Below are 144,179 nucleotides of genomic sequence, written 5' to 3'. Positions count from 1 at the left end.
AGGCATTTGGGCCTAGCGTGTAGCCAAGCCCAAAAGGATTGGGTCTGGCAAGGTGCTAGATCTATAGGTGCTCGGGCTTGGCATGTAGCCAATCCTAAAGGGGTTGAGTATGGAAAGGTATGTTGATCCATCATTAGCCCCCTCCAAATCTTGGTGTATTTAATGTGCCAAGATTTTTAAGGCCTTTCTTTCTAATCGAGAGATCTTTTTACCTTTCCCATATGTTTTGTCTTTCTGAAGTAGAACTGCTGGGATTTTCTAAGGCTAATTGTCACTTTCTTATTGGATGGTATATTCCTTGATAATCGAAAAGATGACTCACTTTTAATGTAACAGCTAAAAAGTTTTATAAGGATCTGTGGAGATATAATAGGCCGCTCATACATCAGTAGAGGTAACAGTCCTTTTTTTATAACTCTAATCGCTTATTCCCTTCTTTATTTTTCTTTTTTGTAGCCTTTTATTAGTTTATTTTTGGAGTTTTTCTTCAAGTAAGATTTATCTCCTTTATCTTCCATTGTTATGTTCTTTTTTCTTTCTCAGAATGGACTCTTTTAAAAGAAGACTTGATTTTAGAAGTGCAGACATCGTTTTGTTTAGTGCTTTGAGGGGTCCTCAGGAGAGGAAAAAGTCATCCCAAACCCCTATGGACGACACTTTCGGCACCCTGTGTGTTGGGGACGTGGTTTTTTCCAATTGTCGGCAACCTAGAGCCTATGTTGCCTAGTCGCCTTCTAGGAAGGAAAGGATCAATGAGGAGAACCTAACTTTTTCTTGGAGGTGCTTTGAAATCACAACCCCTTTTGCATGTATGAATTAGGACATTGTTTCCTCTCCAGGGATTTATTATTGGTGTCTTTAAGTATTATAAGTTAGGGCCAGGTGGTGGTTGAGTGATCTTATTAGCCTTTGATAAGTTTTTTTAGCTAATCGATGTAGAGCCCACTGTGAGCCTTTTTAGGGTGTGTTACCAATTGGTTGCGGGCATTGATGGTGGTAACGACACTCGATGGTTCTTTACTTTTGCCAACAGACTTGGTGAAGTCATGGGAAAGACTTTCAAAGGCAAGCACACATACCCAAAGAGATGGAGGGGGAGGTGGCTGATTATAAGGTATAATGGGATGGTTTGTCCTCGAGAAGGTATGTACCAAATCTGGGGTTGATCCCATCACTGGAAGGTACATCTTTGTGAAGTGAACAACAGGCCCTGTTTGAGCCCTAGCGAGGAGGCATCACTTGCACTATTGGCTTATACCTTGACGGAGTATGAAGTCAATAGGGTGGCCAAAAACGAATGTCTAGCCTAGTTTCAAAGAATGCAACTTTTTTCTTTTTTCTATATCTATTATACTAAGAATTACTTCTGATATTGTTTTTGTATAGGTTTTCCAGCCAAGAAAGGATGATAAACTTTTGCTAGATCATTGAAAAAAAGTTTATCTTCATCAACAGAGGTATTCTAATTTACCGAAGAAAGAATGGAGCATGATCTAATTTTTGTGGACGAGCTTCCCACTTTTAAAGGCCTAGTTTTTGAGAAAATAATGGTGAGGACCTGTTTTCCCACCGAGACAATGGCTAGAGGGAGCTATACCCCTTATGCTCGGTTTCATGCTGACTAGACTCCCTTAGAAGTGATTGCGAGTGTTGTTACCCCTTTTTAAGAGAAAAAGGGTCTCCACCTTGAGAGGGGTAAGTGTTTAGTCCTTGGTAGTGAAGGTATCTATCCCTCAATCTTCATTTTCTTTTGTGGTCTTCGGGGTCACAAACATGGAATCCTCCCTTTAGGGCTGAGGGGTTGAGGATGCTCTTTCCTCCCTAGCATTTGTTCATGCCCCTTTCACCTTTTCTGCTTTAAATGAGAAGGAGAGGCGAGTTATGAAAGCTATCGTTGGTAGGAAGTTTGATCTTGATGAGACGTGTTTTAAAGTGGTGAAACAACTGGGGAGGGCTCTTACCATCCCCTCGGAGATTCTCCATATATCCAATGAGTTACCACTGCTATTTGGCTTTGACTATAAGGAAATCCCTTTTCTAGCTTTTTTCCTTCTTTTGTGTCCTTTTTTTCTGACTTTTGTTTTACAGAATTTTATGATGTGCACTCATTCTAAAAGGTGTTGGGCTAGCGAGAAGAGGTAAGTAAGGGATGTCATTACAGGGCATAGAGTAGGTCAAAATACTCTTTATAGGCTCTAAGAGGAGAAAAAAGTTGTGGAGGCGAGACTACGGGATGTGAAGGCATCCTATACTTTCTTGATAAGTAAGATGCAGGAGGCCAATCTTTGTTTGGGCTCCTCTGATCAACGGTTGTAGGAGGCCCTCTATGAAATTTCTTCTTTGAGGTAGCCTATTACTGAGCTGGGGGCATCTAAGGATGTTTTGTGTTTGAAGCTCTAAGTTGTTAAAGAGGAGCTCAAGAAGTCTTAGGCAAGGCTGAAAGGATTGAAAAATTATGCTAGGGACGTATAGGATTTCTTCGGAGGGTTAGAGGTTTTGTCTGAGGTTGTTGGGGACAAGATTTTCCTAGCCATGTCTAACCTATACTTCTTCAACAGTTATAGGGGAATGCAAATGGACTTTAGCGCTACCTTCCACCCCATCCCCATGCTTGATTTGGAGAATGTATTTCCTGTCAAGGCTGCTGTTGCCAACCAGGGAGATTATTTGGTAAAGAAGCCTAGGCTGGACCTTTAAGCCTCCTTGTAAATTTTTTATATACCCTGATCTCATAGGGTTGGTGTTTGTCTCCTAGCAGAATGAGACTCTTGTCATTGTGCAGCTTGAACTGAAGAAACTGCCTTCTGGTGAGGTGATTCCTTGATTGGGGTCTGCGGAGGAGATGGAGTTTGATGTTGCTCATAGGATGCTGGGATGACTTGAGTGAGGGCTTGTATCTAGTTGATTAATATTTTAAAAATCCAAGGATTATGGGATAGGTGTGCTAGCTTCCACGGGAAGATCCGTAACGTTTCCCATCTCAAGAGTCTCTTGATTGTCGGTCATTTAGGGCAGTTTGGAAGTAACAAAAACTCATTTTAGAAGAAAACAATAGATGGCCTTTTAAATAGGTTTCCCACTTACAATGTTAATTAATGATGTTCCAAAAATCCAGAATGTTAGGGAGTTACTTTTTATCGTGTTTTGATCTTGGATGATCACAAGTTCATGCCAATCTTCTATTCTTTATAATTAAGGATTCTATGGTTTGGTGATAGAGACTAGATTTCCTGTAAAAATTGTCCATTTTTAGGGATTTTAGGGATCTTTCGATAATTACGTTAGTGACTTTATTATCAAGATTTGTAATAAATAAGTATTAAATTCTAAGAATAAGAATGTTTGTTTTTTTTGTTTATGTATCATAAATGCTAAGGATAAATTTTGAGAGAGTGAAGATTGTGAACCCCCTATTTGGGTTGTTCAGAGTGTATTTATAACATTTTTTCTTTCTTCTTCGAGGGGTTATAAGTCTGTTTCTTCTTTATCTAAGTAGGAGAAAGACCCTTACAATCAAAACTAATATTGATGGTCAATGTCTCTTTACCCGATATTTAATGTTGAGGATATCACGTGCTATGGAAGATGATACTACGCCAATTTATACACAATATTAATGTCGATGAAATCATCATTTATTATCAACATCAATATTAATTTGAAGCGAGAATGGCTCTATAGATGACTTTTTGACCTACTAAGAGGTTGAGAGGTGATGACCTTAGATGCCCACCTTGAGCACTTGTTCCTGAAAAGAGGTCTAGCTTATGAGGGGTTGAGTCTGAAAAGATACTAGAACTCGACTTATAGGTGTTTGGGCTTGGCTGGTAGTCAAGCCCAAGAGGGTTGGGTCTAGTAAGTCAAACCCACAGGTGCTTGAGCTTGGCACGTATCCGAGCCTTAAAGAGTTGGGTGTAGTAAAGTGCCAGACTCATAGGTGTTTGGGTCTGACGCGTAGTCAAGTCTAAAAATATTGAGTTTGGCAAGGTACCAAACCCACAAGTGCTATGGACATGTAACCACAAGAGGAAGGGCAATATGTTTGTTTGACCTTTTTATCCCAAGCCTTTTCCTTTGTCTTCACATTTCTGGTTATGAGTTTTTGTGAAGAAAAAACATTTTAGTATAAAGTAAGTTGATTCATAAATTAACAAGGAGATTATATCAGTGATTTCAAAAAGGGATGGAGTGGGAATATAATAGCAACATCGTTTCTTAATTATGAAATAGAAAATATGATGTTCAAAGGAATCTAGAGATATTATGATACAAATGTTCAAAATCAAGATTCACAAAGGAAAACATTTAACTTTTACTATAATTGTAGTATATTTTATCTTATAATAAAATTTCATATATTGATAGAATGTGTTGTAAATTTAGAATTAAAATCCATATGTATTGAAAAATTGTTAACGTAATATTTTTATTTTTCTTAAAAAAAATTGCTTTAAAAATAATTAAATAGCAAATAATATAGCTATGAGTCATATCAAAGAAATATAATTGATATGACATTTGAAAATTTGTATACATAGTAAATATATATATAGCTTGCACCTCAATTCTTTTTTATTTATTTTACTTTCATCTCATTGAATGTGTGTCTAAAGTTTTAGGCGTTTTTACCTCTTCTTTTATCCCTATTTTTTATATGTGTAAAAATAATTGTCATATTTTTTACCTTTATGTCATTGTCGCGGGTGTCAAAATCGTCAAAGCTTTTACTTTCTTCTCTCATTGCTCCACACGTCAAAGTTTCTAAATACTCTACAATTTTTAATATATGTTATACATGTGCTCATCTTCTTCGATGGAGACCCTTTTTTCTTAATAGCTCAAAGAAATTTATTAAACATCTATGGCTAAAAAAGAGATTCAAGTAGAGAGAGAAGAAAGTTGGATATTGGACATGAATACCCTTTTTTTATTATTCAAGGAAACCCCATCCCTGAAAAACGTACTTTGTGAGACTAGGTGAACGAGTAAAATCCTAGTTGTCCCAGGCTCTTATAAGAGATACATGCCCTGACTCGAACTCGAGACCTGTTATGCAGATCTTAAGCTCTTTATCATCACACTATGTCCCCTGGGAACTGGACATGAATACCTATCAAAGCTAAAAAGAGAAATGAAAGCACACAAAAACTTCCAGCTTTGGAAAATACAAATTCGTAGAGTAGGACAAGATGAGTTTTTTTTTTTTAATGAAATACGAGAGTTATATTAAGGAGCTACTATAGTCATTAAGAACACACCTAGTTTAATAGAGAAATGAATATAAAAGTTATATGAGTGAGAAGACTTATTTAGCTAATAATTAACATCTCTTAAACAAAATCAAACATTAAAAATTCTATAATAAAAAAAACTTTAATGTATGATCTGAACGCTTATATACTTTTAAATGAGTTCTCTAGGACGAATGCCTATGATCTAAAGCATTGGCATGAGAGGAAAATGAAGCCAAACTCTATTAAACAATTTTGTTAGTCTACAAATAGAACGACAAAAGAATGTTTGGATCGAATTGAGAATATAGAGGAAAACAATTCTTACTTAATAATTTATTGTTATATAATTGTATAGAAATGACACCAAACTTTGTTATTCTATAATTTAATTCGAGCTTTATGTGCAATAATGACAAAGAAATATTCGACATAGTTTTCATATTGCAAAGTTGAGTTGATTTCTTGTCATGTGAGTATGTGTTTGTTATTCTGTCGTATATTCTTTCTGTTTCCTGGTCTTGTAGATTAATGTACGGGCCGGTGACCATTAGGGTAAATTAATGTACATCAAATGTTTTGATTTACACCCTTTATATTTATCATTAAATTGGGTGTTCTTGTAAGGCTTACAAATTTCGGATCCAAGACTCAAATCAAAAATTTTATAATTGATTTGAGTTGAGTACATTTATTTTTATAATATAATGTGGTTTGAGTGGTTGAAAGGGTTGTTTGGTGGTCAAAATTATGGATTTCTAGCACCAAATAGTTATAAAAAAATAATCTCTATCTGTATCTTTTATTTTTTTTATAGCTAGGCTCTGTCTGTTAATGCAATTCAATCCGTTTTTTAAAGTGTTTTTTTAAACTACTTTTTACCTGAAATGCATCAATTAAATTAATATTTTTATGTGTTTTTAGATGACTTTAATATACTAATGTCAAAAATAATAAAACAGATATAAAAAATATTATTTTGATATATTTTTAATTGAAAAGCATTTCTATAAAATCACCCTCCATCACATTACGAAACATACACTATGTATTAGAATTAAAAAATAAAAATATAGGGGATTGATTTGTACATTTTGTGCGTAGCTATTAAGACTTTTTGACTTTTCTAGAAAACCCTTTGGATTTGGTATGACTTTCTCACTAAATCTAACATGCTAATTTTTGTCAAACATTTTCACTTAGACTTCCTTTCCAGCTAATTTTTTTCTGTGAAATCCTGCTAGCTCCAATATGTGCTCTCATTGTCTCAATAGTACACTTATCTATGAAGGAATGCTTTTAGGAAACCAAATGATGATATAATGAAAATTAAAATTTGTGTGAGACACTTTACATGGGAACCATGCATGTGCATCTAGTTACACCAAAAATGACCAAAGGAATCAATCTCGTCTGCAATTATTACACCCACTTTGGATAATCTTGTCGACAAATTGCAAAATTGCATCGCAATCACCTTTTTCTTTGTAATGTTTAAGATGTGATTTTATACCTTCCAAGCCAATGCCATTTCCACAGAGTGATAGTTAGGGGCATTCCAAGCCATATTCAACGGTCACATCCCTAATGGTTTTTGATTATGCTGTGGCTTTGGGGCCAAAAACTAGTGCATTTGCATGCAAAAACTCAAGCAACAGACACAAATACACCTTTCTCCCGTAATGCGTGACAAAGAAATCAATTCATGTCCCATCAACTCGATAGTAGCCCTTCCATGAGATATCCCGAACACCCAATCCCATTATAGATCTCATTATCGCACTCCAAAAAGCTTGATCAAATATATTTTGTTGACATTTCAATGCCTTTCCTTTATATATAGCCCACATAAATGTTGCTTGGTTTGCTTAAATGTCTTCCTCTTGATTGATCAAAAGCAAGGATAGAAAAAGAAGTTAAGAAATATCTGAAGAAAAAAACATGGAATTGTGACCCAAGAATCTTAGGGTGCATGTCCTTTATTTCTTTTTAATCAACCAATCTATAATATATGTAAGTCAAAAAAAAAAAAAACAAAGTTCCATGAAGAGATCTTGTGGATCTTAGGAGTAATCCTCTCACTTTTATTTTTATTTTTTATTTTTTTGATTTAGGAGTAATACATTACTCCATTGTGGGAGTCCATGAGTTTGACATCTCTTACTAGATATAGCACTCAATGCCTTTTGTTCCACTTAGTCAACATACCACAGTATATTTTATATCTTAAATATTATGGTATCCCTAGAAACCGGAAATTATAATGGAGAGAATCTACTTCAATCAGATTGTCCACATTATTTGGTCCCTTAGTGCCAAATATAATAGCTAGCTAGGCAGCCAAAAGGGGACAGATTGGGGTGCCAAAACAACCTCTTTTGACCACACCCTGCCTGTAAATATTATACAAAAATATGCATAAGTCATGGATTGAACGTAAATTATGTTGCTCTAGCGAGCATGGTGGCTTCTTTCTTTGAGAGCACTATAAAACACACATCGTTTTGAGAGAAATGCAATGTTACCATAAGTCAACCCAAGCAACATGCACTACTTTTTTTATCAACTAGGAGACAAAACTAGAACCATATTTTTTCACATACGTGAGAGGTGATTAAACTTCTAGCGATGCATGAACACCACGAATAATCTGCAAGGTGAAAAGCATCAGGAAAGCAAAACGGCCAAATTAATCGCCTTAATTTACTCAAGAGAAATTGTTAGATAGATAATGATGTTTGGATTAATTACCTATAGTGGTCGCTATGTAATGATTTGGATTTTCTAGAGTGATTTATACTTTAATTCTCGTGTCCAATTATTATATCTTAACCAAAACCAAAAAATAAAAACCTTAATTTTTTTACTCACAGTACTGTTTTTATATTAAAATATTTAAGTTATAAAATATTTGCATGCGTCTATCACTATCTTTTGATCACTAATTGATTCCATTAATAATCTTGATTTTTTTTCCTTCCCTAAGTTCTCTAGTTCTATGGTATATATATTTTAAATAGTTTATAATTAAGTCGATTAAAAAAAAAGATATTTTATGATAGAATAAGAGGGATTTTAATGCGGATCAATCCACGAACACCATCAAGGATCCATTACATGTTCAAATTGGTCCAATCACAAGGTCAAAGACAAAAGCATTGAAGGAGGCAATGCATGGACTTGTTACAAAGGTTTCGACTATTGTTGATTTTAGAGATCCATTAAAGCATCAAGAGGAGATTTTAGTTCATCTAATCCAAATGCAAGAAGGGTTCAATCCATGTTCAACATGGGCCTGATATGTGTGGTCCTATGACAGTCTTGTTCGGGCAAGATTTCCTAATGTTATAAGAATTACAAATCAGCAAATATTCTCCTAATAATTTAAAGAAGATTTATGTCAAGTTTGATTTCTAAGCTATGGAGGATTATTTAATGATTCTCTTAGTTTAAGAAGAAAACTAATAAGGCAGTAACAAAGGAAGATATTTGTATTTATTATTGTCTAAGTATTACAAGGAAACCTAGCTCTACAAAGAAAAAAAAGAGGTGAAAACTCTTCCTAGAGTTACATGAAGGTTTATTTTGGCTATAACAACTTTTAAAGCTAGGAAAATCAAACTTATTTCTTTTAGTTCTCTTTGGTTATTTACAGCAATATAGAGAAACTTTAATTCAATTTGTATTTTTAAATTTTTTAGGTTTGTTTAACATTGTTTTGGTTTATTTCAATTAAGTTTTGGGTTTGATTGTAAGTGGACTTCATATTAGCACACATCTTGGGTAAATGCGTTCAAATCAACCCATTAGGGTGCTTTTGTTTGGAGTATAAAATCTCCTTATAAAACATTTTTTTATTAAGTTTTATGATCAATATTGTTGTTGAACTATTGTTCTTGAGTGTTAGGAGGATTTCTCGTATTTTTTGCTTCTATAAAGAATTGAAACTGACTTATCAAATAATAATTGGTTTCGAGGCATTTTCCTTATACATCTTGTTCATAAATTTGTATTTGTAGAGAAGGGGTTCTTATTTCAATAGTTTTGGTGTCTTGGAACATGTTTTCATTAAGTCACATTTCTATTAGATTTATTTTGACTTTCCAGAATTCATTGTCAATCTTATTGTTGGTTGCGTGATATGTGATCATGAGGTTCACATCAGTTAGTATCAGAGCTAGGCTTTAAAATCAGGTGATATCTTTCTAAAAATTTCATTGTCTTTGTGTTCCATAAGTTTAGTTGTGTTTTTTAGTTTTCTTTTTCTCTTTGTGTTTTTAACATCTTAGTATCCAAAAAAAAAGTATTTTTTTATTGTCCCTAAACATATTAGTAATATAAAAAATAAAACAACAAGAAGAATAAATGTTATTCAAGCTAGTTTCAATTCTACCATGAAAAGACAAACAATAGAGAAACCAAATCAAACCATCATGAAATCACTTTAAAATTCATGTATTGGTTATCTGGGGTGGAATAGCATTATATATTAAATCTGGTATCTTTATTAAATTGTTTGATTGAGTTTTTTTATTATGAGTTAAATTCTATCGCAAACTAATCATACATGAGTTTTTTTATTCCAAGGCATAACAAAATGATCTATAAACTGAGATCTATTTTTCATTAGGCATAAGGGTACTACATATCAACTTTGAGTTTGTTCCAATGTCATCTGGTATGGATTTCAGTTTTGGTGCTTAAAATTGCGTAATGGGTCAAATTTGCGTCAAGCTATTAAAACATGTTTACTACTGTTTGTTTTGAACTATTCATTTTATTTCTATTACATTTTGTTTATTTAGGAGTCAAATAAGTGTTTTCATTACTTTTTGCTTCTGTTTTATTTCGAGTCTTTGTATCGTCCATATTTTGTACAAATTTGCTTTGCTACTCGTGATATCGTAATCATAGTTTTATTTTGCTTGTTTTTAATATCTTATTGATTCTTGAGTCACTTTATATATATTTATATTGCGTTACGATAGCCATTGACTTTGGTTCATTGATTTTCAATTCTGAAAGAACCGCAAGAAGGTGAGCTAAGAGGTAAAAGACATAATGAGAATAATTGAATGAAAAACCTTAGATTGTGTGGAACATAAGAGTTCTAAAATATATTTTCTTGCTACTAATCAATTTTGTAAGATGTCTAAAAATAACAACTCTGCGATATTGAAAGCGAATAATACCTTTTAGATGCAAGTTTTTGCCCAACAACTTGAGCTTCTAACTAGGGCAAAGAAGGATCTGAAAGATGAGATGGATTCAATAAGATAACAAAATAGTAGGATGAATGGATTGAAAATGGGAGCTGATCGGAGAGAAAACATTATCTGAAGGGCTGAACGGAATGTTAAAACTTACTTTATTGATTTTGTGGATGAAAATACATATGTAGATGATGATGACGACTATGGCTTTGCATCCATGGGAAATAGAGATTGAGTTAAGAAAAATCAAAGCTAAAAGAATGTTAGTTTTGACCAAGGTAGGACATTCAGCCAGAAGGAGAATCTAGAGATTTAGGTAGAGAATTGGGGTCAATTAAGATGAAAATACCATCTTTTAAAGGAAACAATGACCTAGAGACGTATCTAGAGTGGAAAAAAAAGGTTGAATGGATCTTTGATTGTCATTACTACACTAAACAAAAAACAAGGTAAAACTCATTGTTATTGATTATACATTAATATGGTGGGATCAACTTGTTTTGAGTAGAAGAAGGAATGGTGAAAGGACTATTGATTCATGGGATGACATGAAAGCTATAATGAGGAAACAATTTATTCATAACATCTATTATAGAGAAATCTTTAAGAAATTACAGAGCTTACATAAAGGTTAAAAAGTATGGGAAGATTACCATAAAAATATGGAAATTGCAATGATCATGGCTAATATGGTTGAATATAGGGAAGCTACTATAGCTAGGTTTTTTAATGGGCTGAATAGATAGATAAGTAATATTGTTGAGCTACAACACTATAAGAAGATAGAGGACATGGTTTATATGGTTATGAAAAGGCAACTCACAAGGAAGAGAAATGTATGGTCAACTTATAATTTGGGTTCTTCATCATCACGGAAACCCTTCACTAGTATCAAAGTCGAACCACCCAAAGCCAAGGATGATGTCTTTACGGGTTCTAAAGTTAAACCTAATATTCAGCCTTAACATACTCATGATATTAATTGTTTTAGATTTTAGAGGCTTGGGCATTATCCTTTAGAATGTTCAAATAAGAGAATAATGGTTATTAGAGATAATGAAGTCATAGAGTTTGAAAGTGACAAATCTAATTGTGAAGACATGTCATCACTGAAGGATTTTACTAATGATGAGATTGCATACCTAGTTAAGGGTAAGACCTTGGTTATAAAGGGTACACTTTAGGTTCAAGTCAAGGAAAATGATATTGATCATGAAAGGAAGAACGTTTTCCATACTCATTGCTATATACAAAACAAGATGTGTAGTTTGCCTATAGATAATGGAAGTTGTGCTAATATAACTAATACTACCCTTGTTAGTAAACTAAACTTAAGTACTATTAAGCATCATAGACCTTATAGACTACAATAGTTAAATGATTATGGTGAGATGAAAGTGACTAGGCAGGTCTTGGTTCTGTTTTTGTCTGGGAAGTATATTGATGAGATTATATGTGATGTGGTTTCAATGCATGCAAATCACATGTTTTTGGGGAGACCATGGTAGTTCAATAGGAAGGCAATATATGATAAGGTTAGAAATAGGTATATTATTGTAAAAGATGGTAAAACCATCACTCTCGTACCGTTTACACCAAATAAAGGTAGAAATGGAACATGATGATATGGGTAGAGAAAATCAAAGCAAAGAACAAGGTGAGTGAAGACCATTAGATTCGACTAACACTCAAAACACTTATCCTACTACCCTAAACCATTTAACCACTTCTAAAACAAACCCAATTCTAGTGTGAATTATACGAAAAACTAAAGAAACAACCTAATTTTTATAATAGAAAAGGTGAGGTTAAATTTGCCTATTATTCAAACCAATCGATAATTCTACTTATTTACAAGAAAGTTTATTTTAATACTAACAAACTTAACCTTTCTATTCCTAATGTTTGTGTTTCTTTGTTGCAGGAGTTTGATGATGTGTTTTCTTATAAGATTTCTAATGGATTGCCACTGTGTTGGGATGTCATGGTTACACAAATTAATTACCCCAACTTAAACAAATAAGATAGTATAGAGCAAGTAAGGGGTCGATCTCACGAGGAAGATCTAATTCGGGTCTTTATGCTAAATGATTCAAAGATAGGGGGTTTTGAGATTATCTAAGTTATGCTAGGGTAAACAAAATAAAGTAATTAAACTAAATTAAATAAATTGAAATTATTAAGAGAAAAACCTTGGCCTCAAGTAAACATCCACCGATAAAAATCAAAACTGAGCATTGGAAAGATACATCAATTTATATTCCATATATTTATCTTTCCTTAATATTAGTCAGTTAACCGATCCGCAGTATAACTAACACTAACCATTATAAAACCACAACGTCTATGCTAGTAATTTAATTTAATGGTAGCCTTAAGAACTAGATAAGTTAATAAATCTAGACAACATAACTGCTTGTAGTTTATGTTCAATTTAATTGAATATTTTCCCTAAGATTAACAACATAGATTCACCATAATTATTAAACTTAGTCTCTTTAAAAGTTAAATATCACAACTCTGATTTTGATAGCAAACTTAGCAATAGATTAGTTAGAATAATAACGTAGAGTCTGCTATAACAATCATAGAAAATAAGAATAGAAAAATATTCATACTTATCATATAAACTGAAAAGAAAAGATAAAATAAATTTCACAGTTTTTTAAATCCAAAGACTTTTTTATCCTTTCAACCAAGAAAAATAAATTAGCCTTGAATGATTATCGAAAAACTAAGGAAGAGAAAAAATGAAAACATAATTTCGAGTGTAGAAAAAAGTGAGTATTTTTTATTCTTTCTAGCCACCACCTTCTTCACCTCTCTCTCTCTCTTTTCTTTTTATCAGATAAAAAAACCTAATACCTACCTTCCAACTAGTTTTTTTTTATCAGGAAAGAAAAAAAAAGTCTTTTCCAAAGTAGATAATCTATATTTAAGTAGTACAATAACTATTTTCCTATAAAGAAGGAAAAATAGTCTTGTATGAAATCTTCATGCTTTGACTTTAGACTTAGTGAAGTTAATTTGCTAGTATAAAGATCTTTTCTACATGAAAAAATAATTACCATGTCGGTTTGGATGCTTAGAAAGTAATTGGATTTCTTTCTTTATAAAACCTGTCTGCTGAAAGAATTTATGGGTTGTCTTAGAAAACTCATATCTCTCATATATGAGCTTTTATTTTGATGGAATTTGGTAAGCTTCAAGATCTTTGAGTCAGGAATCCAACAAACTTGAGGTTGCAACAAACAGACTTCTTTAGCTCAAGATATTCAAGTTAGAATGGTCGAAGGTCAAAACTTGCAGAATGCTAGACTTGTCCTTGAAGGCTATGACTTCCATGCTTTTTTTTTCTTTTTCCATATATGGATAGAAGGGTATGGATGTTATATTTTTAATACCACTAGAATCATTTGATTTTGACCTCCACAACTCAAGTTTTGCGTAAAACATTGATTGAATGTCAAATCTGCCAATATTCAACATGGGTTGGAACATGGCTTGAATTTTATCTCCAAATTACTCCTTTTTAAATCTTACATCCAAAAGTACCTTCAAAACATAATAATAATAAAAAAGAATATCAAGACATTTCATATATAAAACATGAGAAAAATACTAGGTAAATGTAGGTAAAACTATCGGATAATATTGTTGCATCACACCAATAAGAGGAATAGAACATCAAATTGATCTTATACCTAACACATCGATTCTTAACCAACTAGCCTATCGAAGTAATTCTGATGAGACAAAAGAACTTAAAAAATAGGTAGAAAAGTTTATGACAGAAGGTTATATTCGTGAAAGTATAAGTCTTTGTGTTGTTCCTGTATTATTTGTGCCTAAAAATGATAGAACTTGGAGAATATATGTTGATTGTAGAGCAATTAATAACATAACTATGAAATATAGATATCTTGTACTTGGGCTTGATGATATGTTAGATGAATTGCATGGGTCGCATATATTTTCAAAATTGATTTAAAGAGTGGATATCATTAGATTAGAATGAAATAGGGAGATGGGTAGAAGACTGCATTTAAGACTAAGTAAGGGCTATATGAATAGTTAGTAATGCCTTTTGGTTTGATAGATGCATAAAGTAAATTCATGAGATTAATGAATCATATGTTAAGATCATTCATTGGAAAATTTATGGTTGTGTATTTTGATGATAGTTTTTACATTGATAGAATTGTATTCCTTAGCTATGTTATAAGGTATCAAAATGGATGAATAAGAGGTTAAGGCTATCTGTGAATGGCCCACACCTAAATTTGTGATTGAGATAAAGAGTTTTCATAGGCTAGCTAGCTTTTATAGACGTTTTAAGGATTTTAGTACTATAGCTGCTCTATTGAATAAAGTTGTGAAAAATTCTGTTAGTTTAAAAGGGGATAAAGAACAGGATTTGACTTTTAATGTGTTAAAAGAAGAGTTATGTTTTGCACCTGTTTTAGCTTTACCTGGTTTTACTAAGGCTTTTAAAATTAAGTGTGATGCATCCAAAATAAGAATAAGAATTGTTTTAATGCAAGATCGAAGACCTATTACTTATTTTCATATTTTTATGGTAATCTTCTCACACGTGATAAAAAGCTTTATGCTTTGGAAAGAACACTTGAGACATGACAGCGCTACTTATGGCCAAAAGAGTTTGTAATCCATTAAAAACATGAATTGTTGAAACATCTGAAATCACAGTGTCAGTCGAATAAAGGACATGCCAAATGGGTTTAATTCATATGGACTTTTTCTTATGTGATTAAATACAAGTAAGGTAAGGAAAATATTGTGGCAGATGCACTTTCACGCGAGTATGTTCTTTTAAACACTATGAATGCAAGATTGCTAGGATTTGAGTATATGAAGGTATTGAGTATGAATGATTCTGATTTTGGAAAAATATATAAGGCATGTGAATGTTTGGCCTTTGGTAAATTTTATCGAATGGATGGTTATTTGTTTAAGGAAAATACATTGAGTGTTCCTGTTAGTTTTATGAGTGAATTGATTATTCGTGAAAACACATGGTGGTGGTTTAATAGGGCATTTCATTATTGCTAAAACTTTGGATGTATTGCATAGACACTTTTATTTGCCAAAAATGAAAAGAGATGGGCAAAAAATATGTGAACAATACATTGTATCTAGGAAAGCAAATTCTAAAGTACAACCACATAGACTGTACACACCTTTACTTGTACCTACTGAACCTTGGATAGATATTTCTATGAATTTTGTATTAGGTTTACCTAAGTCATTAAAATGTAGAGATTTTATTTTTATAGTGGTAGATAGATTTTTCTAGAATACACATTTTATTGCATGTCATAAGACTGATGATGCATCTCATATAGCAAGTTTATTCTTTAAGAAGGTTGTATGTATGCATGGCATTCCTAGGATTATAACTTCATATCATGATGTTAAGTTTCTTAGCTACTTTTGAAAGACTTTGTAGGGAAAATTAGGTATTAAGCTTTTATTCTCAACAACTTGTTATCCCTAAATAGATGAATAAATTGAGGTAGTGAATAGGAGGACTTTGTCATATCTTTTACATGTTATTATTTAAAAGAATCTAAAAGGTTGGGAAGAATTTTTTTCCTTTAAATGAATTTGCTTATAATATACTTGTAAATTCAACTACTGATTTTTCTCCTTTTAAAGTTATTTATGGATTCAATCCACTAAATCCTATGGATTTGATTCCTTTTCTTATGAAAGAAATGGTCAGTTTAGATGGTGAAAGAAAAACAAAAATGATGAGACAACTTTATAAGGGTGCTCAACTACAAATTGAGGAAAAAAAAACAGGTTGTTTGCTTCCAAAGCAAACAAAGGTCATAAACAAGTTGTTTTCCAACTAGGTGATTGGGTTTTGGTAAACATGCGTAAAAAATGGTTTCCTAACCATAGAAAATCAAAATTGCAGCCATGTGGTGATATTTCATTCTAAATTCTAGAGAGGATAAATGATAATATCTATAAAGTTGATCTTCTATGTGAGAATGGTGTTAGTGATACTTTTATTGTTGTTGATCTTTCTTTGTTTGACACAGGTCATGGTTCGAAGTCGAATCCTTTCGAGAGAGGATGATGCAGATCAACCCATAAACACCATTAAGGATCTATTACATTTTCCAATTGGTCCAATCACAAGATCCAAGATAAAAGCATTGAAGGAGGCAATGAATGGGCTTGTTACAAAGGTTTTGGCTAGGGCTGATTTTGGAGATCCATTAGAGCATCAAGATTAGGTTCTAGTCTATCTAATCCAAGTGCAAGAAGGGCTCAATCCATGTTCAACATGGGCCAGATATGTCCGACCCTCTAGCAGCCTTGTTTGGGCAAACTTTCCTCATGTTATAAGGATTCTAAGTCAGCAAATATTTTCCTATTAATTCAAGGAAGATTTTGCCCATGTCTAATTTCTAAGCTAAGAAGAATTATTTAATGATTCTCCTAGTTTAGAAAGAAAATTAATAAGGCAGCAATAAAAGAATATATTTTTATTTATTATTGTTTAAGTATTACAAGGAAACCTAGCTCTACAAAGAAAAGCAAGAGGCGACAAAATTAATTCCACATTCATATCAAATTCTCCTAGTTTATTTGGGACATCTAGAGGTGGAAACTCTTCCTATAGTTACAAGGTATGTTTATTTCAGCTATAACACCATTATAAGCTAGATAAAGCAAACTTATCTCTTTTAGTTCTCTTTGTTTTAATTTATATTTTTAAATGTTTTGGGTTTGTTTATTTCAATTAACTTATCTCTTCGATCAAATTGTCATAAAGAGTGAACTCCTTCCTTGACATCTTCAAGGGCATATATAGAACTTGCTGATCATATTTGAAATTTTGAATTTGACCACAAAGCATCTAAACGAGGAAAAAAAAAATGGCCCAAAATAAAACGTGTGTTTTCTTCGTTATTTTTCTGTTATGACTGCAATTAATTTTTTTTTTATTTTATACTTGAATTATGTATGAATTTTTAATTAAATCATGTATTTTAAGATACTTGAACTATGTATGAATTTTTATTTGAACCATGTATTTTAAGGTGTTTGAAGTTTGAACTATATATATAAAAAAAATTCCTTACGATTTTACGATCCGTTTTTACGATCCGAGTTTAGTTTGCATTTTTCGTGCTGTGTCAAAAATGCGTTTTTGACAACCTTGATTGGGAGGATTTCTCGCATTCTTTGGTTCTTTAAACAACTGAATTTGACTTGTTGAATACTAACTGGCTTCGTGGTATTTTTCTTATACTTCTCATTCGCGAATTGGTATTCGTAAGATAGGGTTTTTATTTCAATAGCACTAGTACCTTGAGACAAGTTTTCATTGTATCACACTCCTATCAGATCTGTTTTGGCTTTCTAGGATTCATTGTCAATCTTATTGTGGATTACGTGACCACGTAATTTCGAGATTCATATCAGATTCGGATTGACCGACTATATCCCTACAAAAAGAATACATAATAATTAGTAGTTAAGCTATTGTATATATGTACTAAGATCACGTCTATTTGATTTAAATTTTATAATTTAAATTTTATGAACATGACAAAAAATAATAGAAATGAACAGAAAAGAATCTCAACGTCCTTAAAAGAAGAAGTTCTTAACGTTTTGCCTCTGTAGTAGCTACTTTGTTGTGGAGGTAATTCAAAAGTGTTTAAATGGGCATTCAACACAGCTTGTCGGTACTATTCACACTTGGAAAAATATCACAATGTACGTTTAGTATGATCTTGCAGCTTGATCGTTAGATTTTTTTTAGTATGTCGAGATCACCAGAAAAGGCCAATGGTGAAAGAAAAACAGGAATACAAATTAATAGAACAAGTTCTAAAGGGAAAAGAGGACATGTAGCGCAGGCCAAACAACGAAAATGATGAGACCTTGGAACGAAGGAATGGACGAGCCATTTGAGTGAACAGCATAACGAAATGACATCAGTGCATGACCAGCTGGGATGCTTATGAGAGGCAAAATATAAATTGCGCACGCCCCATGGCAGAAATATCCAAAGCGAAACAAGGAAAATGTAAGAACCTTCCATTTTTGCCTTGAACAGAGAAAACAACGCAGCAAGGAAGGCATCTTCAACAGCTTGATGGTAACGTCAGATGTCATTTCTAGCATATATAGTTCTATAATGTAATCCATTGCATCATTCCATGCAGTACAATTCCTTTTGGATCAAATCATATATATATATATATATCCATCCATTTACAATTGATTCCAATTCCTTTTGGATCCTGATCCTTACAGTGGAAGAGTGACAAAGGACGCGCAGATCACTATCATGTTTGGGTTTTTGTTGGTTTCCTTTATAAAATATTTTTCAAACAGTTTTTCATTGAAAAATACATTAAAATAATATTTAAGATTGTGTCAGTAGTTGTTTTTTAAAATGTTTTTTGTTTCAAAATGCATCTAAATAATATTTTTTATATTTAAAAAAAACTATTCTTAACATCAGCATATCAAAACAATCAAAAATCATAAAAAAAAATAATTTGAAGCAAAAAAAATCAAAACGCTTTTTGAACACAAAAATAAACACACTCTAAATTGATATTTTTTAATGATTTTGATGTATTAATATAAAAAAAAAATTAAAAATAACTTGAAAAACATAATTTTAATGTGTTTTGAATTAAAAAATTAGGGAAGAGTCTTCTTTATCTCTGAGATATTTAACAAGTGGATATTCATGATTATTATTATAACAAAAATAAAGATGAATAGATTACTCTTTAAAATAAAACATTGTATTCATATTATAACATACCAGAGAATAATATAAATTATATTTTAAGATTTTATTTAATAGTTTAAGCTATTAGATTGAGATAATTCTTTGACATGGTATTAGAACCTTAATAACCAAGAGGTCACAAGTTCGAATCTCACAATCCTTATTTATTTAATAAAAATTAAAAGCATAAAGTAGTGTGAACTTATGCAAGTTTAAAGTCTAAAATAGTTTCATTTAAAGGAGTGTGTTAGATAATAATATAAATCATGTGAATTTGTACAAGTTTCAAGTGCAAAAAACATTAAATTAATATAGTGTGTTGGAGAATAATATTATAAATCATATCTTGAAACCTAACTTTACATTTTATTCTGTTTTTTTTTTTGTGTTTTTTATTACAGTTACACGCACATACATCATATATAGCTAAAACTTTATGTGAAGAAATTTATGAACGCTGTGGATAAATGTGATCATGTGCTTGTCATATGGAGGAGTCGTGGCTTAGAGGGCATATGAACATGTGTGCTTGAAAGAAATACCAAAGATTTCCACTTTCGAAACCAAATTGCAACAGCTCACACCGGCGATTCAATAAGAAGGAAAAAACACATGATTTGTATTTATTTATGGGAAAATATGTAAGATTGTTTGAGGAATTAGCTAAATGGAGAAATTAAGCTTCTTTGTAATGGAAAGTCGTAAGTATCACACGAGCATATTTCAGCTAACTTGTATATGCACGTGTTTGTGGGACCTGTAGCAGACAGAAAGTTAGGTCATTGATTAACTGTGAGATAATTGAAATCTAATTAAGAGCTAGGTTAAATTAAATAATAAAAAAATCATGTTCGAAATTATTTTTCTTCTATTATAGGGTCATTGAAATATTCTTTTAATATAACAAATACAATACAGCATGTAAACTAGCTAAAAGAAATTATGAAATCTAAAATCATGCAAATAACTTGGTATAATTATAATTATAATTATAATAATGCCAGTACTTAAGTACTCATTCTCTATTTATTTATTTTTCAAATTATTGAAGAACTTGTTAATTAAGCCTCTTATTATGTAATTGATAAGTGACCTTAATTATATGGGATGGGGTGAATATTTTCTTTATAGAGATTACCAGTTCGAGTCCCACAAATCTCAGGGTCATTAGAGGCTTATATGGTTGTTAATTTCAGGACCCGTGAGATTAGTTGAGGTACGCGCAACCTGGTCCGGACACCAACGTTAATAAAAAAAAATTATAATATTTTCTATAATATAATACATTCCATAATAAAATCATATCAAATATAATTCGATATATACATATTTCATTTACATGCGTTAAATTATACCTATCCAATCTCGAATGAAATTCTGTAACCTTAATTACAGCGAATGCTGATTTCCAGCTTGGATCATGGAATTGTTTGAACACAAAGCTAAAATGGGCTGGCTCCTACCACATCTAAAATCCGAACAAAATCGTGGGCAGATTAGACCTTCATAGTTGTATAGCCCACTTGTTATTGTTTTTGCATTAAAAATTGTTCGAAATTTTGAACTTCGAAGGCTGAGCTCAAGTTATCATTATCAAGAAAGAAACAAATTTATCTCTTTGAAAGTGTCGATGATGGACGAATGGATATGCCTCCACTACCAACTCACCTCCACGTCATGGTCATGGCCTCATGCTTAGCCTGAACGAAGACCAATATAAAATTAGGTTTGGCTAGACGTCGGTAAGAGTTGTTTATGCTCTGTTTGTTTTTTTTTATGTTTTTAAAAGTGTTTTAAAAAAATTAAAAAGAATTATTTTTTAAAAAATTAATATTTTTATTATTATTTTTATATTATTTTGATGAACTGATGTCAAATATAATTTTTAAAAAAATAAAAAAAATATTATTTTGATACATTTTCAAATAAAAACATTTTAAAAAACAACCGCAACCAGATTTCCAAACACACTCGAAAAAAAAAAAACTTGTATTGTTATTTTTAGATTTATGGCTTAAAGTTTTTTTTTTTTTTTTGGATAAACCCTAATAGTATCTTTAGATAAGCTTGCATGTTCAGATGATCTCGGATGTTAAACTAGATTAAATTCATATTTAAACGATTTAAGGATGTAACCCCCACGCAAGTTTAGTTTATTCTATGAAATTTAATAAAACAAATTTCTAAATATTGAATTTAAGATTTGAACCCACAAAGTTATATAAAAAAAAAAAAAGAGTAAATCATTTTTAATTATTAGGACAACTCCTTGAATTTTTTAGTGTATAAAATCATCACATGAGCTATAGATTAGACTAGAAATCGTGTACGGTTGAACCTTAATAGTTGAATAATATCCCACATGTTATTATTTTGTATTAAAAATGGTTTGATGTTTTGAGCCTCCTCGAAGCCTGACCTCAGGTTATCATTATCATTATCTAGGAAAATGCTTACAATATAAGATTCAACGTCACGGCCAACGAAAGGGAAAGCAACCACACATTTCGGATAAGTTATTTTGAAAAAAAAAAGTCTAAATTTGTGAAATAGAGTAGTTATCTAATAGGGTAATTATAAAATTTAACTAATTTTTATGGATCTGAACTGATTACGCTAAAGAAAAAATATTATTATCCCTAAAATATCGATCTTTACTGAGATTCACTGCATTCTTGTACTAAATTATTAAAATTTTATTATATTTAAACTAGTAATGGTTTATGTATTAAATGAATATAAGTTTATTATAATAATATTATCATCTTTAAAATATAGATCCTAACTGAGATGCATTGCATTGTTTGTCTTATTCTAAATTATTAAAATTTTATTATATTTAAACTAGTAATGGTTTATGTATTAAATGAATATAAGTTTATTATAATAATATTATCATCTTTAAAATATAGATCCTAACTGAGATGCATTGCATTGTTTGTCTTATTCTAAATTATTAAAATTTTATTATATTTAAACTAGTAATGGTTTATGTATTAAATGAATATAAGTTTATTATAATAATATTATCATCTTTAAAATATAGATCCTAACTGAGATGCATTGCATTGTTTATCTTATTCTAAATTATTAAAATTTTATTATATTTAAACTACTAGTGGTTTATGTATTAAATGAATATAAATTTATTATAATAAATTAATTCCTGATAAAAAAATTCAACACCTATCCACTTTCAATTATTTTTGAATTGATAATTTTAAACTAGTCAAAATAAATTTATTTATTCCGTGTAAAAGAAGGACATGCCATGTTTGTTTTTTTCTTCAAGGCAAAAATCAATCTAAAAACTATTAATGATAACCTCAATCACTCTCCCTCCAAACCTTTCTTTAAATATTGTACTAGTGATATTTCTTATTCATGCATTTCATTTTTACTTTGGTAAAAAATGTTTTTTTTATGAGAAGTCTAAATTTGTGAAATAAAGTTGATATCTAATAGTATGATTATTATAAAATTTAACTAATTTTCATGGATCTGAATTGATTACGCTAAAAAAACAATATTATCATCTTTAAAATATAGATCCTAACTGAGATGCATTGCATTGTTTGTCTTATTTTAAATTGTTAAAATTTTATTATATTTAAACTACTAGTGTTTATGTATTAAGTGAATACAAGTTTATTATGATGAATTAAATCCTGAAAAAAAATCAACACCTTTCCACTTTTAATTATTTTTAAATTGACAACTTTAAACTAGTCAAAATAAATTTATTCCATGTAAAAGAATGTAAAAGAAGGACATGCCATGTTTTATTTTTCTTTCGAGGCAACAATCATCTAACTAAAAACTATTAATGGATAAGCTCAATGACTCTCCCTCAACACCTTTCTTTAAATATTACTAGTGATATTTCTTATTCATGCATTTCATTTTTATTTTGGTAAAAAATGTTTTTTTATGAGAAGTTTTATTTTTTAAGGGGTTGTTTCGAAGTGTGGTGATAGTTGTTTTTTAAAAAAAATTTTGCTAAAAAATGCATCAAAATAATATTAATTATTTATTTTTAAAAAAATTTATTTTTGACATTAGCACATTAAAACAATTTCAAAACACTAAAAGAATTAATTTGAAGCAAAAAAAATATTTTTCCATGAAAAATAGGTTAAACTACAACCCCAAATGGTCACTAAGTAAAAAATAAATTATGATCGTGAAAGCAAGGTTTGATTAAAAGATTAAAAAACAATACATGAATCAATCATTTCTATGCATCTATATGGAAAAGTGTAATAAATTAGAGAAAATTATATAAAATTCTTACATCAAAAAAGTTTTAAAATAGATATATTATTCTCATGAAATATTAAAGAACAAAGTTTTTTGTTTAAAAATAGTGAATATGAAGCTAATACATTTGTAATCATGAAGTAATCAATAGTATCATTGTAAAAGAGCCATAATTTTCTTAAAAACAATGATATAATTGGATAAATTGATTCAATGGAGTTTTTGTAAAATAAAAAATAAAAAAATAAGGGTAAAAATGTTATCCATCTATTTTTTAAAAAAATATCATATGATAAGCCTCATCCTAGAAAAATAGGGAAAACATCCATAGGCCTAGATGGCCAAACCCACACACTTAGTTGTGTTTTTTTTTTTAAAAAAAACAAAGAACAACATGTCTTATGATTTATTATTTAAAAAAATATATATCAGATGATGTGTCGTCTTTCTAGCCACCTTTAGTGGTTGTAAAGTTAGAATATGAGTTCTTCGGTTCTAAAAATCTAATTTTTAACTTATTTCATCTAAAAACACTCCAAGTTCATCCTAGAAACCTCAATAAACCCAATTCAAAACCTAGAAAAGCTTAAAATGACCTTTAAAACTGTTATCCAATTGAAAAAAAAATTACAGGTCTTAATATACTTTTCACGACATGTTTAAAGAAAAACACTACTTCCATTAAACCCCTTTCTTTAAGACAAATCTATTGATACCAAAATCAATCTTTTTAGTCAAAATATGGTCGATCAAACACTTTCTAGGTTATTATTCTTATATTAAACATAAATAATAATATATTATTATTCTTAGTAATATTTTGGAGATTAATTCCTATACAAGTTTTTTTATCCTTATATTAAAAATGAATAATAATAGATTATTATTTCTAATAATATTTTGGAGATTAACCCTTTGTAGGTGTTTTATCCTTATATTAAAAGTTAATAATATATTTTCTTACCAAAAATAAGTTTTAAATATTTTTTAAATATAGGTCAAAATCCTTTAAAATTTCACAAACTGATTGTAAAATCCATGCAATACTTTTTGTATTTTTAAACATGCAACATATTTTTTGAATTTTTTTTCTCAAATGCAAGGAAACCTTTTATTTTTTAAAGAAAAAATAAATATTTTTTATTATTATTTCTTAAGGCTTTGTTTGGCAAAAACTTATTTTTTTCTTTAAATAAAACTGTCAAAATAAGTTTAAAGGTATGTTTGCCAAACATACGAAGTTAGAAAATCCTTGATCAAAAAAGTTGAAAACCAAATAAGGTCTTACCTAAATGACTCAAATTTGACATGATCGGGATAACTCGAAATCTTTGGTTCGACCATCAAATGAAGCAAAAACACTGGTTTGACAAAAAAAAAAACCAAAACCAAAATCACAACCCAAAACATATCAAACTTGCAAAAACACAGGATCATGAAAATTCTTGTAAAAAACATATCAAAACCCATAAAAACTTAAGAACATGAAAAAACGCTCGGTTAGCAGGAATCAAAATCCATAAAAGATATGAACAAAATAAAGACATAGACATGTTGGAAATCAATCACCGAACCATAATCAAGCATCAAACATTAATGATTATCAACTAAAAATCATGATTTGATCAAAATAGATTTTGGTGAAAAAACAAAACCATAGGATTAAAACAAAAAAAAAATAGTTATTGATGTAAATTAACACTTAATTATTGATTAATCAAATCTCACAAAGTTGTTGGTGTAAAGTATCGGACCAAAACCAGTTCAAATCACGAGGCAAAGATAATGTTCTTTCTAAGAACATGAAGAATAGAAACCCAAGAAAAACTAGCTACAGCCCATCCCTATAAAATGTAAATTTTTATAACAAACCACATTAACAATACCAAACATAACAAACAACAAGCATATTCAAACATATTTGAATCCAAAGAACTAACAAACAACATCAAATCATTATGCATGAAGTTTCACTTTTTAAAACTGTCAAATTAAAACAGCAAGCATATTCAACAATTCAAAGCTCAAAACTAACATTTTAACATCTAATAGGCCTTAACCAAAACCAAAAGGCAAGAACATGTATTAGCCAACACAGAAAAACATCACAAACCTTACTACCATAATTGGAAGATTTCAAAACCACTTTATTTCATCAAAATCAATCCAATAAATATCATCTAGGTATTCAGGAACATCAACAATCAACTTAAAGCAAGATTTAAACAATAAAAATAATATTTTTACATATTAAAGAGTAAGCCTGCAAAAGCTCTTAAACAAAGTAAACCATTCATAACTGACAAATAAACAAACATTAAACTTCACTGTCACATGTGGGCGAGCGACGTGGGGTTTCGAGGAGTCACCACCTAGTTGTTTGATTCAGGGTCACTAGGAAACCCAGGCATATTGGTCTAATCATAAATTCTAGGATAAGAGATTAGTTGTGGATAGGGAAGGTATTAACACCCTTAGCTCACCTTACTTGTGGTAAGCTGTATTGTGTGGTCTTCATATGGTTTAAAGGTTTTGATGGGTTTCTAATCGATGGTCAATCTATGGCTAATTGTTTTTTACTCTTATGAATAAATCTAGCATTTTGAATTTATTATGGGCTATAGGAAGGGTCTATATAGGTGTCTTGACAGTGTTTAACTATCATGAAAGGTGAAAGGGTTTTCCACAATTCATGTTATGTGGTGAAAAACACTTCCAATTAGAATTGGTGAAAATTCAAAAGAATTCTAAGAATTTTATGACTAACTTCTAGTATTTAAATATCAGCATACTTGTAGGTCCGACATTTATACCAGAATGTTAACCATTAATTCTCAGGAATTAAAATTTAAGGGAGTTATTGAAATATTGGTCAAGTTCTCATAGATTTAATAAACTGGTTGTCACACCCGACATCGCGGCGGCCCTAAAAATAAATCTTGAATTATGGAAAAAGAACAGATTTCTAGCATCTGGTTCTTTAAGGGGAAAAGGTCTTGTTTAAGGAGTCGCCACCTAGTATTATGGTCACTAGGAACCCTAACTGGTCAACAGAGATTCTATGGCTCGGGATTGGTTACGTAAAAGGGAAGACATTATCACCCCTTAAACGTTCTGCCTAAGGCAAACTGCATTGTTGGTTTTGTCTTCAATTGCTAAACATTTATTCACTTATACTATGATGATTTGTTTATAATATTCCTGACTCTGGCGCCAGTGAATATTCGACTACGGATACTTCCAACTCTGGCGTTGGTAAGTATTACGTAACCCAAAATAAAAATGAATAATGTTGCTAATAAAAATAAATTTATTTTTCATACATGCACATATATTTTTTTTCTAAATAAAAAAAATATAACGAATAAAAATAATATAAACTTAAACCAGTATTTTATTCCCGACTCTGGCGTTGGTGAATAAACCAGTAAATTTATATTATTTTTAATCATGCATACACATATTTTTCTATTTTTCTATTTCTCCTATTTTTTTATACTTTTTATATTTTTTTCTATTTTTTATTATTTTTGGGGCTGGGTCCAGCTCAGCCCACATGGGCTGGGCTAGACCCAGCCAGCCCGGCTCGGTCACTGGCCCAAACCAGTGACCCGGCTGGGCTACATGAGGCACGCGTGATCCAAATCACGCGTGCCTGGCCTTTGCTAATTAATTCAAAACAGGCGGCGAAAATGAGTTAGCAAAAACGCAAGGGAAAACAGAGCAGACTTACCTGGTTCTTTTGCAGAGAATTTGTGCGAGGTTGCCGAAGATGACACTTCTGTTTTCGAACTGCCTCTTATTCCTTATGCTTGTATCTCACGTTGTATTCCTTTCCTGGGTCTCTGTTTCGTCTGCTCTCGTCTGAAAAATTATTCAAGTGCTCTGTTTTTCAAGTTCTCCCAACTCTCTCTCGGCTCGTTTCCGTTTTCGTAGTTTTAGGCAGGTGTTGATGAGGGAAAGCTCGTTTTCGGTATGGGGTTCCCAAAAATACTAAAAAATGCAGCTGGTGTCTTTTGTGTTTCGGGTTTCTTTCTTCTCTCCCTCCTCTGTTTCTTTCTCTATCACTCTCTCCGGTTTCTGGTTTTTCGTCTGGGTTTAGCTTCAGTTTTTTCCCCCCAGTTTTCCCCAGTTTTTTCTTCCCTGCCGTATGGCTTTTTCGTGTCCCCAGTGTTTCTTTTTTTTCTCCTGTCCCCCCTTGTGATTCCTCCTCCGTTTTTCTTTCCTCTTGTCCCCCTCGCGAGGTTGCCTTTACCCGGGTTTTTATAGGGCTGGGAGATCGATCGGCGCTGTAACAGCCGACAGTAATGGCGTGGGGCGCTCCATTCAATGGAGAAACGTCCCTGCGTTTAATGGCGGAGCCGCTGCAGAGGAAGAAAACGAGCGAACAGTCGCCTGCCCCAAAACGACTCCGTTTTCTAATTTCAAAGGCTGCTTTCAGTTTGGTTCTTGGAATTCTTGTAATTTTGCAATCAAGCCCCTGGTTAAAATGTAATTGGATCCTTGCATTTCCGCGCCATTTTCAAGCTAGTCCTTGGATTTTAATTTTTGCAATTTGGACCCCAATTAAACCCCAAACTTTGGTATTTCTTCAATTAAGTCATTGATTTCATTAATTAAATTAATTCCAAGCTCAATTAAGTTTCAAACTTATCAATTCTCCAATTAAAACCTTGATTGGATTAATTAAATTAATTTCAAGCTTAATTAAGTCTCAAAACTTCCAATCATGTTGCCCTTAACCCAAATTTTTAATTTATTCTTCATTTATTTTATTTTTACTTGTTTTTTATCATTATTTTTTTTATCATCATTTTTTATCCTTTTCAGTAAATAAAATAATAATAATAATAATTAAAATAAAATGGTCAAAAATTAGGTTATGACAGTTGCCCCCTCTTTATAATATTTACTATGCAAAGATATTGGAAAATTTCATTTTCCTTTAGCTTTGTGTAGTAAATTTATAAAGAAAAGTAGATACAGAAAGAACCTTTGCTTTTTTTTTTTTTTTTATCTTGAAAACTTTGAAAACAGCAGATTGACACACGACTTTTACCGAGAGATGTAGAAATCAAGAAACAAGTCATTTGGAAGACGACCCACTTTTTTTTTTTTTGTTTTTTGTTTTTTTTGTTTTTTTTTTGTTTTTAGAAGTGGTCTCATTGTGATGGGTGACCTACCCAAGTAAAAAAAGAAACAAAAATGAGGGCTCGAAGGCGCGCTCGAAAGAATGTAAGGGCTCGAAGGCGCTCGAAGAAGAAAGGGAGGGCTCAAAGGCGCTCGAAGAGGAAGCGAGGGCTCAAAGGCGCGCTCGAAGGGAGAAAGCGAGGGCTCAAAGGCGCGCTCGAAGGGAGAAAGCGAGGGCTCAAAGGCGCGCTCGAAGGGAGAAAGCGAGGGCTCAAAGGCGCGCTCGAAGGGAAGCGAGGGCTCAAAGGCGCGCTCGAAGGGAGAAAGGCGAGGGCTCAAAGGCGCGCTCGAAGAGAAAAGCAAGTGCTCAGAGGCACTCGAAGAGGAAATCAAGTGCTCAAAGACACTCGAAGAGAAGCAAGGGCTCAAAGGCGCTCCAAAAGAAATAAGGGCTTGAAAGCAACCTAAAAATGATGATCAAAAGCTCGAGGGTGCATTTGAAGGGAGGTAAGGCTCGAAGGTGTTCTTGAAAAGGGAGGTAGGGTTAGGAAACACAATACCTTGGATGGTCAAGGGCTCGAATACACACTTGAAAGGAGAATAAGGGCTTGAAAGCGCTCTAAAAATGATGATCAAAGGCTCGAAGGCGCATTTAAAAGAGGTGGAAAAACATAGAGATTTTTCAGATGGCCTATTTCTCATGGGCGGCCTGCCCAGATTAAACAATTCTCAAAAATGAAAAATTTTCAACAACAATTTCGATCTTTGGCCATTTCAAGTTGGCCTTCCACTTGATGGATTCCGTTGGAATTTTCTCATCTGAAATTTACAAAACTCATAGTCCAATGTCTCAAAGTTTAGATGATATGCATGCATCTTTACCTGTTTTGAAATATAGGCCCCCATTTCTTCTTAGTCTCCTTGTTGCTTGATTGATGAGGACTTGCTATCTCTGATTTGGGTCATCTTCATTGTTTGACTTCTAGTCCACTCGAGTTGGCCCATGTAAGTCTATTTCCAGATTTGTTTGCACAACTCAGCTTTTGTGGTGCCCATCATGACCGACTTGCTTGCTAAAGATTTTCTGACTCGTCAAATAATTTGAGGGGACCACTCATTACTCCTCATTTCACTGTTAGAAACATTCGATGTCACTTGCTGAAAGGATCAAGCTGTGTTTTGTAAACCAAAATGCCCCCTTGTCTGGTTGAAGGAAATTAGAATTTTTCCTTCTAAACACAATGTTGCCCCCTTGTATTGCCCCTAAGTGTGCTCTGTCAGCGACATAGGTAAATAATGGTTTTAAGAGGCCATTCTCTCATTTCTCTCCTTTTCAGTTTGGTGAAGGAATATGGGTCTAGAATGAATCTTGAAATCTTGATCTCGCATTTTGAAAACAAAAATTATTTTGATGTGAATCTAAAAAAAATTTCTTTTGAAATCTTGCAACTCCTTGGTTATTTTTCTTTCTTGGAAAAGAGATTATTTACTCGTGTTTGGCAATGAGGTCTTTGGTGAAAATATGTCATGAGATGACCTTTTGTTTTTATAGGTTTTCAAAGTGAAGGGCTCGAGAAAAAGCTCGAGGTTTTGTTTGAGAGAAACAACTTGTCTCTTTTTTAACATTCATTTTTATCAGCATGAATAATAATGAGTAGTTTATTCTTGATGTCATGAATCTTACGAAAAAGTATTCTTTGCATTTTGAGAGCATTGTTTATTGTTCTAGATTGCTTGCTTGCTTGATTAGAAAGGACTTCTACAAGCATGTAACGTAGGCTGTGGTTTTTGGCTATGAAAGAAAAGGATTCATAAGGCTCAAAGAGTGTTTCAAGGTTTCAAAGACTGAGGATCACTATCAACAGTTTGACTCTTGACGTCAATCATATTTTCTTTTGTCGCTCTTTTTTTTATTTACTATTTTTTTTTATTGCTTTGCTAGGGCATACTCACTTTATCTTGAATGTCACTTTTTCTAGTGATTCGAGCATGCCCCCTAGCATTTGAGTTTCTTGAGCTCTTATGCCTTTTTGGCTTTCTCACGACCTTTTCTCTTTTCTCATTTAAAATTTTCTCTTGCCCCCCAGTATGGGGTGTGATCCTAGTCGGGATTTGTTTCATGAAAGAAAAATTATTCAGGTTCAAAAAGGGATCGCAAGGGATGTACTTATTTCAGAACGTGAAAGGAATAACAAAGATGGCCTTTCCTCATTTCAAGCGCAAGCAGTTAAGATCAATAAACTTTGACCTCATCCAGTGTGTTGGTTTGGTCTTTGCAAAGATGCATTTCATGGGTCATTAGCAACGAGTTCACTACATACCATTATTCATACATTTAAAAAACACATGATTCAAGAGTCATGGGGTAAGGGTGTTTATTCATTTCTTTTTTTCTTTTCTTTTCTTTTTCACATTTTTTTTGTTTATAATTTAGTCACCTCAATGATGGAGTTGCTTGATTCACTTGTCATTCTACAAGTAGAATGTCAAAAATATCGTTTTTGAATAAACATCAAATTATTTTTTAAATCAAAACGCCAGATCAAATTTTCAAAACTCCAATAGGAAAACTGATTTTGGTATGAGAGATGAATTGCGTCTATGAGATCGCGCAAGGCTTCAAAGGTGTATTCGTGAGTTCTTATAACAAAACTCTCTTAATAATGATTGGTCGTAAACATGATTGAATGAGAAACTCATTATTTCATTGAAGCTTTGGAAAAGAAACAACAAAGAACTTATGCCAACATGAATACTGGCATGATAACACATAAAAGGGGCTAAACATTTAGTGATCATTGATTGGAATTTCTGGAATCTTTTAACCATTCATTCTCCTCGACAAAGGCATCTTTTCAACACTTAGTTGCAGTCACATGCAAACCATTCTCGACCTACTATCACCATAGCTTTATCTCCAAAATAGTTGATATCTGGGAGTCGGTGCGAAGAAATTAACTATAGGAATGATAAGTGCCTTGGCAACCCCCTTCATTGTCCTTTCCTTTTTCGGTGAAACCGTTCTTTTCAGTCGGATCAACAATTTTACCTAACCTAATGGCTTGTTCAATCCTCTCAGCTATAATAACCAGGTCAGTAAAATGTTGTGCAGAGCTTCTAACCAAGAATTCAAAGTATGGAGTTTTAAAGGTGTTGGAAAATAAACTGATCATCTCTTTTTCCAACATGGGAGGATTAACTTGTGCAGCTACCTCACTCCATCTTCGGGCGTATTCTCTTATGGACTCCTTGTTGTTCTTCTCCATAGCTTGCAAGCTTAACCGATCAGGGCCCACGTCTATATTGAACTTATATTGCCTCATGAAGGCATCAACTAAATCCTTTCATTTTTTAACTTTGATATTATCCAACTGTATATACCAAGTGAGGGCAGCGCCACTTAAGCTGTCTTGAAAGAAATGAATCAGCAATTTCTCATCATCAACCACCTCAGCCATTTTGTTGCAGTATGCTTTGAGATGAGTTATAGGGCATTGAGTTCCCGTATATTTAATGAATTCTGGCACCCTAAACTTCTTAGGAATGACTATGTTAGGTACCAAACACATATTGACAGCTTTCACCAAGTCACACAAATGGTCTCCCTTAACTGCCCTTATCCTCTCTTCTAAGGCAGTCCATTTTTCCAAGTCCTCTTCTTTCACCATCTTGCCCTTTTGAGATTCTTTCTCGGTAGAATCAATGGTAAACGACATTCTCCTGGGGTATGCTGGCTGGAAATGTATAGCTTGTTGAAATTCAGATGACACCCTATTTGCCCCTAAATTCTGTGGATCGAAATGAGTTACATGCATATCTCAAGCTGAGCTATAAGTGTTGCTTTTCCGGATTTATCTCTCAAGGCCTGCTCGAGTAGACTAGTAAGCCTTGCGACTTCTTCTTTAAGATTATCCATCTCTTTTTGATGTTGGGCTTCCAACTGGGCTCTTTCTTCATTTTCCATTTGTCTTTTTCTCGAACGAGGGCTATAGATGGGTTTCAATGGGGAACCTATATTTCAACCTGCTAAATGTAAATCATGTAATTATGCAAAAATGTTGAAGCAATTAAAAAATGCGTATGAAATGCGGACTTGCCCTACACGGGATGACAACCTAATAGGAAGTTCCTAATTATTGAGTGCATCAAAGAGTTGGTCATTATCTAGTTTCAAAGGGTCTCTCGCATGCTCAGTGATCGTCCTCGAAAGGTTGATATGAGGCTTACAAGTAGTGTGAAGATAGAGGCCCTGAGTAATATCAGTTTGGCATATCAACCACTTCCAAGTAAACAATCAAGCGAGAGTTGGATGGTTTCACGAGTCTTACCCAGGCTAAAGCCATTGGGGTACCGTTACTCCCCCACTTATCCTAGTTTGTAAAGTGTGTGCTTCCAAAGTGATGCATGACAACATAAACAAAGATGCATGCTAAAGCAGTAAATGCAGGAAAAATAAACAAATCAACAAAAAAAAAAAGCAATAATAAGACAAAAGACAAAGCTTAATCCTAAGTTCCCCAGTGGAGTCGCCATCCTGTCGCACCCGACATCGCGGCGGCCCTAAAAATAAATCTTGAATTATGGAAAAAGAACAGATTTCTAGCATCTGGTTTTTTAAGGGGAAAAGGTCTTGTTTAAGGAGTCGCCACCTAGTATTATGGTCACTAGGAACCCTAACTGGTCAACAGAGATTCTATGGCTCGGGATTGGTTACGTAAAAGGGAAGATATTATCACCCCTTAAACGTTCTGCCTAAGGCAAACTGCATTGTTGGTTTTGTCTTCAATTGCTAAACATTTATTCACTTATACTATGATGATTTGTTTATAATATTCCTGACTCTGGCGCCAGTGAATATTCGACTACGGATACTTCCAACTCTGGCGTTGGTAAGTATTACGTAACCCAAAATAAAAATGAATAATGTTGCTAATAAAAATAAATTTATTTTTCATACATGCACATATATTTTTTTTCTAAATAAAAAAAAATATAACGAATAAAAATAATATAAACTTAAACCAGTATTTTATTCCCGACTCTGGCGTTGGTGAATAAACCAGTAAATTTATATTATTTTTAATCATGCATACACATATTTTTCTATTTTTCTATTTCTCCTATTTTTTTATACTTTTTATATTTTTTTCTATTTTTTATTATTTTTGGGGCTGGGTCCAGCTCAGCCCACATGGGCTGGGCTAGACCCAGCCAGCCCGGCTCGGTCACTGGCCCAAACCAGTGACCCGGCTGGGCTACATGAGGCACGCGTGATCCAAATCACGCGTGCCTGGCCTTTGCTAATTAATTCAAAACAGGCGGCGAAAATGAGTTAGCAAAAACGCAAGGGAAAACAGAGCAGACTTACCTGGTTCTTTTGCAGAGAATTTGTGCGAGGTTGCCGAAGATGACACTTCTGTTTTCGAACTGCCTCTTATTCCTTATGCTTGTATCTCACGTTGTATTCCTTTCCTGGGTCTCTGTTTCGTCTGCTCTCGTCTGAAAAATTATTCAAGTGCTCTGTTTTTCAAGTTCTCCCAACTCTCTCTCGGCTCGTTTCCGTTTTCGTAGTTTTAGGCAGGTGTTGATGAGGGAAAGCTCGTTTTCGGTATGGGGTTCCCAAAAATACTAAAAAATGCAGCTGGTGTCTTTTGTGTTTCGGGTTTCTTTCTTCTCTCCCTCCTCTGTTTCTTTCTCTATCACTCTCTCCGGTTTCTGGTTTTTCGTCTGGGTTTAGCTTCAGTTTTTTCCCCCCAGTTTTCCCCAGTTTTTTCTTCCCTGCCGTATGGCTTTTTCGTGTCCCCAGTGTTTCTTTTTTTTCTCCTGTCCCCCCTTGTGATTCCTCCTCCGTTTTTCTTTCCTCTTGTCCCCCTCGCGAGGTTGCCTTTACCCGGGTTTTTATAGGGCTGGGAGATCGATCGGTGCTGTAACAGCCGACAGTAATGGCGTGGGGCGCTCCATTCAATGGAGAAACGTCCCTGCGTTTAATGGCGGAGCCGCTGCAGAGGAAGAAAACGAGCGAACAGTCGCCTGCCCCAAAACGACTCCGTTTTCTAATTTCAAAGGCTGCTTTCAGTTTGGTTCTTGGAATTCTTGTAATTTTGCAATCAAGCCCCTGGTTAAAATGTAATTGGATCCTTGCATTTCCGCGCCATTTTCAAGCTAGTCCTTGGATTTTAATTTTTGCAATTTGGACCCCAATTAAACCCCAAACTTTGGTATTTCTTCAATTAAGTCATTGATTTCATTAATTAAATTAATTCCAAGCTCAATTAAGTTTCAAACTTATCAATTCTCCAATTAAAACCTTGATTGGATTAATTAAATTAATTTCAAGCTTAATTAAGTCTCAAAACTTCCAATCATGTTGCCCTTAACCCAAATTTTTAATTTATTCTTCATTTATTTTATTTTTACTTGTTTTTTATCATTATTTTTTTTATCATCATTTTTTATCCTTTTCAGTAAATAAAATAATAATAATAATAATTAAAATAAAATGGTCAAAAATTGGGTTATGACACTGGTTATAAAGTCCAAAAATGCATGCAAAGATATTTTTGTATATAAAAAATGCTAAAACCCACCATATATTTTTATTTCTTTTTAAATATGATTTTTCATTATATTTTTTCCGAGAGACTTAGTTGTATGCACACCAAATAAAATATATTTTTATATTTTTGAAATGAGAAGATTGTTTTTGAAATTTCAGTGAAAAACAGGTATTTTCATATCAGACCCACATCTTATAGTGTAAGTATACAGTCTCAATATTAAATAAAAGTGTTGTAAAAAGGTGCGAGGGACTCACAAATAATTTTACATTTAACTTAAAATTTTTTGGAATTTATTTGGGGTCAATTTGACAAAACCCATTTTTATTAAAAAATAAAGCAGTCAAAATAAGCCTAAGGGTGTGTTTGCCAAACTACCCCTTAGGCTAAGAAAATCTTTTCACAAAAACATTAGTAAAACAAACAGGCTTTTACCAAGTGACCTGATTTTGACCCACTAGGTCGACCTGAAAACACTGGTTTAACCATGAACCGAACCAAAAAAACCAAGGTTTAACCTAAAGCTAAACCAGAACAAAGATTTAAACCGAAACAAATCAAAACTAGAAAAAAAACATAAAATTTTCTTGCAAAAATATATCAAACACCAAGAAAATCAAAGAACACCAAGAACACTCAAACCGAACCCAGCAATATAGGTTTCAAATTAGACCAGATTTAGTAAAAAAAGAAAGCACATACATATTCGACATCATTCAAGGATCAATAATCCAACATCCAACACTTTGATTTTCACTTAAACATTATAATTTTATCAAAATGGGTTTCAGTTCAAAACCAAAATTCTAGGATTAAAAATCTTTTAAAATATGTTATTAATTACAATAAACACTATATTATTGGTTAGTCATGCATAAAGAAGGTTTATGTGCAAAGAAATTGATAAAAAAATGATCCAAATCTAGAGGATAAGGCAATGCTCTTCCTTATAACACAAAGAACATTACAAAAAAAAACCTAGAAAAACCCAGTCATGCCCCAACCACTGTCTAGCCTAGAAATTGAACATCTATGCCTTTAAACTTTCAATTTTTTTATCCATATAAACCACATTACCAAGAGAAAACATGTTCGGATCAAAAGCATTAACAAATATATCAAAAAATCAAGAAAAATCAATGGATTTTGATTTCAAAAACTACCAACTTAAGAATAGCCTACAAATTTGTTGTTACCCAATTTTTGACCCACCTTTTTGATAAAATTTTTGAAGAATCCAAAAAAAGCGAAAAACAATAAAAATCCAAAAATTATGTTTTCTAATATATTTGCATCGTTTTTAGCATTTTCAACATCGTCTCAAAAGAATTTAAATTTTCAAAAGTATTTTGAAGGCGTTCAACTTTTAACACATTATTTTTACAATCATTGATTTTCCTCGTTGAGTCAACGCTGATATTACTTGTTTTTAAGAAAATACAAAAAAAATAGAAAAATAAAAATTTGCAAAAAATAAAGCAGTTGAGAGAGCAATGTGTTTTGGGGACCAAGCTATTTTACCTATACATAGAGGTCACAACACACACAAAAGGAGGGAGCAATTTTGCATAATTTGAGGAACCATAAAAAAACCCTAAAAACCTGAACCCTTTCGTCTCCCTCACTGAAGCCGCCGCTCACTCTCTATCTCTACCAAAAAACAAGTTGCCGCCCCCTTGGCTTTGAATTTTCTCTCCCAATACCAGCACCTCTCTTCTTCGTCCCCGCACACGCTCGACCACGACTTCCTCTCTATCCGCAGTAGCAACATCTTCATCTTCTCTCTTCCCCGATTTGACCTCTCTCCTTCCATACCCAGAGCACCAATTTCCTACCCGCATCTCCACCACTCTCCACCTAAACCAGAGCCTCACTCTCCTCTCAGCCGGTCTTCACCGTCAGTAGTAGCAGCCCCCCACGGACCCAGATCTGTCCGCCGCTTACCCTCCTTCTTTCCCTCACAGATCTCCACCCAACAGACCCATAACCTCTTCTTTCATCTTTAGATTGAACATATCAGCAGCCCCTGCTGTCCTCTTCATCTCCTTCCACCAGCCGTGCATCAACATCTTCTTCCTCACAACAACACCACCTCCCCCCTCCCATTGTTGGCTTCTCCACAACAGATCTGCCACCAGAAGGAGAGGGAAAGAACAACAAACCAAGAAAGAGACCTAAAAGAAGCAGATCTGAGAAAAGAGAAGAAAAAAACAGATATATGAAAAAGGAAAGAAAATTAAAACAGACTGCTTGTTCCGTCTTTGGGTGTTTTATGATAAAATCGCAAAGAATAAAGAATAATTTAATGTTTTGATTAGCTCACGCTAAAGGATTATGAACTTACATATAAGTCATATTTTTAATATCCGATGAAAAGACAAAATCTTTAAAATGTTTTATCACATCAAATCACGAAGGAGCTTACGTCAGGTAGGGTGCGTTAGGGGTGCTAATACCTTCCCTAGCCACAAATAGTCTCTTACCCGTGAATTTCTAACTAGACTAGTACACTTGAGTTTCCTAGTAACCCCTCAATGAAATACTAGGTGGCGACTCCCAAAGAACCATCAAACAACGAAAAAAATCACCATCGATGCCGCGCGGGGATGTGCGACAGTCGTTGCTGGATGAAGAAAGCGGGCAGCTCTGGAGGATAGGAAGGGACGATGTTTGTGCGTTGTTGGGTGGAGATCTGTAAGGGAAAGAAGGAGGGTGAGTGGCGCACAGATTTGGGTCCGTAGGGGGAAAGTTGCTGCTGATGACGGTGAAGACCGTCTAAGAGGATGAGTGAGGGGCTGCCTTTAGGTTATGGGGAAGTGGAAGGCTGAAGAGCGGCTGGGAGAGTGAGGGGTGGGTCTCTAGTTTAGGAGGGAAGGTCTGGTGAGGGAGAAGAAGATATGGCGGCTAGAGAAGGGAAAAATAAGGCTAGTGCTCAAGAAGGGCTCTCTGATTTTCAGCCAAAATAGAGGGGGGTGGCGGCTTCCCTGTATAGAAGATAAAGTTAGGGAAAATTTTAGGGTTTTTTTTGTGTGGTTTAGGTTTCTCCCCCTCAATTGCAAAATTCCCCCCCTCTTTTGGGTGTATTGTGACCTCTATTTATAGGCAAAGTGGCTTAGTCCCCAAAACACATAGGTCCTTTAATTTCTTTATTTTTTGTAAATTTTGATTTTTTTAATTGTGTTGTATTTTTTTTAAAACGAGTAATATTAACATTGACTCAACGAGGAAAATTGATGATTTTAAAAATGACGCGTGCAAAGTCGAACATGTTTGAAAGACCTTTGAAAATTTAAATTTTTTTGAGACGATGCTAAAAATGATGCAAATATATTTAAAAAAACATATTTTTTGGATTTTCATTGTTTTTTGCTATTTTTGGATTTTTCAAAAATTTTATCAAAAAGATGGGTCAAAATTGGGTAATAACATATGCTCCCTATTTACAATGCTTACGAAGCAAAACTCCTCAATGTTTTGCATAGTAAGTTTTGTAAAGAAAACTTGTCTTTTTGTCTTCCTAACTTACTAGATGATCCACTCTTCTAAAGACTTTGCTCTTTTTTCTTTTCTTTTTTTTTTCTCCTTTTTTCCTCACTTTTCTTTCTTTTCTTTATTTTTCTTTCTCTCGTCTTGTTTTTTTTCTTCTTTCTCTTTTCTTTTTTTTTTTAAGAATTTTCTAATGGTAGGGTTCCTCTCATTTTTCTTCCAATGCTAAGTTAATGTTGGTGGCTCGGTCTACCTGAGGTCCTATCTAGCGACTTTTTTTAACCAAAGCTAAAATCTGTGTTGCAATTGGGGTAACCTGAGATCCCATCTGACGATCCCCTTTAACCAGAACCAAAGTCTATGTGGTTGGGCTAACCTGAGATCCCTTCTAACGATCCCCTTTAACTAGAACCAAAATCATATATGTGGTTGGGCTAACCTGAGATCCCATCTGGCGATCCACTTTAACCAGAACCAAAGTCTATGTGTGGTTGGGCTAACCTGAGATCCCTTCTGGCGATCCCCTTAAACCAGAACCAAAGTTTTCGTGGTTGGGCTAACCTGAGATCCCTACTGTTGATCCCCTTTAACCAGAACCAAAATCCTATGTGTGGTTGGGCTAACTTGAGATCCCATCTGGCGATCCCCTTTAACCAAAACCAAAGTCTGTGTTTAAACCCTCAAATATAATAATCTCATCTTTATTTAGTAAAATAAAATAAAATACAAAAGATGTGAATAAATGATTAAATTGAACAAATTAATTGGATTAAAAGAGAAGTTATTTAATGAGAGGGGTTAAATTGAAAAAATAATAAAGGAGTAAGGAGTTAGTAAAGAGAAAGAGAAGTAGTGGGGGTCAATGGATTGATAAAAGGAATGGTGGGGTCAATATGAAAATAAAAGTAAATATAGGGGGCAAGATGCAAATAAGGAAACATAATTATAAATAACAAGAAATCCCTAGAGTAATGGCCGGCCAAGGAGAGGAAGAAAGAGGGGAAAAGAACAATTAAGAGGAAACCTTGTAAATTCATCCTTTGAATCCAAAAGAAAGTGAGAGTAAGTTAACTGAGAGTGTTTCACATAAGATTTAGGAAGAAAACTTAGAAACAATTTGCTAATGGGAAGGGAAAGGTTATAAAAAGGAAGGAAAGAGAAGAGGAAAAGAGGTTGATCTCAATCTCTTGACTCAATGTTTTGTAATAAAAGGTGAAATTGTGGAAAATAGACGGGAGCAGGGGATGACTAGCAGAGCATAGTTTTTAGGTAGGTGTCTGACACTTCGATTTCTAATTTAAAGTTTTGTGTAATTCTTTAACTTAGTCCCTGATAAGATGTAGTTCAAATTTTGTATTTATATGTAGTGTTTGAATGATGAATGGACCAGTGTCCTGGTTTGGAACTGGTGTCCTGTGAATGGGCTAAGGAATGGACCGGTGTCCTGGTTTGGAACTGGTGCCCTGTGAATGGGCTGATGGTTGGACCAGTGTTTTAGTTTGAAACTGGTACCATGCGAAAGGACGATCAATAGAATTAGTTATTATTGGACAAGATGGGTGTGCTGGTAGGTGGAAAACTATAGAAATTGATGAATAAAAGAATTAAAAAGCAAATTGTTAGTGTAATGAAAAATATACTTGATCACCTTAATTAATTTAATTATGTTTATGCTAATTACTATGCAGGTTCATCTCAGCAGCGTAACCCTTAATTGATGCTTGGGTGTTCCCTCTGTATAGTCACTTAAGTTAATAGGAAGATGGAAGAATTTTCCCTTTGGGTTGTATATAACAATATTCCTATATTGTATGTATAAAGTTACATAGTGTTATTTTTGTTAAAACTGTAAGTAGTAAATTGAAATTTAAAATCTTTATTATGCTAACGTATGAATGCAATTACAATGGTTAATTAATTGTTACCTCTTAAATCCTAGGATTCTTCTCATTTTTATAACTTGATAATTGTGTGCATTTTATCTTAAAAGCCTATAGTTTAAGACTTGGAATGATTGGGTTGTGTATGATCAATGAATACAAGATGTGTACAAATGATTTGTCGATAACTTGGGACCTCCCGACATAGGGGAAACTCTGCTAAAATTTCAGTAGAAATTTCAATAAACTGTGTATGATATCAATAAAGAAAAAAAATTATCATGTTTTTTTTAAGGTTGATGTATTGGTTTCGATACGGGGGACGTTACACTGTGTATGGTGGGCTAACATGAGATCCCATATAGCGATCCCTTTTAACCAGAACCAAAACCTGTGTGTGGTTGGGCTAACCTGAGATCCTTTCTAGCAATCTCCTTTAACCAGAACCAAAGTTTGTGTGTGGTTGGCCTAACTTGAGATTCTTTCTAGCGATCCCTTTTAACCAGAACCAAAGTTTGTGTAGTTGGGTTAACTTGAGATCCCTTCTAACGATCCTCTTTAACTAGAACCAAAATCCTGTGTGTAGTTGGGCTAACCTGAGATCCCTTCTGGCGATCCCCTTTAACCAGAATCAAAGTCTGTATGGTTGGGCTAACTTGAGATCCATTCTGGCGATCTCCTTTAACTAGAATCAAAATCATGTATGTGTTTAGGCTAACCTGAGATCCCTTTTGGCGATCCCCTTTAACTAGAATCAAAATCCTGTGTGTGGTTGGGCTAACCTGAGATCCCATCTAGCGATCCTTTTTAACTAGAATCAAAGTCTGTGTGTGATTAGGCTAACCTGATATCCCATCTGGCGATCCCCTTTAACTAGAACCAATGTTTATGTGTGTGTAGCTTAGTCAACTTGAAATCTCATCTGGCGACTCCCTTTAACCAAAGCTCAAATCTGTGTGGTCTTCCTGATAGCAGGGTTGACATGAAGACTTTTCTTGATGACAAGGTTGATCTTCTCATTTCCTTGAGAATTTCCTAATGGTAGGGTTCATCTCATCTCTTTCCCGTTCTAGGGTCAAAACTGTGATTTCTTTGTTATCATCAACTCAATGACTCTTTCTTTATCCACAATCTTGCTGGACTTTATTAAGGATTTTCCTGTAACAAATCAAAAATATGTGCAATGTTTTGAGGTTAAATGACATGCATGTATCCTTACCTGGTTTGAAATATAGGTCTCCCCTCTTCGATGCTCTATCGCTATAAGGTGCCTTTATTTGCATTCCAAAGCTTTCTTTGTCCTTCTGATTTGTCGGCTCGTCCGTGTCCTAGCCTTCCACTCAGTTGTAAGTGTTGTGCCTATCCTGAGCTATCTGCGATGATTACTGCTTTTGTTGTTTATCAAACATGATCGTGCCCCTAAATGTGGTGTTGTTTGATTCATCATGAATGAGCTTAACCAATCATTCATCTTCTGGATTCTCCTGAGAATTGTTCTCTCATTGATTGTATGTATCGTGCTAACACTCATCAAGAGGTTTTTTGTTATCGACCTCATCCTAGATTGTCAATCAGCCACGAACTTGCCTTCAATTGAAACAATACTTTTCAAGTATATGTTATCATCAGCCTTCTTGGAAACTATCCAGTCGTCTAGACATGCCTCTTATCACTTGCAGTAAAAGACTCATGGTTGTATGCTCAATGTTCTTCTCAATGGATTCCTCTCAGCTTGTCAAACCAGATCATGAAAAGAAATGCATTGACACTATCAATAATGTTCATCACCCATATTCATGCGGTGAAGTGCACCTTTGGGTTTTAAAATAGATGGTCCCATAGTCAGTCTTGGTGGTATGCATATTTCCGACATTCATTCAAATGCAACTGCAAGATAACATCTATTGGGAATTATATCCATGTTTTAAAGGTTAAACCCAAATGAAGATGTCCTTCACGTGCAACACCACTCTCAATTGCTGCTGGAGTTCACTAGAGCATGAATTGTTTTTACCCTCAATTGATTTGAGTATGCTCATTCACTGATTCATCATTTGATCCTCTTTCTTCGCCCTCAACTGATCTGAATACTGTTTATTTTCCTTCTCATGGTCCACTGCATTGCCCTAGGTGGTCAAGTTTTCAAAAAGTGTCGAGAAGTGTTAATGTGATTTCTGTCAAGGGTTTTGCAAATTCGATCGGTGTTCTTCTTGTTTGACAATCTTTCTTGTTCTGGAATCAACTTTTATATTTCAAAGGTCATATCTATTTAAGTCTAATTGTTGAAATGAAATCAAAGAGATGTCAATTTTTGAAAGTATTTTTGAAAATCAAGCTTCTTCGATCAAAGATCCAACACACACTATTCAATGTAGTCCTTTGATTGTCTTGTATTTTGAAAACAGAAATCGACCCGATGTAAGATTAAAAAAAAAAGCCTTTTCTGTGGTTCTTTGTCTCAATTTTAATCTTTGATTTTTTGTATATCATTTGATGGCATGCTATGAAATGACCTTCTTTGAATTTAAAGAAAAACAAGGTACTCAAGTCAAAACTCGAGGTTTTATCAAGAAATTGTTGCTTTCCTTTTTAGCACCAATTTTATCAACATGCATAATAACTAGTAGCTTAATTCATGAAGTCATAACTTTTATGAAAAAACTCTTCAAGTTTTGAGAGCGTCATTTATCGGTTCAAATTGCTTACTTGATCAAAAAGGGCTTTTAAAAACACGTAATACAGGCTATGGTTCGCTCCACGCGCCCCCGCTACTTGCGGCACATGAACCCACGCACCGCCACAAAAAAATCCAGACGACAGGTGGATCTGGAACGTTTTTTCCTACTCCCCCTTTTTCCACTGGTGGTGACCTGAAAAAACACCCAAATACGCAACAATCAGTTTGTTTTAATTTTCTTTCCCTTTTCACGGATTTGTTTTTTTTCTTTCTCTTTCTCAAATCTACTTCTTTCGGGTTTCTTTCTTGGTTTGTTGTTCTTTCCCTCTCCTTCCAATGGCAAATCTACTGTGGAGAAGCCAACGCTAGGAGGAGGGAGGTGGTGTTGTTGTGGGGAAGGAGACGCTGGTGCATGGTTGGTGGAAGGAGATGAAGAGGAAAGCAGGGGTTGCCGCTGTGTTTAGTTTAAAGACGAAAGGAGTGGTTGTGGGTCTGTTGGGTGGAGATTTGTGAGGGAAAGGAGGGTGAGCGGCGAACAGATTTGGGTTTGTGGGGGGTTGCTGCTGCTGACGGTGAAGACTGGTTGAGAGGAGAGTGAGGCTTTGGTTTAGGTGGGGAGTGGTGGAGATACGGGTAGGAAATGAAGGCTCTAGGTGTGGAAGGAGAGAGGTTAGATCGGGGAAGAGAGAAGATGAAGATGTTGCGCTGGGGATAAAGAGGAAGTCGTGGTCGGGCGTGTGTGGGGACGAAGAAGAGAGGTGTTGGTCTTGGGAGAGAAAATTCAAAGCCAGGGGGCGGCGACTTGTTTTTTCGAAGAGATAAGGAGAAGAAAGGGTTCAGGTTTTTAGGGTTTTTTGTGGTTCCTCAAATTGTGCAAAATTGCCCCTCTCTTTTTGTGTGTGTTGTGATCTCTATTTATATGCAAAGTGGCTTGGTCCTTAAAACATATTGGTCCCTCAACTTCCTTATTTTTTGTAAATTTTGATTTTTCTATTTTTGTTTTGTATTTTCTTTGAAAACAAGCAATATCAACGTCGACTCAACGAGAAAAATCAATGATTGTAAAAATAACGCGTTAAAAGTTAAACGTGTTCAAAATACATTTGAAAATTTAAATTCTTTTGAGACGACGTTGAAAATGCTAAAAAAGATGCAAATATATCTAAAATGCTTTTTTTTTTTTGTTTTCGTTGATTTTTGCTATTTTTGGTTTTTTTCTAAAAATTTATAAAAAAACATGGGTCAAAAATTAGGTAGCAACAATATCATACAAATTTTTGTTCAAAACTAGCATCTTAACACTTAGAGAACTTAATCAAAACCCAGGAACCTATGCATTAACCAACATAAAACCAACTACTGGCACATTTCCAACTTATTTCTTCTACTTCATTCCATTAAAACCAAAGACACAAACACCTCATAAACATCCTAGCAACAATAATAATAAACTTAAAACAAGATTAAGAAAAAAAAAACTACATTTTTTTAGCATCAAACTAAATGCAAGCTTAAAGCCATATGACATTAAAAAAAAACCGAGAAACCATTTTTTCACATCCAACACATCAATATATTAAGAGAGAAACATTGCACTATACACTAAACATAAGGTTTTGAATTCAGTAGCCCTTATGGACTCCACTTTCAAAGTTTGTAAAATTATACATTTCGAGTTTGGAATCTTTAATGAAAATAGACTTATGTTACTGCTTTTCTTTTTTCTTGTATCTAAACCCATCAAAGCCAAACTTTTGAACCTTTACTGAGTTCTTGAACTTAGCCAAATTTTCTTCCTTTTTTTTTTTATCAGATTACCTTTTTTTTTATAGGTTAATTTAGAGCTTTTAGATGAGTTTGTTAGGGTTCTAATAAAAGGTTGGTTTTATCACAAGATAGATGGTTTTGGATGTAGATGGTTTTGATCAAACTTAGAGGCCAAGGTAAAGTGTTTCAACCCTTTTGATCTTGAGAGAAGTTTTCTCAGCGTTTGATAAGAACCCTCTGGGAATTTTTAAGTGTGAACACATGAACAAATTGGGTGCTTTTTGTTCAAATGGGTATCTCGGTCAAGGTTGACTAGGTTTGCCACTTTTAAGGTTTTGTTGGTTCAATTTCGATCCCATCGTCATTAAGGCTATGTTTGTTTCCCGGAAAATAGTTTCCGGGAAACCACTTTCCAAACTTTCCTGTATTTGTTTGCCATTAGAAAAGTTGGTCAACGGAAAACACTTTTCAGTCAAAGAAAAATTTGGCTTGGTTTCCAGGAAAGTGTTTTCCTGGAAAATTTGGGCGGAAAACACTTTCTGGAAGTTGTGAAAAATTTAGAAATGTCATATTATTTGCTGATTATATCAAATTTGGTCTTCAAACTTTTGATTACTATTTATATTTTGTTTTGAATATTTATTTTTCAATTTCATCTCTTAAAATTTAATTTTTATATTAACTTTGGTCCTCATTTTTATAATTGTTATTTGCTTTTTCCTTATCATTTTTTTATTGAAATTTTTTATCTATCAAATTAGGTTCTCATTCTTTTGATTGTTACTTATTTTATTTGAAATAATTTATGGAATGTTAATTATTATTATTTTAATTTCTTCATCTTTCATTTTTTTTTATTTTTTAGATTTGATTTCTATTATTTTGATTATTATTTATTTTATTTGAGATAATTTATGAAATTATATTTTTTTTCAATTTCATTCTCATTCAACTTTTTAATTTATAAGATTTGTTCCTCATTTATTTTAATAAACTTTAAAAAATAAAACATTAATAAGTTATTTTCCAGCTTATTTTCCATGACATAACCAAACACTGGAAAGTGTTTTCCTACTTATTTTCCATTACACTATCAAACATCAAAAAATAATTCACTTTCCTGGAATTCACTTTCCAAAATGAAACTACTTTCCAGCAAACAAACGGGGCCTAAATACCACCTAAAGTTGGGAGAGGGGGTGCACTTCTTTTGTTTGGATCTAACTTTGTTCAATTTTGAGGTTTGTAGCTTTACATTCACTCGCTTGAAGGTGCCAACTTGATCAGCCCAAAATTTGAAAATTGAGTGATGGCTGAATAGAGACAAGATGTTAGGGACTTCTATGAAAATATTAGGATGTAAACGTCTAATTTCATGTAAATAGGATTGTAGAGGGGATGTTCCTCTTCCATTTACAAAAAATCGCATGCCATTTAGTGGTCTAGAACTCCACAACGAGCTCTTAAAAGGTGCTGCCTTGATCATCGCGAACTGCCAAGGAAGAAGATGAATAGAGGCTAAACGACACGTCGTCTGGGTTAAATTCCTATAAATTATGGTTTTTAAATTGGGATATGACAGAATCATTTTAGTCCATGTTCTTCTAATTGTGGCACATGCACCCTTAATAGACATAAAAAAACTTTTAATTGTATGCAATTTAACCTTTGTCAAACTCAAATATTAGCCTTGAAGTTTACCACCATTTTCATCTTGGTATTTGGTTTATGATTTGTGCATTTGGATCCTTAATTGACCATAAAACTTTCAATTATCTTCAATTTAGCCCTTAATTTGGTTAATTTCAGCATTTGAAGTCTCGCGCCTTTTACGATTTGATCCTTGGCTTTGAATTTCTTCACTCAAACCCTTAATTGGCTACCAAATAACAACATTTATAATTAAGCCTTTGATTTAACCAATTAAACTTTCGAAAGTCCAATTTCATGCCCCAAACTTCAATTTCTTCTAATTAACACTCGAATTAACTCCAAAAAATGATGTTTCTTACAATTAAGTCCTCAATAAAATTAATTAAGCCTTCCTAAATCCTTATTGAGTCCTTAGTTACCTCAAATACAAATATTTTCACCAATTGAGCCTTTTGTCAATCAGAATCGGGTTGTTAATTTTACTAATCTTGTACATTCTAGTCCTCCAACTTTTCCACTTGTTATTTTGGTTATTCACCACCAACTTGGGCAATCTTCTAAGCTTTCTTCATGTGTATCCTCTTATATTTTCGGATTTTCATTTTTATATTTTCTTGATTTTTTATGGGTAAAAAAAACCGGTAACAACATTCACATAGCATAAACAAACAAAACAAAGCATATTTCAATGGTCCCGAGTGAAGTTGTCATCCTGTCGTACCCTTCGCGAGAGCGCAACATCGTGGTGACCTTTCCTGGACAGGTTAAGAGGTCTTTGATTGGATAAGGAGTCACCACCAAGTATTATGGTTACTAAGAACCCTAACTGCTTTTTAGATATTTTAAGCAAATACTAGTTTTATAAAGAGAAGGTATTAATACTCTTAGTATGCTTTACTTTAGGTAAGTTGCATTATTTTTCTTCGTTTGTAGTTGCTATGGTCTAATGGTATTTCTATTCCTATCAGTGTATCTATGACGAGATTTCTATGATAAGCAAACCTTGGTTTCTTAGGTCAAGAACTTGGTTTGAAAGATGTCTAAAGAAAACAAGTTTTTTCAAAGCTTATACACTGCAAATGAACTTTAGTTTATTACTCAAAAGAGATTTGGTGATTTTCATTTCTCTTTTGTCTTTGGTATTTCGGATATCCATGACTATTATACCATGGGACACAGGTTGAAATGTTCTCAATTATAATTAAGACTTCTTTCATGATAAACTTGGAATTCTTGACTACTGTGTCATTCCAAATAATATTTCAGATAAAACACCTTGCAATTTTTATCTTTTTGATCTTGAAAGGGAGGTGTTCAGCCTTTGATAAGAACCCACTAAGAAGGTTGGTAAAGAAGGTGCATATCTTTTGTTTAGATACAACCTTGTTTAATTTGGAGGTCTGTAATTTCACATTCATATGTTTAAAGTTGCTAACTCGATCATCATAGAACTACCTAAAGAAGAAGATGAACTTTATTCCAAACAGTACGTTTTAAACATGAACCAAACAACGTGTCATATATGTTAAATTCAATTTAGTCCCTAAACTCTCAAATCTTCTCAAATTAGGGTTTTCAACTTTTTATTTTGTGCGATTTTGTCCTTATCAAATTCAATTATCAACCCAAAGTTTAGCACCCTTTTCATTTTAGTATTTGGTTTCTAATCTATGCAAATTGACCCTCTATTGACCGTTTATCTTTAAATTTTCTTCAACTTGGTCCGTTGATTTTGTTAATTTCAGTCCTTGAAGTCACACACCTTTTACAAATTGGTCTTTGGTTTTAAATTTCTTTAATCAAGTCCCTAATTTCCCATAAAAAATAATATTTGTGTAATTAAGCCTCTGATTTGACCAAATTAGCTTTTTAAAACTGCAATTTAACCATTGGACTTTAATTTCCTCTTATTAAAGCCCAAATTGAACTCAAAAATAAAATTTTCTTGTAATTAAGCCCTTAATAAATTCAATTAAATCTTGAAAATTCCATTTGAGTTCATAAACATCTAGTTTGAATTTGCTTTCCCAAATTAAATTTTCCAATTCAATGGGGCCTTCATCGGTCCATATGGGGCAACTAATTTTTCCAACCTTATATATATAGCAGTTAAAAATTAATCAAAATAGAAAAAATAATCATAAAAAATAAAAAATAAAGAAAAATACAATTAGAGATAAAATCAAACAAATAATAATTTTTTTAAAAAAAGCTAGGACTGAGCCAGAACAATTAAAAAAGTTCAATAATTTTGAGGAACAATTAGGGATGATTAAAAGACCAATAATCAAAATAAAAGAGATAGAAAAGTTTGAAGGTCTTGTTAATTCAATTAGGGACTTAATCGAAGAGAAAAATTACAATTAAAGTCAATTTAACAAGAAAAAAGAAATAAAAGATTAATATAATCTAGTCGACTTGACTGGTCTAAAAATAATCCAAGCAATAATTTAAAAAAATTAAGTATGAAATTAAAAAAAAAAGATTTTATTGTAAGTTTCTTAAGGTAATAGATTATCCATACTCAAATTGATTCCATTTCCCCCTTGAAACTTAGATTTACATGAGAGTACTCACCAATCACTTGAACCAAGACATTACTTAATTTCTCTATCTTTCTTTGGTTTAAAAAAGAAGAGTGGCAAATAGATTATTAAAGCTTAGTACAAAGCACCTATTTTAAAGTACTTCTAAACTTAGCTGCCTTTCCTAATATTTTGATGCGATCTGAAAAATATTAAATAGTATTTAAAATATAATAATAATAATTTTTTAAAATATTTTTTATTTAAAAAATATATTAAAATAATAATTTTTTTATTTTAAAAAAATTATTTTTAATATTAAAATATTAAAAAATATAAAATATAAAATATAAAAAAATAATTTTTAAATAATTGTTTTTTTTTTTAAATTTTACCGCAACGCAATACCAAACAGGAATAGAAAGGGCTATATCATAAATCTTTGATCCAAAACGTGGGATTACCCAAGATCTTATAATAATAATAATAATACACTTGTTTTGTCTTAATTCTTATACAAACAACAAAAATTTCTCTCATTTTCTTGAAGGGGGAGTAGCAAGCTCTTCATCAATGTTGATTGTCAGAAGGGTGTGGCATAAACTGGTCAGGAGCTCCACCCCACGATTTCTCTACCCGTATCCCGCTCCCGCTCTATTAAAGGCCCCCAAACTTCCTTTCACTGGTTACACTAATAACTCTATCAACGTGAGTGACTATATATTTAATTTGTTAATCTTTTTTTTGGTGAAATTAGTTAAATGACTGTTGGGTTTTGTTTTTGTAGATCAAGATTGAGACTAAAGTGGGTTGGCGTTTGTTTTCAAGTCAAGCTTTGGCTGATGGGGGGATGAGTGATAGAATTGTTGATGTGCCTTTAGCTCAAACTGGTGAAGGTATTGCTGAGTGTGAACTGCTCAAATGGTTTGTGAAAGAGGTAATTGAATGAAACAATGATTGATGAAGTTGTAAATTTATTTGTTTGTTTTTGTGTTAATTTGTGAGTTGCTGCTGGTTTTCAAGTCGTCAGTTTGGTGAGTTTCAAATTGTCTTTATAAGTGATAGGAAAGATGGCAACGTGCTTGTTGTTGTGGTAGGGGGATGAAGTTGAAGACTTTCAACCACTATGTGAAGTCCAGAGTGACAAAGCGACTATTGAGATAACGAGTCGTTACAAAGGAAAAGTTGCTCAATTTCAATACGTTCCAGGAGATATTGTAAAGGTGAGAATTTATTGATTTACTGCTCATTGGTTTGGTGAAGAAAACATGTTGACATTTTGTAGATTAATAATAATTTCATTTTATGTGTTTCGCTAAGTGGTTTGCCTGTGTGAGAAATGGCGTGGGATACTAAAGATGAAATTAGCAACCTTCTTGAGGTGGGAGACATGAATTTGGGAATCTGTTGGAATTCACTTTGAAACTATGTCAAACAAATAAGATTTTTACGACTTATGAAATATGGTGTTATTTTGTTAGACAGACTGGGTAGCAGAAGCACATGCTTGTGTGAACTTAATTCAGGCCACAATGGCAGAGCTGGCTCCATTTCTCATGGGGAGGAAAAAGATAGGGGGGGTGTGCTTTGCACTGTGATGGGGGTGTCAAAAACTTGAAATTAGTCATGGAAGAAGTAGAGGAAAAAAAAAAAAAAATACCATATAGCTTTTGTGCATGTGTATTGATATTTTGAATTTCTGGTAATGTGTGATCTATGCAGGTTGGAGAGACTCTTCTTAAAATGGTTGTTGAGGGAGCTCAAGTTCCACCACAGAAACATGATGTTACTGAAAATATTATTTCTCATTGTTCTGAGGGTGAGGTAAATAAAAGTAAAACTTGTGGAGTCCTGTCAACACCAGCTGTGCGACACCTTGGTAAGCAATATGATATAAATCTAAATGATGTCCATGGATCTGGTAAAGATGGGAGGGTATTAAAAGAAGATATAATTAAACACGCTATTCAGAAAGGAATCATTAAAGATTCCTCTGGCTTTGAGAATGCTGATTCTGGAGACCAGTTTTTGAGAGGTGAAGAGGACTACTCATACGTGCCAGCTGAGTTAGGCTCACACCACGGTGATAAGACAATTCCTCTAAGGTAATATTAGAAGCTAATGTGAACTGAAAACCTTTTTCCTATCATTTTTTTTAAAGAAGGGGGTAGGAATGGTACAAAACTACTTTCCTTAGCATTTTACTCTTCACAAAATAACCAATTTTTGTTTTTTAAATGATAGGATTAGGATAACATAGCAATTCTTATATTGCAGAGGTGTTAATTTTTCCTGCCATTTTAATCATAATGATAGGTCAATTAATTTGGTATCCAAGCCATAAGCCAGGCAGCCACAACCATTTACTGCAATCCCATGTTTTGATTTCAGACCATATCAAGCATATGCTGGTTTTGATTGCCTAGCATTGTGAATAGGTTATAAGTTGCTTATGAGATTGTGTTTACAGGTTCTAGCTGTAGACTTCATTTTTACAAGCAACAGTTAGAGATCCACTTATGTACATGTAGTTATGTTAAATGATAATAGGATTGCTACAGATGAAGTTCTTTTACGTTGGAACTGTATAAATAAAATCAGACATATCTTGTGAATTCAATGGTCTAGTTTTACATGGGGTGGAAGAACACCTGTATTGTAAATCTTGTCCTGTGAGATATCATAAAGGTTGTTAAAATCTCAAGTTGACTCTTAAAATCTTATGATTTTACGAGTTAACATGTATATAACGTGTCAAATCGGGTTAAAACTCGAAATCGGTCAAACTCGGTTAAAATCGGTAAAATCGGACCGATTTTGACCGAGTTTGACCGATTTCGAGTTTTAACCCGCAAAAGTTAAAAAATTTACTGCCTCCCTGTTCGAGTCCCCTGACACTCCACTACATAGTCCCCACTCCCCAGTCTCCCCTTTCCCCGTTGCCTAAATCTCAAATTTTCAATCTTAGCAGACTAACACCAGCATTAGAGGATCTTGGGTATGAGAAAGCCTTATACTGTATTTTAGGCCGGGAAGGCATGATTGGAGGATCAAAACCATGGGAAGACAGAGGTAGATGGTGAGGAATCAAAGGAGTAAAATAAGAGATAGGAATACTTATATAGAGAGAAATATTGTGTTTTAGACTAACCATTTGTTAACTACAAAGAGAGACGACAAAGACTCAGAGAGAACTTGAAATACATGTCTTGCTTGGTGGGATATTTGGACATTATTTCTAGGACTTGTTACTAACATAAAAAAGGTGGAAGGTGAGGTGGCATGAGATTAAATTGATGTCATTTTGTACATTTTTGTTCTCGTTGTCATGGGTTCACTGTATTGGTCTGTTAATTTTTTTTTTAAAGTTGGTGATATACCTTAGAATGTTGTATCATCTCACTAGTTGTCTGCACTCTGCAGTGTGTTTCAAGACCTGTCCTCTAGAAAATGTTCTGAAACTCTATCAATAAAACATAGTTGTTCAATCTTATTTTTTTTCTTTTCGTATTTTTAAGTCATTTAAACCATGTATGAATTTTTATTTGAATTATGTATTTTAAAGTGTTTGGACATTTGTATTGTTTATTTTACTTTTATTTTAATTGTGTTATATTATTATTTACTACTTGACTGAAATTGTCAATATATAATTAGTTAAAATATTTTTCTTACAATTTTACGATTCGAGTTTATATTGTATATTTCGTGTCATGTCAAAAAAGCGTTTTTGACAACCTTGATCATAACCTTTAATTTTAAATGCCAAAATTATCCTGTGATACCCTTAACCTTTTTGCTGCAAAAACTGTGATTGAAATCTTATTCTTTTACCGTAAAGTCTAAACTCTTACCTTAAAAATTCTGCAGTGTGTTTCAAGACCTGTCCTCTAGAAAATGTTCTGAAACTCTATCAATAAAACATAGTTGTTCAATCTTATTTTTTTTCTTTTCGTATTTTTAAGTCATTTAAACCATGTATGAATTTTTATTTGAATTATGTATTTTAAAGTGTTTGGACATTTGTATTGTTTATTTTACTTTTATTTTAATTGTGTTATATTATTATTTACTACTTGACTGAAATTGTCAATATATAATTAGTTAAAATATTTTTCTTACAATTTTACGATTCGAGTTTATATTGTATATTTCGTGTCATGTCAAAAAAGCGTTTTTGACAACCTTGATCATAACCTTTAATTTTAAATGCCAAAATTATCCTGTGATACCCTTAACCTTTTTGCTGCAAAAACTGTGATTGAAATCTTATTCTTTTACCGTAAAGTCTAAACTCTTACCTTAAAAACAAAAGCGCCCCCCCCCCCCCCCCCCCCCCCCTCATTTGTGTTAGTGTAGAGTCACTAGACAGTTATTTTTCAATTCCATGTACTAAAATTCTTAAAGAATACTTGTTTATTAGCCAAAACACTTTATAATTGCCAACTTTATTTTTTTTTTCAGGGGATTCCAACGCACAATGGTGAAAACAATGTCAATGGCTGCAAAAGTTCCACATTTTCATTATGTAGAAGAGATAAATTGTGATGCATTGGTGGAGCTTAAAGAAAGTTTCCAAAACAATAACACCGAACCAGGTGTGAAGCATACTTTTCTTCCATCTTTGATAAAGTCACTTTCAGTGGCCATCAGCAAATATCCATGGATTAATAGTCGCTTCAATGAGGACTCAATGGAGGTCATCCTGAAAGGTTTGTTGATTTATTCTTCTTTGCTGCTGCAATGTTGTTTACTGCTTCTATTTTCTGATGGGCACATGTTCAATGAGTGGTAAAAAACAACTATTTACAGTAGGCTTTCCAGTATACGAGCACGATAATTCTATTTAAACTTGTAATTTTGGTGTCCTTTGCAAGTCTTTCAAGGATCTAACAAAGCTGGAACCAGATCCATCATCAACAAAAGTGTAAAATGAGACAGACATTTATAGATTATAGATTCACTGGTCTTGACTGCTTATAAAACCAATATAAACTTTATCGTACTTCCATATGAGATGGATGTATCCTGCAGAAGCTCTACATTTGGCTCTACAAGGATGTGTTCTGATGTAAAATAATTGTTGCTTCTTTGAGATCTGTTGATCAGAATGTTGCTTGGATTATGTTGAATATTCTTATTGATATCCTTAACCCTCTTTTCTAATTAATCGTGGTCATAATAACTGTTGAATGTCATAGGTTCCCACAATATTGGAATTGCCATGGCTACTCCATCTGGTCTAGTTGTACCCAATATAAAGAATGTTCAGTCTCTTTCCATCTTGGAGGTTAGTTTCATTGTCTCCTGTCTGTTATTTACGTACACAACTATCTTCTATTTCACTCTGCTTGATTGCTAGCAGCTTCTTGCTTGTGTTCAAGTAATAAAATGGGATTTCAAAGTATTGAGTTTGACTTCAAACTTTGCTTTCATACTTAATAGTTAAGGTGAGAGATATAATTTGATAGATTTGATAATGAAAGTTAGAATGTTATAAACCACACGAATTCATATTGAAATCAGTAATTTTTTTAAGGTTGCATCTTGCTTTATATGCATACTTACAATTAGGTTCATCCATAACTGTAGCAAGAATGACACAATGTCTAATTTTTCCTTTTTGGAATCTGTGCTGTATATTCTCAATGCGTTTACTTTCAAGTACTTCTCCTCAAAACACCTTTTGTTTTCCTCCCTTTCTCTGGCATTGTCGACAATGTCCACCTATGTATTTAGATAACAAAGGAGCTTTCGCGGTTGCAACAATTGGCCTTGGCTAATAAGCTTAACCCTGAGGATATAACTGGTGGAACAATAACACTAAGCAACATTGGAGCAATTGGTGGGAAGTTTGGTGCTCCCATCCTCAACTTGCCTGAACTGGCAATTATTGCAATTGGCCGAATTCAGAAAGTGGCTCATTTTGCAGATGATGGAAATGCATATCCTGCATCAGTTATGACGGTAAGCAATGTTTCAGTTACTTCCTTCTTGTTTATTTGCTTCAGAGTACTTAACACCATCTTCCAAATGAACATGGGATATACACCATTTTATTTATTTGCTCATTCTTTTGGAAATGAATTACTGTAACTTAGCGCATCATCCTTTAGAAAAGTAAAGCACTGTCCATGTATAGGACAATCTTACTATAAACTGGGCATGCTATTTCAAACAATTAGAGAACTCTTGTGACAAAAAGGGCTAAAATTATACATTGCGCTTACTGATTGTTAAAACGACGGCTTTATGGCGTTTCATTATTGTATCTGATCATCTGCCTCTTTTCTCAGGTAAATATTGGTGCAGATCATAGAGTTTTGGACGGGGCGACTGTTGCAAGATTTTGCAATGAGTGGAAACAGTTGATTGAAAAACCAGAGCTGCTCATGTTGCTTATGAGATGACTTCCTTGACTGGTTGCAAGATGACATGTTTTTTATCATCCCTCGGGGGGGGGGGGGGGGGGGGGGGTGTGGGGTGGTTGTAATTTCTGGAAATCGTATTCAATAAGATTTAAATCATGAATAATAAGTGGGCGCACACTCATTTAGTCCATGGATGTCCAATGCCGGGATTTCTTACTGCCTTCCAGTTGCTGCTTGAAGATGAAAACACTTTCTTTAGCTTACACAAGTCTAATGATCATCTCTAAATCTCATGTCCTTTTCTTTTACGAATCCCATGTATTTCAGTTGATTTTTTTTTGTGTTGAAAAAGTGTTTTTAAATTTTTTTGAATATTTGTTTTTAAAAATTTTTGGATTGGTTTGATGTATTAATGTCAAAAATGAATTTTTAAAAAATAAATATTTTTTTAATATATTTTCAAGTAAAAACATTTTAAAAAGTAACAACTATTATAATTTTAAATAGCGTTCGTGTTTTGAAACAGTTAAGAAGTTAGTTTTGAATCTCTTAAATGTAAATTGTACTTCTTAATAAAAAAAAATTTTACAAAGAAGGACTTATATATAAATAAAAAAAAATATAAAGAAAAAAAAATGATGTATTTTAAAAAATTTTAAGAATAAAAATAGAAGTTATACTAAAAGGTATGGGTTTAAAAGCTTATTTTCTACCATCTCACCCACTAAAAAAACAATTTAATTGACATGCTTTTTTTTAAAGGGATTGATGTCTATATTTTAAAATCAAATACGGGTTATGTCCACTTTTAGCAATTTCAATAAAAATTCTTTTTTTAAGACTTTATGTCAACACTTTTAACGAGTCTTTTATTTTTAGGGACTGAAGTTATTTTTTGACAAGTTTGAAGACCAATGTCAAAATTTTCACAAAATAAAAAGGCTAGTTTTCTTTAATTGCTAGGTGGTGACTCTAATTTTTCATGACACATTTTAAGCCCCCGCCGCAATGTCCACTAAGGTTAAGCTATGCATAAAATATGGGGGTATCTTGTAAATATGGGGGTATCTTGTAAAATACATGATCCTAAAATGATCAAGATAAGACCTAAGACTATGAATTGTGTATTAATCAGATATGCATAAAATAGTAGTGCATATAAATTTCTTATACACAAGTCAAGTATTGAGAATATTCATCTTAATACTATTATGAAATTAAGAAATGCTACATTATTTGAGGGTGTGTTTCCATGGAAAGAAGCATGAAAAAATCGTTCATTAAAATAACAATTGAGGCTAACTCAAGTAATTGTCATAAATCAAAAGATGATGAAGTTAAGCGTAGAAAGATTAAGAGGGCAAAAATGACCAAAATATTTGGTCTTGATTTTTTAACATACTTGTTAGAAAATGAACCTCTAACCCACTCTGAGGCAATGTCCTGTCTGGAAGGAGATAATCAATATTGAAATTGAATCCATTACGAATAAACATATATGGGAACTAATTGATCTTCCTCCCAAAAGTAAACTATTAGGCTATAAGTGGATCTTTAAAAGGAAGATGAAAGTTAATAGCACTATTGATAAATATAAATCTAGACTTATTATTAAAGGATTTAGACAATAAGAAGGTGTTGAAATTTTAACACATATTCATTTGTGTTAAGAATAACTTCCATACAAATATTAATAGTCATTGTAGCTATTAACAAGCTTGAAATACATCAAATGAATGTAAAAATAGCTTTCTTAAATGGTGACTTTGAAAAGGAGACTTACACAGAACAACATGAGGGGTTTGCTATCAATGAATAAGAAAAAAAAGTCTATAAGCTTGTCAAATTAGAATATGGTTTGAAATAAGCACCTAAACAATGACATAAAAAGATTGACAATATTATGTTGTCAAATGAGTTTAAAATCAACAAAGTTGATAAATGTGTTTATGTGAAAAATATAGATAAATGTTATGTCTCTGTATGGACAATATGCTAATTTTATATAGCAATGATCACATGATCAAGTCTACTAAGAAAATGTTAAGTAGTAAGTTTTACATGAAAGAATTAGGTGTTGCAATTGTCATACTAGGAATTAATATTTATAAGACATCTAATGGATTGATATTGTCTAAATCTTATTATGTTGAGAAAAGTTTCGAGAAATTTTCTAAGAGTGACAATAGCACTGTCAAAATATCAATTAATATAAGTGTACATTTGTCCAAGAATAGAGGTAAAGGAATAAATCAATTGAAATATTCTTGAATAACTAGAAACCTAATATATGTTATGAACTACACAGGGATTGATATTGCTTACTCGGTTAATAAACGGAGTAGATATACAAGTAATCTAAGTCTAAATCATTATAAGGTAATAAAAATGATACTTAAGTATTTGAGGTACATCTTGGACTACAGGCTATACTATACTGGTTACCTAGTAATGCTAGAATAATATAGTGATGCTAATTGGATATTCAACACTAAGGATTTAAAATACATAAGTGGATATGTCTTCATACTTAGTGGAGCAGCCGTGTCATAGAAATTCTTCAAATAAACATGTATCGCTAGATCCATGATGGAATCGTATTTCATTGATCTTGATAAAATTGGAGTGGAAATCAAATGGATTTAAAATTTCTTAAAGGATATTCCAAGTCGAATGGATAAAACTAGTGATAACTATTTGTGTCCATTGCGATAGCCAGTTAACAATTAGAAGGGAATAAAGTAGTATGTATAATAGAAATTTTAGACATATACATCGTAGACATAATACCATTAAACACTTGTTATCGAATGAAGTTATTTTCATTGACTATGTAAAGTCAAAGGACAATATTGTGGATCCACTAACTAAGGATTTGTCGAGAGAGCTTGTGTATAATTCATCAAGGAGAATGGGCATAAAGCTTTTAAAAGATAAAAGAGTGTAATGATGGTAACTATACCTAATTGATTGGAGATCCCAAGATCTATATTCAAATGAAAAATTAAGTTATATAACATTCTCGGTAGCACTAGAAAATTATTATTTCCTGCTTATTCCTATGATGAAATAAGTGTCAGTTGTAGCGGATCTCAACAATTATAAAGCGGTCGTGATAAAGGATGAGTTGAACTCTTAATGATTTTCGCATCTTAATACACCAAATAGATTATAACAGAATAATTTTAATGAAAGGTCGTCTATGTAAGTGAGAAATATGGTCGTTTCTTTGAAAATTTTGATAAATGATGAATTCTCTAAAGCACCCATGGATCCAAGAGTTGTTAAGGACCAAAATGAACATAACAATGAGAATTAAAGGAAACCTCTAGGTAAAAAACTATGTGAGTATTATTGTATTGGTTTACATAAAAGGCTGAATAGTTCAAGATATCGTGTGTTCATTATTTAACCGAGTAAATCCAATAGTATTTCACTATGAAAGGTTCAAAGTCAAAAGCTACCTATCATGGTGTAGTAATCTACTAAATCAGTATCTTTTAATAAATCTTTAAGTCATTTTCAAACTGGTGAGACAATTTTCATTTATGTGGGGGATTGTTATAAATTTATTTTAATTAACATGATTTAAAAAAAATGAGTGAATAAGAAATTAATCTTAAAGAGCCCTTGATTTTTCTAGATTTAATTCTTGATTTATGGTGACTAATCAAATGTTGATAAGGTGGGAGTTAATTCTTATTAATTTTCTAACATTTTAACTTCTAAAATTTACTATAAAAAGCGGGGGCGGGGGGGTGTTAAGGAAGAGTTTCCAACTAGAATTTTTTAAATTTTTATGTATTGTTCCTCACCTCATATTTTAGTGTTTTACTCTCATTTTAAGCTTTAGTTTCCTCCCAAATCTAGATTTTAAGTTCATCTTGTTGAAAGATATTTGAGTTTCATATTCTTTGGTTCAAAGACCTTATTTAGAAGTGCATCTATACTAAGATGATAGTGTTGGAATTTCGAGAGGCATATTGCAAACATCCTAATTGCATAAGCGAGCGACAATAAAGCCTCAAAAACAAAGAATTCATCATTAACAATAATAACAAAAGTATCATTATTTTAAAGTGTTTCAACAAGTACGTATCCTCCTTTGTTTGAATGTAAACATAAATATTTATTATTATTAATAATATACATGTTAGAACTTTGAATTAATATCAATTACATGTTTGTTTATATGCCTAGCATGCATGCTAGAGTTCTATTATTATTTTGTTGTGTTGAAAGCATGTTTGTTGTTAATTATATCTTTACATGCTTATAGTTTTAAACATGTATAAATTTTAGGCTTTTAATAGATATTTTTTATTTAATATAACTTTAAAATGATAAATTAAATATCTTTGTTATCTGATGTGATATATTTTTACAAACTTTAATTTACACTAATTAATGAAAGCAGAAAAGGGTCCATCTCCTCGATCGTAAACAGGAAGAAAGAGATTTTCAACTATCGGCAAGGTGATGGGAGCTGGAAGCCAGCATAATTTAATTTTGCATTGGTGCACACAGAGCTGATTTCATGATTATGCTGTTTTGCTCCAACGTAGTTCAAATTTATGTTTGACAAGCTAACTCTTTCACAGGGAACAGTATTGCTGCACTTGATGTTTACTCCAACAACTGAAGTGGATGTTCCTCTAATGTTTTGGTATCGAACATCACTGAGCCTTACCCTTGATGCCTGCAAACAGAATTAAAGAAGGCAAGTTCAGATAAAACTGATATACTCTATTCCAACTCATGATCGAAGGAAGAAAGCAGCTTGTTAAAGGGGTTGATGTCATAGTAAAAGAAAACGAACCGATTCTTTGTTTCCATAAGATTGATCAATAATAATGGGGTTTTTTACTCTGACCATGACGATATCCTGGAAAAGTATGCCCGAAGCTTGGCTTGGAGGTGATCCTCCATATGTTTTTATTCTGATTCCATTGTCCGTGTTATTCAATGTGCAGTTTTTCACAGTGATCCCTCTCACATCCTCCTCATCCTGGTACTTTCCAAGGCTACCAATACTGTTATATATGGAAATGTAAATTACAAGTTAATTAGCTGCAGGTTACTACACTAGTTAATTACAAATTCATAATTACTGACTTCAAGTGTGTGTATATATATGCAGCAGGAACATTCAATACTTGGATACAAATTAGTTACCTGATACCGTGTCCAGGGCCACAGGTTACATTTCTGATGTGGACATCGGTGCATCCACGTATGATGCCAATGCAATCATCACCAGTGCCGATGACACTATTTGATACATACACTTGATTGGTTTGGCTGATATGGATTCCGTCAGTGTTGGGGCTGTCGGAAGGGGCAAATATACGAAGATTTTTGGCCTTGATGTTCTGGGACAGAACGATGGATATGTGGAAACCCATGGGATTCACAGAGGTGATCTGTCTTATAATCCCGTTGACTACATGATTGAATTTTATAGACTGCGCCACAAATAATTAAAAAAAAAAAAAGGAAAGAAGAATCATTATGAAATTGCAATTAATCCCATATTCTCTAATTACTAATTAGTTAGTGCATGTAAGTCAAGATAATTTTGTTGCTTACACTTGGGAACTTGGCACCGCCGTCGCCGACATTGTATTTCCAGACAGCATTGCCTTGGCCATCAACAGTGCCTGTACCAGTAACCAGCAAGCCCTTGATGTTTTCAAATAAGATCCAGAAATCTTCTTCGTACATGCTAGGGTCTGGTACAGCTTTCAGAGTTCCTGCAATTTGAACCTTAATGGGTGCTGGACCTTGGCATGGTCCCTGAAAGATAGTTGCCCCTATCAAAAAGGTTCCCTTGGGGATAAGTAGCCTTGCCTTTCCCCTATAATTGCATGCAGCCTTCCATGCTCGGATGAAAGACTGCGAAGGCCAAACCCACAATCTAATCAATTTCACCATAATTTCTTTACGAGAAAATCAAGGGCAAATTCAGATACATACGCCACAAATTATAATAGTTTGCCCCCCATCAAATGTGGAGATTTCTTTTAACAGATAATTAAATACACGCCTCTAATATACTATTAATGCCATGAATACTTACGATCCAAAATACTAAACCAGCTTACCAGTGCGTTATCCTCTCTTCCAGGATGTGCTCCATAACGTAACACGTTAAACACCTTCTCATTGGGATCTTTCCTGTCGGCACGTCCGTGGTGCCCCAGAGCCTTTGAAACAAAGGAGGCCGCTATAATGCACAAAATGAGTGAGGCATTTGCCGATGATTTCCATGTAAATAATATGGCCATTGCCATGATCTATCCAATTCAAGCTATATAATTTATATTTCTCTCTCTCTATCAACAAAATCTATATATAAAAGGCTTCGATTTGATGATTAATGATGGTTGTTGTCTGATGTTGTAATTGTGAGAAGCTATCTTACTTTATACCCAAGTTTGTTGGAGATTTAACTGAATCGATAGATGTTTACACCATTTTTTTTCTAACAAAACAGAATTGTACTGTTAAAAGCTACCTGTACGTAGGAGGTTTAACTGCATTAGATATTGTGTTTGGTCTGTACGTAGTTAGGTTGCAGTGGTTCTGTTCTGTATTAAGCGTCAGTTTACTTAGCTTTCTATTTCTATAATTAGTCAAGACACAAATTAAATGCTATCCTTAAGATTTTTCCCCGAATTATAGTACTGAATTAAATAACAAGCTCAACAATTAAGCAAATTTTAACTTAAATTGTTGGAGAACCTTTCTATTAATGGAAAAAATAAAAGAAATCTGGTATATCTGTTTTTTTTCCCTTGATGGTAACATCCTTTAGAACTGTATATTTTCATGTACCTATCTTCGTGAAAATTCTCATTCAGGAATGCAGTTTTGATATTCATTTATCAAATCTCATAATTATAATATGCAACTATAGCAAGTAAAATCTTTATGGCCTTTAACATAATTATCAACGAGAATATTGTTTCATCAAAGTCAACCCCTTGTATTTGTCTGTAACATTTGACAACTAGTCTAACTGTGTACGTTTGTATATTGTCATCCATATCAGTCTTTCTCTTAAAGACCCACTTACATCCAATGAGTTTTATCTCTTCAGGTGGAATATCACCCACATTCCATACTTGGTTGATGTACATAGAATTCATTTCAGATTTCATGGCTTCGAGACATTTTCTTGGAATCAATATTAGATATTGCTTCTATATAGTTGATAGGCTCATCAAATATGAGAAATTCATCATCATCAGCTTCCACAAGAAGTTGATATCTCAATGGTGACGTGTCTGACTAGATCAACAAAGTTCTTGAGTTCCAGGCTGAACATCAAATATTATAGCTTCACGCTCTTGTTCCATTTAGATGTCTATTTATGGTTCTTGAACTTCATTAAGTTCTGTTACTACTCTTTTCAATAACAAATTATTTCTCTAGAAATGTAGCATATTTTGAGACAAACATTTTTTGCTCAACGAGATGGTAGAAATAATATCCAATAAATTCTTTTATATATTCAACAAACTTACAATTATTTAACATGGCTCCTAACTTTCAGATACTATATGTTTCACATAAGCGTTGCATCCCTGCCAAATCTTGAAGTATGAAAGGTTTGGTCTCTTACCATTTCATATCTCATATGGAGTCTTATCAACAGATTTTGATGGAACCTTATTTAAAAGGTAAGTAGCAATTTGCAGGGCATAGCCCCAAAACGAAGGTGGAAGATCTGCATAGCTCATCATAGACCGTACCCTATTCAATAGAGTATGATTTCTTTTTTCAGAAACTTCATTAAGTTATGGTGTCTTAAAAGGTGTCCACTGTGAGAGAATACCATTATCTTTTACATAATATTGAAATACTTGGCTCAAGTATTCACCACCTCGATTTGATGAAAGTATTTAGATGCTCTTTCCAGCTTGTTTTTCAACTTTATTTCTGAATTCTTTGAACTTTTCAAATGATTTAGACTCGTTTTTATTATTATTATTAAATACACATAATCATATCTAGAATGGTCATCAATAAATGTAATGAAATAAGTATATCCACCTATGGCATGAATCATCATTGGTCCACATACATCTGTATGTATTAAACCTAACAATTTTTTTGATCTTTCACTCTTTCCAGTAATAAACAAGTTTCACAAGTTTCATATGATTCATAATCAAAAGTATCAAAATATCCTTCTTTATGTAACTTAATGATTCTTGTTTCATTAATATGACCTAGTCTACAATGCCATAAATTTAAAGGATGTTAATTATCTAATCTATTCTTCTTGTAGTTTATATTAAGCATGGACATTTCAAAATCAAGTATATACAAACCATTTGTATAATCACCAGATCCATAAAAAACACCATTACTATAAAAAAGAACAATATTTGCCATCAATAATAAATTTAAATCCATTCAAAGCTAAGTAAGAAATAGATAAATGTTTCTTAAAAGTTATGGAACAAAATAATAATTATTAAGTTCTAGTATCAGCCTACCTGGCAAAGTAAAATAATAAGTTCATATAACTAATGCAACAACCCTTGATCCATTTCAAACTCATAAGTCTACTTTACCTTTATATAATCTTCTACTTTTCTTTAGTTCTTGTATAATATTGCAAATGTAAAAACCAGATCTGGTATCCAATACCCAAGAACTATTATGTGAAGTAGAAAGATAGTTTTCAATCATAAATATACCTGAAGTAGAAACCTTAATAAGTTTCTTTCTCTTCACAGTTGCAAGTTATTCCTTGCAATTCCTCCTTCAATGGCCATAATTGCCACAATGATGATGAGTACTCTTATCTTTATACCCCCATTAGGCTTCTTTGCTTTAGAGACAAGATTCTTATTCTTGTTTTTCTTCTTCTTAGACATTCTAGAAGACTGAATTAGGAGAACATGTCATTTTTCTTTCTTAAAGGCCCCTTCAGCAATTTTAAGCATATTAAGCAATTCCAGCAATATATTATTCAATTTATTCATATGATAGTTCATAATGAATTGCAAAAAGTTTTGGGGTAATGACTACAAGACTAAGTCAACACTTAATTCATGGTCCATGACAAAGCTCAATTGACCTAATTTCTTAATATAGCCAATCATTTTCAAAACATGGTTGTTTTTTGAGAAACCATTTGTCATCTTGCAACGGGACAATACCTTAGATGTCTCATACGTCTCAGTCCTACTGGCTGCATCAAACAACTCTTTGAGATGCATAATCATAATCATGTATTAATTACATTCTAGTTTTCAATTTTAAAAATTTATTTACAATCAAGTCATATTTGATTAATCATCCTTTTTTTTTAATTTTTGACCAATGGTTCATATGTGGTGACCTATTAAGTTCCCTAATAAATTGGCTCATTTTCAAAGAGTAACATGGATAACAATGTACAAACATACAAAGTTAGATTAGTTGTCAAATGTTACAGACAAAGACAAATGGTTTACTTTAATGAAACCTTCTTGTTGATAGCTATGTTAAAGTCCATAAGGATTTTGTTTGCTATAATTACATACCATGATTATGAAATTTGGCAAATAGATGTCAAAACCATTTATTTGCAGTTTCAATCTTGAGCTGAAAATAGGCTAAAATTAAGTCATAGGCCAAGTTGATATTCAAGTGCTCATATGAAATGAGGGGTTTATTTGCATGTCCTCAGAAAATTAATTTAACCGAAGACATTATAGGCAATCAACTTAATGGCTGCACTAGTTACAACTTTTCTCTTTTCACTAAGTTTACGTGCTAGTTAATTTTCATCATTAATGCTAGAGTTTTAAATCCGTGGACGTAGAGAAACATGTATTTTTTTTTTTACTTTCGTTATGGATCTATTCAAATCTTTCTAAAACACAAAGTATGCATGTATGGATTTTCTGTATTTTAATACAAAAAACATCGAGGTCTAGCTAGAGTAGCATGGAAGGCCAATGGCATGGACCTTTAAAGTAAATTAAACTCCCCCCTAATCCTAATCCTATAACTGTTTTTAGGTGCAACTCTTAACAGGTCTTGATCTATACAAAGCAATGCTCATAATACATTATTTTTAAAGAGACAAAATGATAAATTGATGACACTCGTTATTTTATGTAGATAATATGGTTACTACTGGCAATGATGTAGATGAGATGGAAAATTTAAAACATTATTTGGCTTCTAAATTTGATGTGAAAGTTTTTTTTTTTTTGAGGGGGTAGGGATTGATGCACTTTTTAGAAATTGAAGTTGTCCACTTCAAGTAAGGTATTTTTCTATCATAGAGAAAGTTTATCCTAAACTTAAAAGAAATTCACATGCTCGAGTACCAACCTTTAAGTACGACTATTGAATAAAATGATGGTTTAAAAGAAATTGAAGATCAAATACCTAATAATAAAGAAAGGTATCAAAGATTAGTTGATCATTTAATCTATTTGTGATATACAAAACCTCATATTGCATATTGTTGGATTGTTGCCTTTCATGGGCAATGGCAACTCTTCCAAACCAATAAGGAGGTTAAGGAGAGTAAATGAAAGTTGCACTGAAAGTGAGCTGGAAGAAGCTTAAAAGCTTCAAATTTTTTAAAGAGAAAAATAAGTGGTATCTAAGCATGGTTGATGAGAACAATAGGTGTTTTTATTTTTTTTCCTAGAAATAAAAATCATCAAAAATGTGTTTTGAGTATAACACTTTGAAGAGGAGGTCGAGAGGAATATAATGGAGAAAACATCATGAAAAACTGACATCATGTTGGCTCCACGCTCCTCCAATTATATTGCACATATGCCTAGATGCATGTCAAGTTATTTCAAACTCCATCTTCACCTACAAGATCTGACTTGACTCGTATATTGACCCAAAACTAGAAGAATGGCATCATCATGATGCAAATGTTCCACGCCATTAATCAAGTCAATAACAATATTAGCATGCAGGTCCCACCAGCTACATAAAGCAAGTGTGATTCAAAGGTAGTGATCAAGTGTAGTTAATCCCATATGGAACCAGATTTGTTGTTAAACTTGGTCCGCTCATGAGCCTAAGATTTTTGTGATCAAATTGTAATTGTCTATAATATGATCAAGGTAACTTTGGATACAATAGTTTGGTTTGGTTATCAAGATTCAGATGAAAAGTATTATTGGTGATATAAGAAGATAGATTGCGTAATGTTTGGTGGTAATGAAGAAGAAGAAGTCTCACATGTAAGCCTAATATGTATGTTAGATTATTATGGTGGTTTCAGTAGCCTTGAGGGAGGAAGAATTGGGTGCTTTGAACATCCGATCAAGTGTAATATAACATATCAAGGTGTAGAGTGAAAAAAATAAAAGACCAATCTTGACAAAGTTATAACATTAGAAGTCTCAACATGTGTTGAGAAATTAGATAGATAGATAACCTAAGACATTCATATCACTTGTAAAAGATAATAACAACATAGTTAGCAAGTTGAAATATATGGAAAGTTAGTACGATGAATAGATACAATCTAAGAAGTTTTCTCTAAAGAGATTAAGTTTTAAATGGGATAGTGTGTGAACCCTCCAATCTTTTCTATGATCTTTCTTAGTAAAAGTATTATTTACACGATACTATTCTTGTATATTATGATAGTTTAGCAAATTGATAGCAAAAAAGAATAGACAGGTTCCACATGTTCAATAATTTAATAAATAAGTGATTTTTCTACAAAGATGATTGATTTAGTGACTATAATTTCTCAAGGATATAACTAAGAAAACCCTTAACAGGGGTGGAAAAATACAAGTAGAAAAAGATTGACATCTTATTTTGACTCAGAGAGGTGTTGTGATAAGAGGAGATGTTGTAAAATATAAGTAAGGAATATAGAAACCTGGTGAATAAATATTGCATAAGGGCACATAGAGATTGTGTAAAGTATCGATGGATCCAACATGGTACTGAAATGAGATAAAGATGAGTACAATGAAAAGATGTGTTCCTAATGAAGCTTGGAGTAAAGACTAATACAGGAAGGTATACAATGTGAAGTATTATGTGCTCTCGTTGAAGATAATAGTGAAGACCTTTCCAATACATGCAGAGGATGGAAATAGAAGATATTTTATAAGCATTTGATTAAAAAGGTGCAACTACCTATGATAAAAGGCAATCACCTATAATGAAAGGTAAAGACACTTTGGTTTGAAAATGTGAATATAGTCACGAACATCCTAAGTGAAAGAGTTTAGGCGCTCCGATGAAAGGTGTAGAAACTCCATATGATTAGTGACACTAATCTCTCCCGTAATGCACATGGTGGTAGAGACTGTTGGAGCCACTTTGAGGCATCCTAGAGAAATGAGGATGCACTGGTCCTATAATAAAGATAAAGACACCTTAGTGAGAAGATGTGAGGGCCATGACTTGAGGCCAAATTAGATCACCCCAGAGCTAATTTTATGGTTGGATATAAGTGGACATGTGTATGGATAGCCAATGGAGTGGATATGATAAGTATAAAGACAAGTGCAAATTGCCTTTTCATGAGCTTCCCCATGATAAAAATAGAGAGCTAGCTGGAATCTTAAATGAAAATCAGATGACTCATGGATAAGTAAGATGCAATTCCTATGATGGAACAAAGGGAAACTAAAACTCTTAGATGAGCAAACTCTTAGAAAGAGTGGTGAGCTTATAATTGCATTGTGATACTTAGTGATTGTCACACTCAAAAATAGATATTTTTTTTTTAGTGGGTGTTGTCAGATGAAAGGCTTATTTGATCATTCCAGACATAAAATAGTTACAAATCTCGATGAGAAAATGTAGTATGTTCTAGAAACAAGCATGAACACTTTTCAGATGTGGCGTGGTAGGCTGTTAGGTTATAATGATCTTTTGGTTTGGTGATTTTAGTGATGGAATCGTTTTGTAAGTACATATAAATTTAGACAAGACACTCTCATAATGGTATGTTTAGAAGAGATGCAAGATGCAAACATGTGTTGAAGCGGTAAAGAGGATGATTACCTACATGAACGACAAAGGGGGTGGTTGTTAGGTTATTGCCATTCATATGCAATGGAGTCTCTCCTAGTCCAAAAAAGAGGCCAGGGAGAGTCAATGAAAGCTGCGCTAAAAGTGAGTTGGAAGAAGCTTGAAACAACACCATCTATGGTTAGCAAGTTTGGCTACCACTAATGTTAAAGTTAAAGATTGTTGCATGTTTAAGTCCTAGAAAGTTGCAGCTGAAGTTGTTATAATAAGTTAGAATGGTGCCATTTTAGCATATAAATAAACCCAAGCGAAGAGAGCAAAAGAGAGCCAAAGAACCAATTATTAAGAGAAAGTAGAGGTAAAAAGATTTGCTAGAAGGCAACAGTAGTGGCTGCAACTGCAACACTACATAGAGAGAAAATGTGTGAGATTAAGAGTTAAGTAGAGTTGATGTTCCTCCTTCTCTATTGATTGCAAAATGTTGTTCTCTCCCTATATAATAACATTGGTTGTTCCATGGATGTAGACAAGTTTTCGAATCATATTAAATTATTATGTTCTGTCTTCAAACAATTAAGAGATCAACAATCCTAACACATATGATGTAAGTGTGATGAGAGTAATTTATTCAAAATCCTAGATAAATTCATATGAATGCTGTAATGAAAATTCTATGGTACTTGAAGTTTGCACTAGAAAAAATGGTTGATGTTCTCGTTGCATCGACATACTAGAATTTCTGGGTATACTGACTTGGATTGGGGTGTTAAAGGGAAAAGACAACAAACTATGTCATTATATCTTACTTTTATTAGATGAAATTGGGTTACTTAAAAGAGTATAAAACAAAAGGTGATTGCTTTATCTAATGTGGAGCCTGAATATAAGACAATGGTTAAGGGTGTTTGTGAGTTGTTATCTATAAAGTTATTGTAGGATGATTGTCTGTTTTGTGAAACGTAAAGGCATAGCCTTTGTTCATTGAATCAAAGGTTATATATAAAGCAAAGACAATGCTGCAGAGTTTCAACCAAATACAACAATTAGAGTTCTATACTATAACAACCTTATCACTTGTATAAGTCCTATTCTTCAGGTGATTAGTTAGTGTTTGTTTCAGACTTTGACATTTCCTTACATGCCCCCTCAAGATGGACGGGGTCAATTAGTCCAGTCTTGTCTTTAAGAACCCAGAACTGCGAGCGGGGAAAGGATTTCGTCAGCGCATCAGCTAGCTGATCGTTTGAAGAGACATGGGACACTCGTAGAGCACCGGATTGAACCCTTTGTCGAATGAAGTGAAAATCAATAGCAACGTGTTTCATTCTTGAGTGAAACATAGGATTAGAACTCAGCTGGGTGGCACCAATATTGTCACAATAAATGACTGGAGTATGACTCACTAGAAAGTGTAGTTCGGACAGTAAAGAGCAGACCCAGCTGATTTCAGCTGCTGTGTCTGCAACTGCTCTATATTCAGCTTCAGTGGATGAGCGTGCTGTGGTTTGCTGCTTTTTGGAGGACCAGGAGATGGGATTCCGACCAAGATAGATTACATAGGCGCTGGTGGAAGACAAATCTTCCTTGTCCCCCCTAGTCTGCATCAAAAAAGGCATGGACTTAACAGGGAGAATGACGATGAAGAAGCAGACAGTGGTGGACAGTGCCAAGTAAATAACGAAGGAGGCGTTTCACCAATTTCCAGTGGACATCGGTGGGCTGGTGCATGAATTGAGAGAGTTTGTTTACAGCGAAACAAACATCAAGCCGAGTGAGAGAGAGATACTGAAGGCTGCCTAATGTTGCATGGTAGTGTGTAGGATCAACCAGAGGAGCACCCATGTCTAAGCTCGGTTTACAGCCAGGAGGCAGAAGAGTAGACGTAGGTTTTGTATGGGCCATATTGGTTCGGTGGAGAAGATCCATAATGTACCGTTGTTGGGAGAGAAGCATACCACCAGCGGGATGAGGTTGGACTTCAACCCCCAGAAAATATGTCAGGGGACCCAGGTCTTTTAAGGAGAACCGAGCTGCTAAACAGTGAATGAATTTATTAACTGCATTTTCATTATCCCCTGTAACAATGATGTCGTCCACATAAACCAGTAGATAAATGAGGTGAGAGTTCTGATGGAAGATGAAAAGAGATGTATCGGCCAAGGAATTAGAAAAACCCGAAGTATACAGAAAGTTGCGTAGTTCATGATACCACGCACGAGGTGCCTACTTCAAGCCATAGATGGCTTTTCTACGTTTACAGACAAACTCAGGTTTGTCCGGATCATGAAACCCTGGAGGTTGGGCCATGTAGACATCTTCAGCCAGGGTGCCTTGAAGAAATGCATTGTTAATGTCTAGTTGGCGAAGTTTCCATCCTTTACTGACAGCAATGCTAAGAACCAGACGGACTGTCGTAGGTTTCACCACGGGACTGAATGTCTCATGATAGTCTAGGCCAGGGCGCTGATGAAACCCTTTGGCCACGAGTCTAGCTTTGTAACGAGCCACTATGCCATCTGAGTTGCGTTTGATCCTGAAAATCCACTTACAGCCAACCAAGTTAGAAGCACAAACAGGTGGGACTGAAGTCCAAGTTCCATTCCGTAACAGAGCACTAAACTCCTCATGCATGGCAAATCGCCAATTTGGATCTTTGGTGGCCTGTGCAAGGGTAGTGGGTTCTTGTAGGTGAGTGTTTAGTGTGGTAGTGAATGTGCGTTTTTGAATGGGTTTGTGAATGTTGTTTTTGGACCGGGTTGTCATAGGGTGGCAAGGGAGAGGTTCTGACGGTGGGGGTATTGATGGTGTTGGAGTTAGGGTGGCTGAGTTAGGGATAGGAGTGGTGGAAAAAGGCAGGGAAGAGGTTGGAGTGAGAGTTCGCGCATCAGGTGCAGCCGCAAAAGAGGGCGATAGCTGGTGGAATCCACATGTCAACTACAGTTGATTGGCTTTGTGACTCCTGTTTATGTAAAGAATGATATGGAAAAATATTCTCGATGAAAGACACATGTCTAGACACAATGATTTTAGAGGACTCGGGTTCAAAACATAAATAAGCACTTTAGGTTAGAGAATATCCGAGGAAAATGCATGGTTTGGATCGGGGGTCTAATTTATGAGTAGTGTACGGGTGAAGCCAAGGATAACATAAACATCCAAAACTACGAAGTTTTTCATAATTCGGGGAATGTTGAAAAATAACTGCATAAGGTGAAAGATTTTGTAATGTAGTAGTAGGCATTCGACTAATAAGATCGACCGTTATAGTAAAAGCGTAAGACCAAAAAATACATGGTAAGATGCATGAGTTAAAAGTGAGAGGCCTGTGTCCACAATATGTCTATGGCGGCGTTCAGCAAAGCCATTGTGTTCAGGAGTGTGTGGGGGGCTTGTCAGATGAGATATTTCATGCATAGCAAAGAATTATGTTAAGGCAATATATTCACCCCCATTATCAGAATACAGAGTCACAATTTTCTCTTTGAAATAATTTTCCACGATTGCTTTAAAGCGAATGAAAGTGTTTTTTGACGTCATATTTTTTCTTTAGCGGATAAAACCATATGTATTTAGTGAAGTGATCCACAAAAATAACATAGTACTTAAAACAATCAACAGACAAAAGAGGTGAGGTCCATACATCAGAGAATATTATTTCAAGAGATTTATGAGAATTCAAATTGGAGACAGAAAAAGGTAGCTTGTGACTCTTATTACATTGACACGCATTGCAGACAAAATCTGTGGATACTGAAGATGAATTTAAATTATGCGTAGTCAAAATTGTTTTTAAAACAGAAAGAGCTGGATGACCTAATTGAAAATTCCAATTTATAGAAGCGAGTCTTAGACTTGAAAAAGCATGAGGGGTGACAATGCACGGCCATTCGTACACACCTTCTTTGGTTTTACCCTTTGCGCGAATTTCCCCCATCAACAAATCCTTCACAAGAAAACACCAAGGTAAGAATTCAACAGAGACATTATTATCAACACAAAATTGATATATTGAGAGTAAATTGCGTTTAATATCAGGCACACATAATATATTGGTAAGTTTAAAGGAGTGAGTGGATGATTGAAGTTCAGAGGAGCCCAAGTGTGTAATTCTTAAACTTTTACCGTCCCCTATCATAACATCATCTGTGCCAGTGTAGGGCAAGTGATGAGCCAAGTTTTGGAGATCTGTCATGATATGATGGGAAGCTCCACTGTCCAGGAGCCATGGAGAAGGACTTGGGGAATTAGTCTCTACAAGATTAGCATGTGGTTGCCACGGAGAGGGGCTGGAAGTTTGGTTGTTGAGGGGAACAAGACGGAATGAGGGACACTTTTTCACTGTGTGACCTTGAATGCCACATATTTGACAATACCCCAGATATGGCCTTGGTTGAAATCGGTTGTTGGTGGTTGTGTTGTGAGTGGCCACAGCCTGTCCTGTGTAGCGGTGTTGTTGGTTAGCAGAGGAGCGCCAATTTCCACCCGAGGTGTAGGATGTGGATCGACCAGCGTTGGTGAAGGGATACCTGCCGCTAGTGCGATTGGAGAGATGCGCAGTAGGGGGAAAATTAACAGCCTTGGTAGTTGTCTGGAGTGAGGCTTCATACATCAATAGTTTTTCATGAAGTTCATCAAAGCTAATGGCTTTCTCCCTGGCTTGCACCACTCTTACCAATTCTTTGTAGTCATCTCCTAGTTCTTCTAGGATTTTGTCCGTCAGATCTTCATTGTCTACAGGTGCCCCTATGACTGCAAGTTCATCAGCTCTAGCCTTGACTGATTGCAGGAAGTCTGTAATGCTGAGTGTGCCTTTGGTCAGCGATTTTAGATTGGCTTTTACCTGTTTGATGCGACCCCGTGACGGAGTGGCATATGTGGCTGCAAGGATATTCCATGCTTCGCGAGCTGTTGTGGCTCGAGCAATAAATGGAATAATTGTTGGTGTAATGGATCATATGATTGCGTTCAGAATTAGCTAGTCCTGATGTATCCAGGTGTGATACTCTTGATTTAAGGTTTGAGTGGTGGTGTTGTCTGTGGTGGTGGTGGTAAGATATTGTGATGGGCATGGCTTGGTGCCGTCTATGTAGCCTTGTAGGTCATAGCCAATGAAGAGTGTCTGAAACTGAAGTCGCCATGACAGGTAGTTGGTGCTGTTGAGTTTCAGCAGAGCTTGAGCTGTAACATTAATTGTTACGAGGGTGGTGTTTGAGGAATCACTCATGGTGATTAAATAGGAACTAGATGGAGAGAAGAAAATTCAGTGCAACTACTCTGATACCATGTAGGATGATAGTCTGTTTTGTGAAACGTAATGGCATAGCCTTTGTTCATTGAATCAGAGGTTATATATAAAGCAGAGACAATGCTGCAGAGTTTCAACCAAATACAACAATTAGAATTCTATACTATAACAACCTTATCACTTGTATAAGTCCTATTCTTCAGGTGATTAGTTAGTGTTTGTTTCAGACTTTGACATTCTTCAGGTGATTAGTTAGTGTTTGTTTCAGACTTTGACACTTGCTTACAATTATATTACGAGAACCAATCAGTGATTAAGATTGTTAAAAATCCAGTTCAACATAATCAAATTAAACACATGAAAATTAAGCATTATTTTATTTACAAGAAATTGGAAAATAAAAACTATTAACCTTCAGCATATAAAAACTACAAACCAACTTGCAGGTATCATAACAAAAGCAGTCTCAAGTCAAGTTTTCAATGACTCACTTATCAAGCTGAGCATTAAGGATACAAAGAGATCAATTTGAGAGAAAGTGTTAGCATGAGTCAGGGTCTTGGTTTAGTTTCATGTTATATACAGGATTTAAAGTCTTTCCTTTATTATAATTTCCTTTGTTGGTAGCCAACTCTTTAAGTTTTCATTAGGGATTATTGTACATGGATATGTACAACTCAATTAAGGAATAGAATTAGAATTGATTTTCACCCTAATTCTTCCACTTGAGCTAGTCTATTCTAATTTCTGTTTCCTTTTCCTTTTCCTTGTTCTTTTTTTATGGATATATTCAATTTTTTATGGATTTTCTGCATTTCAATATAGGAAACATGGAGGCCTAGCTAGAAGAGCATGAGCCAGAGAGGTAATTACAAAAGTTCTCATCCGAATCCTAATCATGATATTAAAGAAAACTCGATGACATCTTCTCTGCCAACTCGGAAAATGCTTGAGCTCTAAATTGCAAATGGACGAAACTGAATGAGTTTTGTGGAATGCTCATAGATCATAGACTTAAAGAGAGATTACTTAATGGATGGCATTACAAGTTTGCAACGCTTGTAATCAAGATTGGCCGCTTTGGACCTTTTTCATGATCTGGTCTATTAGCAAGTCTTATCAGTCATTCTTAAATTCTCAAAAAAAAAAAAAACATGCTATCTAGCAAAAACACGATAAACTGACGAATTGATCGCTGTCAGCTCTGGTAAAGATTATATTGCAGTGTTATTAGTAGACCCTGCAAGAATCCCATCATGCCTGTGGTTTCCCTTGAGATGTTTACAGTTGACACAGGATCTCAAAATGTTTACAGCTGATTTGCAGCGTGCGTGTGCAATCAATCAATGACAAGCAAATTAAAGTAGCATGATTTGTGAAAGATGATAATATTAATTTCTGTAAATCCAAAAAGGGACCATCTCCTTATATAAGAGAAATTAAGAATGAAGTTTTTTCAACTACAATTAAGCACCTATCGACAAGGTGGTGGGAATTGGTAGCCAGCATAGTTCACCTTTGCATTCGTACACGTAGAAGTGAAAGGCAGCTTTTTTTGCCCATAGTACTTCAAATTGATGTTTGAAAAGTAGAGTTTTTCACAAGGAACAGTCTTGCTGCACATGAGATCGACTGCAACTGCTGAAGCGGAGGTTCCTCTGATATTTATGTATCGAACATCGCTTATCTTTACCCTTGATGGCTGCAAAAACAAAATACAAAGATGAAACTATTCATTGATCTCCAGGTAGTTGTGGAGGATAAAAGCAGCCTTGTTAAACTAATTAAGACATGATATTTTTAAGTGAAAAACAATTTAAAAAACAATTTAAAAAACAATCGTTACTACTATCTAAGTCGAAGGAAACTAACCGAGTTGCTTTTTGATCCATAGGTTTGATCAATAATAATGGGGCGTTTAACGTTGTCCATTATAATATCCTGGAAAAGAATGTTTGAAGCCTGGCTTGGTGGTGATCCTCCCCATGTTTTGATTCTAACTCCATTGTCAGCGTTCCTTAGTGTGCAGTTTGTCACGACGACTCCTCTCACGTCCTTTTCATCCGGGTACTTGCCAAGGCTACCAACACTGTTATATATATATATATATATATATATATATATGGATGGATATGTAAGTGATAAACAAGGAAAGGTTCTTAGGAACATATGTAGCAAAATTGCTTCCTCCAAGTATATTCATAAAATAAATAAAGAGCGTACGTGTTTCCTGAAACTTTCAACAGAGACTTACCTGAAGCCATGTCCAGGCCCACAAGTAACCTTTTTAATGCTGACATCGGTGCTTCCTTGAATTATAGCAACGCAATCATCACCGGTGCTGATAACACTTCTGGATACTTTCACCACACTGGATTGGCTTATATGGATTCCATCGGTATTGGGGCTCGTCGCAGGAGCTGTTATATGAAGATTTTTTGCCCTGATGTTCTGGGACAGAACGATGGATATGTGGAAACCCATGGGATTAACAGAGGTGATCTGTCTTATAATCCCATTGACTACATGATTGAATTTTATAGACTGCGCCACAAATAATTAAAAAAAAAAAAGGAAAGAAGAATCATTATGAAATTGAAAGTAATCCCATATTCTCTAATTACTAATTAGCAAGTGCATGCATGTCAAGATAATTTTGGTCCTTACACTTGGGAACCTGGAACCACCGTCGTTGTATTTCCAGACAGCATTGCCTTGGCCATCAACAGTGCCTGTACCAGTAACCAGCAAGCCGTTGATCTTTTCAAACAAGATCCAGAAATCTTCTTCGTACATGCTAGGGTCTGGAACAGCTTTCAGTGTTCCTGCAATTTGAACCTTAATGGGTACTGGACCTAGGCATGGCCCCTGGAAGATAGTTGCCCCTATCAAGAAGGTTCCCATGGGGATAAGTAGCCTTGCCGTTCCCCTATAATTGCATGCAGCCCTCCATGCTCGGATGAAAGACTGCGAAGGTCAAACCCACAATCTAATCAATTTCATAAAAATTTCTTGGTGAGAAAAATCAAGGGAAAGTTCAGATATACACGCCACAAATTATAAGAGCTTAAAACCCCTTATCAAATGTGGATTTGTTTTAACAGATGATTACAGCCATTGCCATGCTTCAATTTCAATGTTCCATGTTCATCTTGAAAAGCTTCGAACTTGTATATTATGAACATGCATATATAGTATCCAAAATATCAAAGTCCTTACTAATGCACTGTCCTGTTTTCCTCCAGGTTTTGCTCCATACTGTAACACGTTGAAGACCTTTTCATTCGGGTCTCTTCTAGGAGCGGTCCGGCGAGGTGCTCTTATGGCAGCACGAGCGCGGCGTCCCAGACCCTTTGCCTCACAAGAGGCTGCTAATAAGCACAAGATAAGGAGGGCATTTGCCAAATATTTCATTGTAATAGCCGCCCTTGTATGTTTCTCCTTCTCCGCAAACTAAAAAGCCTCGTTAGGAGGCTTCTCCGATGTAACTGCGGCATGCTCTCTTTCCATTCCTCCTTCTTTATACCATGTTTTTAGTAAATCAGACAGGTAGAGGCACAAGCTTTCTATAGGCTGTCCAACTCACATTGATAACTTTTGGCTAGCGGTGAAGTAGGCATTCATTTTTAGAGCTTCTTTTCCTTGGATTTAGGAGCAATGATCTGCCCCTTGAAAGGTGGCTCCTCCTTCTCTTCAATAGTCCAGCCACATTCACCACCAGTATCGCACCAAGCAATTACAGGACATTAATTATTTCTGGATATTCTGACTAAATCCCGGAAGCAATGGCAAAATATATATCAAGAGCATGATGGTATAATCTTTTCTATTTCTGATTATCTGAAGCTAACCAACCACCGTTTACTATAAACGTCAAATTGCTGGAGTCATTGCCAGTAAAATAATTGCGCAAACTCTTTTTTCCCTTCCCTGTGATGAGTTATTAATTTACCTGACGCAATTATTTTGTCATTTTTACAAGTTGAATTCAAAATGTACATCTAACAGAGATTGTTAAGAATGATGTCTGTACATCACAAACATGTAAAAAACTACGTAGTTGAAGAACACAAAACAAGAGTCCTTGATGGGTAAAATTTATCAGTGGTATAGCTTAGGTAGAACTCATATTATTATCAAGAAATGATGAATTTAGTTTGTATTATAATTCCATATATTTTCCTATCTAATATAGGTTACCCATATAGGATTATAATTCGATATACTTCAATCTTTTTCAAACAATAAAATCATATTTGTTTTTGTGAAATCAAGAACCAACATAATGTTGAAATTTTTGTTTTAAATTGAGATGATCACATAAAAAATTTATCAAAATAAATTATCGATCTTAAATCCTAATCAACGAAGTATTTAAGAATAAAATTAAAAAAAATAATAATTAAAGGTTAAAAAAAAAAGAAGAAGAAGAAGAAGAAAGAAAGAGGACCAGAGTTGAAATCACATTTTTAAAAAATAAAATAAAATGGTTGTCATTTTTTCTTTGTTTCAACTTTAGTCCTCTTATTTTTAATTTCTTGCAAACAATAAAATCAATTTCTTTTTTTTTATGAAATCAAACACCAACTTGATATAGAATATTTTTTTGAGACCGTATAATTATATATAAAAAGCAAATTGAATAAATTATCAACCTCAAATTCTAATCAACACAATATTAATAAATAAAATTAAAAAATAAATGATAAATTAAACAAAGATAAAAAAAAAAAAAGGCCAGAGTTGAAATCATATTTAAAAAAAAAACAAAAAGTCAGCCATTTTTTTTTCAATATTGATCCTCTCATTTTTAATTTCTTTTAAAAAACAAATTTTTTTTTTTTCATGGAGTAAAACACCAACTCAAAGCTAGGATTTTTTGTGAAAACCATGTAACCGGATAAAAAAAATCAAATAAATTATCAATTCAAAATCCCTATCAACAAAACATAAAAAAAAAAAAATTGAAAAAAAATAACCTGTATGTGTGTGTGTGTGACCACTACACAATCCAATTTGAGCTTCTCCTCATAATCTTTCGAACAAAGCTGATTTCTTTTAATACAGAGGATTGGAATTTCACTACTCGATATCATCTAATTTGATTCGGTGAGGTTTTTACCCAATTTAATTGGATGCAAATAACGGACATGAGGGTGCCGGGTCGGATATGAATCTATTAAAAACCCGTCCCACCCCCCGCCCGACCTTTTGCAGTCCCTATATATATATATATATATAGATATCATTTTTTTAATTGGGTGTTAACGACATGTCGGGTCTAGAGAGTTACCTTTTGACTTCTTCTTCCCTTTCATTTCCTTTCTCCAACAATAAAAGGTCGCAAGTCCAGTGTACTCCTCCAAGACGATCGCCGTTTGACATTGCTCCGATAAAGAGAAGACCGATCTTGATCGTAATGGCATCACCGTCAGCAGGCATACAAAAGCTACTTCATGTAGGAACCAAGATCGTTGCTGTTGGCCGTAACTACGCTGCTCACGCCAAAGAACTAGGCAACGCCGTCCCTAAGGTTTTTCTCTAATCATCAAAATAACCACTCGATAATCAATAATTTATATATATATATATATATATATATATATGTAATTTGAAAAATCTGCGATGGATAGGAACCGGTGTTGTTTATGAAACCGACGTCATCTTATTTGGAAAACGGAGGTACGATCGAGATTCCACAACCGTTGGAGTCGTTGCATCATGAAGTCGAGCTTGCTGTTGTTATTGGCCAGAAAGCTCGTGATGTGCCTGAATCAACTGCCATGGATTATGTTGGAGGTTGATGTTTTTCTTGTAAATGTTATTATTTTTTTAAAGTTGGATTTTTATTGTCTGAAAATTTAAAATAGAAGAAGTAATTTTTATTTTTATTTAAGGGTATGCGCTTGCATTGGATATGACTGCTAGGGAAATACAAGCTACTGCTAAGGTAAAAATAAGTAAATAAAAAGATTGTGTTTTTTATCTGTAGTGATTGTAACAAGAAAATGTTATTACATACTTTTTTTTACTATTTTTTTCTTGCGTCGTATAATTGTATGGAGAAATGAGGAGAACACAATTGTGTTTTGTGGGAGGAAGTTGTCGGATGTAGCGAAAGTGAATGTAAATGTGAAGCAAGGATGTTTGCGTTGGACTATGTGTGTAATGCTGGAAAATATATGAATGTGAGATTGTTGTTTAAGAAGTGTATGTTCCAGGTATTGATTGTGTTGCTGTGTATTCTCGATCTCTGTCGTTTAATGTTGAGTGTAGTAATGGGCATTTTAAATTGACTTCATTAATGGCTTTTTCTTTGTATTGTTTGTCAGTCTGCAGGGCTCCCGTGGACTGTGGCTAAAGGGCAGGACACATTCACACCTATCAGTTCTGTTGTAAGAAATGAATTGGACTTCGTTCTCTTTTATTGCTTCCCTGTCTGATTATAACCATGTTGATGAACATTTGTTTTTCAAATATTGAGGTTTGATCCTTACACCCACTCGATAATTGTGAGTTATTAACAACTAACTTGAGAAAGATGGGGCGACGAGGAAGTTATGCAAGTTACCTTTAAATCACTGTTGCTGTCCCATTTGTAGTAGTTGTGAATGCTGCACTTATTGAAGCTTAGATATTCATAATCATCAAACTTGTCCATGTAGTCATATATGTTTTTAACAGCAGCCATTTTCTTTTTTGCTAAAAGGAGGAATACTGAGATTTTCGATCTATCTAGGGTTTTCTCCCCTTACTGTGAATATGTTAATCAGTGTGTCATTGATCTTGATCACATGCTCAACTTTCAAAAACTTTGTGCAGCTTTCCAAGTCAAATGTGCTTGACCCTAACAACTTGGAACTATGGTTAAAGGTATCAAAATCATCGTTTTGCATGCTCCATTTTGAAGGTTCCTTCTCAAATGTTGTTATTTGGATTCATCAGAGGTCAAATGGATCTGTTTCACTGTAGGTAGATGGAGAAATACGCCAGAAAGGTTCTACCAAAGATATGATCTTTAAAATCCCATTTCTCATTAGCCACATCAGTTCTATCATGACACTCTTTGAAGGAGATGTTATATTAACAGGTATCATGGGATACTTTTTTCTGTTTCTGTGGATTTTTTTTTTTTTTGTAAGAGGATTCCTTTGCTCTTAGTCTAATGCTAATCAAAGATTCTTGAGATGTGTTAATCATCAAGGTTGTGGCAAGTTCTTACCTAGATGTTGTTTCTTATTCTCAGTATTCACACAGTAATTATAGACCCTTGGGATATATCAATCATTTACTGTTTGTAAAGGCAAATTGTGTCAGTGAGGTTTGAGATCTGCCTTACTTTATTGTATGTTACCAAATTCATTTCTTCTTCTATTTTGGCTCCAAACACCCCCCTCCAAAAAAGTGGTGCTTAGCCTTATTTGTAGTGTCCATATCTTAAGATTCATTCTTTTAAGCTTGCAGAATCCATGTGAGAAGGAATCGCTTCATTTTACAATGAGTTTTCGTTGGACTATATGAACACTGCTAGCAGCCTTCTGGCTCGGCGTTTGTCTTCTGACCTTTATATGAGATCTATTCTGCATATGCAAGTGTGAGAGGAGAGATTTTTGGTACATACAACTGAGTATTGGATAATTTCTCGTGGCCATCCCTTGAGGGAATTTTGAGATGTCTTCCTAGTGTGATCAAATATAGGATCTTGTCATTTGAAGTCTTGAATAATTTGCCTTTTTATCTTTTTTTTGTGCAGGCACCCCACAAGGTGTTGGCCCTGTAAAAATAGGTCAAAAAATAACAGCTGGTATAACAGATCTTATCGATGTGCACTTCAATGTTGAGAAACGCAAAAGGCCTGGAAGTTGCTGAGCATCCTCACATCCCATCTAGCGGCACGAAACATCAGTAAGGGGGCGTTTGATACTATGATATTTAAGATTATACGGAGAAAGTGATTCGAGAGGTCAAGTATTTTTATGTTTGGTTGAATTCTTGGGAATCTCAAATGCCCTAGGACGCTGGAAATGTGATTCTCTTCTAAAATAATCAGAGTTTGAGATGTCAGCTTTCAACTTTTTGACGTAAATGCATCCAAACTTTATGTTAAATTGCCTAGCATATTTTATTTTTTTCTACTCCAATAATAACACAGTTTAGGTAACTAGTTTATATTAATTTTCTATGAAATATATATATATATATATATATATATATATATATATATATATATATATATATATATGCTATGTATTGTGTTGATAAATATATTATTCTACTTGATAGCTATAATTTTATAAAATTAAATTAATTATTGAATTTACTTTAATGTTTTAGTTTTAGACTTGAGGAACGTGATAAGCATTAAGAAAGACAATTAAATATCTTATGATTAAATTATATAGTTTAATTTTCAAAGATAAAATGATAGATTTGCTCATTCTCTCCACATTGTTTTCTATTTAACTGAACACAATAAAGATACATTGATTAAAATTTTTATCTTCAACTAAATAGAAATATCACATTCACAACAATCACATCTTTCAAAAACATGTAATAGTAAAAGCTTCATCTTTTTTCTAAACACAAAGTTGTTTTAAAAGAATTTTTTTTTTAAAAAATAAAGTTAAATAGAACATTACTTATATTCTGACTAGATAAATTAGATCACAGGTTAACTCGTGTTGATTGGACCTGATCAAGCCAACTCTTAACTCTTAACTTAGTTTGACATCAAACCCGACCAAGAGCTCAGTCCTATGTTTATAAATCACTGACATCAAACCCGATCAGGAGCTTGGTCCTATGTTTATAAATCATTGGTTTAACTCATTGTGCCGGGTTTTACAACAATATTCCTTGCAAATACTTGAAGGCACTCTAGTTACTGTGCCTTTATTTTGGGCACCTAAAAAGCTAAAATTCGTGGCTCCTCCAGCAAGTGCATAGAGTTTCATGTGTGCAGTGTTCCACGAACACTTGAGCCTGATTGAAGCAATACTGAATATATAAATGATGCAGAAAATGAAATGGCCCTGTGAAGAAATATGTCACATCGCAGCATGCTTGTGCTCTGAGCAATCAATTCACCAGTCAAATGTTGGGCACGAAACAATCACACACATGATTTATTTTGAGCGCATATGGAAATTACAGCAACCATTACAGTAGTAACTCACCGCAAGAACATCCCATTCAAATAATCAAAACCCCACAGGAGCATGCAAGCCTTGAACATACGAATGCACACACTTGCCTTCTTTATCTCCTCAGCAAGGACAACAGAAGGGAAATCAAGCAAGCGAACTAGAGCTTTTGAAAGAAGTCGTAAATGTGCTTACTGATCTCTTCAGGTTTCTCTTCATTGATAAAATGACCCACACCTTCCATTACAACTAGGTCATGTAGAAATGGAACGTCTCTTTTGAACCCGCCCTTGGCTATATGATCCTTGGCACCGAGAGAATTATAGGTGAGGTCCTGATCACCCACGATAAACTTGACTGGAACTTTTATTTGAGCTCCAGTCCATGGTGCGGTAAGTTCCCAGTTCCTGCAACATGGAAGGTAAGAGGAATTAGGAAAAAAATTGAAGCAGGAATGATGATGGGGAAAAAAGGAAATAAAACTTGTACACCGATCAGGAAAGCAACAAAAGCAAAGGTCTTCATTTCAAGAGCTATATAGCATGCTGAAATATTAAGACTCCTGGGTATGGATTTCAATTCAATTTCTTAATGAAAGATAATAAAGTCCCTCTGTCCCGATCAATACGCAACAGCGACATAATACGCAACAGCGATGTAAAGGTAACGAAAACCCCAAAATACAACAGAGGTTGGAGACACATCTAAATTTCCAGGCCACAGGAAATTTTTAGTCTGCATTACCAGGAAAGACCAACAAACTGAACAAACATGGAAGGAAGACATACCGGTCAAGATTTCGGTAATAGTTCAATCCTCCAGTAAAGCCTTTCTGCTCATACTTGCTGGTGTAGTACTTGACATCTTCTTCAGACAACCAAGAGGGTAAGACAACTGGAGTGTCCAGAGGCTTTCCATTAAACCCTTGGCCTTTAGGTAAAAAGAGAGGAGCTGGAGTGCGGTAGGTTAAGAATTCCTTGAGAACTTTCTCTGTACCTATCTCTGCAAACTCAGCTTCAATCTCTCCAGGCTCCTACAAAAACAATCGAGCAGTTCCTCAATTAAAATGGGTTTTGTACATCTTCAGAAGAAGACAATTGTGATAAACTATAGAAGACCAAAATTAAAAACTTTCTCAAGTGTGCCCAAGAACAGTTAGATAACAAAGTTGCCTGATGCCATGAATGATTATTTAAGCTTCAGCTAAAATTATACTGTTAAATAATCATTTCAGCTAGAACAGCTGGTCAAATTCGTAGCTACTACCTAATTACTACCAAAAAGCCCAATATAATCCATCCCAATCAAATAATCACTGCAAATAGTAAACAAAATATAAAATTGATGATAATCCAATTCCTATACTACATAAAGGGTCGAAGATTTATTAGCATAACAATCAAAAGTCTAAAACTTGATGATTAAACACTTCATGTAACAAAAGAAAAGATAGGTCAATTAAAAAAAACAACTGCAAATGCCTGATCTTTTCATACCTGTCAAATGATCCCTTCAAATAGTAAACATGCCTACAAAATCTACTAACATAATCCATGTAATCCAGAAAAGGCGAAAGATTTGCTAGAACAAGTTTACAATTTGACATCACAAAACACAGTATGCAGTCAAGAAAGTAACTTTGATTCTGAAAATCAAGAACCCATCATTAAAATAACAATAAAACAAACCTGGAATCTGATAATATAATAATCGTCACCATAAACAGCCTTCAAAGTCGCAATAACTTTCCTACTGGGATTCCTTGGATTAAACAAAACACTCAAGTTAACCAAAGCTTTAACTCTATCTGGTCTAAACAAAGCCAAATGCCAAGCCATCAAAGCACCCCAATCATGTCCCACAACAAAAACACTCTCTTGATTCGGAGCAACAACATCAAGCAACCCAATCAAATCACCAACCACATGGAGAACGGTGTAACTTGTAACCTCAGCTGGCGCATCTGTGTCACCATACCCTCTCAAGTCCGGTGCCACAGCTCTGTAGCCAAGTGAGGATAGAGCCTCAATCTGGTGTCTCCAGGAATACCATAGTTGAGGGAATCCATGGATGAAGAGAATAACTGGGGCATTCTCTGGACCTTTGATTGCTACATGAATATTAATGCCATTGACATTAATGGTTCTGTGTTCTATGGAGGAGGCCATGGTTTCTGTGCTTGTGTTCAGAGTTGTGGGTTGGGGTTTTTTAGGCTTTGCAAGATGACAGTTTAAACTTTAACTAGTTTGGTGAGACGATGCGTAGGAAACATTAAATAAAAATTAAAAAATAAATACTACAAATGATGTTAGCAATGTTATTAGTATATGACGTCAATTTAACGTATTATGCTCTGTTTTTTGCAAGTGGTTTTTAGAAAATTATTTTTTAAATTTTTTATGTTTATTTATTATTAGAAAAGTTTGCTAATGAAAAATATGAAAACACCTTCCAGTCAAAGAAAAATTTGGCTTGGTTTCCAGGAAAGTATTTTCTTTTTATTTTAAACGAAAAATATTTTCCGGAAATTGTAAAAAATTTAGAAATGTCATATTATTTGCTGATTATATCAAATTTGGTCCTCAAACTTTTGATTGCTATATATATTTTGTTTTGAATATTTGTTTTTTAATTTCATCCCTTAGAATTTAATTTTTATATTAATTTTGATCCTCATTTTTATAATTGTTATTTGTTTTTCCCTTACCATTTTTTAATTGAAATTTTTTATCTATCAAATTTGGTCCTCATTATTTTAATTATTATTTATTTTATTTAAAATAATTTATGAAATGTTAATTATTATTATTTTAATTTCTTCATCTTTTAATTTTTTTTTAGATTTGACCTCTATTATTTTGATTATTATTTATTTTATTTGAGATAATTTATAAAATTATATTTTTTTTTCAATTTCATTCTCATTCAACTTTTTAATTTGTAAGATTTGTTCCTCATTATTTTAATAAATTTAAAAAAATAAAATATTAATAAGTTATTTTCCAACTTATTTTCCATGACATAACCAAACACTGAAAAATATTTTCCAACTTATTTTTCATTACACTACCAAACATAAAAATATAATTCACTTTTCTGGAATTCACTTTCCAAAAGAAACTACTTTCCAGCAAATAAACGAGGCCTAAGATTATTAGGAATTCCAATTAAAAGATTAACATTGAAAATGATTTTCTTATTTCGATATTTTATTTATTTTTCTAAATATATTATATTTAATAAGAAACTAAATCATGAATTAATGTGTAAAATCTAAAAATACCAAATTAAAGTAATGATGGGAATTAGACTCGATCATACTTACTTAAAGTTGTAGGGTTTTTTTTTTAATTTTTTTCTATGAGTAATAAATATTATTAAATTAGACTCAAAATATGTACATTTATATCATATACATATGCTAGTAGAATATTTGTATTTTTAAAATATAATATATATATATATATATATATATATATATATATATATATATATATAATCTTTTCATTTAAAATATGTATACATGTATATTAATTTTATTTTATGTTGAACAATAATAGTACTTAGATAATGAAAACACTAAACTTTATAGATAGAAATAAATTTCTAAATTTATCAATGAATATAATTTAATAAATTATTATTTTAAATACTAATTTTTTTTAAAAAAATAAGGATAAAATTTCTTTTTAATAGCTCAATCCTTGAAGTATAATCAGTCTCAAGCTTTTTCTTGGTGGATGACGATCAGAGAGAGTGGAGAGGAAAAGAGATAAGGAACATTGCATTATTGAATTGAACGTGACACACGAGAGAGTCCAAAAGTCCATTTTGGTCCTTTCATGTTTCTTAATGTGTCGGTTTGGTATCATTTGTGGTTTTTTTTTTACGTGCTCTAAAAAGAGAATCTAAGTCAACAGATTACTAAGCATTATGTGCAAAGCGTTAATTTTAATGGAAACAATTTACAGGCAAGTATGTTAAAAAAATACAAATAAATTAAAAAATATAATTCATTTTTTTTATTTACATAAGAACACGATTATAAAAAATATGTTATAGACTTTGTCCTTTCGTTTTCTCTTGACAAAAAGAAAGGGCCATATTATGAGATGCTTTGAGAGGGTTGATTATTTAGGTTCGATTTGGTTTTTATCAAAAAAAATAACCGGTATCGGTTCGGTTCGGTTCTGATTTTTTTGACAAAAACCAGTTCAAAGCGGTTTGGCTTAGTTTTTTTAGTTTGGGATCGGATCGGATCGGTTTGGTTTTTTCAGTTTCAGGCTTATAAAATCGAAACCTAACCGAATCGGTCGGTTTTTTTAAAATTTTAATCGGTTTTTTCACGATTTGATTTTTTTATTTTTTTTTTCAATTTTCTTAATTTAATCAGTTTTTTTATTCACCCTCTTTTGTCAGGCCTTTTAATTTGGATCGTTGCTTTCCTTTTGGATTGAAGCAAACTATTCCTTTGGAAAAACAGCCTTTCTTTTATCTTTATGTGTGTGTTTTTTCCTTTTAAATTCTTTCGATTTTGCCCATATACGCACTGCAAATTGGATTAATTTTTTTTCAATGGTAAAAAAAAAAATATTAATGAGTTTTCAACGTGTTTTCTAGCATTAAGAAAAATTTTAATTGTAAAATAAAAATCTGATTTAAGTTAACTTGATTTCTTGATTGGAATAAGAAAATATCATATATGTTTCTATTTCTTAATTCAAATTTGACCTTGAATGATTTGTATTAGATAGTATAAATGAAGTTAAATGGCAAGTAATTAAATGAAATTATCAGCTTTACAATTGAGGGAAATATCATAATTGTTGAATTCAATTTGAATTAAATGATTTATATTAGGTAAAAAATAAGAAATAAAAATACGTAGAAAAATAAGAAATAAAAAAGGGTTAATTTATTTCTATTTTTATCATGTACTATATCATGACTATTTAATTTAAATTTAATAATTCAAATGCAATAAATAAGATTGTATATTTTATTTTATTTTTTCAATTCATCAATTCACATTAAATTATTTGTCTTTAAACTTTATAATTTTTTTTCACTTTTCTTACTATTTAGTTATTCTGAGAGCGGGTTGGTAAAGTTAACTCGGATTGACTCAAGGTTTTTTTAACTTTTTTTTAATTGAACTTTAGTTTTTTTACTATGTCATCCTTTTAAAATTCATTTTTTATGTTGATCTCATATCACGAGTTGTTGGTTCATCAAGTTACTCCGAGCTGGCTTAGATTGGCTCAGTGAAAAAGATAACTCTCTTTTTTTGTTTTTTTTTTTTTATGCATTTTCCCCCTCATTTTAATATTAAAAAAAATTCATCTTGATTTTTAAAAAAATATAACACTACCATGTTGTGTTGTCGGATGCTTGTACAATTTTGCAGGCTTTCTATTTTGGATAGACGCAAAAGCTTACAAGTGGACCATCCATGCATTAACAGCCTTTCTTTTTCCTTCACGTCCCTTTCGTTTTGGCCCACGAACATAAGATTCGATCGTGAGAGTCTAGGCAATGGCATTTCTTTCATGAACACTTTTGTTTTCAGAAATTCTCACACAAAACTTGTTCATTGAACAAGAATTATTTTAATACATTGATGTTGTAGATTTCACAAGAGTAATTGTTCCATGCTTCGCTATGGGTCATACCAAAAGACAATTTAAACCATGAAAAATTTGCATTCATTGTTAATATATTTTTTATTTGAAAATAAAATTTTAATTATAAACTCAAAATTTATTCTATACAAAGTAGATTTTTTGAAAATATCTGGACGATAACATCTTTAATTAGCTTAATCCAACCTAACATATCCTGACAAACTAGTGACTTGGATTATGGTGTCGACTTGGTCTAGTAACATTGTTTTTCAGTTTTTTTTTTAATTATATGACAATAAAAATATATGCTATTAGAAAAACAATATGATAAGATTTTTTTTAAAAAAATAATGATGAGTTGTAACCCAAACTTGCTAATATTATAAAAATATTGTTATACTCTTATTTAAAAACAAAATAAAAAATAAATGGTATCTAATAAAATAACATCTAAAATATATTCTTAATTGATTTAAGAGTTTAATAAATTAATATATTTTAAATTAATTAATTAATTGTAAAAAATGTAAATTCAAATTAATTAAAAACAAAACTGTTCAGACATGTGAGCTTGATTAAATTAAAAAGCCTAGGCATGCTAGAGCTTTGTTTATTATTATTTTTTTCATAGGTTGTTCACTCCTTTTTTTTAATTAAATAGGTGGCACTTGTAGTGGTAGATAACTTGTCACCTGATTTTGCCCAAACTCTAGTAACCACTATGGTAACTAGAAAATCGAGGGTAAGGTTTTTTCTCTAAAATCCTTATTTCAATTCATTTTCACCAAAAAAAACATATCAAACACACCATACAAAACTAATACAAACTGCCCTACAATTGCAAAATATCCCAAAATAACTAAAAAAATCAACTAAATCTCAAAAATCAAAACCGAACTTGATCTATCGATCTCATAATGTTTAGAGAGAAAAACCATCACCATCAATCTCCTCTAATCAAATAGAACCTTTTGACACCAAACTTGATAATTTTGGTTGTTAGAATCATGACAATTAACAACTTCCTCTCTCTATTATTCTTTTTCGACGAGCTTCTCTCTCCTCTCTCAAACACATAAACTAAAAAATAAACAAAATAAATTTTTTATCAAAATAAAAATTGTTGTGAATTTGGAGTTAGCCATATATTTTTTTCTATGCTTTACATTTTAGTCTTTTATTTTTTAATGTGATATTTCTACCATAATTTCATCTAATTAGACTATAGAAAGGTTCTATGAAAAAAATCAAAACTAAAAAAAATAAAATAAGTGTTTCATTATTCATATAAACAATAGCGCGCATCTAGTTGTTTTAGTTTTTGTTATAATTTTGTACAAGTGGATGACACAATAATCAAAACAATAATAATTCCTTGAATTGTTGTTGGATTTGGATATGGATTGGGGTGTCCATGATGGGTAAGCTCGTGTTCAAAAATCATTTTAAGAAAATTTAAAACTTTATTGGATTTTTTTTTAACTAGTATTATAAAACTCTATCAAGTTTGGTGGGTCAAGTTCGATACATAACATAAATTAGGTTTTAAATCAAATCAGATAAAAAATTAATTTAATTAAACCCAATTAACCAAATAAATTAATAAATAATAACTGAGACTTAGTTTGACTTAAATAAATATTTTAAATTTATATTATTGACGTGGGTTCGCTATCAAATGAATGGTGGAAAAGTGTTTTTTTTTTTTTTTTTTTCATTTGTGATTTAACCAAACTCACGACCCTCTTTTGATAAGGTAACTTGTAATGAACCTCACACCCCCCGAACAAATTAAGTCACCCGTGGTTGCCCTTTCGATAAAAATCCCAAACAATACACATACGATTTTAGTGCCTAATCTATTGTGAAGGACAAACTAATTCTAGCTCTCACAATTTCAAGCTTTTAGGTCATTAAAGTTCATCGACTCTTTCACTAAACGGTCCCCTCTCCATTCTCAGTTATTATTCACTGATCTCCATAGGTTTAAAAAGGTTTTTGCAAGAAAAATTAATGGAGTTGGTTACTCTTGGACTAATAATACTCAGCTATGTTACTATAATTATGTATATGGACAAATTAAAATACAAGGATCTGATAATTAAAGTTTAAGGATACGGCATGAAAAATATAGCAAATATAAAAATTCAACCACCTTTGAGAAGCCATTACTTTTTTTTTTTTTATGGGAATAACTTGTCAAAGAATCAATTCAACCCAATAGCTTAAGCTGTTAGGTGAGATTCCAGGATATGATTTATATTATTCTCTAATATACCCCCTCAAGTGAAAGCTCTTTGGGCTTGAAACTTGCACAGGCCCACATTACCTTGTGCTTAATGTTTATCAAATAAATAGGGATTGTGAGATTTGAACTCGTGACCGCTTGGTTATCAAGACTCTGATACCATGTCAAAGAACCAATTCAACCCAATAACTTAAGCTGTTAGGTGAGATTTCATTATATAATTTATATTATTCTCTAACAGGATCAATGGTTCTGGACTATATAATTGAAATAATCATTTCTTATCTTATTCATTTTTTAATGTTTGAACTTGAGGCTGAACTTTTGAGCCTGTTTTTTTTTTTTTTTTTGTATTTTAAAAGTGCTGTTGAAAATATTTAAATTTTTTATTTTTTTATTTGCTTTAAATTATTTTTTTTATGATTTTAAATCGTTTTAATGTGTTAATGTTAAAAATAAATTTTAAAAAATAAAAATAATATTATTTTAATACATTTCTAAAATAAAAATAATTTAAAAAATAATTATTACTATAATTTCAAAAAATCAGCTATTAATGAATATCTCAAACATTAATTGTTAGGCTTTCCTTAAAGGACACGAATTGGACTAAGCTGGAAGAGGTAAACCAATTGCTAATCTTGATTATTCTTGTAAATATTAAAAATAAAGATATAAATATAAATTTATTTATGGGAAAGGTAAGCTTTTAAACTGTGTCCATATGTATAAATCCTAATAAAGCAGACCCTCACCCCTGAACATATATATATATATATATATATATATATATATATATATATATATATATATTTTAAGAGTGTAGTTATTGTTATTTTTTAAAGTATTTTTTATTTGATATCAAAGCGCATTAAAATGATTTAAAAACATCAAAAAAATATTAATTTAAAATAAAATTTAATTTAACTTTTTTAAAAAACACTTTTAAAATACAAAAAAATAAATAAAAATATATTCCACAACAGAGTAGTTGACTACGCTCACGAACAAGCATGCAGAGGCGAGAAGCATTAGCTCAACCTGTGGTTCTTAAAGGCATGGCTCGCAATGTCTGACTACTCTCACTGCTCATGAGCGCCGATGAGGGAAAATGCTTCGATCAAACTTGTCCGTCCATGGTCGAACCGTCTTCCCTGCTGCAATCTTGCTTAGTAAGCCTCTCGCTGACTCGACAGATTTAAAAGGAAGAGGAGGGGCAGTGTGAATCTCCAAACTGAACGATCCACAAAATGAATGGCCGTGGAAAGATTTATATCATAGCGTGCATTATGCTTTGAGCAAACAATGCAGGATTTGATTTGACTTTTGAGGGCATAGGAAAATTACAAGGACCAGTTCCTTGACTCGTCAGGATAATGCTTGAGAAAATGCAAGATCTTACACAAACAAGAAATATAGGTAATTTGCTTATCTTCTAAGATCCGATGAAAAAGTTAACCCGCACCCCCCCGGAGTCTTGCATCCGGCACTGGCTCTTAGCTGACCTGGTCAAGGCTGACAGTATACCTTCTTTGCATTAATTATTGATAGTATTTTAATTTATGTCCTTTGCTTATCTTCTAAGATCTGATGACGGCAAAGAGATTTTGTTTCCTATAAAAAAAGGCTTCAATTAGTCAACTCTAATTGAATATGGTTTCCACTTTAAAATTAGTAGAATTAACTTTTTCATAGTAAAAGAAATTAAAAAAAATATTACCCCCTCGTTTTAACGACTAGACTCCCTCTTTTAGAAGAAAGATTATATTTTTCTGTGACTAATAAAACCTTGTCTCATTTTTTTTTATATAGAAAAACTTATGTTTTTTTTTTTTAAAAATTCATGTCTTTTATGTATCAATAGATTTTTGTAATAAATTACATGCTTACGAATATTTTGCTTGATTTTTTTCTAGTACCAAAATAAAATAGGATTGAATGAAATGAATGATTTCCAAACTTACTCTTTTTAATACTAAATAGATACTTTGCTTATTTTTTCCACAATTCATTATACTCACAAGGATTATTGTATAATCTTATAGTTGATAATGTTTTAAAATCTAAAATATATAAATAAAAAGTTATTTAGTGTTGAGATAGTAGTTAATCAACATATTCACGTATGTGAACTTCTTCTTCTTAATCTAAGAAATTCCAGGCTTACAATAAAAATTTTGAGTACCTGCAAAAACAGTTATAATCGGGGTAGACACCAAGACCCTCTTATAATAAAGTTAGTATTTTTAAGGAAAATGTATTAAATAACTTAAAAAAGCCTTAATAAGATGTTTGTTTTTGAGTTTTTAAGTTTGTTAATACTTTAAAATCTAAGTATTTTTATCTTAAGAGATAAGAAGTTGTGAAACCTTTACCTAAATGGTTCAGGGAGTATTTATACCCCCTGAACCTTTTTGTTTCCATGAAAAAGAGAGCCGGAAAGTCTTTCATTTTCGACATATTAATAAGAAGCAAATATCTCTTACATATCATTAATAAGATAATAAGTATGGTAGGTCCTTTAAGTGACCTTATATACACTTATAAACAAAAGGAAATTATTATCTTAATATGAATAATTATTCTAGATGGAGAGGTATGATGATTTATTATGTCTTTAACACTTATACTATAGAGAATTGTCTAGGATCAAGTATAAGGCCTTAGAATTTAATAATGTCAAAGTTTTTTGAATCTGAGATGTTTGTCAGACTCATGTTACCTTGAACTTGGCGAACTTTCATGTGAAACCCGAGAACAAATTATACCAAAAAAGAAAAAACAAAAAAGAGGGGGGGTTTATAATAATTTAAATTTTGTTATAATACAAAATAATGTAACTACAAAAAAAAAATGGCTTAATTAAGAAAAAGGAAGAAAGATGGAGCCAAAATGGAATTAAGAAGAAATGGGACTATAAATACCCATTCCTTCTCTCGCCCATGGCCGGCTGATAACATCAAAAAGAGGGGGGGGAGAATTTCAGATTTTTCCTTCATCAAATCTAAGAGTAAATACCCAAATTAGTATACCCACACAAGCCTTGAAATTATTAAGTGGAGGAAACACATTTGGGTGGAGAACTAACAAGAAGAAAAGTGAAGAATTGGTGAAGAAAAGAGGGGGAAGAGTGGCCGACTATATGCAAGGAGAAGAAGGCTAAGATTCTTTTTAAATTTTGTGAAGTAAAGCTTAGATTTCATCCAAGTAAGGAGTTCTAATTTCAATTTCTATGAAATTTACTTCAATTTGATTGGAAGTTTCATAATTTTCTTGAATTGAGAATTAGGGTTCTTGAACATAAAATTTAGGCAAAAATGCAAAATTTCTTGAAACTATACCCATTAGGGTGATAGTAATGGCCTTGAATGTGGAGGGGTGCAATGGAAGGAAAAAGAAGAAGAAGAAGAAGAAAGAACAGATTTAAGGAGCGGCCACTAGAGGGGAAGAAAAATAGAGGAGGAGAACTTATGACTTCCTTGTTAATTAATTGAGATGTGTTGTTATAATATAGTTACTAATTATAACTTGTAAGGAAGAGGAACCTTTGTTCCTTTGGGTAGGTTCGGCCAAAGTAGAAATCAACTAATTAACTTAGTACAAATGACCTTGGGAGATCATAAAGAGATAGGTTACCATGCATAAGGTGAAGGCATGGCTGTATCTGATGAGGAAGTAGGATTAGAGATAAAATTGGAAATACTTGTCCATTGATGAAAACAGGGCAGGTTCGCCACCTTGATTCCTGAGGGAATTCGTACATGAAAATGATAGAATCCAGGGAGGGTCCCTCATAGAAGTTGTATCCGGGAGTGTTAGCTTTCCAACAAATCTGACCGTGCCTAATTTGGAGTCCTAGAACTTCAGATATGAATAAAAATCTGAAGGGAGGTCGAGCTGTCGCCCTATTGGCAGATTCGGCCAAGTCGATAAAACGACGAAATTTAGCCATATTAAGGGTAGAGTTTGTTTTCTTACCCTTCATAAAATGTGTAACATCGTGTCTTGATCTTCAAAAAGGAACAACCTATGATCAAAATTGAATTCATGATGTCCACTTGGGCTACAAATGAGTTGAAAATGTTAAAGGATAATAATGAGGAATGTAGGTGAGAAAGAAAAGAATGGTAAAAAAGAAATGAATATTATTGCCATTGTTGCTGTTGTGTTGTGACATGTGGACTAATATGGAATAATGATTGGTGTTTGTCGTTTCAGGAGGAACCGCGGGAGGAGTGCAGCAACAACAAGGGAACACAAGTCGAGCGTCTACAGCAGGTAGGTACTCGGTACCTATATCTCATCTAGTTAATAATTATTTTAACTAATTGTTGAACTATAAATTTTGGTGCTTATTGATGAGGAAAAGAAAAGAGGAAAAGGAAAGGTTAAACGACAGGAAAATGGAAACGGAGAACTAGATTTAATTTATGGGTTCTTTCGGAGAAAATGGACAGTAACAATGAACTTTAGGAATGATTGTTCCGTAAATTTGATTAGCCTATCCTAGATACGAGAGGCTAATGATGTTAGCCAAGTTGGCTAACATCGGCATGACCGGTACATGGGAGGAGAAATATAGAACTTGATTAACTATTCGGGTTCAGAATAGTTAATGATATCGGCAGGAGACGTCGATGTCGGCAAAATTTATGGGACTTGATTAACTTTCCGATGTGAAAGCCAATGATGTCAAGAATCCTTGACATTGGCATACCCGAGGACCTCCCAAGGTAACATGGAACATTGATTAACTATTTAGGCCCGAAAATAGTTAATGACACCAATGGTTGCGTTAGTGTCGGCAATTTCATAAACTTGATTAGTTGACCCCGGGGCGGGCAACTAAAGACACTAATGGGGGTCATTAGTGTTGGCAGTAATCTTCCCAATGTGGGGAGAAGTGGCAGGGTGAATACCCTAAATCAGAGCTTGGATTTCATAAAAAAAAAAAAAGGCAAACATAGTTAAAGGAAACAAATTTGCTAATCCTTAAAAGGGGCTAGTTATGGTGTATAAAATTGCATATGACTTAAGTAGGTAGATGTGTTGTATGATTTTTCTTCCGTGAAATTGTTTGTATCTTATTTTTTTAATTATATGGAAAATTTATGTTTTGCAGGTCCCTCCCATTCACGCCAGGAATAGAATTTAGGTTCCTTGATCCCATTTTCTATAAGTTAGGAACTTAGAGATTATTCATGTAATTTTGTTATGCAGTAAACATCTAATCTCTATAGAATAGTATACTCATATTTTTTTTTGGAATATTAAATGTATCAATCTATGCTTGGGATATTATAATGTACTAGCTTATGTTTAGAATGTTAAATTGTGTTGTGTATATATATATATATATATATATATGAAATTTCAGTGTTCGAATGGTTCTCTTAATTATTAACTTATGCATGTGATATGAGATGGAGATTGGGCTTGCAGATTTGTCCTGAGCATATTCTCGAATGAATTAAATGGTTGATTGTACCAATTATATATGTGATTATGGGTGGGATGTGATTATAAATGTGTGTAGGGTAAATTGTCGATAACTTGGGACCTCCCGGTATAGGGGAGACTGCCGAAATTTTGTTAGAAATTTCGATGAACTCAATGAAATTTTTTTTTGCTCCATTTATCCTTTATGTGGAAGATAAACGGATAAACTAATTTAATAATTGGGGTTGTTATAGTTGGTATCAGAGCCTTTGGTTGAAATTTCAGGGATTGAAATACTGATGTGATTTTGGAAACATGTTGTAGGATGGCTCGTACATGACAGGAAGTGAGAGCAGACCCGTACCCTGTGCAGGGGAGAGAGTGTGGCTCATTATATGGGAACGAAAACGAAAGGGATCCACTGATGGACACAACCTCCCACCAACCTGCAGCGTCGGCCTATTCAGATAGGGGAGAATTAGGGGGGCATCAGGATGACCCTACCTCTTATCGAGCAGAAGTGTTACTGCCTGGAGCAGCGAATGGCTAAGGAACAGAAGACAGGCCACCACCAGTGGCACCGACGGTCACCCCAAATCCATATTCGGACCCCACATTTCCGGAGCAAGTGGTTAAGGCAGTAGCAGCAGGGATGGCCACAAGTGCATCCAATTCCACTCCTCGGGCAGAAAGAATAGTCACCCTGGTTCAATGGGTGAATGGCATGCGGGAAATGGGTTGCACGACCTATTTAGGGGAAGAAGAAGCCGAAGTAGCAGGACATTGGTTAAGGAAGGTAGAAAGGATCATAGATCAGATGCAAGTGCCAGAGGAAACTCGAGTAAACTATGTGACCCAGCTGTTAATGGAGAGCGCCCACTCCTGATGGGAGACTATTAGAGAAAGAATGGCAGGAGAAGAATTGAGGTGGAAACACTTTCGAGAAGAGTTTGAGGAGCGGTCCTACTCCTAGCAGCACCGGAAGGAGAAAGAACATGAGTTCCTGGATCTGAAACAGGGGAATATAACCGTTCTAGAGTATGAGAGGAGGTTTTAGGACTTATCTATCTTTGTCACCACCTATCTTTCCACTAAGCATCATCGGGTGGAATGGTTTCGGGAAGGGCTCAGGCAGGAGTTGAAATTAATTTTGGTGGCTATGCAGTTTCAGTCGGTCCGAGAGTTAGTGCAAGCTACTCAGGGTATGGAAAGAGTAATGAATGACACCCCAAGGTCAACAAGTGAGCAGAGTCAGACTATGGGATTCAAAAGAAGGGACTTCATATCTCCTATAGGGAGGAATCCTCCTCTAAAAAAAGGAAATAGCGGGTCATCATTTGGGTCATTTCCAAGAAGAGGGGGGAGTTTTGTTCATGGTGGGAGTTCAAGAGATACTAGACGCGCTAATATTGGGGGATCCGTATAAGGTCAGGCCCGCTAGGGGACAAGTGTTATAGGGGGTCCATGGAGCAGAGGGGACATGTCTACTCGTTATGCATGAGATGTAACCAGAAACACCCGAGGATTGTTCAGCCACACCAGGAAGATGCTATGTTTGTAGAGGGGAAGACATCAATGGAGGGACTGCAAGTATTTGGGAAGAGGTTGTTTCTATTGTGGGGAAACGGGTCACAGAAAGAAAGAATGTCCGCATAGAGCCACTGAAGTAGTGCAGAGACAAGAGAGGGCTACCCAAAGCCAGCAACAGTTAGTGACAGTTGATCAGCCTATACGACCTACTCAGTCGGGGACAAGTGCCAATAAAGGCCGACCTAGGTTCCAGGAGGAAAGGACACGGGGCAAGATATACCACATGACTCAGGAAGATGTGGGGGCAATGCCAGATGTCGTAGCAAGTACACTACAATTGGGTTTAATACAAGTTTATGCTTTAATTGATCATAGAGCCAGTCATTCTTTTGTGGCCCATCGAATTATCAGTAATTTAAATGTGTTACCAAGTAGATTAAATGTGGGAATGGTAGTTAGTACACCTTCGGGGAAAAATATAAACATTGATGAGATATACAAGGGAGTGATACTATACATTGAGGGGGTAAAGCTAAGGGTGGACCTCATGCCTTTAGAATTATATGATTTTGACTTGATTCTAGGAATGGGTTGGTTGAGTAGATATAGGGCACAATAGATTGTTTCATAAAGACTGTAAACCTCTAAGATATGAGTGGCAAAAGGGTAGTATTCAAGGGAGAGAGGAGGGTGATTCTAAACTCCATAATCTCGGTCATGACGACTAGAAAATTGATTAGAAAGGGATGTCATGCTTGGTTGTCTCATGTAAGAGAATTAAAGACGGGAAGCATAGAATTAACAAATATCCCTATTGTAAAAGAATTTTTAGACGTGTTTTGGGAGGAGTTACCGGGGCTACCTCCAATTAGGGAGATTAAGGTTTCCATTGAGACTCTTCCGGGGTTCAACCCTATAGCACAATCCCTTATAGAATGGCCCATATAGAACTAGCTGAACTGAAGATCCAACTTCAGGAGTTGCTGGACAAAGAGTTCATACGGCCGAGCAATTCACCTTGGAAAGCCCCAGTGTTATTTGTAAAGAAAAAGGATGGTACATTCCGGCTTTGTATCGATTATCGTCAACTGAACAAAGTGACGGTAAAGAACAAGTACTTGCTACCATGGATAGACGATCTGTTTGATCAGTTAAAGGGTGCGAGAGTATTCTCGAAGATAGATCTGAGATTGGGGTATCATCAATTAAGAATCAGAGAACATGACATATAAAAGACTGCCTTTAGAACCCGTTATGGCCATTATGAATTCTTAGTGATGCCTTTTGGGTTAACAAATGCCCCGATGGTATTTATGGACCTAATGAATCGAGTGTTTTGGCTTTATTTAAATAAATGTGTGGTAGTGTTTATTGATGATATACTGGTATATTTGAGCTCTTATTTGGAACACGAGAAGCATTTGAGAAAAGTGTTGGAGAAATTGAGAGAAAATAAATTGTATGCAAAACTGGATAAATGTGAATTCGAGCTTAAAGAGGTGATATTTTTGGGTCATGTTATTTTAGCGGGGGGAATATATGTGGACCCAGGAAAAGTGGAGGCAGTTCTAAAGTGGGAGAAGCCCACAAATGTGACTGAAATCCAAAGCTTCTTAGGCCTCGCGGGATATTATAGGAGGTTTATCGAAGGGTTTTCTACAATAGCATCACCTCTGACCAAGCTGACTCGTAAAGAAGTAAGGTTTATTTGGTCAAAAGAATGCGAGGAGAGTTTTCAGGAGTTGAAAAGAAGGCTCATATCAGCCCCTGTTTTGGCCCTTCCTTCCGAAACAGAAGGGTTCATGGTTTATCGTGATGCCTCGAGAAGGGGTTTGGGATGTGTGTTAATGCAGTATGGAAAGGTGATAGCCTATGCTTCCAGACAGTTAAAGCCACATGAAGTGAACTATCCGGTGCACAACCTGGAACTTGCAACAATACTATTTGCCTTACGAGTATAGAGACATTATTTGTATGGAACACAAGTGCAGATTTTCACCGACCATAAGAGTTTGAAGTATTTAATGTCACAAAAAGTGTTAAACATGCAATAGAGGAGGTGGGTAGAGTTGATAAAGGACTACGACTGCATAATTGACTACCATCCTAGCAAAGCCAATGTAGTGGCGGACGCTTTGAGTTGAAAAGGGAAAGCGGTGATGGGTGATACAGAAATTTCAGAACAAGAGAACTTGATGGAATTGAAAAGGATGGTATTACAGTTAAGCAAGGGTCATGAAGGGTCACTACTGGCTTATATAAAGATCATATCAGTGCTACGAGATAAAGTTCTAGAATCTTAGTTAGCGGATGAGGGTATAGGAAAAATCAAAGAAAAGATAGAGCAAGGCAAAGAGTTATCCCTTCAAGTTTTGCTAGGAGGGTTGGTGGCGATGGGAAAACGGGTTTACGTACCTGAAAATAAGGCCATAAAGGGTGAAATATTGAAGGAAGCTCATGAATCTCGATTTGCAACTCATCCCGGGAGCACCAAGATGTATAGGATCTCAAAGAGTATTACTAGTAGCCAAATATGAAGAAGGAGATAACAGAATATGTGTCAAGATGTGGGATATATCAATGGGTGAAGATATAACACCAAAGGCCAGTAGGGGAATTGCAACCGCTACCAATTCCGAAATGGAAATGGGAAAATATAGCCATGGACTTTGTAACCAGATCACCAAAGGGGGAAAAAGGGCAATAATGCTATATGGGTGGTGGTAGATTGACTAACGAAGTCGGCTCTGTTCTTGCCCACCAAAATGACGGACCCCGTAGACAAGTTGGCCAAATTATACGTGAATGAAGTGATTAGACTACATGGAGTGCCCTTGTCAATTGTGTCAGATCGAGACCCAAGATTCACCTCAAGGTTATGGCCATGCTTACAACAAGCTTTAGGAACCGAGGTGAACCTGAGCATGACATTCCACCCCCAGACAGATGGCCAATATGAAAGGACCATCCAAACACTTGAAGACCTTCTAAGGTCATGTGTGCTAGAGTTTGAGGGAAACTGGGAAGATTTGTTGCCGTTGGTAGAGTTCATGTATAATAATAGTTACCAATATTCTATTGGAATGGCTCCATATGAAACCTTTTATGGGAGGAAATGTTGCACTCCGATATTCTGGGATGAAATTGGAGAAAGGAAACTCTCGGGGTCCTGAAATGGTACAAATAACAACTAATAAAGTAAGGGTGATCAAGCAAAGAATGAAGGAAGCCCAAGATAGAGAGAAAAGTTATTCAAATACCCGGAGTAGACCTTTAAAATTCCAAATAGGGGATAGAGTATTCTTGAAAGTGGCACCATGAAAGAGCATCATTCGGTTTGGAATGAAAGGAAAGCTTGCTCTGAGGTACATTGACCCATTTAAGGTGATAGCTAGGATAGGGTCGATTGCTTACCGCTTGAAGCTACCGGCACACCTAGAGAAGATTCATAATGTGTTCCATGTATCACTATTATGGAAGGTGGAAGTGGATCCTTCTCGAGTGTTACCTCCAGTTCCCGTTGAAGTAAGGGAAGATTTGACACTCAAGACTAGGCCAGTCAAGATTGTTGCACATGTGCGGCGTCGCGGTGAAAACATCCACCCTCAAAATTTTATCTGATGTCTAAAAATGTATTTATGTGGCAAATGTGGGGAGACAAGGAATTCTTGTCTTTTATTAGTAGAAAAATGGAATGGGAGCTGCCACCTAGTATTTTGGTCACTAGGAACCCTAACTGGTCTCAGAGATCGGGTACGGGGACTGGTTGCATAAAAGGAAGGTATTAGCACCCCAAATACGCCCTACCTAAGGTAGGCTGTATTGTTTTATTGTCTGATAAAATCTAAGGTCTTGTCGTGTTTTCTAGTTGTTGGTCCGTCTATGGTTTAAGAAAAGTTATCCTCGGTAAGGAGATCCTTATCTTATCATGTAAAACCTAACTGTTCTAACGTCAACAAAAGAGTTTAATATCCAGAATACGTCGTACGTATAAGGTCGTAACCCCAGATATTAAAAGAAAACAAAATAATTTTTTTGGAATTTTTGAAATATTGACCTAGTTCTCATGATTTTAATAAACTGGTTATTAAAGCCAAAATGCATGCTAATACATATTTTTGAAATTTTCTTTGTTATATGAAAATACAATATGATTTTTTTTAGAGACTTGGCCGTATGCATGAAAACAAAACATTTTATTTTATTTTTATTTTTTTATTTTTTTAGTTATTTTATTTTTACGAAAACCAAGTATTTTAATACTGGATTTGTATCTTTACAGTATAAAAATACAAACCAATATTTCAAAATGCAATAAAACATTTGCGGAAAATCACATGTTTTTGAAAAGAATTTTTTTTAAGAATTTTTTTTTCGGGCTGGGTTCAACCTGGCCTATGTTGCTGGGCTGGACCTAGCCACCTGGTCACTGGCCCAAGCGAGTGACCCACCCAAGCCATGCACGCGTAAAATTTTACGTGTGCATAGAACAGTGCAAAGGTAATTAAATTACCTTCGCATTGTTCATTCTTCGTTTTTTGCAGATAGCAAAGGACAAAGACCCCAGGTTACAGAGTGCAAAAATGGCGATCTTTAAGCTTTTCTTTGGTCTTCTGTTTTCCTTTTGTTTATCTAGACAAGCATGCATCAATTTTTACGAAGAAAGGAAATGAGCATACCTGGAGAAAGGAAAGCGATGGTGGTGCTGACCTCCCCTGCTGTCTGTGAGCTTTGCTCCGCCGCTCGGTTTCTCCTTGCTTTTCTGTTTCTATCTCTTCGTGCAACCTTCCTTTGCGTTTCAATCTCCTGGTTTTGAGAAGACGAAGACGATGGTGGTGCTATGTTCTCTGCTTCACCGTGTCCTCTGCTTCCGTTCGGTTTGCTTTTTTTTCTCCTTCCTCTTTCTCTCCCTTATGCCTTCTCAGTATTTCTCCACTCCCTCAGTTTTTTAACGATCTCCTAAGTTGTCTCCCTCCTGTTTTTTCTCCTCGCTGTCACCTCTCCTCTCTCGTTTCTTTTCTCTCCTTTTTTTTATGTCCCCTGGTGTTCGGCTCCTCCTCTGGCTTTTATAGCGAGAGGACGCAGGCGTTTATGGTAAGCGGGCGTGAATCATGGTGGCGAGGGATGTCAGCCGCGATTTGCGCCCCTTGATTTGAAAATGGCTCCATTATTGCTGCTAACGTCTCCTGCCCTTTACTGTCACAGACTCACAACTGTTGAAGACAGTGAATAGCGCTTCAATGTAAACGGTCATTGAATTTTTTGCAATTTTGTAATCAAACCCCCGACAAAATTGTAATTGGATCCCTTAATTTTGGCGCCTTTTCTGGTTTGGTCCTTGGTTTTGGATTGTGTCAATTAAGTCCCTAATTGGTCATCAAACTTCAATAATTATGCAATTAAAACCCTGATTTGGCCAAATCAACTCTTTAAAATTATAATTGGACCTCAGAACTTTAATTTCTTCCAATAAAAGCCTAAATTGACTTAAAAATCAATTTTTCTTGCAATCAAACCCTCCATAATTTCAATTAAATCTTAGATAAAATTTAATTGAGTCCATTAACATCTGATTTTGAATATATTTTTTTCAAAATTGAATTTTCTTTGTCAACAGGACTCTCAGCACTTAACGATAAACTGTCAAATTTCAACCTTTTACATTTTTGAACCTCTTCAACCAATTTTTGGCTATTTTTCAGCATTCCAGCATCCTTTTCTCGCTCTTATAATTTATTTGGATTTCTTCCGTATATATATCATTTTTGTGTGGGAACCAAAAAATGGGTAACAACAGATGCCCCCTCTTTACAATGCTTACGAAGCAAAACATCATCAATGTCTTGCATATTAAGCTTGTAAAGAAAAAGAAAAAGAAAAAGAAAATGATCTCATTATCTAGGGCGACCTGCCCCTTTTGAAGAAAATTGGTCTACTTTCACGGGCGACCTGCCCACTCACACTCACTGGTCTATTTTCACGGGCGACCTGCCCACACATGTTCATCCTGATCTATTTTCAGGGGTGACCGACCCACACACTTATATTGGTCTATTTTCATGGACGACCTACCCACACATTTTCATCCTGGTCTATTTTCAGGGGCGACCGACCCACACACTCACACAGTCTATTTTCATGGGCGACCTGCCCTCACACTCACATTGGTCTATTTTCAGGGGCAACCTACCCGTACATGTTCATCCTGGTCTATTTTCAGGGGCGACCGACCCACAAACTCACATGGTCTATTTTCATGGGAGACCTGCCCCCACACTCACATTGGTTTATTTTCACATGCGACCTACCCACACATGTTCATCCTGGTTTATTTTCAGGGGCGACCGGCCCACGCGTGTTCATCCTAGTCTATTTTCAGGGGCGACCAGCCCACATACTCACACGGTCTATTTTCATGGGCGACCTGCCTACACACTTACATTGATCTATTTTCACGGGCGACCTACCCACACATGGTGGTCTGTTTTCAGGGGCGACTAACCCACACACTCACACTGGTCTATTTTCATGGGCGACCTGCCCACACATACTCACTTTGGTCTATTTTCAAGGGCGACCTGCCCTTTTGATTCGGTTTACCTAAGATCCCATCTGGCAATTTAGAACCAAAATCTGTGTGGTTGGGCTAAATTGAGATGCCTTCTGGCGATTCCCTTTAACCAGAACCAAAATCTGTGTTCTTCCTGTTGGCAAGGTTTGAACTTGCTTTTTTTCTTATTGTTTTTTTTTTGAAAATTTCCTAATGGTAGGGTTCTTCTCATTTTTCTTCCCGTTCCAAGGTCACAACAATGATTCTCTTTTATTATAAGCTCAATGATTCTTTATTCTTTTTTTTTCTTTTTTTCTTTCAATCTTGCTGGACTTTTTTTTTGAGGATTTTCCTGTAACGAATAAAAATATGTGTGCAATGCTTTGAGGTTAGATGACATGCATGCATCCTTACCTGATTTGAAATATAGGTCCCCCCCTTTTGATGTTCCATCATCATAGGGTGCCTTTGTTTGCTAACCAAAGCCTTCTTTGCTCTTTCCATGTACTGGCCCGTTCATGTGCTAGTCATCCACTCCACTGTAAATGCAATGCCTATCCTAGGTTGTCTTCGATGATTACCGGTTTCACTGTTTATCAAGCTTGACAATGCCCCCCAAGTGTGGTGTTGCTTAATTCATCATGAAGGAGCTTAACAAATCATTCATCTCCTGGATTCTCTTGAGAATCGTTCTTTGATTAGCTGTGTAAATCCTACCAGCACTCCTCAAGAGGTTTTCTAGTGTCGCCCTCATCTTAGATTGCTAATCAGCCATTGACTTGCCTCCAGTGCTCGTTCATCTGATTATCTTTCTTTGAACACCATTGTCCTCAGTTTCACTAATTCATCATTTAGTCATTTTTTTTATTGCCCCTAGCTGATCTGAATACTAGTTTTCCTTCTCAAAGTCCACTGTATTGCCCCCGGCTACTCAACTTTTCAAGAAGTATCGAGAAGTATTGATGTCACTTCTGTTAAGGATTTTGCAAACTCGATTGATGCTCTTCTTGTTTGACAATCTTTTGTTCGGGAATCAACTCTCAATATTTCAAAGATCATGTCTATTTAAAGTCTAATTTTTGAAATGAAATTAAAGAGATGTCAGTTTCTTTTTAAGTATTTTTTAAATTCAAGCTTCTTTGGTCAAAGGCCCAACACACGTCATTCAATACATGTAGTCCTTTGATTATCTTATATTTTGAAAACAAAAATTGACCCGTCAAAAGATTAAAATGGCTTTTTCCATGGTTCTTTGTGTAAATTTTAATATCTGATCTTGGGTATATCTTTTGATGGTTTGTGATGAGGTGACCTTCTGTGAATTTCAAGAAACAAGATGCTCAAGTCAGAACTCGAGCTTTTATCAAGAAAGGTGGTTTTTTTTTAGCATTTATTTTTTTAGCATGCATTACAAGTAGCTTAATCCATGAAACCACGACCCTCATGAAAAAACTCTTCAAGCTTTGAGAGCGCCATTTATCGGTTCAAATTGCTTACTTGATCGAAAAGGGCTTTTAAAAGCACGTAATGTAGGCTATGGTTAATGGCTATGAAAGAAAGGAATTTTACAGGCTCAAAAGGAGTTTAAAGGTTTCAAAAACCTAGGATCAACATCAACTATTCATCATTTCTCTCTTTATCTTGTTGTCTTTATAGAGAAAACGACATATAACCTTATTGACCTCAAATATCAGAATTCTCTTAACATATGTCATAATGCAAATCTAACTTTTTCTTTGATGAATAACCAATCTCAATCATCTGATAACATCAAGAGCTTTATCATGGATTCAAAAGTCATGTTTGTAGCCTAGTATTTTTTTTTGGTATCGACTTTTGACATTTGTTGTGAAACTTCTTTTATCTTTCCTAGACTCAATAAGCATTTTCCTTCCTTTATCTTTGACCTGTCTTTAAGTGTAGGCAATTTTCATGGTTTTTTTTATATATATATGGCTTTCACATAGCCTTTCTCACAGTTTTTTAATATGCCCCCAGTCTAGGTCTTCTTTCTTTTAGCTCTCTCTTAAACATTGGACTTTTGTTCTAAGCCTTCCCTTTCACTTTTGTCTTCTCTTATTTGCCCCCAGTGTGGGGTGTGATCCTAGTCAGAATATTCTATCAGGTTCAAAATGGGATTGCAAAGGATAAATATCTTTAGAAAGTGATGGGATATCAAAGATGACCTTTTCTCATTTCAAGCAAGGTCGATTAGAACTGATAAATTTTAACCTCATCTAGTGTAGTGATTTGGACTTGTAAGAATCATTATTCACAAGTCCATAACTACCGAATCCACTACGTGTCATTATGCATACTGCTAAAACTTAGCTACATGGTGGGTGATTCAGTTTCATGTGAGCTCAAAATTTGTTTGGGCACCCCATATCATTTTAACAAGCATCGAGTCATTTTTGCAATCAAAATACTTTTAATCTTTCAGGATTGATTAGCCTTAATTGCATGTTGAGTTCGATCAAAATATTTTTCCAAAATAAACTTTGAAAGAAACATCTCGTTATTTTGAAACAACAAAGAGACAAATAAAAAGACATGTTTCGTTAAAAAGATGAGATGTGATCCCAAAACAAAATGCAAAATAGCAAAATTCCAATATAATTGACAATTCATTGCCATTCTTAGATTAGCTTTTCTGACAATATATGTGTTTTGCCAAACATTTTTAATCACTTGTCATTCTAAAGATGTTCGGGGGATAATATAGCCAATGACATCACCTTTCACACACTCAACTTGCCTCTTGTTCATCCACCTTCATAGTCATCTTTCATTATTATTCTGGAATTCATAGCAGAACCTTCAATCTTTCCCCTCTTCATAGCTTGTTCAATTCTTTTAGCAATCCTCACGACTTTATGGAAATGTTGAGCTGAGCTTCCTATTAAATGCTCATAATAAGGGGATTGAAAGGTGTTGGCAAACAACATCACCGTTTCTGTATCTATTAGTGGAGGTTGAACATATGTTGCCTTATCTCACCATCTTTGCGTGTATGTCCTCACAGACTGTTGGTTTTCCTTCTCCATAACCATTAGAATGGTTCTGTTAGGAGCAATTTCCAGATTAAATTTATACTGCTTCAAAAAGGCGTCTACCAAGTCTTTCCATGTCTTGATCTTAATATTGTCTAGTCTCATGTACCAACTCAGAGCAGATTCGGTGAGACTATCTTGGAAAAAGTATATCAGCATCCTATCATCATAAATCACCTCGGCCATTTTATTGCATTAAGATCGAAGGTGAGTGTTTGGACATTCTAATCCAGTGTATTTGATGAACTTTGGTATCCTAAAGTTCTTTGGTACTGTCGTACCCTCTCGAGAGCTCGACGTCGAGGCGACCCTTCCTGGTAGCAGGGATTGATGTCGGGGTCTTTGTTTTGTGAAAAAAGGAGTCGCCACCTAGTATTATGGTCACTAGGAAACCTAACTGGTCTTTCAGAGATTCTAAGGCAAATGACTGGTTGCGTAAAGGGAAGGTTTTAGCACCCCTAGTACGCCCTACCTAAGATAAGCTGCTTGGTGTTTGGTTTGCCTATAATTTCTATGGTGTTGATGTTCTCTAATCCTGTCAGTTTCCTATGATAAGTCTGCTATGATGAACGAACTTGGGTTTAAAGTCTAAGGGAAAGAACCTTTGGCCAATATGGATTATACCTTTAGATATGTTTGTAGAGTGCCAAAGAGAAACGATGCAAATCTCTTGAAGTCTATGCTTGATTTGAAATAAATTTAGAATTTATTAATTTAGAGACAACTAAAATAGAAATCTAAGGAGATTCAATGTGCTTAAGAGCTCATTTTCCCCTTAGTATTTCAAGTAGTCGCGACTCGTAAATCGCAAGGAAGAGAAAAGAAAAAAAACTAAGTTAGAAATCTAAGAAAATTCAAGGTGCTTCAAAAGCCTATTTTTGCCTTAGTATTTCATATTTTCATGACTCGGAATCAAAATTTGAAATGTCCTCAATTATAATTGAGGCTTCTTTCAAGGATATGTAATTAAATTGTTCTAAATAAAATTTTAGGCATAAATCTGCCCTTATGTTAAAAATAAACAAGTTGTATTCCTATTAACAATATTTTGGACATTTTCCTTTCATAGGTTTATTTGCCCTTATATTATTAAGGGATAATGACTTGTTATTCCTAGAAAAATATTTTTGATATTTATCACTTGTGGTTTCTTTATCCAAATATTAACAGTGAACAATGGCGAATTATTCCCAATAAAATTTTGAATATTAACCCCTTTAAGATTTCTTTATCCAAACATTTGTAATGAATAATAACAAATTATTCCTAATAATATTTTGGATATTAACCCCTTTTGGATTTCTTTATCCAAATATTAATAGTGAATAATAACAAATTATTCCTAATAATATTTTGGATATTTATCCTATTTTAGATTTCTTTATCCAAACATTAATAGTGAATAAAGATGAATTCCCAAAAATAAGATTTTTATATTTTTGGAATATTGGCCAACACCCTTTGGAATTTACAAACACGTTGTAAAATTCAAGATGCAAGAAAATAATTTTTATGTTTAAAAAATCCATGTTAAAACATATTTTTTTGAAACCTCGAATATTTGCTTTTTTGAATTTTTTTTTTAATATGTTAGGGTATTGGCCGTATACAACACACGAGGAAAATTTTATGTTTCTTCAAAACACAAACAACACAGTTAAATCAAGTATCACAATTAAAAAAACAAGCCGTACACATCTATATTTCAAAATTCATTGGAAGCTTAAAACAATTCAAATCAAGCAAAGCCTGATATAGCAACTTAAAATTGAATCCTGAATATAAGTCTGTCCGTTAGTCTTAAAAGAGAAACACCGATCCGCATGCACAAAAAAACAAAGTTGAACTCAAAGCCTTACACAGAAACAGAAACAGCAACCGGGTCTAGCGCCTATCATCTTTTCCTAATCTTTGACGTTGCCATGCTAGTTTCATGCAAGAGGCAAGAAACCTGGGAAGCATGCCTCTATACCCCGTATATTCAAAACTGAACTAGATAATAAAAAACAACTGGCCTACTAAATCACCTTCAAAGAAAGAAAGAGAAAAACGACCAACACAGAAACTGCCTAAAAGAACCCCTCAATTGCAGAGGAACCCCTCTTGCGTTTTTCTTTATAGATAAACTAAATCTATGTGGAAGGCATTCCTAATACACATCCCAGTCAAAGAGGCACTGAGCCGAGGAGGGGAAGGATGGTGAAGGCCTTTAAAACTCACGGTCCCTCATGGCAAAAGAACCAGAAAAGAAATATGCAGCTTTAACCAAGGTTGTTAAAATCGCGATTTTAACACGGCACGGAAAGCTGCACACAAACTCGGATCGTAAAAACGGATCGTAAAATCGTAAAATCGTAAGGAATTTTAAAATACATTAAAAAAAAATTCATACTTCAAATAAAAATTCATACATTTATCAATCACCTTAAAAAAAAAAAAAGGAAACACGCCGTTAATGATTAATCCACAAGCAAATTACTATTTAAATATCTTCCTAATTGTAGAATAATAACAAAGTCTGTATTTTTTTCTCAAAATACACACCACTCCATCACCACCAGAAATCACAGTCTTCCTGTCACTAACCCACAAAACTCTCAATACATATACTAAGCAAAAAGCCAAACTAAACCAAACCATCTTTAGAACTCCCAAAAGAAACCCTCTCCCATCCTGCCGTTTCCCTTCCTTCCCACAATCCCTCCTCCCAGTTACCAAAGTAGGCATGGCCTCGGGCTCACTTGCTTTCCTGCAGATCGCCAAGAACAATGTCATCAAAGAAATCCCATCTCCCAACGCCTGATGAACCCTTAAAATAGCACACTTTTGCTCCAACAAGACATGGATTTCCCATGAAGGCTTGTTTATGTTCAGTGGAATACTAACTGATAAATCGGCTAAATAGGCAGTCGGTGAGAGACCCATTCACAGAGACACAGACCCATCAAAAAATAAGAATTCAAGCAGTCGATGAGAGACCCATGAGAGACCCATTCACAGACTTGTTTTCGGTGAGCAACCCATTCACATACCCATCAATTCTTAAAAATTCAAACAGTTGTGTAAATACTGGGATTCGGTGAGAGACCCATGACACAGGGGACATGGACATGTCTGTAATTTGACAAATAAATTACTCTAGACTCTAAATCATGATGCTATTTGCAGAAGGTGCAAAAAGATAAAGAGAATAACTTACTATGGCTGGTGGAGACTGGTCACTGGAGAGCCGGTTGTTGCCTGTTGGTGGTGGACCGATGGTTGATTGCTGGAACTTGGACGGCTGAGAGAAGGAGAACAAGGATTTAGTGACTTAGGGATTTTGATTTTTTCCGGTTCTGTGTTGTTAACATGTGTGAAAGACTGAAAAAAGATGAAGAAAGATGAAGAATTGAAGATTGTGGTTTTGTTCTGCGTGTGGGTCACACGGTGTGACTCACAGTGTACCGTGTATTGACTCAATAGGCCAATACTTGCTTGGCACGTGGAGCTGGGGGAACAGTGGCGCAACATTTTCTGTTTTGGCACAGACGCGTAAAATCGTGGGTAAAATCGCGGGTAAAATCGCGTTTTTGCGCGATTTTACCCGATTTTAACGATTTTACTCGATTTTGACCCGATTTTACCTATTTCCGAGTTTTGTGAACGATTTAGCACGTTTAGCCTATATTGACTCGTAAAATCATACGATTTTACGAGTTGAATCGCGATTTTAACAACCTTGGCTTTAACATAAGCAAAAGGAAACCAACTCAGAGCTATGGATGGAACAATGGGTAAACATACCATCTTTTGTCCCAACAGAAAACAAACGTCTAGAGCAAAGGAAACAAACAGTTCTGAAGCATAAGAAAACACATATGCACAGGTTTGAATATAGAAGGAAAAACAAGGGGGGGGGGGACCTGCGTGTTTGCCCTTGATGACCCGAAGAAAACCTTCCTCCTTTACCATTAGGAACTTTTTTTAAAATTCTTTTTCGGCAGGGTAGAAATAGTTTGAAGTTAACCCCCCCTCCCCTTTCGTTGTTTCCTTCTATTTTCTACTCAAACTTCTTCTTGTTCTCTCGGTTCTCTATTTTCCCTTTCCCTTCTGTTTTCCCCTTTTCCTCTGTCCCTATCTTTTCTCTACTTGTTTTAATTCGCTCCGTCTCCCTCTACTCTCTGCTTTATCTCTCTGTTTTTCCTCTCTCAGCCTTCCCTCTCTTTTGTGTCTCTGCACTCTCTTTTCTTTCTTCCCTACTGTTTTCTTTCCCTCTCCCTCTTTTCGTTTTTTCTCCCTCCATTCGCTCACTTAACAACTTGCTTATATAACCAAGCAAGAAATTTGGAGACCAGCCCCACCCCCTCTCATCCTAGCCGTATGTATTAGGGATAAAATCCCAGCCCTTAGATAGTGTGAGGCTCCCCTCTTTGTCTTCTTTCACAGCTAGTTGTGAACGTACAGAGCCATTCCCTTGCTGAATCCGTTTTCGTTGCAGCTGCAGAACTGACGATGCAAACGGGAATATCTTGAGCTTCTGATATCGAAATCAAGCAATTCAAAAACCAAAATTCATCTACGCGTATAAGACTATAACTTTCATGAAGGATTAAGAATGAGATAAATTCATTTTGAATTACAGAAACTGGCTGCAACCTGGTTGGTAAAAAAGGATCTCCTGATCTAATTCAGGAAACTGACGATGCCAAGCATCCTACTTTGACTGAGAGTCTGCCATAAGAATAGCAAGCCCTAGGACCCAATAAAGGTGTAGGTAAATTCTTCAACATGTCATGAGTGACAGAATATAGCCGGGATGGTCGGATATTACACGAAACCAAATCAGAATCAAAGCCTTAGTTGGAAGAAAAAATTGCGACAACAGCAGAATCAGTTTTTTAGTACAACTTCTAAGGGATTTATCCAACCTTAGAGACCAGATAAAAAAGGAATGAATTTATCATTTTAAAGACTCCTAATTAGCTTAAGAATCCTGACAATTTCGAAAGCAAAGGGAAAGGATAAGGAGAGCAAATGCCAGCTGAAACATGGTTCTAAAAACATTTCCTTCTCCTTTGTTTTTGTCAATCTCTTAGCAACCTTGAACTAAACTCCTGCCTTCAATTTAAAGGGGATATACACCATCTCCATTAGCACGTATGGCTAAAAAAAAAAAGAGTAACAACAGGTACTATGATGTTTGGTACCAAACACACTTCAGCTGCTTGCATGAGATCAAACCAATCATTACCCTCAACTGCTCTTAATCTTTCTTTCAAAGCAGATAGCTTGTCGTAGTTCATAAAATCAGTGGATCTATTGCCAAATACGCCCCAAATACACCCTACCTAAAGTAGGCTGCATTGTTTTATTGTCTGATAAAATCTAAGGTCCTGTCGTGTTTTCTAGTTGTTGGTCGTCTACGGTTAAAGAAAAGTCATTCTCGGTAAGGATATCCTTATCTTATCGAGTAAAACCTAATTGTTCTGACGTCAACAAAAAAATTTAATATCCAGAATACATCGTACGTATAAGGTCGTAACCCCAGATATTAAAAGAAAACAAAATATTTTTTTTGGAATTTTTGAAATATTGGCCTACTTCTCGTGACTTTAATAAAATGGTTATTAAAGCCAAAATGCATGCTAATATATATTTTTGAAATTTTCTTTGTTATATAAAAATACAATATGATTTTTTTTAGAGACTTGGCCGTATGCATGAAAACAAAACATTTTATTTTATTTTTATTTTTTTATTATTTTATTTTTACGAAAACCAAGTATTTTAATACTGGATTTGTATCTTTACAGTATAAAAATACAAACTAATATTTTAAAATGCAATAAAAAATTTGCGGAAAATCACATGTTTTTGAAAAGAATTTTTTTTTCGGGCTGGGTTCAACCTGGCCTATGTTGCTGGGCTGGACCTAGCCACCTGGTCACTGGCCCAAGCCAGTGACCCACCCAAGCGCGTAAAATTTTACGCGTGCATAGAACAGTGCAAAGGTAATTAAATTACCTTCGCACTGTTCATTCTTCGTTTTTGCAGATAGCAAAGGACAAAGACCCCAGGTGCAAAAATGGTGATCTTTAAGCTTTTCTTTCGTCTTCTGTTTTCCTTTTGTTTCTATAGACAAGCATGCATCAATTTTTACGAAGAAAGGAAATGAGCATACCTGGAGAAAGGAAACCGATGGTGGTGCTGACCTCCCCTGCTGTCTGTGAGCTTTGCTCCGCCGCTCGGTTTCTCCTTGCGCTTCTGTTTCTGTCTCTTCGTGCAGCCTTCCTTTGCGTTTCAATCTCCTAGTTTTGAGAAGACGAAGACGATGGTGGTGCTGTGTTCTCTGCTTCACCGAGTCCTCTGCTTCCGTTCGGTTTGCTTCTTTTTCTCCTTCCTCTTTCTCTCCCTTATGCTTTCTCACTATTTCTCCATTCCCTCACTTTTTTAACAATCTCCTAAGCTGTCTCCCTCCTGTTTTTTCTCCTCACCGTCACCTCTCCTCTCTCGTTTCTTTTCTCTCCTTTTTTTTTGTCCCCTGGTGTTCGGCTCCTCCTCTGGCTTTCATAGCGAGAGGACGCAGGCGTTTATGGTAAGCCGGTGTGCATCACGGTGGCGAGGGATGTCAGCCGCGATACGCGCCCCTTGATTTGAAAATGGCTCCATTATCACTGCTAACATCTCCTGCCTTAACTGTCATAGACTCACATATGTTGAAGACAATGAATAGCGCTTCAATGTAAACGGCGCCGTTTGGATTCTTCTGATTTGGTCATTGAAGTTTTTGCAATTTTGTAATCAAACCCCCGACAAAATTGTATTTGGATCCCTTAATTTTGGTGCCTTTTTTGGTTTGGTCCTAGGTTTCGGATTGTGTCAATTAAGTCCCTAATTGGCCATCAAACTTCAATAATTATGCAATTAAACTCCTGATTTGACCAAATCAACTCTTGAAAATTATAATTGGACCTCAGAACTTTAATTTCTTCCAATAAAACCCTAAATTGACTTAAAAATCAATTTTTCTTGCAATCAAACCCTCCATGAATTCAATTAAATCTTAGATAAAATTTAATTGAGTCCATTAACATCTGATTTTGAATATATTTTTTTCAAAATTGAATTTTCTTTGTCAACAGGACTCTCATCACTTAATGATAAACTGTCAAATTTCAACCTTTTGCATTTTTGAACCTCTTCAACCAATTTTTGGCTATTTTTCAGCATTTCAGCATCCTTTTTTCGCTCCTATTATTTTTTTGGATTTCTTCCGAATATATATATCTATTTTTTATATATATATTTTTCATTTTTGTTTGGGAACCCAAAAATGGGTAACAACAAAGATCATGGATTGGGGTGAAAAAACATTGAGAAATAAGAGAATACCACTGGTCAGAGTGTTATGGAGGAACTCACAAATAGAGGGGGGGGAGAATTTTATATTTTTCCTTCATCAAATCTAAGAATAAACACCCAAATTAGTATACCCGCACAAGCCTTGGAATTATTAAGTGGAGGAAACACATTTGGGTGGAGAATTAACAAGAAGAAAAGTGAAGAATTGGTGAAGAAAAGAGGGAGAAGAGTGGCCGGCTATATGCAAGGAGAAGAAGGCTAAGATTCTTTTTAAATTTTGTGAAGTAAAGCTTAGTTTTCATCCAAATAAGGAGTTCTAATTTCAATTTCTATGAAATTAACTTCAATTTGATTGGAAGTTTCATAATTTTCTTGAATTGAGAATTAGGGTTCTTGAACATAAAATTTAGGGAAAATGCAAAATTTCTTGAAACTATACCTATTAGGGTGATAGTAATGGCCTTGAATGTGGAGGGGCGCAATGGAAGGAAAAAAAGAAGAAGAAAGAACATATTTAAGGACCGGCCACTAGAGGGGAAGAAAAACAGAGGAGGAGAGCTTTTGACTTCCTTGTTAATTAATTGAGATCTGTTGTTATAATGTAGTTACTAATTATAACTTGTAAGGAAGATGAACCTTTGTTCCTTTGGGTAGGTTCGGCCAAAGTAGAAATCAACTAATTAACTTATTATAAATGACCTTGGGAGGTCATAACGAGACAGGTTACCATGCATAAGGTGAAGGCATGGCTGTATCTGATGAGGAAGTAAGATTGGAGATAAAATTGGAAATACTTGTCCATTGATGAAAACAGGGCAGGTTCGTTGCCTTGATTCATGAGGGAATTCAAACATGAAGATGATAGAATCTAGGGAGGGTCCCTTCATAGAAGTTGTAGCCGGGAGTGTTAGCTCTCCAACAAATCTGACCCCGCCAAATTTGGAGTCCTAGAACTCCAAATATGAATAAAAATCTGAAGGGAGGTCGAGCTATCGCCCTGCTAGCAGATTCGGCCAATCGATAAAACGACGAAATTTAGCCATATTAAGAGTATAATTCATTTTCTTGCCCTTCGTAAAGTGTGTAACATCGTGTCTTGATCTTCAAAAAGGAATAAATTGTGATCAAAATTGAATTCATGATGTCCACTTGGGCTACGAATGAGTTGAAAATGTTAAAGGATAATAATAAGGAATGTAGGTGAGAAAGAAAAGAATGGTAAAAGAGAAATGAATATCATTGCCATTGTTGCTGTTGTGTTGTGACATGTGGACTAATATGGAATAATGATGGGTGTCTGTGGTTTCAGGAGGAACCGCGGGAGGAGTGCAGCAACAACAGGGGAACGCAAGTCGAGCGTCTACAACAGGTAGGTACTCGGTACCTATATCTCCTCTAGTTAATAATTGTTATAACTATTTGTTGAACTATAAATTTTGGTGCTTATTGATGAGGAAAAGAAAAGGGGAAAAGGAAAGGTTAAACAATAGGAAAATGGAAACGAAGAACTAGATTTAATTTATGGGTTCTTTCGGAGAAAATGGACAGTAACAATGAACTTTAGGAATGACTGTTCGGTGAATTTGATTAGGCTGTCCTAGATACGAGAGGCTAATGATGTTAGCCAAGTTGGCTAACATCGGCATGACCGGTACATGGGAGGAGGAATATAGAACTTGATTAACTATTTGGGTTCAAAATGGTTAATGATATCGGCAGGTGACGTCGATGTCGGTAAAATTTATGGGACTTGATTAGCTTTCCGAGGTGAAAGCTAATGATGTCAAGAATCCTTGACATCAACATACCCGAGGACCTCCCAAGGTAACATGGAACATTGATTAACTATTTAGGCCCGAAAATAGTTAATGACACCAATGGTTACGTTAGTGTCGGCAATTTCATAAACTTGATTAGTTGACCGCGGGGCGGGCAACTAAAGACACTAATAAGGGTCATTAGTGTCGGCAGTAGTCTTCCCAATGTGGGGAGAAGTGGTAGGGTGAATACCCTAAATCAAAGCTTGGATTTCATAAAGAAAAAAAGAAAAAGAAAAAGGGAAACATAGTTAAAGGAAACAAATTTGCTAATCCTTAAAAAGGGCTAGTTGTGGTGTATAAAATTGCATATGACTTAAGTAGGTAGATGTGTTGTATGATTTTTCTTCCGTGAAATTGTTTGTATCTTATTTTTTTAATTATATGAAAAAATTATGTTTTGCAGGTCCCTCTCATTCACGCCAGGAATATAATTTAGGTTCCTTGATCCCTTTTTCTATAAGTTAGGAACTTAGAGATTATTCATGTAATTTTGTTATGCAGTAAACATGTAATCTCTATAGAATAATATACTCATATTATTTTGTTTTTGAAGTATTAAATGTATCAATCTATGCTTGAGATATTATAATGTACTAGCTTATGTTTAGAATGCTAAACTGTGTTGTTTATATATATATATATATATATATATATATATATATGAAATTTCAATGTTCGAATGGTTCTCTTAATTATTAACTTATGCATGTGATATGAGATGGAGATTGAGCTTGTAGATTTGTCCTGAGTATATTCTTGAATGAATTAAATGGTTGATTGTACCAATTATAGATGTGATTATGGATGGGATGTGATTATAAATGTGTGTAGGGTAAATTGTCGATAACTTGGGACTTCCTGGTATAGGGGAGCTGCCGAAATTTCATTAGAAATTTCAGTGAACTCAATGAAATTTTATTTTTTTTACTCCGTTTATCCTTTATGTGAAAGATAAACTAATTTAATAATTGGGGTTGTTATATTTCAAGTCCAAGTGCTTTAAGTTTGGCATGTTTGCTTAACAAAAAACAATAAATTTAATAGGAGATAAAAGGTATAATCATAAGAAAAATAAAAGGTGAAAAGTGTATGGTTTTCAAAACACATGGACAGTGTAGTGAGTCTAATGACACTAAAAATAGAGGATGGTGGGAATAATTAACGCTAGTTAATTTAATCGTTATTTCTGTCAAGTTATAAAAATATTTTAAAAATGGATAATGTTAGAGATAATCTTGAGATGTCTTCCTAGTGTGATCAAATATTGGATCTTGTCATTTGAAGTCTTGAATAATTTGCCTTTGTATCCTTTTATGTGCAGGCACCCCACAAGGTGTTGGCCCTGTTGTGCAGATCTTATCGATGTGCACTTCAATGTTGAGAAAAGCAAAAGGCCTGGAAGTTGCTGAGCATCCTCACATCCCATCTAGTGGCACGAAACATCAGTAAAGGGGCGTTTGATGCTAGGATTTTTAAGATTATACGGAGAAAGTGATTCGAGAGGTCAAGTATTTTTATGTTTGGTTGAATTCTTGGGAATCTCTAATGCCCTAGGACGCTGGAAATGTGATTCTCTTCTAAAATAAGCAGAGTTTGAGATGTCAGCTTTCAACTTTTTGACTTATTAAATGCATCCAAACTTTATGTTAAATTGCCTAGCATGTTTTATGTTTTTTCTACTCCAATAATAACCCAGTTTAGGTAACTAGTTTATATTAATTTTCTATGAAATCACAATATATATGTAATGTAATGTGTTGATAAATATATTATTCTACTTGATAGCTATAATTTTATAAAATTAAATTATCTATTGAATTTACTTTAATGTTTTAGTTTTAGACTTGAGTAACGTGATCAGCATTAAGAAAGACAATTAAATATCTTATGATTAAATTATATAATTTAATTTTCAAAGATAAAATGATAAATTTACTCATATTCTCCACATTTTTTTCTATTTAACTGAACACAAATACATTGATTAAAATTTTTATTTTAAATTAAATAGAAATATCATATTCTCAACAATCACATCTTCCAAAAACATTAAACTCAACTAGTCCTAAGTTGATAAATCACTAGTTTAATGCCGGCTTTTGGGTTTTTTGGTTTTTTTTATTAATATAGGTGTTCGAGTCAGCTTGCGCATACCTCGACAAATCTCACGGGCCTTAAAGTTAACGACCACGTAAGCCTTTAGTGATTCTGAAAGAACTCGAACTCATGACTATTAAAAAATAAATTCAAAGACTGAGCAGTTTAGCTACCCTTATGGATTTCAGGATTTATAAAAATGGATGAAAGTCCTTGCAATTACTTGAAGGCACTCTAGTTAATGTGCCTTTATTTTCGGCACCTAAAAAGCTAAAATGCAAGTGCATAGAGTTTCATGGGTGCAGTGTTCCACAGGTGAGCCTGAGTGAATCAATGCTGAATAAATGATACAGAGAATGAAATGGCCCTGTGAGGAAATATGTCACATCACAGCATGCTTGTTCTTTGAGCAATCAATTCCTCGAGGCTACTCAAAGCACCAGTTAAATGTTGGGCACGAAACAATCACACACATGATTTATTTTGAGTGCATATGGAAATTACAGCAACCATTACAGTAACTCACCACAAGAACATCTCATTCAAATAATCAAAACCCCACAGGAGCATGCAAGCTTTGAACATACGAATGCACACACTTGAATTCTTTATCTCTTCAGCAAAGACAACAGGAAGGAAACCAAGCAAGCGAACTAGACTTTTGAAAGAAGTCGTAAATGTGCTTACTGATCTCTTCAGGTTTCTCTTCATTGATAAAATGACCCACACCTTCCATTACAACTAGGTCCTGTAGAAATGGAACGTCTCTTTTGAACCCGCCCTTGGCTATATAATCCTTGGCACCGAGAGAATTATAGGTGAGGTCCTGATCACCCACGATAAACTTGACTGGAACTTTTATTTGAGCTCCAGTCCATGGTGCGGTAAGTTCCCAGTTCCTGCAACATGGAAGGTAAGAGGAATTAGGAAAAAAAATGAAGCAGGAATGATGATGGGGAAGAAAGGAAATAAAACTTGTACACCGATCAGGAAAGCAACAAAAGCAAAGGTCTTCATTTCAAGAGCTATATAGCATGCTGAAACACTTGGAAATATTAAGACTCCTGGGTATGGATTTCAATTCAATCTCTTAATGAAAGATAATAAAGTCCCTCTGTCCCGATCAATAAGCAACAGCGACGTAAAAGTAACGAAAACCCCAAATACAACAGAGGTTGGAGACACATCTAAATTTCCGGGCCACAGGAAATTTTTAATCTGCATTACCAGGAAAGACCAACAAACAGAACAAACATGGAAGGAAGACATACCGGTCAAGATTGCGGTAATAGTTCAATCCTCCAGTAAAGCCTTTCTGCTCAAACTTGCTGGTGTAGTACTTGACATCTTCTTCAGACAACCAAGAGGGTAAGACAACTGGAGTGTCCAGAGGCTTTCCATTAAACCCTTGGCCTTTAGGTAAAAAGATAGGAGCTGGAGTGCGGTAGGTTAAGAATTCCTTGAGAACTTTCTCTGTACCTATCTCTGCAAACTCAGCTTCAATCTCTCCAGGCTCCTACAAAAACAATCGAGCAGTTCCTCAATTAAAATGGGTTTTGTACATCTTCATAAGAAGACAATTATGATAAACTATACAAGACCAAAATTAAAAACTTTCTCAAGTGTGCTCAAGAACAGTTAGATAACAAAGTTGTCTGATGCCATGAATGATTATTTAAGCTTCAGCTAAAATTATACTGTTAAATAATCATTTCAGCTAGAACAGCTGGTCAAATTCGTAGCTACTAGCTAATTACTACCAAAAAGCCCAATCTAATCCATCCCAATCAAATAATCACTGCAAATAGTAAACAAAATATAAAATAGATGATAATCCAATTCCTATACTACGTAAAGGGTCGAAGATTTATTAGCATAACAATCAAAAGTCTAAAACTTGATGATTAAACACTTCATGTAACAAAAGAAAAGATAGGTCAATTCAAAAAAACAACTGCAAATGCCTGATCTTTTCATACCTGTCAAATGATCCCTTCAAATAGTAAACATACCAACAAAATCTACTAACATAATCCATGTAATCCAGAAAAGGCGAAAGATTTGCTAGAACAAGTTTACAATTTGACATCACAAAACACAGTATGCAGTCAAGAAAGCAACTTTGATTCTGAAAATCAAGAACCCATCATTAAAATAACAATAAAACAAACCTGGAATCTGATAATATAATAATCGTCACCATAAACAGCCTTCAAAGTCGCAATAACTTTCCTACTGGGATTCCTTGGATTAAACAAAACACTCAAGTTAACCAAAGCTTTAACTCTATCTGGTCTAAACAAAGACAAATGCCAAGCTATCAAAGCACCCCAATCATGTCCCACAACAAAAACACTCTCTTGATTCGGAGCTACAACATCAAGCAACCCAATCAAATCACCAACCACATGGAGAACGGTGTAACTTGTAACCTCAGCTGGCGCATCTGTGTCACCATACCCTCTCAAGTCCGGTGCCACAGCTCTGTAGCCAAGTGAGGATAGAGCCTCAATCTGGTGTCTCCAGGAATACCATAGTTGAGGGAATCCATGGATGAAGAGAATAACTGGGGCATTCTCTGGACCTTTGATTGCTACATGAATATTAATGCCATTGACATTAATGGTTCTGTGTTCTATGGAGGAGGCCATGGTTTCTGTGCTTGTGTTCAGAGTTGTGGGTTGGGGTTTTTATATTTAGGCTTTGCAAGATGACAGTTTAAACTTTAAAGTAGTTTGGTGAGACGTTGCGTAGGAAACACTTGTTTTCAGAAAATTCTCACACAAAACTTGTTCCATGCTTTGCTATGGTTCATACCGAGCATAAGATTCGATCGTGAGAGTCTAGGCAATGACATTTCTTTCATGAACACTTTTGTTTTCAGAAATTCTCACACAAAACTTGTTCGTTGAGCAAGAATTATTTTAATACATTGATGTTGTAGATTTCACAAGAGTAATTGTTCCATGCTTTGCTATGGTTCATACCAAATAATAATTTAACCATAAAAAGTTTGCATTCACTGTTAATATATTTATTTATTTAAAAATAAAATTTTAATTATAAATTCAAAATTTATTTTATACATAGTAGTTTTTTTAAAATATCTAGAGATTATTACATCTTCAATCAACCCCACCTATCCTGATAAACTAGTGATTCTAATCATGATCTCGACCCGGCCTAGTAACATTGTTTATACAAGACAATTTATTTATTTTTAATTATATGACAATAAACATATATGTTATTAGAAAAATAATATGATAATATATGTTATTTTTTTCACATGTCACCCACTCCTTTTCTTTTTCTCCACTCCTTTTCTTTTTCTAATTAAACAGGTGACATATCGCTTGTAGATGGTTACTCTAGCTAGGACTAATAATACTCAGCTATGTTATTAATTATGTATATGGATAAATTAGAATAGAAGGATATGATAATTAAGGTTAAGGATATGAAATGAAAAATAAAAGATACGATGGAGAAAATATAAAATTTCAAGCCATTACTTTTTTATTTTTTGATGGGTTGGACCAATGGTTATAGACTATATAATTGAAATAATCATTTCTTATCTTATTTATTTTTTTAATGTTTGAACTTTAAATTTTTAGACCTTGTTTGTTTTGATGCTTTAAAAGCATTTTAAAAAAAATTAAATTTTATTTATTTTTTTCTTTGTTTCAAATTAATTTTGTTTTGGATTTTAGATCGTTTTGATATACTAATATTAAAAATAAATTTTAAAACATAAAAAAATTGTTTTAATATATTTTTAAAATAAAAATACTTTAAAAAATAATAATTACCATAACACTGTACAACCTCTGTATATCTCAAACATTAATGTAAGGGTAGGCCTCTGCATATCTCAAACATTAATGTTAGGCTACCCTTGTAGGACACGAATTGGACTAAGCTGGTAGAGGTGAGCTAATGGCTAATCTTAATTATTCTTGCAAATATTAAAAAAAAAGATATAAAAATAAATTTATTTGGGAAAGGGAAAGGTAAGCTTTTAAATTAAAAATGGTGTTCATGTGTACAAATCCTAATACAAGCAGACCCTCACCCCTGAACAAAAATGTTGCTCGTATCTTCAAACATCAAGTGGAGCCATGTATAGACTATAGCAGAGTAGTGGATTACGCTCAAGAACAAGCATGCAAATGCAAGAAGCATTAGTTCAACCTGTGGTTCTTAAAGGCATGGCTCGCAATGTCTGACTACTCTCACTGCTCATGAGCGCCGATAAGGGAAAATGCTTGTCCGTCCATGGTTGAACCGTCTTCCCTGCTGCGATCTTGCTTTAGTAAGCCTTGCTGACTCGACAGATTTATGTTAGTTATTAAACTTGTTTATCAAGATTAAATGTATTGAAGTTAGTTCAATAAATAATATCTACATTACAAATATTATGAATCTAGTAGTAATATGAATCTAATAGTACTATGAATTTAGAGTAAGTAATGAAGAGTCTAATATTAATTAAGTTCTTTGGAGATTGTAAAAGATATTTTATAATATCTATATATATTGTTTGAATCTGATAATGAAAAGTGTGAGAATACCATTGTTTAGTGTATTGTATTCCACCAAATTGTGTGAGTAGTGATCCTTCCTCTGTTCTGTCATTATTTTTCCAACAAAGTGGTTTCAGAGTTTGAGACTAGATGTGGCTTCCAGCAACAACAATTCTCAATTTCATATTCTTCATCTTACCAAACAAAACTATGATCTGTGGTGTATTCAATACAAGGCACTACTAAGATCACAAGAGTTATGGGAGTTAGTTGAAGATGGTTACACTGAACCAGAATCAACAAGAGAAGAGGCAGCAATGAGTAATGTAGAAAGACAAACATTGAGAGAATCAAGGAAGAAAGATAATAAGGCGTTATTCACCATTTATCAAGGACTTGATGAAGCAATTCTTGAGATGGTGGCACCAGCAAAGATGTCAAAGGAGGCATGTGAAATGCTTAACAAGACTTATAGTGGAGTTGAAAAGACCAAAAAGGTACGGTTGCAAGCATTGAGAGGAGACTTTGAGGAGTTGAGTAAAGAAAGTAATGAGACAGTTTCAGATTACTTCACAAAAGTAATCTATGTGGTTCACTAGATGAGAAGGAATGGTGAAAATATTGATGATGTTCGTGTGATGGAGAAAATTTTGAGGTCTCTGGATTCAAAGTTTGATCATGTGGTCGTAGCAATTGAAGAATCAAAGAATTTGAAAGATATGATAGTAGAAGAATTAATGGGATCTCTGCAAGCCCATGAGCAGAAAATTGATAGAAAAGGAGAAGGAAGATCTCTTGAATAAGTATTGCAAACAAAGTTAACTGTAAAGAATGTTAATGAATCTTGCAGATGAGCATTTCAAAGAGGAATGTTCATTCATAGAAGAGGAAGAGGAGGAAGATCATTCAGAAATCAAGAATCTCATGGAGCACGAAATCAAAAATTTAATTTCAGAGGTCGTGGCAGAAGCAGAGGAAGAAGTCATGGAGGATATTCAAATTGGAGGAATAATCATGCAAATATACAATGTTATAATTGTAAAGAGTATGGTCATTTTGCTTCAGATTGTTCACAACACAAATTTAAAGACAAGAATGTCAACTTTGTTGAGAAAGAAATTGATTATGAAGAGCCTGCATTATTGTTGGCCTATGGAAAATTTGATGGCAGCAACTCCAACACCTGGTATCTAGATACAGGAGCATCAAATCATATGTGTGGTATGAAGGAAGCATTTGTTGATATCGATGAAAGTTATAAAGGTAACATTACCTTTGGAGATCTTTCTCAAAGACCAGTTGAAGGAAGAAGCAGAATTCTTATTGAACTTAAGAATGGTGAGCAGAAGTTTTTTATGTTCCAGACATGAAGAATAACATTCTGAGTTTGGGGCAGTTTCTGGAGAAAGGCTTTGAAGTGCAAATGAAAGACAAGAATCTGAAGATTTTTGATGAGTCTGGAGCTGCAATTGCTTCAGTTAAAATGACTAGAAATAGGATGTTCCCTCTAGATCTGAGCATATATCAGTCAAAATGTTTTAAGGCAGAAATCTCTAACTTGATGAATTTGTGGCATCTATGATATGAACATTTGAATTGTGGATCACTTATGCTGATGGAGAAAAGCAAAATGGTTCTTGGAATACCAAAGTTAGAGCACACAAGCAGAATGTGTGAAGTGTGTGTAATGGAAAAGCAGCACAGAAAGCCATTCCCAAATAAGAGCTCAAGAGCATCTCAGATTATTGACTTGGTGTATTCAGATGTGTGTTGCCCTATCTCGCTTACTTCAATAGGAGGAAGCAGATATTTTCTCACTTTTACTGATGATTTTAGTGGAAAGACATGGGTATGTGTGTTAAAAGAAAAGAAAGAAGTGTTGGGCAAATTTAAGGAATTTAAAAATTTAGTAGAAAAACAAAGTGAATGTAAGCTAAAATGCCTAAGAACAGATAGGGAAGGAGAGTATATTTCTCGTGATTTTGATGATTATTGTAAGGAAAATGGTATTATTCATCAGCTCACAATGCCACAGACTCCACAACAGAATGGAGTATCAGAGAGAAAAAGCATAACTATTATGAACATGGTTAGATGTACGCTAAAAGAAAAAAATTATCCAAAAGAGTTTTTAGGAGATACAGTTGTATGTGCTATGTATTTGTTGAACAGATTTACAACAAAAAGACTTTAGAAGATCACACCAGAAGAAGCATGGAGCATGAAGAAACCAAGAGTTGATCATTTGAGAACTTTTGGTAGTGTTGCTTATGCCAAAATTCAAGAAGAAAGAAGAACTAAACTTGAAGATAAAAGTTAGAAATGCATACTGCTGGGATATGGAGAAAACTCGCATGGTTACAAATTGTACAATCCAATGACAAAGAAGGTGATCATGTCAAGAGATGTGAAGTTTGATGAAGAGCAAGGATGAAGTTGGAATTCTGAAGATTAGCCACATAAACTAATTGTAGATGAAGAACAAATTCAGAAAGATGAAGGAGAAATCAAGTTAGCTCTATCCCTATTAACTAATAGTCTTGCTGGTCCTTCAAGCTCAACAACAAGAAAGACAAAGAGCATACAAGAGATTTATGATGTAACAGAAAGAATCAATCTTGATGATGTTAATATGCTTTGCTTTTTTTCAGGAAATGATCCTATTACATTTGAAGAAGCATATCAGAAAGACAGGTGGAAGAAAGCAATGAAGGAGGAGATCAGTTCCATCATAAAAAATAATACATGGGAATTGACAACACTTCCCGAAGGACACAATGAAATAGGAGTAAAATGGGTCTTCAAGACAAAGAGGAATGCAGAAGGAGAAATTGAAAAACATAAAGCCAGATTAGTAGCGAAGGGGTACAAGCAACAATATGGAGTTGATTATGAAGATGTTTTTGCTCCAGTAGCAAGAATGGAAACAGTAAGATTGATGACTTCCCTGGCAGCTCAGAAAAGATGGAAGATATTTCAGATGGATGTAAAGTCAGCATTCTTGAACGATAACCTTGAAGAGGTAGTGTATGGAGAACAACCAGCTGGCTTTGTGGTAAAAGGAGAAGAAGAGAAGGTTTGCAAATTGAAGAAAGCTCTTTATGGGCTTAAACAAGCACCAAGAGCATGGAACTCTAGAATTGATGGCTATCTTTCACAGAAAAGATTCACAAGATGCCCTTATGAGCATGCATTATATGTGAAGAAAAGTTTACAAGGCAGAGTAATGTTTGTTTGTTTATATGTTGATATACTTTTCACAGGGGATGATTCAACTATGACTCAAGACTTTAAGCAATCCATGGTGAAGAAATTTGAAATGACAGACTTAGGTCTCATGGCCTATTTTCTAGGATTAGAGGTGAAGCAGTGCAGTGATGGAATATTCATTTCACAAGCAAAGTATGCAGCAGAAGTTTTGAAGAAATTTGCTATGGAAGATTGTTATCCAGCAGACAATCCAGTTGAATATGGAATTAAGTTAACTAAAGAAGAAAAAGGAGATTTAGTTAATCCTACATACTACAAAAGTATTGTGGGTTGCTTGCGTTATTTAACATGTACCAGACCAGATATTCTGTATGGAGTTGGCTTGATTAGCATATATATAGAGAAGCCAAGAAGTTCACATTTGAGACAGCAAAGAGGATCCTTCGTTTTGTTAAAGGAACTGCAAGCTATGGATTGTTTTATTCATCTTCGCAGAATCTTGAAATTACAGGTTACAGTGACAGTGACTGGGCAGGAAGCTTGGAAGACAGAAAAAGCACAACTGGATTTGTATTCTTTATGGGAGAAACAGCTTTCACGTGGACATCAAAGAAACAATATATTGTCATATTATCCAAATGTGAAGCAGAATATATTGTTGCTGCATCGTTTGTGTGTGTCATGCAATATGGCTAAGGAAACTGATGGAAGATTTGCAGCAGAAACAGAGCAAGACTACACGAATCTTTGTTGATAACAAGTTTGCTATAGCACTTGCAAAGAATCCAGTTCATCATGAACGTTCAAAACATATTGATACTCGATTTCACTTCATCAGAGAGCACATAAAAGAAGGCGATGTGGAGTTAGTTGTCAAAACTCATGAACAAATTACAGACATTTTTACAAAGCCATTGAAGATTGATGTGTTCTGTTATTTGCAGATGAAGCTTGGAATCATGAAGATAGACAGAACAAATTTAAGAGGGGAAAATGTTAATTATTAAACTTGGTTATCAAGATTAAGTGTATTGAAGTTAGTTCAATGAATAATCATATTAAGATTAAGTCTAATATAAATTAAGTTCTTTGGAGATTGTAAAAAACATTTTATAATGTTTATATATATTGTCTGGATCTGATAATGAAAAGTGTGAGAGTACTATTATTTAGTGTATTGTATTCCACCAAATTGTGTGAGTAGTGATCTCTCCTCTGTTCTGTCATTGTTTTTCCAACAATTTAAAGGCTTACATATTGAAAGGAAGAGGAGAGGCAGTGTGAATCTCCAAACTGAACAATCCACAAAGTGAATGGTCATATGGAAAGATTTATGTCATAGCGTGCATTATGCTTTGAGCAAACAATGCAGGATTTGATTTGAGGGCATATGAAAATTACAAGGACCAGTTCCTTGACTCGCCAGGATGATGCTTGATAAAATGCAAGCTCTTACACAAACAAATGCATACATAGACATTGTTTTAAGGCATGGTTTTGCACCGCTGTGCCGAACATGCTCTAACTCTCCAGAAAAGACAGCAGGAGGAGAACGAAGAAGCAAACTAGAACTTTTGAAAGAAATCATAAATGTGCTTATTGATCTCATCCGCCTTCTCTTGATTGAGGAAATGCCCTACTCCTTCCATTACGACTAGTTCCTCTAAAAATGGAACGTCTCTCTTGAACCCGCCTGAGTCTATATAATCCTTCCCACCAAGAGAATTATAGGTCAGGTCCTCATCACCAATAATAAACTTGACAGGTACTGTCACTTGAGCCCCTGTCCATGGTGCTGTGAGCTCCCAGTTCCTGCAATGCGGGATGGAAAAGGATTTAGAAAAAGGAAAAATGAAGCAAGAACAATCATGGGAAAAAAGGGAACAAGATGAGATTAAATCTGTTAAAAGATCAGATCAGAAACAAAAAAGCAGACGTCCCCATCTCAAACGCCAGCTGACATACTGAAACAAGGCCCTTGTCCCGATCAATAAACAATAGCGGCATGGAAATAAGAACTTCAATTCAATGCAAGGAAAGGTAATCTCTAATAGCATCTCAAGTAAATATACAAGGCCCCTTGTCCCAATCAATGTGCAATACTGCCATGGAAGTAACCAAACAGAATTGAAATACTGAAACAGCACCAGACTACTGGAGATTTTCCACGGTAAAATCGGCGTTGCTGAGAAATCTCAATGCATTAAATAACACTTGGAAGGGAAACACACCTATCCAGATTCCGATAATAGTTTAATCCTCCAGTAAAGCCTTTCTGCTCAAATTTGTTGGTGTAGTACTTGAAATCTTCCTCAGACAACCAAGAGGGCAAGACAATTGGAGCATCCAGCGGGGCTCCATTTAAACCTTTACCTTTAGGTAAAAAAAGAGGTCCTGCAACTCGGTGCGTTAACAATTCCTTCAGAACTCTCTCCGTGCCTCTCTCTGCATACTCTGCTTCAATCACTCCAGGCTCCTGCAAAGACAATCAAGCAGTTTGTGTTGGAAGAATGAAAAGTGTGGTATAAGATAAAAACGGTAATGCAAAGAAAAAAAAAACTCATCAGGAAATACTGGGAGAGATGTATATTTTTATTAAGTATTTCTTTCTAAATTTTTTTAGCAATTTTATTAAGTATTTCTTTCGTATCATAAAGCGCTGTGCATAACAAAATCTTCCATTCTCACACTAATTGAACAAGAAAGCAACTTCAAGCAAAACACAAAGAACCCATGATTGAAATCATAAAATAAAATGAACTGATCAAAGAAAAAACCTGAAATCTGCACATGTAGTAATCATCACCATAAAGAGCCCTCAAAGTCTCAACAAATTTCCTCTTAGGATTCCTCGGAATAAACAAAACACTGGTATTAACCAGAGCTTTAACTCTATCTGGTCTAAACAAACACATATACCAAGCTATTATAGCACCCCAATCATGTGCCACAACAAAAACTTTATCTTCATTCGGTGCCACAACATCAAGCAACCCAATTAAATCACCAACCAAATGGAAGCATGTGTAGCTTGTAATCTCAGCTGGGGCGTCTGTGTCACCATACCCTCTCAAGTCAGGTGCCACAGATCTATAGCCAAGTGAGGATAGAGCTAAAATCTGGTATCTCCAGGAGTACCATGATTCGGGGAATCCATGGAGAAATAGAATAACCGGAGCATTCTCTGAGCCTTTGATTGCTACATGCATGGTAATGCCATTAGCATGAATGGTTCTGTGTTCTATGGAGTCCATGGTTTTTGTCTGTGCGTTAAAAGTTCTGTTCTTGATTTCTGAGATTCTTATAGTGCAAGAAAATGGAGTTTTTTGTTGTTATTTTTATATTTCTGAGATTAATATATTTAAGTACACGTCTCTACCATTCCAAAGAAAAGTAAACCCCCACCGCCAAGTCCTGCATCCAGCACTGGCTCTTAGCTGACAGTATACCATCTTTGCATTAATTATTGATAGTATTTTAATTTTATATCATTTGCTTATCTTCTAAGATCTGATGACGGCAAAGAGATTTTGTTTCGTATAAAAAAAGGATTCAATTAGTCAACTCTAATTGAATATGGTTTCCACTTTAAAATTAGTAGAATTAACTTTTTCATAGTAAAAGAAATTAAAAAATATTACCCTCTCGTTTTAACGACTAGACTCCCTCTCTTTAGAAGAAAGATTATATTTTTCTGTGACTAATAAAACCTTGTCTCATTTTTTATATATAGAAAAACTTATGTTTTTTTTTTCAAATTCATGTCATTTATGTATCAATAGATTTTTGTAATAAATTATAAAAATAAATAAATTACATGCTTACGAATAAATAGAAGCAACATATTTTGCTTGATTTTTTTCTATTACCAAAATAAAATAGGATTGAATGAAATGAATGATCGATTTTCAAACTAACTCTTTTTAATACTAGATGTATACTTTGCTTATAATTATAATTATCTTATTAAGTGTTCTAAGATTTACATTTTATAATAATGATCTCATTAAGTGTTGTTATAAGATTTATATTTCATAATTTGAGTTTTTTTTTTTACTTGCTATTTAGTAAGCATAAACTTAATAGAAAAGTTTAATATCCCTGACAATATATACCCGTAAAAAATACATAGAATGGAAAAGTCATTTTCTGAAGTGGCACAATAATGAAAAGCATTATATTATTCCAATGCAATTTAATAATCAAAACAAGATAATACATATATATATATATATATATATATATATATATATATATATATAACAAAGAAAACGACTTAATGTAAAAATAATAATTAGACTTTTAATTCATCCATATACAAAGGCAAACTTTTAAATTTTGACCATGTGCATAAATAGTCTTTTTTTATATAATTTTTTTATTAAAATAATATTTAAGTGATTGACTGATTATGTCATTATTTTTAAGATTTGGGTATTTTTATAATGGTATTATTGATTGTTTTATGGATAATTATGTATTAGCTTTATATGCATAATTTTTCAAATAATATTGAATAAGAATAAAATGTTTTTTAATTCTTTGTTGTGAGTTTTTTATATTATTTTCTTAAATTTATTGTTCTTATAGTTTTTGCATATAGGTATGTAAAAATAATTGAGTCATAATTTTTTTAATTAAAATTCACTTTAATGATCATAATAATTTATATTTAAGAAACAATGTTTCTGAACAAACAAAAATTTGTGTGAATAGAAAAATTAGGTTTTCAATTAAAAATATATATTTTTAGTTCAAATAGATGTAGTTTTTTTAATAATTTTTTATTGTTGTTGATTTTTATTCAATAAACTATACTGCTAATAAAAAAAATCATTTAATTATCAAAACAAAAAAAAATCACATGAATTTGATGAAAAAAAGACAATTTGATGAAAAAAAATATATTTCTCATTCATAATTTTATTTTTCTTTCTTGCAAATATTAATTTTTTTATTGTATGATTAAATAAAAATTGAATTTTTTTTTAATTATTAAACTTGTCCGAGCCCATGACTTGGGGCATGAGTTGGACAGATTGATTCGGGTTAATATAAAATATCATTGATTTAATATTAAAAAAAACATTAAAACAATATCTTCTTGTGATTGTGTTTAAAGTCAAATTATATTTTAACCTGGTTGACTAAGTTGTGTGTGGATTTTTCAAGTTAATTGGATCACATCAGGCTAATTTTCACTCGGTTTTATTTAAAACTTAGTTAGATCTAAAGGCTAGGTCAATAAATTACCATAATTACCTATCAAACTAAACCAGGTTTAATAACAATATAAAAAATTTAATGGTAGCAGCACGTGAACAACCATGCTAGTGGAACACCATGTAACATGGAATAAAAAAAGAGAACATCATTGGTTTGCATGCTCTAATATGTTGTTGGCAAATATTAGTTTTTACCACTTTGACTCAACCCTATTAAAGCTTTGATGTGTGTCACTTTCTAATTTAATGTTATGTTTAATGTGATATTTGCAAATTAATTTAAGTTGTTTTTTTATTCTTAACATGAAAAAACAATTATAAATAAATTTGGTTAGAAATAATTTTTACTTAAATAAAAACTTTATAAAAAAATTGTGTTTAATTTTTATTTAATAAGAAAATTTAAATTTAAATTTTTAATGTGTGAATCATATATAACTTTAGTCTTTTAGGCCATGTGTTGGGGCATATATGCCTCGTTCAAGACTTTTTGCAGTGCATTGCGGTGGGAGTTGGAACTCAAGATAAGAGATATCAGGAATATTCTGACAGGGTTTTTCTTCAGCTACTCTACCACACTATACTCACTGTGAGCTTTAGGAATTCTCCAGCTTCTTAATCACTCACGAGTTTGTTTATTTATATATCTTTGATGACATCTACAACCTCTTTGCCCTTGGCTTTTCATTGCCTTTCTAGTTATTGATGCATAAAACACCTGTCACTTCGAGTTAATCCATCAATCTTGGTCTGAAATATAGAAGCAGGACTCTCAATATTAGGAGAATTTCTATAATTATAAGGCAATGCTTTGTAGTTCCCATTATAGGTAATGGCATGCCTTGTCAAGACGAGCTTTGATAGACCACTCTCAGTATGTTGAAGCCTGCACATCTCTGCTTTCTTTTAGAAACTTATCATGCCTAGAACATCATCCTTTTTTCTCTATCTCTATTTGTAATAGATCACAAGTCATCATTTGTATCACTTTTTGGTGAAACTCTTCATATTCATCGATGTTATGTCTCATTGATTTGTAAAACCTACAAAAGCTATCGCTTTTTCTTGAACCTGATTCATTTTCTGTTGGCAAATACTCAACTTGTACTAACATGTCATACAACATATCCATGGTTACCCTTAAAACCTTCTCTTTTTTTTTTCAAACTCCACACTATTTACCCCCCACTACTGGAAGCATGATTAAGTAGGAGGTTGGAATTGATGTTGGAGGTAACTTCAAAGGTTATCCATCCTACTTTGAATAACTGCAAGAGCTTCCTCTTGAATGTTGAGCAAGTATCAATATTGTTGTCAAGGTTTCCGGCATGATACTCGCAAGTTAGGTCTGGTTTTTACCAATTTGGGAAGAGATGCTTTAGTGGTGAAAATAGAAGAGGAGCCATATGACATATGCTTAGCAGTTTTGCATACATTTCTCCTAAGGGTATAGGTAGAGGCAATAGTTGCTCTTGGTTTTTTTGGTAGGCTCTCATTGAATTGTTTTTTTCTTGGTTTTCTAGTGGGCTGGTTTACCGAAAGAGACTTAGCAAAGTTAATATTGGATATTTGAGAAGTCGAGGTCTGGTAACTTTAGGTTTGGTAATTCTTCTTACCTTTATACCCTTCTTCAACATTGCTGACTTCAACATCCTTTATTCTTCCTAGTAAACCCTTTTTTTCTTTGTAGGTTCTCTTAGCAATAATAACAACATCATAAAAATATCCAATATCATAAAATCAGATTTTATCATTTATTTTATTCTCTTAGCAATAATAACAACATCATAAAAATATTGGGCGTAGCTACCTATTAGATGCTTATAATATAGGGACTTGAAGTATTGGCGAATAGAGTCACCGTTTATTTCTCCAACAAAGATGGTTGTACATGCATTGCCTTGTTTTTTTACTTGTGAGTGTACTCCATTACAGTTTCCTTGTTGCTCTTCTCCATCACCATCAAGCTCATCCAGTTTGGAACAATGTCAATATTGAACTTGTATTGTTTCAAGAAAGCATTAATAAGATCACTCCATTTCTTGGCCTTTGTATTATCCAAGGTCATGTACCAGCTTAACATAGAACCGATCAGGCTGTCTTGGAAGAAATAAATGAGCAACTTTTCATTGCGTATGACTTTTGTCATTTTGTTGCAGTAAGACCTCAGTGCGTATTAGGGCATTCCAGTCCCGTATACTTGACAAATTTTGGCACCCTAAACTTTTTGGACACCACTACATCTAGCACTAAGCATATCTCAATTGCTCTAATCGGGTCATGGACATTAAAATCCCTCAATCTTTCATCCCTAACAGCCTATTTATCTTGTTCAAGATGATCGAAGGATTCAACCCCATGAGATCCCTCCATTGTTAGATCTATTATGGTCAGTACTTGAGCATGCATAATCGGGCAAGTCATCGAAATGCTTGTTGTTCCTTATGGTCTAGTAGCAAGATTTGCCCCTAAGTTTTGGTAGTCGAGGATAACAGGAGTTGTTAGTGGCGGTAACATGGTTGGTTGTTGACTAGATGTCCCTTTCCTAGATTGTGCTCGCAAGAGTTGCTTAAGTAAGCTAGCCATCTAAGTCATATTGTTCTTAGTGTCTTCTAATTCCTTTTGGTAGTGGGTTTTAAGGTGAGCCCTCTCTTTGTTTTCCATCCTTTTGTGAAGCCTAGTATTGTAGACTCTACCAAGAGGACCTAAATTTCAAATACCTATCATGCATATTCCATAATTCATAAATGTAAATGCATATGGATGCATGATGATGTATGTTGGATATAGATTAGCTATACCCTGGGCTGATATATGGCCATCATTCCTTTATAAACGGGTAGGATTCTGATCCTTTTGTAGCTATTAAGACAATTTAATATAAGTCAATGCTTAATAAAAAAACACATTTATTATAAAAATATATTGCTCAAAAGGTTGGGTCTAAGCTTTTTTCATTAATATCATAGCGTGCATTATGCTTTGAGCAAACAATGCAGTTGATCTGAGGGCATATGAAAATTACAAGGACCAGCTCATTGACTCGCTAGGATGATGCTTGAGAAAATGCAAGCTCTTACACAAACAAATACATACATAGACATTGTTTTAAGGCATGGTTTTGCACCGTCGTGCCGAACATGCTCTAACTCTCCAGCAAAGACAGCAGGAGGAGAACGAAGAAGCAAACTAGAACTTGCCCCCAAGTTTTGTGAGTCGAGAATAATAGGAGTTGTTGGTGGCAGTAACATGGTTGATTGCTGACTGGATGTCCCTTTTCTAAATTGTGCTCACAGGAGTTGCTCAAGTAAGCTAGCCATTTGAGTCATATTGTTCTTAGTGTCTTCTAGTTCCTTTTGATATTGAGTCTTAAGGTGAGCCATCTCTTTGTTTTCCATCCTTTTGTGAAGCTTAGTATTATAGACTCTGGCAAGGGGACCTATATTTCGAATACCTGTCATAGACATTCCATAATTCATAAATGTAAATGCATATGGATGCATGATGATATATATTGGATATGGATTAGCTATACCCTGGGCTGATATATGGTCATCATTCCTTTATAAATGGGTAGGGTTCCGATCCTTTTGTAGCTATTGAGACAATTTAATATATGTTAATGCTTGATAAAAAATACACTCATTACAAAAATGTATTGCTCAAAAGGATGGGTCTAAGCCCTTTTCATTAATATTTAACAACAAAAAAATTACATTTGAAAGCTAGTCTACTCATCATCATTATATACATGGAGAAAGGCAAAGTCTTTGTTTTCTATGTCCCTAAAAAAGGCATTAGTCTCAGCCATGCTTTGTTGATATCAATGGACATCTTTTCCAACTTGCTGGGCATTATAGCAGATTCTTCGAGCATAGACAGAGGCTTAATCAATCTTCTCATCCATGTTTCTCATATTCTCAGAGAGGAATATGTTGTTCCTATTCAGTTGATTATTGTTGGTGTTAATTATCTGGTTGTGGCACTCGAACAATCCGTTCTTTTCTTCCAAATGTTTTGTCTTGGCCTTTTCTTTCTCGAGCTTTTTGTCACACCCGGATATCGCGGCGATCGATTAAAAAAATATAAATCTCTATGGAAAAAAGAACAGATTTTTGGCATCTTGTTCTTTTAGGGGGGAAATGTATTGTTTCAAGGAGTCGCCACCTAGTATTATGGTCACTAGAAACCCTAACTAGTCAACAAAGATTCTATAGTACGGGACTGGTTATGCAAAAGGGAAGATGATATCACCCCTTAAGCATCCTACCTGAGGTAGGCTGCATTGTTGGTTTTGTCTAAAATTGCTAATAATTTGTTCTCCTTTTTATTCTTCTTTTCATGTTCCTGACTCTGGCGTTAGTGAACAATTCCTACGAATATTTCCAAATCTGACGTTGGTAAATATCGCACAAATCCAAAAAATACAATATTCCTGACTCTAGCGTCAGTGAATAATTTCGCAAAAAATGAATTTGAAGAAGAAATTTTCTATACCATTTTTTTCTTGTTTAACCTTTATTATCATTTGCCCTTATTCGAAGGAAATAACAGGGACATTGCACAACAAATTTTGTGTTTAACAGTGCTGGTCCACACATTGAGCATATGACTAAAAAAATACAAAACATAAAGAAAAAAATTAAAACAAAATGCGAGGGGATCACAAATAAAACAACGAAGATCCCAAAATATTTTTAGAATTTTTTGATATAAAAAAGGGGCTTGTTTGGCCAAATATTAACTAGAATGGCCATAAAATTATGACCAAGGCATAAGGGTATGTTTTTGCCAAATACACCCTTAGCAACATAAGTTGGGCCGGCTGGGCTTAAAGCCCAGGCCGAATTCATTTTTTTTATTTTGATTTTGATTTTATTTTTTGGGCTGGTCCAGCCCAACCGGTATGGGCTGGGCTGAACCCAGCCTGGTCACTAGCCCAAGCCAGTGACCCAGCTGGGCAAAGCACGCGTGAACTTGTTCACGCGTGCATGGCACAGTGTGAAGGTAATTAATTACCTTCGCACATTGCTAAATGCACTGAAGATTCAAAACGAATAAAAAGGGAGAAGAAAGCTTACCTTGCTGGAGATTGCTCTGGAGATGAACGAGCGCGAAGGGATGGCCACCGCACAACGACTAACCCAATATTCCCTGCCTCTGTGTGTTCTCTTCTTCTCTGTTTTTCTCTCTGTGATCCCCCTTGTTTTTTTCTTGCTCTCTACTCTCCTATGCTTTTTTATGTTTTCTAGCTTCTTCTCCTCCTGTTTTTCTCCTTTGTTTTTTTTCTTCTATTTTCCCCTCTTCCTCAGAGCTCTATATTTATAGGGGAAGTGCCTGGTCTTCTCTTCGTGCACGTCTTGTCTTTGGATAAACATGGCTGGGAGGGACGCGTTGTGTTTCATTGGGACTCGGGATACCGGCTCGATCCTTATCTCCCCGGGGCATTGATCTTTATGAGGATAAGGATTAGTCTTCGTGTTTTAACAGGATTAGGATGTTAGCATTTCGCCTTCTTTCTCTTCCTTGCAGGTGGGTTTGCAGCACCAGAGGAAGAAGAAGAAGAAACTGTGCATGGCTGAAACGGTGCCGTTTTGGACCGAAATTAACCATTTGTCAATTTGGTCCTTGTAGTTTCCAGATTTCGCATTTAAACCCCTAATCTTTTCAATTTCAAATTTTAACCTCTTAACATTAAATTAAAAGCCAATGGGCCAAAATTAGGTTACAACACTTTTTATCTAGTAGGATGATCTCATCTCTTATATTATCCAAATCAGTTTTGAAGACCCTAACAACCTTTTTTTGGCTTTTGCTTCAACTAGCTCGCTTTCCAGCATTACATGTTTCTTGTATAGCCTTTCATACTGCTCAATTCGGGCTTTTTAACTCAACTTGGGTCCTTGAAGACATATCAACCATTTCTTGTCAATCATTGAAATTGGTTTTGAAAACCTCTAGTTTAGTATTAGTTTGCATCCAATGTGTTCCCAATTCTTCTTGCTCTTTCTCAGCTTGGTTTCTAGCCGCCTTTTTTTTCTTTTAGTTGCTTCTCTAAGGACATGATCTTCTTGTGTTTTTTCATCCAGCTGTTGCTCTACAAGCTTTCTTAATTTATCTTCAATGAGGAGTTGTTCCTTGAGGGATATCCTAAGGGCTTTACTAGTATACACCTCTATTCAGATCTTTTCCAGTTGTTCTCTCAAATCTTCCTCGTTGCTAATCTTCTTTCTTTTAGTTGGTTAACAACTTACGAAGTCTTGACTTCAAATTAAAGAGTCATGGGGATGAAGACTAGTGATAAATTTATCCACTTTAGATACTTTTCACTAGTAATTAAATCTCTCAAACCATCTAATTCCTTCTTGACCAATATCAGAAGCTTTCAATCTTACTTGATGTTCTTTAAAACTTCCAAAGCAGATTGGTCCTTGAATAATTCGAAGAATTGGGATAACCCGGTCGTTTTTGGCATATGTTGTATGCCTCCAAGTTGCATTACAATCAAAGTAGGTACGTAACTGACATATCCAGTCACTCCAATCAGAGGCACCCATCATCTTCACCCACAACTCATCAAGCAATTTTTTGCTCTCATCCAAGGGGCTTTCCACTACACTTATCCTTGTGGGATTCCTTGCAATTTTACTTTCTAGTTTTTTTCGCTCAAGTCCTTCCACTCCTCTTCTTTAACTATCTTCAATGGATTTTTACTAAACCACCAGAAGTTGTTAAATACCAGCTTCTTGGTTTCTATATGGCTAATCAACCATATGTACAATAATTGTTCATAATGGATGAGCGTCAAGATAGTTTTCACTAGTATCATCGTAATGAGATTTATCTGAGTGTTTTTATATGCAATAAAAGTTGCAACCACCTCTAAACATATTATTCTAATGAGGTTTGGAAATAACACCAATCTAAAGATTCCTAAAACAAGTATTCTACCATTTTCTTCAACAAATCTAGAGTCATTCTTCCTCATTTTGAATACCTCTTCAATCATCTTCCACTTTAGGTCAGTAACACTTTTCTCCAATATCTTATGGAGACTCGAAAATCTAATCAATTCAACCAATTTAGTTAGCACTTTGTTGTGTCTTTGGTGGAAGTAGACTTTGTATAGATTTCGAGGGAATTCAGTTAATAAACCATACTCTTCCAAAGTAGGGCACATGTTTGTATTCCCAAAAGTGAAGCATATCAGTATTCGGGGTCTTAAAAATGCATCAAGGCTTTAATTGTTGAATTATGCATGGACACTTTTGTGATTTCCACTATCCTCCCATATTTCTTCAAAAACTCATTTTCACGGATGCTTTTCATGTGTGAGATGAGCTTTTTCAAGTTGTTTTCGGAGCAACTCACATTTTTTATAGTGGCAATTTACTATCATCTAGTCTCAGGCAATCCTCTTTTAATAGTTGTAGGGATTCAGAATCTAACCCGTATTCAATATAGGTCATCTCTTTAATAGCAACCATGTTATCAGCCTTATATCCTACAATTCAAGATGTTTTTTAAGGTTAAGCAAGTATTAATACAACACTATTTATTTGTGGAACATACATCATAAAGGTAGGTTCTATGTCCTTTTACGAGAGACATTGAGGTAGGCACTATCTAATCTCAAAAGGGTCTATTATTGTACCAATGATTACTCTCGTGAAGGTAATATAGAGGTTCAATATATAGTGGGATGGTACATATACCAATCACTAATAGTCCAAGCACTCAATAAAGATTCAGATGGTTTCACGAACTTAAACCCTGAATGAAAGTCATAGGGTATGCTGCTACTCCCTCACCTAACCTAAAGTTTTTATATGTGTACATTCCAAAGTGATATATCACAAATAAACTAGTGATGCATTAAGACATTCATCAATATCCAACATGTATGCATAAGTAGAATAAAACATGCTAAAGCATAAATAAGTAAAAAAAGGAATAAGCCAAATGCAAAAATTTAAACAAATCAAATCACATAAACCACTTAAAAGACACAAAGCCTAGTCCAAAATTGTTAAAAACAGATAGTGTCTAGTGGAGTCATCATTCTATCGCACGTGTGCATGCGGCATTGTGACATCAGGATCAAGGAGTCGCCACCTAGCTATTTGGTTTAAGGTCACTAAAAGACCCGAGTGGACTTGTCTTATATGAAATTCTAGGATGAGGGACTGGTTATGGCTAGAGAATGTATTTACACCCTTTACTTGAGGTAAACTGCATTACGTGGTCTAAATGTGGCTTAAAGGTATTAATGGGTTCTTAACTAATGGTACGTCTATGGCTTAGAATAAAGATTTATTCTCATAAATAAATCTGGCGTTTCGAATTCATTATGGGCTCGTATGCTTAAATAAATTTTGTATGAAGAATTCATATAGGTGCCTTGATAGAGTTCACCTATCCTAGAAGGCAAAAATGTTTTTCACAATTCGTATGTTGTGGTGAAAAATAGTTTCAATTAAAATTGGTGAATATCCGAAATAATTTTGGAAATTTTCAAGTCAACTTCTAGTATTTAAATGTCAGCCTACTTGTAAGTTCAACATTTATATCAGAATATTGACCATTAATTATCATGAATTAAAATTTTTAGGAGTTATTGAAATATCGGACAAGTTCTCTCGTGTTCAATAAATTGGTTATTAAATCCAAAAATATATACATAGATATTTTTTTTGAGTTTTTGTGTATATATAAAAAATGCTAAATCATACCATATGTTTTTATATTTGTTTAAGCAAAATATGACTTTTATCTTTTGAGAGATTTGACTGAATGCACACCAAATAAAATATATTTTTGTATTTTTGAAATGAGAATTTTTTTCATAAATTTTGGATATTTTCGAGATTTCAACGAAAGCGAGAATTTTAATATGAGTTCAACATCTTAAAGTGTAAGTCTACGACCCTGATATTAAATAAAATTGTTGGAAAAATATGCGAGGGACCCACATATTATTTTAAATTGATCCTAGAAATTTTTTAGAATTTTTAGAAATTTATTTGGGACTTATTTGGCAAAAAAAACTTTTTTTTATTCAAAACAAAATTGTCAAAATAGGCCTATGGATATGTTTGTCAAACAACCCCTTAGACCAAAAATTCCTCAACAAAAAAGATAACCAACCAAACAAAGTCTTAATACCTGACCCAAAACAAAACTAATTAGGTAGACTCGAAAACACCGGCTCAACCCTGAACCGAATCGAAAATCATGGTTTGACCCGAAAATAAAGCAAAACAAACAATTAAACCAAAAACAGATCAAAACTAAAAAAAACACAAAAACACAAAATATTTTTGACAAAATTAAATCAAACACCAAGAACATGATGAACATTCAAATTGAAACCCAGCAAACACAAATCATAAACCAGACAAGTTTCCATGCAATCAATGATAAGATTTTGTTCGTAATCATGCATAGATCAAGAATCAAGCATCTATTTTTTTGTATTAACATTCAAAAGTCATGATTTGATCAAAAGATGTTTGAGCAGTCGAAATAACCCTAAAATCTAAATGTATGAATACATGTTATTGATGTATTTTAACCCTATATTATAATTAGCATTTACTTTTTACTTTGAAAAAATTGCAAATTTATTTTCAAAAGTGAATTTTGATTTTTATTAGCATCTATAAGAATTTTCATCTTAAAACACACAAAAAAATGATTTTTTATTCTTTAAAAAAGTTTCTAGTCATTATTCAAAGTTTCAATATTCACCCAACTCCTCAACCAAATTGATATAAAATATAATATTTACCTTAAAAAACTGATAGTTCAAAACTTGATTCATCAATTTAGAAATAACACTAACAGTCCAGGACAAAAATTCCAAAAAGAACCTCTCTAAAATTAAGCATTTCTTATGGTATTGATAACGTAATTTTTTATTTATTTATATCTTTTAGAAATAGACAAAATAGAATATTAACTAATTTAGTCAATAAACTCACTGGAGTGAGGTGGGTTACATAATGAAAATGACAAATATTATGTACTACAATCTGTAGGCTTCAAAAATAATAATTAATTTGTCCAATTAAAAGGAGAAAAAAAGAGCAAACGGTTTGCCTTCTATAATTTCAATATCAACATTCTAATTCAAATCCAAAAGGGTTAAAAAGAAATATTTGGATTATAGATTATGAGTAATAAGTTCGTCAAAGAATAAATTTTAAAATCTAATGACAAATATTGAAGTAGTTTTTGTGTTTATGATTTGAAAAAATATATATAAAATATAGTTTTTTAATTAAAATTTAAGATAAAATGCTCATTAAAATCCATATAAAAACGCAACTCCAATAACATAAACATATTGACCTTAATAAATTAATGGTTCATCCCAAATTCCAACTGACAAAGGCACGTTGCTGGGGGAAAAGGACAAGGTCAAAGAGAACACTGGGGAGGGGAGGGGAGGAGGAGGGGTGCTTGATTGAAACGGAAGCACATGGAGGATTTTGCCGCCGCTTCTTGTTTTGGACCTTTGTGCATGTGTTCTTCGCGATGTGATGATGCCGACCGTTCACCAATCACATCTAAGATTTAAACTTACGAAAATAAATAAGTTTATTTGTATCTTAATTATTAAACCTGACTAGATTAGGCATGTTAACCCCTCGAAATTAACCAATCCAAACCTTATCAAATCAGCTTTAAAAAAATTAAAAACATATATATTATTTTGATAAAAATAATTTACTCAAGTTTGCCGCACCCCAAGTTGACTCAATACATTCTCCATACTGACAACTGTGGCTTGTGCTATGAGATTTTTCTTGGTATTTTTATGTTTGTTCATACTAGAAAATGTGGCTCGGGATTTAATACTAGCCGTTTTATCAGCTCTCTTCTCCACATGATGGGGGGGGTTCTTTAGGTCCCCACACTCAACAGGCACATAGTACGTAGACTACTCCAGCTGAATCTCTGTCCACCGCAAGCAAACATGAGCTTGCGCCAATATTCATTCTACCGGGAAGCCAAAATGCTATGGCTTAATTCAAAAATCACAATCCAAAGTGGAATGGACATTGTAAAAACCATACCCAGCAATCTTTGTTTTTTTCTCTTTTTCAATCCTCCCCGTGAAATGGGATGGTGTAACATTCACAAGATAATACAAAGAGTCAAGATCCATCACTGAGGTCTCTCAGCATCATTCACAAGATGGCAGCAGTCAATGAAATAGCACTTAATCACGAGAGAGTCTCAGCGCAGTGCTAAACCTTTGGGATCAGAAATACCAATTAATACACAAACAGGAGTTAACTCAGAAAAAGTGTAAGTGTCAACAATTCAAAAGGGAAACGATGACTTAAAGCACGTTTTGTTACCAAACCATGCCGGCCGTAGTGCCCGTTTCCGTTTTGTTTAAGCTTTTCAAACTGCTTTTTAAGCAAAAAGTAGCTGAGAAGCTTTAAACAAACAGGCTTTAAATAGTCAAACAACTGGGTTTCTTCATTAGTTGCAGAAATCAATAAAGGGAGGGGAGCAACAAACACTCATGAAAAAGAAAAGGGATCAAACACCTTTGCAGTTTGCACTTGCTGAAAAGATGACAACAAGAATATAAAACTAAAAGACCCAACAAGTAATTAGTCACTAAACAGACCCAATAATACAATACTGGAGGAAGTTTTATTTTAAGTGACCAAATATATTGGCTTAGCAGAAGTAGAACTCCTCTGCTGTTGCTGCTCCATGTTAAGCTCCCTCAGGCTCAAATAAGGTATCTCCATATCACCTTTTCTTGCAGGAGTCAAGGTTCCAGCTAGAGGCCCTGAAGACGGTCTGCTAGTGGACCTGGAAGGAGTACTTGACCCACTTAAACTATCAATTAAATAAACAGATCCTGAGATTGAAGCACTGAAAGCTCTAGCCCTTGCTTCATGCACATCTTCTTCATGATCAAGATAGTAATCTTTGTGATTACTGTGGATACACTTCCACTTAAAGAACAACATTGCATTTCTCCACCATTTCTTCTTCTTCTTGTTGGCTTTGTGGACCTTTCTACTTGCAGACTCTTCATTTGAAATGGGCTTTCGGAGCTTGAAGTGTAAGGAGTCAACGGAAAACCTTGATGTTATTGTCTTTCTCTTGCGATTTCTTGCTTCCTCCGACAACTTATTTATATGAAAATTAAAAAGAAAATGGGGTCACTTCAAAACATCAAATAATTAAGAGTATATATAAAGGACTGATCATAAAGATTGAAACAAACCTGAAAGTAATCAATTTGTGGGTCAAAGCCATAGTCGCTGAAGTGTTGAGGTTCTGGCATGGGAAAAATTGGGGACTTGTTTGACATTTTTGCTTTGCGGTAGCTCCAAAGCGAAGGACTTTTAATTGTGGGGTTTGCTTTATAGGAGAGGAGGGATCAATTAATTGCTTTAGCAAGAATATCGTCGTGACTTCATACTCGTGAGGGGGGGGGGGGGGGGGGGGGGGGGGGGGGGGGGCGAGCAGTTGGGAATAGCAAACCCTAATTATTAGTTATTAATTATCAATTATTACTATCAAAATTAAAACATATAGGGTTTTGTCACTAATTACTAGTTT

At 34.1% G+C, this 144,179-nt stretch overlaps 7 protein-coding genes and 2 long non-coding RNA genes across 13 annotated transcripts; 2 read left to right on the top strand and 7 right to left on the bottom strand.

Annotated features, from left to right (window-relative positions):
* The first annotated feature begins 49,611 nt into the window (after window positions 1-49,611).
* On the top strand, window positions 49,612-55,856 carry LOC18102264 (lipoamide acyltransferase component of branched-chain alpha-keto acid dehydrogenase complex, mitochondrial-like). Its single transcript, XM_052456698.1, has 9 exons — window positions 49,612-49,881; window positions 49,961-50,110; window positions 50,271-50,396; window positions 50,896-51,278; window positions 53,638-53,885; window positions 54,375-54,463; window positions 54,913-55,140; window positions 55,470-55,613; window positions 55,654-55,856. Exons 1-8 carry the CDS (start codon window positions 49,747-49,749, stop codon window positions 55,581-55,583), a joined length of 1,473 nt encoding a protein of 490 aa, XP_052312658.1. The 5' UTR covers window positions 49,612-49,746; the 3' UTR covers window positions 55,584-55,613; window positions 55,654-55,856.
* A 4,153-nt stretch (window positions 55,857-60,009) lies between these two features.
* LOC7496680 (exopolygalacturonase) lies at window positions 60,010-61,837 on the bottom strand. The gene is made up of 5 exons (XM_002314337.3): window positions 61,649-61,837; window positions 61,134-61,439; window positions 60,720-61,009; window positions 60,364-60,577; window positions 60,010-60,243 (listed from the first exon to the last, which is right to left on the bottom strand). Exons 1-5 carry the CDS (start codon window positions 61,835-61,837, stop codon window positions 60,010-60,012), a joined length of 1,233 nt encoding a protein of 410 aa, XP_002314373.2.
* Window positions 61,838-75,139: 13,302 nt separating this feature from the next.
* Window positions 75,140-77,340, bottom strand: LOC7475901 (exopolygalacturonase). Its single transcript, XM_002314336.4, has 5 exons — window positions 76,987-77,340; window positions 76,435-76,734; window positions 76,022-76,311; window positions 75,640-75,856; window positions 75,140-75,469 (listed from the first exon to the last, which is right to left on the bottom strand). Exons 1-5 carry the CDS (start codon window positions 77,179-77,181, stop codon window positions 75,242-75,244), a joined length of 1,230 nt encoding a protein of 409 aa, XP_002314372.2. The 5' UTR covers window positions 77,182-77,340; the 3' UTR covers window positions 75,140-75,241.
* A 1,682-nt stretch (window positions 77,341-79,022) lies between these two features.
* Window positions 79,023-81,875, top strand: LOC7496679 (probable acylpyruvase FAHD1, mitochondrial). Its single transcript, XM_002315473.4, has 7 exons — window positions 79,023-79,300; window positions 79,401-79,566; window positions 79,665-79,717; window positions 80,100-80,162; window positions 80,590-80,640; window positions 80,740-80,857; window positions 81,521-81,875. The coding sequence occupies exons 1-7, from the start codon at window positions 79,040-79,042 to the stop codon at window positions 81,634-81,636; spliced, it is 828 nt and encodes a 275-aa protein (XP_002315509.3). The 5' UTR covers window positions 79,023-79,039; the 3' UTR covers window positions 81,637-81,875.
* An 881-nt stretch (window positions 81,876-82,756) lies between these two features.
* LOC112328798 (uncharacterized) lies at window positions 82,757-121,331 on the bottom strand. 5 transcript variants are annotated; one of them, XM_052456699.1, is made up of 4 exons: window positions 120,790-121,331; window positions 119,890-120,134; window positions 119,348-119,517; window positions 82,757-83,150 (listed from the first exon to the last, which is right to left on the bottom strand). In XM_052456699.1, the coding sequence occupies exons 1-4, from the start codon at window positions 121,267-121,269 to the stop codon at window positions 83,074-83,076; spliced, it is 972 nt and encodes a 323-aa protein (XP_052312659.1). In that variant the 5' UTR covers window positions 121,270-121,331; the 3' UTR covers window positions 82,757-83,073. The 5 variants fall into 5 exon arrangements, 4 of the variants coding, with proteins under 4 accessions (XP_052312659.1, XP_052312660.1, XP_024465330.2 ...); XM_052456700.1 differs by having other exon boundaries at window positions 82,757-83,166; window positions 119,364-119,517; XR_008060397.1 differs by lacking the exon at window positions 82,757-83,150 and adding an exon at window positions 118,926-119,038 and having other exon boundaries at window positions 119,088-119,517.
* LOC112328939 (uncharacterized) lies at window positions 91,666-103,037 on the bottom strand. The gene is made up of 2 exons (XR_008060399.1): window positions 102,434-103,037; window positions 91,666-92,019 (listed from the first exon to the last, which is right to left on the bottom strand). It is a non-coding gene; the product is annotated as an uncharacterized LOC112328939 (long non-coding RNA).
* Window positions 109,814-114,022, bottom strand: LOC112325511 (uncharacterized). The gene is made up of 3 exons (XR_008060398.1): window positions 113,521-114,022; window positions 110,557-110,640; window positions 109,814-110,106 (listed from the first exon to the last, which is right to left on the bottom strand). It is a non-coding gene; the product is annotated as an uncharacterized LOC112325511 (long non-coding RNA).
* Window positions 121,332-127,711: 6,380 nt separating the features above from the next.
* LOC18102262 (uncharacterized) lies at window positions 127,712-129,702 on the bottom strand. The gene is made up of 3 exons (XM_024610215.2): window positions 129,135-129,702; window positions 128,589-128,833; window positions 127,712-128,169 (listed from the first exon to the last, which is right to left on the bottom strand). The coding sequence occupies exons 1-3, from the start codon at window positions 129,609-129,611 to the stop codon at window positions 127,923-127,925; spliced, it is 969 nt and encodes a 322-aa protein (XP_024465983.1). The 5' UTR covers window positions 129,612-129,702; the 3' UTR covers window positions 127,712-127,922.
* A 13,352-nt stretch (window positions 129,703-143,054) lies between these two features.
* On the bottom strand, window positions 143,055-144,010 carry LOC7475900 (uncharacterized). The gene is made up of 2 exons (XM_002314330.4): window positions 143,842-144,010; window positions 143,055-143,743 (listed from the first exon to the last, which is right to left on the bottom strand). The coding sequence occupies exons 1-2, from the start codon at window positions 143,926-143,928 to the stop codon at window positions 143,261-143,263; spliced, it is 570 nt and encodes a 189-aa protein (XP_002314366.2). The 5' UTR covers window positions 143,929-144,010; the 3' UTR covers window positions 143,055-143,260.
* Window positions 144,011-144,179: the final 169 nt, after the last annotated feature.

Source organism: Populus trichocarpa, chromosome 10 (genome assembly GCF_000002775.5).
Source record: "Populus trichocarpa isolate Nisqually-1 chromosome 10, P.trichocarpa_v4.1, whole genome shotgun sequence".
Classification (NCBI taxonomy): Eukaryota; Viridiplantae; Streptophyta; class Magnoliopsida; order Malpighiales; family Salicaceae; genus Populus; species Populus trichocarpa.
This window is presented reverse-complemented; position numbering and strand designations above follow the sequence as displayed.

Bases quoted from the DNA above. Each gene is read 5' to 3' on its own strand.
- LOC18102264 (XM_052456698.1), top strand. From the start codon at position 49,747: ATGTTGATTGTCAGAAGGGTGTGGCATAAACTGGTCAGGAGCTCCACC. The intron at 49,882-49,960 runs GTGAGTGACTAT...TTGTTTTTGTAG, and splicing joins ACACTAATAACTCTATCAAC to ATCAAGATTGAGACTAAAGT. The intron at 53,886-54,374 runs GTTTGTTGATTT...TGAATGTCATAG, and splicing joins AATGGAGGTCATCCTGAAAG to GTTCCCACAATATTGGAATT.
- LOC7496680 (XM_002314337.3), bottom strand. From the start codon at position 61,837: ATGGCAATGGCCATATTATTTACATGGAAATCATCGGCAAATGCCTCA. The intron at 61,440-61,648 runs GTAAGCTGGTTT...TGGCCTTCGCAG, and splicing joins GAAGAGAGGATAACGCACTG to TCTTTCATCCGAGCATGGAA. The intron at 60,244-60,363 runs GTTCGTTTTCTT...TTCTGTTTGCAG, and splicing joins CTTATGGAAACAAAGAATCG to GCATCAAGGGTAAGGCTCAG.
- LOC7475901 (XM_002314336.4), bottom strand. From the start codon at position 77,181: ATGAAATATTTGGCAAATGCCCTCCTTATCTTGTGCTTATTAGCAGCC. The intron at 76,312-76,434 runs GTAAGGACCAAA...TTTGTGGCGCAG, and splicing joins GTGGTTCCAGGTTCCCAAGT to TCTATAAAATTCAATCATGT. The intron at 75,470-75,639 runs GTTAGTTTCCTT...TTGTTTTTGCAG, and splicing joins ATGGATCAAAAAGCAACTCG to CCATCAAGGGTAAAGATAAG.
- LOC7496679 (XM_002315473.4), top strand. From the start codon at position 79,040: ATGTCGGGTCTAGAGAGTTACCTTTTGACTTCTTCTTCCCTTTCATTT. The intron at 79,301-79,400 runs GTTTTTCTCTAA...TGCGATGGATAG, and splicing joins TAGGCAACGCCGTCCCTAAG to GAACCGGTGTTGTTTATGAA. The intron at 80,858-81,520 runs GTATCATGGGAT...TTTTTTGTGCAG, and splicing joins AGGAGATGTTATATTAACAG to GCACCCCACAAGGTGTTGGC.
- LOC112328798 (XM_024610053.2), bottom strand. From the start codon at position 121,269: ATGGCCTCCTCCATAGAACACAGAACCATTAATGTCAATGGCATTAAT. The intron at 120,135-120,789 runs GTTTGTTTTATT...TTGTTTTTGTAG, and splicing joins ATTATATTATCAGATTCCAG to GAGCCTGGAGAGATTGAAGC. The intron at 119,518-119,889 runs GTATGTCTTCCT...TCCATGTTGCAG, and splicing joins TATTACCGCAATCTTGACCG to GAACTGGGAACTTACCGCAC.
- LOC18102262 (XM_024610215.2), bottom strand. From the start codon at position 129,611: ATGGACTCCATAGAACACAGAACCATTCATGCTAATGGCATTACCATG. The intron at 128,834-129,134 runs GTTTTTTCTTTG...TTGTCTTTGCAG, and splicing joins ACTACATGTGCAGATTTCAG to GAGCCTGGAGTGATTGAAGC. The intron at 128,170-128,588 runs GTGTGTTTCCCT...CCCGCATTGCAG, and splicing joins TATTATCGGAATCTGGATAG to GAACTGGGAGCTCACAGCAC.
- LOC7475900 (XM_002314330.4), bottom strand. From the start codon at position 143,928: ATGTCAAACAAGTCCCCAATTTTTCCCATGCCAGAACCTCAACACTTC. The intron at 143,744-143,841 runs GTTTGTTTCAAT...CATATAAATAAG, and splicing joins CACAAATTGATTACTTTCAG to TTGTCGGAGGAAGCAAGAAA.